The 144,179-nt window shown below is 36.0% G+C and overlaps 8 protein-coding genes, 1 long non-coding RNA gene and 1 pseudogene across 9 annotated transcripts in view; 2 read left to right on the top strand and 8 right to left on the bottom strand.

Moving 5' to 3' along the window:
• Positions 1-62,228: 62,228 nt before the first annotated feature.
• Positions 62,229-62,702, bottom strand: LOC141679310 (uncharacterized). Its single transcript, XM_074485812.1, has one exon. It carries the CDS (start codon positions 62,700-62,702, stop codon positions 62,229-62,231), a length of 474 nt encoding a protein of 157 aa, XP_074341913.1.
• A 4,630-nt stretch (positions 62,703-67,332) lies between these two features.
• On the bottom strand, positions 67,333-67,806 carry LOC141679309 (uncharacterized). Its single transcript, XM_074485811.1, has one exon. It carries the CDS (start codon positions 67,804-67,806, stop codon positions 67,333-67,335), a length of 474 nt encoding a protein of 157 aa, XP_074341912.1.
• A 4,630-nt stretch (positions 67,807-72,436) lies between these two features.
• On the bottom strand, positions 72,437-72,910 carry LOC141679308 (uncharacterized). The gene has a single exon (XM_074485809.1). The coding sequence runs from the start codon at positions 72,908-72,910 to the stop codon at positions 72,437-72,439; it is 474 nt and encodes a 157-aa protein (XP_074341910.1).
• A 27,220-nt stretch (positions 72,911-100,130) lies between these two features.
• Positions 100,131-101,969, bottom strand: LOC141679307 (uncharacterized). The gene has a single exon (XM_074485808.1). It carries the CDS (start codon positions 101,967-101,969, stop codon positions 100,131-100,133), a length of 1,839 nt encoding a protein of 612 aa, XP_074341909.1.
• A 1,046-nt stretch (positions 101,970-103,015) lies between these two features.
• On the bottom strand, positions 103,016-106,883 carry LOC141679305 (FAM10 family protein At4g22670-like; annotated as a pseudogene).
• Positions 106,884-107,551: 668 nt separating this feature from the next.
• Positions 107,552-109,240, bottom strand: LOC141678526 (uncharacterized). Its single transcript, XM_074484875.1, has 2 exons — positions 108,819-109,240; positions 107,552-108,242 (listed from the first exon to the last, which is right to left on the bottom strand). Exons 1-2 carry the CDS (start codon positions 109,121-109,123, stop codon positions 107,747-107,749), a joined length of 801 nt encoding a protein of 266 aa, XP_074340976.1. The 5' UTR covers positions 109,124-109,240; the 3' UTR covers positions 107,552-107,746.
• A 2,588-nt stretch (positions 109,241-111,828) lies between these two features.
• Positions 111,829-124,409, bottom strand: LOC141678715 (protein FIP1-like). The gene is made up of 14 exons (XM_074485081.1): positions 124,116-124,409; positions 122,165-122,256; positions 121,930-122,034; positions 120,764-120,813; positions 119,736-119,802; positions 118,870-118,942; positions 117,747-117,802; positions 116,864-116,960; positions 116,035-116,119; positions 115,202-115,264; positions 114,911-114,970; positions 113,811-113,903; positions 112,244-112,306; positions 111,829-112,156 (listed from the first exon to the last, which is right to left on the bottom strand). The coding sequence occupies exons 1-14, from the start codon at positions 124,169-124,171 to the stop codon at positions 112,052-112,054; spliced, it is 1,065 nt and encodes a 354-aa protein (XP_074341182.1). The 5' UTR covers positions 124,172-124,409; the 3' UTR covers positions 111,829-112,051.
• A 2,507-nt stretch (positions 124,410-126,916) lies between these two features.
• LOC141676880 (thiol protease aleurain) lies at positions 126,917-130,861 on the bottom strand. The gene is made up of 8 exons (XM_074482596.1): positions 130,576-130,861; positions 130,118-130,239; positions 129,544-129,659; positions 129,057-129,130; positions 128,708-128,972; positions 128,242-128,373; positions 127,453-127,588; positions 126,917-127,282 (listed from the first exon to the last, which is right to left on the bottom strand). The coding sequence occupies exons 1-8, from the start codon at positions 130,776-130,778 to the stop codon at positions 127,242-127,244; spliced, it is 1,089 nt and encodes a 362-aa protein (XP_074338697.1). The 5' UTR covers positions 130,779-130,861; the 3' UTR covers positions 126,917-127,241.
• Positions 130,862-134,971: 4,110 nt separating this feature from the next.
• LOC141676512 (uncharacterized) lies at positions 134,972-136,528 on the top strand. The gene is made up of 4 exons (XR_012557050.1): positions 134,972-135,055; positions 135,153-135,266; positions 135,638-135,874; positions 136,300-136,528. It is a non-coding gene; the product is annotated as an uncharacterized LOC141676512 (long non-coding RNA).
• A 5,991-nt stretch (positions 136,529-142,519) lies between these two features.
• Positions 142,520-144,179, top strand: part of LOC141679304 (uncharacterized) — a 3,745-nt gene continuing 2,085 nt past the window's right edge. Inside the window, exons 1-2 of the mRNA XM_074485807.1 lie at positions 142,520-143,507; positions 143,804-144,179. The exon at positions 143,804-144,179 is cut by the window's right edge and continues 105 nt beyond it. Coding sequence (XP_074341908.1) covers positions 142,520-143,507; positions 143,804-144,179 — 1,364 coding nt within the window. The remainder of the gene's footprint in view (positions 143,508-143,803) is intronic.

Genomic DNA, 144,179 nt, shown 5'->3' with positions numbered 1-144,179 from the left:
GATGAATGGGTTTAGTTTGATGTTGATGGATGTTGGATTGTTGTTGAATTGGTGATGATTTGGTGTAGTTTAAACTTTGGAAATCGTTAGGTTATAGCCGTCGTAATGCCCGATTTTCTATAAACTGTTTTGTGATTAACTGTTGGACCCGAACACCCACTTCTATAAACTAACCACTTCTATTCTTAGATAGGTTATGTTTCAAGCTTCGTTTTGATATGTGGTTTGCTTGAATCCAATGTACGGTTTAGGAGAAACGACCGTTTTACGTAACAGTGTTTCGCGAACGAACCTTTACCCCTCGCCTTACTTTGAAACCTTGGTTAAGGCCCTTAAATGACTAATTGGAGCATGAAACATTTATGTAGAGTGTTTTAGGCAGTTGATAAGACACTCGTGAAAGAATCGCCTTAAAACTCGTAATGGGTAAATTATTAAAAATGGTGGAGCCGAGGGTACTCGAGCGACTTAAGTAAATCCTTAAGCGCAAAATGAGTGTTAGAGTCTGAGTTGGTTAGAGTATAGATATACAAGTGACTTTGGTTTAATTCCAACTTACTTGTTGCTTATAGGTTACCAGACTTTTCCCGAGCCATTCGTAACCCCCAGTCGCTCAGGCAAGTTTTCTATCCGTTATACTGTTGTTGTGATGTATACACTTGTATATGCATTATCTTGTGATAAATGCATAATGGTTATTTAGCAAATTCTTGCGATATATTGTAGCATGCTGATAGGGTATATATATGCATGCCTGTTTCGTATTCTTGCCATATATATCTGTTGGTTCAGTTGATGATACCTATGCTAAAGAATAGCAGTAATTTGCATATACCCTTAGTATAGGGACCCAAAGGTGAAAACATTTTCTAAAACCGGGAGTCGAGGATCCCGAGTAGATTTTATATATATATATATATATATATATGGTTATAGTTTTCAAAACTATTAATCGAATAAGGTTTATTCGATAGCTTTATTTTATTTAATGAATATTATTACAAATATTCATTCGAGGGCTTATGACTCAGTTTATATTATTTGAATATTCATTTGAGGATCTATGACTCCGATTATTTGCTGAGATATGTTCTTTATTTTATTAAAGAATAAGGTGTCGATAATCAAACTTATCTTTGATTATTCAAATAAAGATAGTACTTTCGTATAAGTATATCTTTGGTTATTTAATACTCATTTCAAGTATAAGTTTTAAAACTTCTACTTCAATTATTTTTATAAAGATTATTCTTTATGGGAATATTATTTAAATAATAATATTCAGATATTTTCTAATATATCGGGACTGATTTATTTTCATTAAATCAGCTTTACTCCAAACATTCTTAAAAATGTTATCGAGTCTTCAAAATGATTTTAAAAGTTAGAGCGGATCCCAAAACTCGTTTTCCGATTTAAGATCTTCCTTTCGAAGGAGACTTGAATATTCGCTCAAAAATCTTGGGGATCCGGCTCTGTGGTGTATTTTATACTCGCAACATGGTTGCTGTTTTGAGAAAACAATTTGATTACTTGCCCAATGTTCGGGAAGTAAGTCCATCTGATTGAGTCGGCATAAGTGACAGGTCGGGGTACGGTCTATGAAAGTGTAAGTGGCTGGGTGGCAGTCCATCAATGCGTGAGTGGCCGGGTAACGGTCTAGCGCGAGGTCTTAATGCGGCCAGGGTGATGACCGGTGAGGAATTCATCCATCTACAGTAGAAAAGGTTACTTATTGGTATCTTTGCCTGATCAGCAAGATATCTGGTTTATGCCAAAATTCTTTTCCTTCCAAATTCATTGGATATTGTAACTCTGTTCATACTTTACATGACAGAGGTTTTCAGGAAATGTATGGGAGATATATATATATATATATATATATATATATATATATATATATATATATGAATATATATATATATATCGGGACTTAATGAAGTATCTCGTAACTTCATTATTTATAAAGATATTCAAAGATTGAATCTATTCAAAACTTGTCTTGTAGTCTCATCTATGTGATGAACTTTTGAAACTATTATATCTTGAACGGTGGTAGTTCAAGTAGTATTTGGAAAAGATATAAGTATATTGGGGTATCTTGTAACTTCATCTTTTAAACTTATATCTAATTAATAATTGTCTTATGAATGACAAAGATTTTCAGAAAAACGTTGAGACAAGGTTAGATATATGAGATCACCTTGCAACAATATTTTTTATACAATTATACACTGGGACTTTGTGTATATTATGCATGGAAGAGGACTTCCAAGATTTTGAAAAGTATATATGTATATATACTGAATATTTTGTGACTTCATCGCATTAAGATATCAACTTGGTTCATTTCTTTTGACCAAGACTTTCATGAGTACTATGAGAAGGCTCATATATTGTTAATCATTATATATATTATTTTGGTGGGCTTGTTGCTCACCCTTGCTTTCTTCTTTCATCACACAACATCAGATAGACAAGATGAACAGGACCAAGCTCCCAATTCGTGAGCGGATAGGAAACATTCCGCAGTTTCCTATAGGCGTTGATGTCGCTGTAGCTGAGGTAGGAACTACCAATAGGCTAGGCTTTCAACTTTTGATGTACCAGAATTATGTATATTTATGAATTATAATAATGGCAAAGAAATGTAAATTTATTCAGAAACCCTTTTAAGGTGTATTGACATATAATTGTGGAATAAAATGACTTGTGATTATTTTTGGATATTCATCTCTGAGACTATAACTTGTGGTGTGTGTGTTTATTGTGGGGTCACAGTACAGAGTAGTTGATTGTGTATTAAAATTGGGTGTTATTAAGGGAAATGGAACTCGTGACAACCCGGATCCCCGACCCCGGATTTGGGGGTGTTACAAAAATGTTCATATTGCTTAATCAGTAGCTGCATCTTATTTTCTCTAACTTGCTCAGTGCTATCACATATGATCTGTATTGTATCCCAAACATCCTTGGAAGTTTTGCAGTTGATAATGTTGTCAAACATATCACCATCAACTCTATTGAACAGGATATTCATGGCCTTTTTATCCATCAAGACTTGTTACTTATTGTTTCCGATTGTGTTTCAGGTACTCTAGCAAGTGTTTATGCAAACACGTTCTCGCACTCGCAAGAGGACTTTAGATACGGCTGAGGAGACAGACTCAATTCTTGATATTCCGGAGAAGATAGATTTTGAAGATTCGGATAAAGAGAGTGAGCAGAAAGAACCGGTAATCATGGGTAATCGTATAGTTCCAGCGGCAGATCCAGCTCTTATGGACTTTTCTCGGCCTAAAATTGATGACATTCAGTCAAGCATCCTTCATCCGGCTATTCAGGCTAATACTTTTGAAATCAAGCCGGGCACTATTCAGATGGTGCAGAATTTTGTTTCTTTCGGAGGTGCTGCCACTGAAGACCCCAACATGTATAACAGGAATTTTGTCGAGATCTGTTGCACTTTCAAATATAATGGTGTTACTGATGAGGCTATCAAGCTGAGGTTTTTCCCATTCTCTCTGAGGGATAAAGCTAAGGACTGGTTACATTTTGAACCATCTGGGTCCATCACTACTTGGCAAGATCTTACGCAAAAGTTTCTGGTGAAGTTCTATCCAATGGCCAAGACTGCAGCTATGAGGAGTGCTCTTACTCAGTTTGCACAGCAACCAACAGAATCTATGTGCGAAGCTTGGGAGCGCTACAAGGAGATGTTGAGAAAGTGTACACATCATGGTATGCCTGACTGGATGGTGATCACTGGTTTCTATAATGGTTTGGGGGCCCAATCTCGGCCCATGCTCGATGCAGTAGCTGGAGGCGCCTTGTGGGCCAAAAGCTATATTGAGGCTTATAATCTTATTGAAACTATGGCTGCAAATGAGCATCAAAACCCAACTCAAAGGATGATGTCTGGTAAGGTAGCAGGTATTCTGGAAGTTGATGTAGCTACAGTATTGCAGCGCAGCTCCAAGAGCTGTCTTTGAAGGTCGATTCTTTAGCCAACTATGGAGTCAATCAGATAGTTGTGGTCTGTAAGCTTTGTGCAGGTTCTCATGCTACGGATCAGTGTTCTCTTGTTAATGAAACTATGCTGTATGTGAACAATTATCAGCGACCGCATCAGCCTGTGCCAGCTACTTATCATCCTAACAACAGAAATCATCCCAATTTCAGCTGGAGCAATAATCAGAATGCTATTCAGCAACCATATCAGCAAGGCGTAAGTAAACAGTTTAATCCACCTGGATTCCAGCAACCACAGCATTATGCTCAAAGGCAATTATATCCTCAACAAGGAGGTGATATTCCACCTTCTAGTGCTGATTTCGAGGAGCTCAAGCTGTTGTGCAAAAGTCAGGTTGTTTCTATCAAGACCTTGGAAAATAAAATCGGTCAAATAGCTAATGCAGTGCTCAATCGTCAACCTGACACACTTCCCAGCGATACTGAAGTGCCAGGCAGGAAGGAAGCAAAAGAGCAAGTCAAAGCTATTATCTTAAGGTCTAGAAAAGTTGCTGATGCTGAAAAAGTGAAAGACGGAGAAGCTGAAGTTATTGATGAAGAAAAGAAGTAAAAGGAGAAAGCGGTAGAACCAAGGAAGACTATTGTTGAATACACTCTGCTTGAGGGAAAAACATGGGAGAAACAGCTCTATCATCCACCACTTTTCCCTAAGAGATTGCAACAACAAAAGTTTGATAAGCAGTTCGGTAAGTTTCTGAAGGTGTTCAAGAAACTTCACATCAACATACCTTTCGCTGAGGCTCAGGAGCAAATGCCTAGTTTTGCAAAATTCATGAAGAGTATTCTTTCAAGGAAGGTGAAACTGGATGACCTTGAGACCGTTGCTCTAACGGAAGAGTGCAGTGCTGTGCTGCAACAAAAATTATCTCCAAAGCTTAAAGATTTAGGTAGCTTCACCATTCCTTGCATCATCGGCAAGTTGTCTTTCGACAAATGGCTGTGTGATTTGGTAGCAAGCATCAATCTGATGCCATTGTATATCTTCAAAAAGTTGAATTTGCCTGATCCAAAGCCCACCTACATGTCTCTACAATTGGCTGATCGTTCTATTACATACCCACGAGGCATCATGGAGGACGTGTTAGTAAATGTGGATAAGCTCTTCTTTCCTGCAGACTTTGTCATTTTGGATTTCGAGGAAGATAAGAAGATTCCCAAAATCTTGGGAAGACCTTTCTTGGCTACAGGCCATACCTTGATAAATGTGTAGAAAGGTGAACTTACTATGAGGGCGCAGGATCAGGATATGACATTCAATGTATTCAAAGCTATGAAATTCCCTACAGAAGACGAGGACTGCTTAAAGATGGATTTGATTGATTTTGCGGTAACTTCAGAATTTGATCATATGCTAATGTCTGATGCCTTAGAGAAAGCCTTGGTGGGGGACTTTGACAGTGACGATGAGGATGGCAATGAGCAACTACAATATCTAAATGCTTCTCCTTGGAGGCGAAAGCTAGACATGCCATTTGAATCTCTTGGTACTACTGATCTCAAGAATGCTGAAAGAAAGCTCAAACCATATATTGAGGAAGCACCTACTTTGGAGCTTAAACCATTGCCTAAACACTTGAGGTATGTTTTTTTAGGTGATGCATCACCTTTACCTGTTATTATTGCATCTGACCTTTCAGATAGTGAGGAGGACAAGCTCTTGAGGATCTTGAGAGAATTCAAATCGGTTGTCAGATGGACTATAGCAGATAAGGGATCAGCCTTTCGTATTGTATGCATAAAATTCTGCTAGAGAAAGGTAGTAAGGTGACTGTTGAGCAACAGCGATGACTTAATCCTATCATGAAAGAAGTGGTGAAGAAAGAAATTCTGAAGTGGCTGGATGTAGGAATCAAATATCCTATTTCTGACAGTTCTTGGGTGAGCCCTGTGCAATGTGTACCTAAGAAAGGAGGTATAACTATGGTAGCAAATGAGAAGAATGAGCTCATCCTCACTCGAACAGTCACAGGATGGAAGGTATGTATGGATTACTGAAAGTTGAACAAAGCCACAAGAAAGGATCACTTACCTCTTCCATTTATTGATCAGATGCTTAACAGGTTGGCTGGTCATGAGGATAACTTTGCTAGATGCTGACCTAGTAGTCTTTAACATACTAGAAATCTCATGTTTGAATTAGTTGTTTATGTGGAAATTCATTAACACAAGCAAATTCTGATGTTGAGCTTAGTCAAATTTACTTTGTGTATCTTATTAATAAGTCACAAACTAGATTCTTGCTTCTTATCTGTCAAATTCTGATGTTAGTAAATCTTAAGGATGAACCACATGCTTGATAAGCCTCACTTATTTGAAGAAAAGAAAAGAAAAGAAAATCAAAATCAGGTGCTCCTTTGAGATCTAGAGTAAATGTGTGAAAGGGAAGACCCAAGTGCATTGCTGGTATTAAGTTATATGCATTAGAAAAGCAAATAATTTTTTGGTGACTTTTCACATTCTCTTATTACTGGAGAAATACTCTGATAATAGCATAAACTCTGATAAACAGTTGTGACTCATTTACACTGAGGAGCCACTGTGAAAAAAAATTCTAAAAGATGCATAAAATGAGCACAAACAGTTGAGGTGGACTCATGCACAAATTTATCCTATAGTAAACTTCAAAATTAATGACATATTTTAAGCATTTTTCTTATTTATGCCTTATTTCTAAGATATACTGAAGTTTATCAGACTTTAATCTTTATATGATATTTTGCTAAATGCACACACTTTCACTCCATATGAATGATGAAAATTATTGTAGTGATTAAGTTGTTTTTGACAAACAGTTAAGTGTCATTTGCATAAATTCTGAGAACAAGTTCTGATGGAAGTTCTGATGATTAAACTCTGAAGAAACAAGTCAGTATTTGTATGAAGAATCACAGTAACAAACATTCACTTTTTGAGTCCAAAAGCCATGTTCTGATGACCGTTAAATTCTGATAATAGTCAAGTTCTGATATTAAATCCTGATGGAAACTCTGATGCTTATGTGGCATTATTTATTTACTTGACTTATTTATGGTAAATTCTGTAACGGTCATATTTTATCAGAATATAATTAGGTGAGATAAAAATAGTCATAATCATTTGTGTTAGTGGTAAACGTGTTTGTCTTGAAAAACTGCATGTGCACAGTAATTATTACTTATTTCCCGTGCCCATTAACTCCTGCTTTAACTATTGACTATTCACATATTGCCTAAATCATTACACATCGGTCTAGGGAGATGCTCGTTAAGTTAACTCTACACTTAATCATTAATCAGTCCTCTAGTCCCTTGATATTCCATTGGCTATTTAACCGACATTTCATCTCAGACATATCATCTTCTATTCTCATACAAAATCATTCTCTCTCTTTTAATTCTCACTATTTTCCTCCTTCATAAAAATGGTTCTTGTAAACATGTTTATGAACTATGAAAACTTCAACGTTGAGTTCAGTTGTGGTGACTGGGAACAGGAATGGCACGTCACTGCTATTCCTGATGAGATATGGAACTTGGTTCCACAAGAGGTTCGGACAAATCTCTTGTTCTTTGAGATGGACTATCAACTCCATCTTGATCGCTTGGAAGAAGAACGGAGAGAGGCTCTTCTTCAGCAAGAACGGATCATCCGTCTTGCAGTGCTAGTTGTCAGCAGCAGGAGGAACTAGTCGATAGCTCTCCTTCTTAGACCAAGGCTGTTAATGTTCATCATCTTAGACTAGGATTATCTTGTAATCTTTTGCATGTAATCTACAAATTTCATAAAATGTACTCTTTTGATGTTTTAATGAAATTTCTTTTGATTGCAAGATTTAGTCTTTGTTTATCTCGTATTATGTGCATGTGAATGTTCTTCTTGAAGCATGTTAATCTTTACTTCACCTACTTTAACTGTATTTATTGATGAATGTTTTGATTAAAATTATGATTACTAGTAATTTGTGATAATTTGACAAACAAATGTTGAATTTGAATCGACATATCATGAGCTACACTTGAGAAAGTTGAAGCAATTGAGAAGATTCAAGAGAAGCAACAGGCCCAAATTTCTGAGGTCCTACAGAATCAAGCTTCTCAACAGGCTCAATTGAATGAGATTCAATCTTCAGTAGAACTTCTTCTCTCTCTCCTACTACCTGATGATGCCAAAAAGGGGGAGAAGGTAGTTAAGTACAAATGTTCTAATGATCAAGTACTGAAGAAGAAAGATGATGAAGCTGATGACCAGGGAAACTCTAGCAAGGGTAGAGGTCAAATTCAAGGAAAAGAGCATAGCAGCAAAGTTTCTTCTAGGAAATTAATTACTGATGCAAGAAAATCTTCTAGTCAAAAGAAGACAAGTTTTGAAGCTGCTCAAACTCAAAATCTGATAGCAAGTACTGATAATCAAAATTTGATATCAAGTTCTGATGAGCAAAGTCTGATGCCAAAGCCTGATGCTCTGATTCAAGGTGGAAGTCAAGATTCTCAAAAGTTTATATAAACTTTGAAGCTCAAGGGAAAGCAGACTACAGTCTACTACAAAGATCCCAAGATTCAGACACTTGATGAGGAAATTGCTAGAAGATTATTTCTAAAGCATAATCCTGGAATGGATTTGGAAAGTCTCAAGGAGGAAGAAGCTAGATTTAAAGCTGAAAAGATAAATCTCAAGCGAAAAGCTTCTATTGCAAAGAAACCTCCAAGGCCTAAAGAGAAATTCATTGTGATCAAAGAGAAGTCAAATTCTGAGGCTTCAAAGCCCATGACAAGATCACAGGTTGGTCCCAAAGACAAAGGGAAAGGAAAAGTTGATGAACCAACCAAGCCACTGGAGATGAAAATTCCTCAAATTCTGATGAAACTAGTGTGCAAAATGGTTCAAGTTACTGATGATACTCTTGCTGAAGTTGAAGATGTTCAAACTCTGTAAAGAAGGAAGATTTCTGAAGAATCAAAGATAACCTATGACAAAGCTCAAGTTGTTCAGAGCGAAGAACAACAAGCTACAGAAGAAGCAACAAGTTCTGATAAAGTCATCAAGTCAACCTCTGATAGTGCTCAAGTTGATTTAGACAAGATGGAAGTAGCTGATAAAAAGAAACTTCTGTGGAAGAATGTCAAACCATCAGATCCAAAGAAAAGCCGATTGATGTTTACTTTCATGACTATTGGGTTAAATGCTAGAGAACCAAGAGACAGAGTTGGGCTAGGTTCTGATGAAGCTAAGATCAAGACAGAAGTTGAAGTTGCTACTAGAGATCCATTTCTACTGACCGATAGACCTCTTGAAGATGTTACACAGAAACACCTTGATAAGGTTATCTCTGTTCAAGTGGTACTGGATGTTCATGACAAGCACAATGTCAAAGAAAATCTGATTCTTTTTCTTAAAGATGGAATGACATATCAAATGTCAGAATCAGAGTGCTAAATAAATCACTGAAAGAACTTCAATTCTTTCACTTCCTTTTAGAGGTGAAGTCTGATATTACCAAGAGATGGTCAAATTTCATATTGAAGACCATCAGAGATAAAGCAAGAATTTCTAGTTCAAGAGTTACAGAATTCATTCCTAATATTGTTGAAGATGATGGAAGTGAGATTTCAATGAAGAAGGACTCTGCTATACTTGAAGTGATACTGAATGAGAAATGTCTATGCTACAATGAAAATTCTTCTCATCCAAAGGTAATAAGACTGAATGATGGTTTAGAAAGAAACCATATCTCTGCTCTAAGGACTGCAATCTACCAGATTGAAAGTAAGAATGAAGAGATGAAGCAAGTCAAGACTACACTATCTCAAGTCCTGAGGAGTAAAGAAGAAAAGCTGATATCAAGTTTTGTCAAGAATCATTTTGGATTCAAATTGACTCAGTAAGATTGGTAAAAGCTACAAGGACTATATGTTGTAGTTAGTTATCTAGTTAAACTATTATTGCATTTGTACTTAAATGTTTTTGACATCATCAAATCTATTAACTTGTATATTTTGCATAATTTACAAGTAGGGGGAGATTGTTAGATATATTTGAGATGTCATGTCTAATATGATTTGTGTTTAGTTTTCAGAACTTAACAACAGGACATATCAAGACTTACTGGAATCAGGACTTACTGGAAGTCTGAACTTAATATCAGAACTTAAGGTCATATCAGAACTTAAGTACGGGAAGACTTTCATATAAGGAAGGAAGCTGATTTACAGTAGAAGATCTGAACTAAAACAATAGAAGATATGCATGGAAAGAGTTAGAAGACTAGAAGACTTGTAGAAGATATCTGATTGATATATTTTAGGAGACAGAATTATATTCCATATCAATTAGTATATATCTTGTAACTGTGTACTATATAAACACAGACTTAGGGTTTACACTATAAGTTTTATCATTATCGAGAAGATTATACATTGTAACCTAGCAGCTCTTAGTGATATTTGTTCATCACTGAGAGAAAACAGCAATTCATATTGTAACAGAGTTTATTGAATATACTTGATCTTTGTTACATACTTGTGTTAAATCGATTTGATTATATAAACACTGTATTCAACCCCCTTCTACACTGTTGTGTGACCTAACAATCAACATCCGTCGATGTCATCAACATCTGTTGATGTACAAGTGGGACCTACAAGCTTGCAAAATTAAAATTCCAAAAAATTAATTTAAAAAGTGAAAATTACTACATTATGACGGAATATGTGATAAACAACCGTCGTAAGTTTATTTTTTCCAGAAGAGCCAAATACTGAATTTTCAGTTTCCAGCCATTTTTGGCTTCCGGTTTAAATTCTAAACCTTTCAAAGTCTAATGCAATCACAAACTCAACACAAACTCTAAAGCTGCCAAAGTCTAATTTAATTTTCGGCTTCCAATCATAAACTCAACACAATCAAAATATATAACTAATGCTACAAGTCATATAACGACTCGTGTAATCTTTTTAAATTATATAATTATGCAACTATGGAAATTATTAAATAAATAAAATATGTGTGTTGGTTTTTACCACTATGTGTTGTTTGATTATTATCCATATGTGATTTCTAGTGTAGCGGATTGTCCACGCGATTAAGTATGCGATCATATTGAATTGTTTCAATTTTTTTTTAAAAAAAATGGATTTAATGCAAATTTATTTGTATAAATATTTGAAGTGTTTCTAAAATTGTTTTTATGATTTTATAATTACAATAATTATTTTTAGGATTTTATAAAATTGAGAAATCAATATTTCATTAATTATTTATCTTTAAATAATTTTTTGAGTATGTTTAATGATAAAATCCATATTTAATTCTAAAATTCTTCAAAAATAATGAAACTCATATTTATTTAAGTCAGGAATATTCTGGGAATTTTAAAATTATTTTGGAAATTTTCGGGATTAATTTCACCCGCGCGTTATTTTGTTTAATTGTTAAAAAGCGGGTATATAGTGCACTTCGAAAATTGTTCTAAAATTTTGAAAATTATATTTTTATGAACTTCGGGATATTTTTAATATCTTAAAACCATTTTCGTAATTTTCTGAATTTGTTTTAAGTACAACTCGGTTCGTTAATTGTTAAATACGGGTATAAGTTGCGTTTTAAAAATACTTTTAAAATTATGGAAAATTTATATTTTATAACTTTGAATTATTTGTGATATTTTAGAATTAATTTGGAATGTTTCGAAATTATTTTATTTATGCGATGGTTCGTTAAATTTGTAGAAATGGGACAAAATAGGGCTGTGAGAACAGGAAAAGGGGCACGTGGCATAGTTTTAGTTAATCAGCTAATTCGTGGCAGCATTTCAGAAGGTGGGGAATAAAATAAAAATTCTATCGGGTAAAAACAATACCCACAAACACAGCAACACAGTAGTATTAATCTATCATCTCTCTCATACATCACTCTTCTCTCCTCTTCTATCTCTCTTTCTCGGTCGTCACTTCCCCTCCATCGACCTCTGTTGCTTTTCTCGGTGTTGCCGCGACTCCGGTTCCGGTAATCGCCAGTGCTTCGCCGTTTGCTTATCTGAGTGTTATAAATTCTGTATATATATATATACACACGCGTATATGCGTGTGTGTGTGTGTATACTAGTTTGTTTGTGTGTGTTGCGATGGTATTGTGCCGCCTGTTTTTTTTTCTCTTTCCGGCTGTCCGCTCTTTCCGGTTATCGCCGGCGATAAAGTTGGTTCCGTTATGTTCCTGGTTGTTGCAAAGGTGATTCAGGCAGTGGCTTGGTGCAGGAAAATTGATTTGATTTTTAATCAATGAAATTATCTAATTATTGTGTACTGATTATTTTAATCGGTGAAATCTGTGACTGGAAACCCAATTCGGGTACCTCCGGGTTTTACCGCCGTCAACGATGAATTCCGATGAGTTGACGGTGGACGGTGATGATACGATTCTGAGTCCTAATATTTTTATTAAATAAAAGTCGTGTTGTGTTTCTATTCTGGATTGAAATGGCTAATTAATAAATATTGAATCGTGATGGTTAAATTGGTTGTGATTACTAAATTGTATCAGTGATTGGAATTTGCGAGTTGTGATTGGGTTGTTGTTGTTGTTGAATTGACGTCGATTGATGTTTCGACGGGTAGTCCGATAAACAAAGGGGACGCTGCCCGATTTCCGGGAAAATCGAACTACGGAAATACGAGAGCGTATCCGAGGATTATCAGGACGTCGAGCGAGTATAAGTAAATACATATACGTATGTTTATACAGAACCTGATTGTATGTTATGTTGTATGTTTTGACCAAAACACAGTAACCCTAATTTCGTAAAATGACGAGTATACGTATTTTCTGAAAATGAACACTGGATCGATTTTGAGAATATGAACCCTAATTGTTTTATGTGTTATTCTAATATGAATAATTACGAGTCGGGTTTGAATATCGTTGGGTAAGGATTAGTATCGAGGATACGTCAAGCATACCTAGACGTCTAACGTAGGGCATTTCGGCCTGTAGGTTATGATCGAGAACCTGAAAGTGGACGATAGATTAAAGATAACCTAGTGGTCAGTCGACGAGCTCAGTAGAGTTTCAACAGAAAAACCTGAATGTCGAAGTCGAATCCAATGGGATCTAGTGGTTGAACGTTAAAGCCTGAGCGGCAGAGTCGGATCAGAATTGATCAGTAATAGTTGTAAAGCCTGTAAGGCAAGTATTTCTGAACTTTTCTTCAAAATATATTACCAGTGTTTTCGAACTGTTTCATAACATGTTACTATTATTAAATATAACTTATGTTTTATAATGCATATGCTTCAAACTATTTATTCTTAAAACCCTGATTCTTTCTTGGTTTGGAGCCGTAAGCCTTATTCTTTGCAAACCGTCCTTTGTTGATCCTCAGACACCAAACCATACAAATATAATACTACTCTTCAAAGATATAATTACCAAACACCAAACATTTAAAGAGAATGATTTGAAAACACAGAAACTTTTATACTCCAATCATTCTTAATAACATCAAAGAACCATATACTGAAAAATCATTACTGGTCTGATACCTGACCCTTGTACAAACTGAAAACCGTTTCTTATACATACCCTGATATACCCTTGAGATATCCATGAGTTTCCTTACGTTTTTATGCAAATGTTTAACCATCATCGATTATGATCTTGTTTTATTGAATCATATTGTTATCATATTGAACTGCTTTAGGATTGGATAATTTTTTTATATATGTGGACCAGATTCGTGGTCAGACCATACCAATGGTCAAGTTAGGCCAATGTGTGCCTTGGATCCAGTAATTAGAGCAGTGCTGTGTGCTTTGCTCGGGATTAGTGTGTGACTGATCAGCATCCTAACCTTGGTTTTAAAACATAAAATGAATATCCAATTCTAATGATTAGTTAAAAAGAAACTTGATTCCTTTAAATCATCTCATTTGATCATTGTTTGACCTCAGTTATCACTATTATGACTTGCTGAGCTAGTTAGCTCACCCTTGCGATTCTTTTATATATTTTACAGTTAAAAAGGATATGGATGATAAAGAAATGCCTCAGTCCAAAGTGCGGGCTAAGGTTCCAGTTTGAAGTAAATCGAGTTAGCAGGAGCTTCATGCAGTGGAGAGATAGTACGATTGTAACAAAAACTTTATTATCAATTGTAAGTTAATTCAGTAGGGATTCGGTATGATGTAATAAATTAAGGTTCTGGCTTGTTTTCATACTTTAACCTGTTGCGATCCGTGGTTTTGTGAAGCAGGGTCATTATAAATAATATTTCTTATACAGGTTCATATATGGTGTATGTGTTGTGGACCCCAAACTTCTGACCCGGGTTTGGAGGGCGCCACAGGTTGGTATCAGAGCTACAGGTTATAAGTCACTGAAACAAGCCTAGATTGTCGGGATTGGGTAGAGGGTTAGGATTAGGAATAGGAAATAGGAAGATAAGACGTCGTAAGGATGAGTGCGATTACATAGTAGGTCTCCGGCACGGTTCGTGTTGCGATTCGAGATTCTCAGCTTGCGACGTGATTTCCAGACAACGGCAATGGCAGATCTTAATTTCCCGGTGTCATTTGATCATTTAGAGCTTTCCGTTTGAGGATCGTCATCTTCTCTCAGATTGGATTTGCACCTTGTTCCTCCACCAGCATTAATGGTATTATCTTCTGTTATAACGGTTGCACTTCTTCAAGCTATTTTACGCTACTTTTCTACCTCTAGATATGAGACTACCTATTCAAGAACCTCCATCTGTTTATTCTTGTTTCATTGGACATTCGGCTGTGAGTGTATCTCTTTAGTTTACCCTACATCCTATTCTATACCCCCAGTTTAGAACTTGTCCTATGAAGCAATTGGACCTATGAGGGCGGATTCGGGTGTTATAGTAAATGGTGAGTATTTGAGATATAGAGAAAAGTGAGAAGAAGTTTAAAAGAAGATTTAAGTGTTCCAGAGGATAAATGTTACCAGATTAAACGAGGCCACTAGTGAATAGACCACCCGTGATTAGTTTGTGGGTTGGACTAGAGGAGTTTTGAAAGAGTTACAGAGATAAGTATAAGATCTGGAATTTTCGTAGAATTAAATGATGGTGCTATGATAGATGTGATATGTAAAGTAATGATGTGATGTGATAAGAGCAAATTTTAGTTCTATAAAATAGACTTGTTGACTATTGGATAGTCTGTCCCCCTTAACGATTGCAAAGTTGATGATGGAAGTATTACCAGTATGGGAGCTTTGATGTGAAGCTACGAATAAGGTAACATACTACGACAACTGAAGTTTTCGTTGATTAAGGAAGGCAAATGGACTCGATAAAGGAGAAAAAGTAGATCGAAGTGAACAGACCTTTATGTGATCATTTCTTTAACTTGGTACCTTGTTATAGGTCGGAAGGACAACAACCAACTCATATAGTAAGGACAACCAGGTTTGTGATTTTCCAAACTTTTTAAAATAAGTTTTCGAAAAAGATTTTCCTTTACAAATTCCTAAAAGCCTTTTCGAATAAAATGATTTTTAAACATTGGTTGTCAAGTTACTATTTGAGTTTCTTGTTTGTTAGAAAGCCCGGATTACCTGGAAGGATGCTGTGTCAGACTTAGTATTGCTAATTTCGAGAACGAAGTAACCTATGGTTATGAAGGAGTTGATTATTCCTAACAGTAAAGTGCAAGTATTGTTTGATAAAATTTACATTAGAATCAGCGTACGGAGTAACTATACATTCAATTACTAGGACTATCAGAGTTCGAAGAATTCATCGATTTAACAGAAGCCGGAGCATGATCGAAGAAGATTGGGAAGATTTCCATACCTCTCTAAAAGTAGAATATTATTAACAAAAGGAACGTTATGTCGAATGGTACGTGGTTATTCTAAATTAAAAGAGGAAACTCGAAGTTACCTGGTACGGAACGCCATTATGATCGAATTGTTAAAGTATTATCCGTGTGGGTGCGATATTAAAGACGCAAGACGTGACAAGTAGGAATCTACCATAATGCTTAATTTGCAAAAGCATTTCAGTGTACCCTCTAAAGTTGTTATATGATGCAATTGGAATGTGATTGAACAAGCTCGAAAGATGAATACAAGTGAAATGTGGATGGTGACAAATGGTATCGTTCTAGCTTTCAATATTACAGCGTATATTTCTTCTCAATTCCTAAAAATGTATGAACTTCTTTTCTCCAATGAGCTCTTTTCTATGATATCGAAAAAGAGGATATTCCATTCCTTTCAAATTTATTTACTTCCCTCAAGTTTTGCTTTCTGATTAGGATAAACAGTGTTATGGTGAGACACTTTATCGGAATGACAAAGAGTCGGGTGGGACGCCACCTAATCATGTGTTGTATGCCATACGGTATGAAAGACTGGCCATCTTAAGTACCAATGTGGTTGTCTCATTCATATTCAAATCATTACTTCTTCTTTCTTTTCAACTCTAAGTTTATTAAAATTATGAATCCTTCTAGTTGTTTCGTTGTTTCGTTGTACCGTTGTTCTTTGCGAGAGCTTTTCAAACAAAAGTCAATGTATTATACACCCAGCGGGCAAAGTCTCATCTACCTCTCATGCATGGAAAGGAGACAAGGGCATATGGTGAGAATTGCAAATCACTAACCCTAGCCAGGGACGCATTACGAGTCAAGGGAATCTATTTCAATAAGGAATACGTTTTCGAGAACAAGAATATGCGATTTTCCTGTGAAATATGTTATTCCGAATATGGACGTAATTATATGGATGATCAGGGTGAATACCTTATGCGTTAAAGTATTAAAAGATGTGGGAGAAACTTAATTGTTTATCTCTCAAGGTTTTGTTGATAAAATAAATTACCCTGTTGAATTGATAAGATTGTGATTAAAGGACTAGCAAGTCAAGAATGTGTAATTGCTAAATAAGTGGGTACCAATGGGAGAATTGAGATTTCTGGCAATAAGTTGTGAAGAATTGATATCAGGAAAGATGAAAGGGTTTGATATTATTCTAAGAAATGGATTAATTATTAAAGCGTGATGCCCAGACAGACCGTCGTGATGAAAAGATAGTTCCAAGGACGCCAAATGAGTAGGTGGTGAGGTTCAGAAGATGAAAGAAGGTAGAGAATTTGTTAACGATGACTTAAGCTAAGAGGTTACGGTGACCAAGAGGTAAGTATTATGGTGATTACGGGATACATAAAAGTCAGAAGTAAACAAAATTTGAAGATTTAATAGCAATTAAAGAATTACAAGATATGTTTTTGATGAGTTATCAACATTTCTTCCCGATAAAGAAAGGATGCTCGCGATTGACTTAACGCCTGAGACGAAGCCAGTGACTACGGCCTTACCCAAAATGGCACCAGTTAAAATGAGGAAGTTAGCAAAGTAGATGCATGAGATATTTGAAAAGAAGCGATTAGACCCAGTATATCCTATAACGTGCACCAGTACTAATTATTAATAAGAAAATGGAAGTATGAGATTATGCGTCGACTAGCGAAAGCTTAACAAGTTTACTATCAAGAGCAAGTATCTATTACCTCGACCCAATGATTTGTTCGATCAATTGCAAGAAGCAAAGTACTTTTACAATATTAAATTAAGACTTGCTATTTCACCAATTGAAGATTAAACCTATGGATATCTCAAAGATAATTTTCAGAACCAAGTACTGTTCTCGTATTGTCATTTGGATTAACCAATATACTAGTGATATTTGAACTTGATGGACAGAATCTTTAAGGAATATCAGGAGAAGCTGTAGTTGTGATACTTAAAGTCAACGGAGGACTAGGCAAAGCATTTAATGATGATTGGAAAGTTAGAGAAGAAAGAAGTTGTATGAAGTATAATTTTTAGCATAAACAGTCAATGTGGAAAAGATCAAAAGGGATTCAGTAGAAATTAAAGTTACTATGAATGAAAAGAAACCAGAAACACCAACAAAAGTAAGAAGTGTTATTATAAGCCGGTTACTATCAAAAATTTGTGCAAGATTTCTTGGAAGTTGCCATATCTTGGATGAAGCTAACCAGAAAAAAAACAAGAAGTTGATATGAAGTAGAGAAGGGTGAACAAAGTTTTGCGGAGTTAAATGAAAGAATGGTTTTAGCACCTGTTTTATCAATTTAAAAGTATCAAGGAGGTTTGGTAGTTTATAGTGATGCTTCTCATAAGGGAATAGGATGTGTGTTGATGCAGCACAATAACGTTATGCACCTAGACAACCGAAACCTTATGAGCAGAAGTATCCTACTCACCATCAGGACTAGCAGTAATCATATTTGCTTTGAATGATTGAGAGATATGATATGTATGAAGAAAGGTGTAAGATCTACGGACCATAAGAGTTTGAAGTAAGTATTCACGAGAAAAACAAATGTAGTGGCAAGCGATAAACAAAAAGGAGAGAATGAACATAGAGACTACACCAAAAGGATTAACTATAGGATTCTCGAAGTTGGAATTGGAAGTTAAAGTTCATAATCCAAAAGGAAGAAAGATGGATAGTGTGACCTTTCAGTTGAAGTTGTGAAGGGAAAAATAAAATGTCAAGAGAAGATAATGGATCACGATGTTGGCGATTAGTAATAGGAAATTTTAGCGAGCACGATATCCCCAGGTTTTATTTCAGCACTTGGATATTACAAGTAAAAGAATTAAGAAATGAGATCCTACAGGGAATTCACAATATTAAGTATTTAATTATTGAAGAGACGCCAAGATATATGGAAATTTAAAGAAAAAAAATAGTGATAACCAAGTATAAGACAGAAATTTCAAGATAGATCAGGAGGTGTTGGACGGGTCAAAGAGTTAAAACGAAATATTGGAACGCCTAGTGGATAAAGCAGATCCAGGAAGTGACTTTACAAGAGGCGAATCGTGAGGTGGGAGTTTAACAAAACAAGGAATAAGAAGAAGTGAGACCCTATAAAGAATTGATTACTTATGAGACCTAATTCAAGAAGTGTGTTATATATCGAGAATTAACTTAAGATCCGACCTAAGGACATAACAGAGATTACGATTAAAATAAGTTATAAGTATTGCAAGCTCCAGTAATATTATCAGAAATAACAAGTGTATCAGTTGTCTATAAGGGATTAAGGACCATGGTGTATAGGGAGTACTGGGATAAGCAAATTGTATTATTGATAACATCCTCAGTTACTCAAAGAATACGAAAATCTGCGTGGAATGCCCAAGGATTTTTCTCCAAAGACCAGAAGGAAAGCAACTATACGTTGAGTCTTCAAGAATAAAATTTTGACTAAGATTAACAAAAGATTCTGAAGTAATCCATTAGTAACTACCTAAGCAAAGCCGTATGGTAACAGATGCTTTGTACCGACAGAAAGGATTGGATGTAATTAAGACCACCAAGGAGTTAATAAACGAATTAGAAATAGTGAAATCTGAAGTTCAAATATTTAAAAATAACAGTACATGAAAATATGAAATTACTTTTCAGCCTTAACTGATGAAAAAGGGTAAGAGATGTTTAAATATTTGGAAACCAAGTTGAAAACGAGCACCGCCTATCATCCTTCAACAGAGAGTTAAAGTACGGAAGTGATGCAGGAAATGTAAGATATGTGGAGAAGTGAGTTTTAAGGAACATTGGAACGATCATTTATCAGCAATGTCAGCTTTGGAATGCCACTGTATCAAGCTTTGTGTGAACGCAAGTGTAGGTCCCCATTTCTATTAGGATAAAGTGGGGAAAAGAAAGTTGTTAAATCCTAAGTTAAATCGGCACGCCAAGAGCGTAATGCTATTAGTTGAAGCAGCTCAGAGTAGACAAAGAAAGAAAATGAAATTGTATTGAGAGAAAGTATGAATATAGAAATGGACCAGTAGTGTTAGTAAAAGTGTCGTCTTGAAAGAAATTGGATAAGTTTGAGTAGAAGGGACAAGCTAAGTCCTAAAATTAGTGAACCCTTCGAAGTATTGATAAATATAGATAAAGTCGTTCATAAATGATATGACCGTCACACCCGTGTGTACATCTAATGTATTTTACTTGGAAATATTAAAGTGATAAGTATTGGGTTTGAATTAAGTAATTGATCAGAAGCCAACGGGGCTCTTGTCCAAGTTGTTCTGCATATAGTGATCAATCCAAATTCTTGATCGTCAAAGGCATCCTTGGAAATGAGTACATACATGTTGTAAGTACGTTTGAACCCTCGAATAGAAGGGTCTACTTAGAAATTAGAGTCAGATATTCTTGACAAATATCCTCACTTGTGTAACTAGACCAGATTCTGAGGACAGAATCTTTTTAAGGGGGGAAGGATATAACGACTCGTGTAATCTTTTTAAATTATTTAATTATGCAACTATGGAAATTATTAAATAAATAAAATATGTGTGTTGGTTTTTACCACTATGTGTTGTTTGATTATTATCCATATGTGATTTCTAGTGTAGCGGATTGTCCGCGCGATTAAGTATGCGATCATATTGAATTGTTTCAATTTTTTTTAAAACAAAATGGATTTAATGCAAATTTATTTGTATAAATATTTGAAGTGTTTCTAAAATTGTTTTTATGATTTTATAATTACAATAATTATTTTTAGGATTTTATAAAATTGAGAAATCAATATTTCATTAATTATTTATCTTTAAATGATTTTTTGAGTATGTTTAATGATAAAATCCATAATTAATTCTAAAATTCTTCAAAAATAATGAAACTCATATTTATTTAAGTCAGGAATATTCTGGGAATTTTAAAATTATTTTGGAAATTTTCGGAATTAATTTCACCCGCGCGTTATTTTGTTTAATTGTTAAAAAAGCGGGTATATAGTGCACTTCGAAAATTATTCTAAAATTTTAAAAATTATATTTTTATGAAATTCGGGATATTTTTAATATCTTAAAACCATTTTCGTAATTTTCTAAATTAAAAAGTACAACTCGGTTCGTTAATTGTGAAATACGGGTATAAGTTGCGTTTTAAAAATACTTTTAAAATTATGGAAAATTTATTTTTTATAACTTTGAATTATTTGTGATATTTTAGAATTAATTTGGAATGTTTCAAAATTATTTTATTTATGCGATGGTTCGTTAAATTTGTAGAAATGGGACAAAATAGGGCTGTGAGAACAGGAAAAGGGGCACGTGGCATAGTTTTAGTTAATCAGCTGATTCGTGGCAGCATTTCAGAAGGTGGGGAATAAAATTAAAATTCTATCGGGTAAAAATAATACCCACAAACACAGCAACACAGTAGTATTAATCTCTCATCTCTCTCATACATCACTCTTCTCTCCTCTTCTATCTCTCTTTCTCGGTCGTCACTTCCCCTCCATCGACCTCTGTTGCTTTTCTCGGTGTTGTCGCGACTCCGGTTCCGGTAATCGCCAGTGCTTCGCCGTTTGCTTATCTGAGTGTTATAAATTCTGTATATATATATACACACGCGTATATGCGTGTGTGTGTGTATACTAGTTTGTTTGTGTGTGCTGCGATGGTATTGTGCCGCCTGTTTTTTTTTCTCTTTCCGGCTGTTCGCTCTTTCCGGTTACCGCCGGCGATTGAGTTGTTTCCGTTATGTTCCTGGTTGTTGCAAAGGTGATTCAGGCAGTGGCTTGGTGCAGGAAAATTGATTTGATTTTTAATTAATGAAATTATCTGATTATTGTGTACTGATTATTTTAATCGGTGCAATCTGTGACTGGAAACCCAATTCGGGTACCTCCGGGTTTTACCGCCGTCAACGATGAATTTCGATGAGTTGACAGTGGACGGTGATGATACGATTCTGAGTCCTAATATTTTTATTAAATAAAAGTCGTGTTGTGTTTCTATTCTGGATCGAAATGGCTAATTAATAAATATTGAATCGTGATGGTTAAATTGGTTGTGATTACTAAATTGTATCAGTGATTGGAATTTGCGAGTTGTGATTGGGTTGTTGTTATTGTTGAATTGACGTCGATTGATGTTTCGACGGGTAGTCCGATAAACAAAGGGGACGCTGCCCGATTTCCGGGAAAATCGAACTAGGGAAATACGAGAGCGTATCCAAGGATTATCAGGACGTCGAGCGAGTATAAGTAAATACATATACGTATGTTTATACAGAACCTGATTGTATGTTATGTTGTATGTTTTGACCAAAACACAGTAACCCTAATTTCGTAAAATGACGAGTATACGTATTTTCTGAAAATAAACACTGGATCGATTTTGAGAATATGAACCCTAATTGTTTTATGTGTTATTCTAATATGAATAATTACAAGTCGGGTTTGAATATCGTTGGGTAAGGATTAGTATCGAGGATATGTCAAGCATACCTAGACGTCTAACGTAGGGCATTTCGACCTGTAGGTTATGATCGAGAACCTGAAAGTGGACGATAGACTAAAGATAACTTAGTGGTCAGTCGAAGAGCTCAGTAAAGTTTCAACAGAAAAACCTGAATGTCGAAGTCGAATCCAATGGGATCTAGTGGTTGAACGTTAAAGCCTGAGCGGCAGAGTCGGATCAGAATTGATCAGTAATAGTTGTAAAGCCTGTAAGGCAAGTATTTCTGAACTTTTCTTCAAAATATATTACCAGTGTTTTCGAACTGTTTCATAACATGTTACTATTATTAAACATAACTTATGTTTTATAATGCATATGCTTCAAACTATTTATTCTTAAAACCCTGATTCTTTCTTGGTTTTGAGCCATAAGCCTTATTCTTTGCAAACCGTCCTTTGTTAATCCTCAGACACCAAACCATACAAATATAATACTACTCTTCAAAGATATAATTACCAAACACCAAACACTGAAAGAGAATGATTTGAAAACACAGAAACTTTTATACTCCAATCATTCTTAATAACATCAAAGAACCATATACTGAAAAATCATTACTGGTCTGATACCTGACCCTTGTACAAACTGAAAACCGTTTCTTATACATACCCTGATATACCCTTGAGATATCCATGAGTTTCCTTACGTTTTTATGCAAATGTTTAACCATCATCGATTATGATCTTGTTTTATTGAATCATATTGTTATCATATTGAACTGCTTTAGGATTGGATAATTTTTTTATATATGTGGACCAGATTCGTGGTCAGACCATACCAATGGTCAAGTTAGGCCAATGTGTGCCTTGGATCCAGTAATTAGAGCAGTGTTGTGTGCTTTGCTCGGGGTCAGTGCGTGACTGATCAGCAGCCTAACCTTGGTTTTAAAACATAAAATGAATATCCAATTCTAATGATTAGTTAAAAAGAAACTTGATTCCTTTAAATCATCTCATTTGATCATTGTTTGACCTCAGTTATCACTATTATGACTTGCTGAGCTAGTTAGCTCACCCTTGCGATTCTTTTATATATTTTACAGTTAAAAAGGATATGGATGATAAAGAAATGCCTCAGTCCAAAATGCGGGCTAAGGTTCCAGTTTGAAGTAAATCGAGTTAGTAGGAGCTTCATGCAGTGGAGAGATAGTACGATTGTAACAAAAACTTTATTATCAATTGTAAGTTAATTCAGTAGGGATTCGGTATGATGTAATAAATTAAGGTTCTGGCTTGTTTTCATACTTTAACCTGTTGCGATCCGTGGTTTTGTGAAGCAGGGTCATTATAAATAATATTTCTTATACAGGTTCATATATGGTGTATGTGTTGTGGACCCCAAACTTCTGACCCGGGTTTGGAGGGCGCCACAAGTCACAATACCATAATTAACATTAGTTATACCATAAATCCGTACTAATTCACATTCAAAAGTAGAAAGCAAACTAGGTGGATGTACAAACACCCACAATGAACCAAATTTATTTTACAAACACCCACAAAACCAAATTCATTTTACAAACACAACTTGGTTATCTTAAAAACATTCATTATCAAATACATAAAGCTAAAATTCAATTCCCAATAAATGGACCACCACGAGGGACATGATCATAATAAGAACCGCTCATATCATGATCTTCATCAGACTCGGTACTCTCGTCATTGCTCTCTCCATCATCAGAATTATCTTCGGTAGCTAGGTGATAAGTGGCATTTTATACCACTTAGAACGTCTTATAATGGCTTGAATTGACGTTTTGAAATCAAGTATTTTGTGTATTTGATGCGTTTTTCTAGTGTTTTTGCATTTCAGGTTATAACTTGCGTACGTAGGAAGAATTCATCATAATAAGCCTAGGAAAGTGCTTGGAACTGGTTGTGAAAAGTTAGGAGCCGAATGCAGCAAAATCAGGAGCAGAATGCAGGATTTTTCCAGAAAGTGCTGGGGCGCCCGCCCGGGAAGCTGGGGTGACCGCCTGGGATCTGGGGCGCCCGCCCAGGAAGCTGGGGCGCCCGCCCGGAGTTGACAAATTAAATTCTGATTTTTTATAATCCTTATTCTAATGGACTTTTGAGACGGCTGATTCTTGCGGGCTCTATATAAGTAATCTTCAGAGACGTTTCACATTACGAAGTATTCATCAAGCAAGGAGCAAGGAGAGAAGAAAAGAAGATCGTTTTAGCGTACCACAATGAAGAAGAGGAAGCATATGATAATTTGTGATTCTTTTATTCGTTGTAACCGTGGATGCTAGTTTTCTTTACTTTGAACCTATTACTATTGTGACGTACTCTGGTTTTAATAAATAGTTAGTTAGTTTATATTGTCGTGTTATTATCATGTTTTCATATGAACCCATGGTGATGATGAGTTCTATCATGGGTTAATCGTGATCATGGGATCGTAGCGGATTTACTATGGATTTCGTTAGTTAATTGTTTAATACCTTGGTGTGTGATGATTGTATGACATCTAGTATATGTTGTGCTTATTCGTCTTATATGCGTCACGAACATATAAGATAGCCTGTTAATCTCTTGTGAAGCGACAGTGAATCTTGAGATTTAGAACTTGCCATGCTAGCATAGGTTCATGTATTATATGCATGATTAGTGGGTAACTCAAACCATTTTACTTTCCCTGTGTAATCATAATGAATAACTTGCGCTTAAATCATTATGTTGTCAAATTCTGTAGACATATAGGGTCTCAACATAAATGATGCCTATGCAACTTCTATCTTAATTGTGGATGTTTGGTATAATGGTACTAGTACAACGAAAGTTGGCTTTTATCAGTTTCGTGTTGTTCGATTAATATCATCACCGTTACATGCTAAGGGAAATAAAAATAACTGTTGGATGAAGTAGTAATGAAGTTATGATCTCATGTGTGTTTAATATTGTTAATTCAAGTAATAAATTAAGTGCTTTATTCTCGTAGTTAATTATAGTTAACAATTAGTTAATCAACCTTAAGTGTTATGTCTTGACTTTGAGAAGTAATCATACATTGGTGAGTGAGCACTAATTAAATATAATTAGTCTAATTCTCTGTGGGAACGAATTAGAAATCATTCTATATTACTTGCGAACGCGTATAATTGCGTGAATTATTAGCGCGTGTTTTGTGTCTAACAAGTTTTTGGCGCCGCTGCCGGGGACTCAGTGTTAATTTGTTTAGTTTATGTACTTGCCATCAGTGGTCATTAGGACTTATTGATTAAGACTTGTTACTTATTGTTTCCGGTTGTGTTTCAGGTACTCTAGCGAGTGTTTATGCAAACACATTCTCGCACTCGTAAGAGGACTTTAGATACGGCTGAGGACACAGACTCAATTCTTGATATTCCAGAGAAGATAGATTTTGGAGATTCGGATAAAGAGAGTGAGCAGAAAGAACCGGTAATTATGGGTGATCGTATAGTTCTAGCGGCAGATCCAGCTCTTATGGACTTTTCTCGGCCTAAAATTGATGACATTCAGTCAAGCATCCTTCATCCGGCTATTCAGGCTAATACTTTTGAAATCAGTCGGGCACTATTCAGATGGTGCAGAATTCTGTTTCTTTCGGAGGTGCTGCCACTGAAGACCCCAACATGCATATCAGGAATTTTGTCGAGATCTGTAGCACTTTCAAATATAATGGTGTTACTGATGAGGCTATCAAGCTGAGGCTTTTCCCATTCTCTCTGAGGGATAAAGCTAAGGACTGGTTATATTCTGAACCAGCTGGGTCCATCACTACTTGGCAAGATCTTGCACAAAAGTTTCTGATGAAGTTCTATCCAATGGCCAAGACTGCAGCTATGAGGAGTGCTCTTACTCAGTTTGCGCAGCAACCAACAGAATCTATGTGCGAATCTTGGGAGCGCTACAAGGAGATGTTGACAAAGTGTCCACATCATGGTATGCCTGACTAGATGCTGCTCACTGGTTTCCATAATGGTTTGGGGGCCCAATCTCGGCCCATGCTCGATGCAGCAGCTGGAGGCGCCTTGTGGGCCAAAAGTTATACTGAGGCTTATAATCTTATTGAAACTATGGGTGCAAATGAGCATCAAAACCCAACTCAAAGGATGATGCCTGGGAAGGTAGCAGGTATTCTGGAAGTTGATGCAGCTACAGCTATTACAGCGCAGCTCCAAGCGCTTTCTTTGAAGGAAGATTCTTTAGCCAACTATGGAGTCAATCAGATAGCTATGGTCTGTGAGCTTTGTGCAGGTTCTCATGCTACGGATCAGTGTTCTCTGGTTAATGAAACTATGCTGTATGTGAATAATTATCAGCGACCGCATCAGCCTGTGCCAGCTACTTATCATCCTACCAACATAAATCATCCCAATTTCAACTGGAGCAATAATCAGAATGCTATTCAGCAACCATATCAGCAAGGTGTAAGTAAACAGTTTAATCCACCTGGATTCCAGCAACCATAGCATTACGCTCAAAGGCAATCATATCCTCAACAAGGAGGTGCTGCTCCACCTTCTAGTGCTGATTTCGAGGAGCTCAAGCTGTTGCGCAAAAGTCAGGTTGTTTCTATCAAGACCTTAGAAAATTAAATCGGTCAAATAGATAATGCAGTGCTCAATCATCAACCTGGCATACTTCCCAGTGACACTGAAGTGATAGGCAGGAAGGAAGCAAAAGAGCAAGTCAAAGTTATTACCTTAAGGTCTGGAAAAGTTACAGATGCTGAAAAAGCGAAAGACGGAGAAGCGCAAGTTGTTGATGAAGAAGAGAAGTAAAAGGAGAAAGCGGTAGAACCAAGGAAGACTACTGTTGAACACACTCTGCCTGAGGGTAATACATGGGAGAAACAGCTCTATCATCCACCACCTTTACCTAAGAGATTGCAATAACAAAAGCTGGATAAGTAGTTCGGTAAGTTTCTGGAGGTGTTCAAGAAACTTCACATCAACATACCTTTCGCTGAGGCTCTGGAGCAAATGCCTAGTTATGCAAAATTCATGAAGAGTATTCTTTCAAGGAAGGTAAAACTGGATGACCTTGAGAACGTTGCTCTAACGGAAGAGTGCAGTGCTGTGCTGCAACAAAAATTACCTCCAAAGCTTAAAGATCTAGGTAGTTTCACCATTCCTTGCACAATCGGCAAGTTGTCTTTCGACAAATGCCTGTGCGATTTGGGAGCAAGCATCAATCTGATGCCATTGTATATCTTCAAAAATTTGAATTTGCCTGATCCAAATCCCACCTACATGTCTCTACAATTGGATGATCGTTCTATTACATACCCACGAGGCATCGTGGAGGACGTGTTAGTAAATGTGGATAAGCTCTTCTTCCCTGCAGACTTTGTCATTTTGGATTTCGAGGAAGATAAGAAGATTCCCATAATCTTGGGAAGACCTTTCTTGGCTACAGGCCATACCTTGATAGATATACAGATAGGTGAACTTACTATGAGGGTGCAGGATCAGGATGTGACATTCAATGTATTCAAAGCGATGAAATTCCCTACATAAGACGAGGACTGCTTAAAGGTGGATTTGATTGATTTTGCGGTAATTTCAGAATTTGATCATATGTTAATGTCCGATGCCTTAAAGAAAGCCTTGGTGGGGGACTTTGACAGTGACGATGAGGATGGCAATGAGCAACTACAATATCTAAATGCTTCTCCTTGGAGACGAAAGCTAGACATGCCATTTGAATCTCTTGGTACTACTGATCTCAAGAATACTGAAGGAAAGCTCAAACCATCTATTGAGGAAGCACCTACTTTGGAGCTTAAACCATTGCCTAAACACTTGAGGTATGCTTTTTAGGTGATGCATCTACTTTACCTGTTATTATTGCATCTGACCTTTCAGGTAGTGAGGAGGACAAGCTCTTGAGGATCTTGAGAGAATTCAAATCGGCTATCGGATGGACTATAGCAGATATCAAAGGGATCGGCTATCGGATGGACTATGCATAAAATTCTGCTAGAGGAAGGTAGTAAGCCGACTGTTGAGCAATAGCGACGACTTAATCCTATCATGAAAGAAGTGGTGAAGAAAGAAATTCTGAAGTAGCTGGATGTAGGAATCATATATCCTATTTCTGATAATTCTTGGGTGAGCCCTGTGCAATGTGTACCTAAGAAAGGAGGTATAACTGTGGTAGCAAATGAGAAGAACGAGCTCATCCCCACTGGAACAGTCACAGGATGGAGGGTATGCATGGATTACAGAAAGTTGAACAAAGCCACAAGAAAAGATCACTTACCTCTTCCATTTATTGATCAGATGCTTGACAGGTTGGCTGGTCATGAGTATTATTGTCTTCTGGATGGCTATTCGGGGTATAATCAGATTTTTATTGCACCAGAAAATCAAGAAAAGACTACCTTCACCTATCCATTCGGCACGTTTGCTTTTCGCAGAGTATCATTTGGCTTATGTTGTGCACCTGCCACTTTTCAGAGATGTATGATGGCTATATTCTCTGATATGATTGGAAACAATATCGAAGTGTTCATAGATGACTTCTCCATCTTTGGACATTCGTATGATGAATGTTTGAATAATCTTTGTTCGGTGCTCAAAAGGTGTGTGGAAACTAATTTGGTGCTCAATTGGGAAAATTGTCACTTTATGGTGCGTGAAGGCATTATTCTTGGGCATAAAGTCTCTAGCAAGGGTCTTGAGGTGGACAAAGCCAAGGTGGGAGTCATTGAAAATCTTCCACCACCTATTTCTGTGAAAGGAATCCGTAGTTTTCTTGGTCATGCGAGTTTTTATCGGCATTTCATTAAGGACTTCTCGAAGATATCTAAGCCGTTGTGCAACTTGCTCGAGAAAGATGTGCCTTTCAAATTTGATGATGAATGCTTGGCGGCATTCGAGACTCTTAAGAAGAGTTTGATAACTGCACCAGTTATTATGGCACCTGATTGGACAGAACCTTTTGAGATGATGTGTGATGCGAGTGATTATGCAGTGGGAGCAGTTCTTGGGCAGCACAAGAATAATCTTTTTCATGTGGTCTACTATGCTAGTAAAACTCTAAATGGAGCTCAAATGAACTACACAACTACTGAGAAGGAGATTTTGGCTATAGTCTTTGGTTTCAAAAAAATTCGATCTTATCTACTTGGGACAAAGGTGACGGTATTCACTGATCATGCTGTCATTCGCTATCTAGTCTCAAAGAAGGATTCGATGCCTAGACTTATTCGTTGGGTGCTCTTGCTACAGGAATTTGAGTTAGAGATCAAGGATCGAAAAGGTACTGAGAATTAAGTAGCTGACCATCTCTCTAGATTGGAGAATCCGGATTCTACTTTACATGATAAGACATTGATCAACGAATCTTTTCCGGATGAGCAGTTGTTCGCAGTTCAGGAGGAAGAGCCATGGTTCGCAGATATTATGAACTATCTTGTCAGCAATATAATGCCTCCTAATATGAATGCAGCTCAAAAAAAGAAGTTTCTGCATGAGGTGAAGTGGTACATGTGGGATGAACCATATTTGTTTAGACAAGGAGCTGACCAGATCATCAGGAGATGTATCCCATTCTGTGAGACAGAGGGGATATTACGAGACTACCATTCCACAGTTTATGGTGGATATTATGGTGGTGAAAAGACAGCAGCTCGTATTCTGCAAGCAGGTTTTTTCTGGCCTACTTTATTTAAGGATGCACATCAGTTCGTGTTAAGGTATGATCATTGCCAAAGAGTGGGGAATCTTACGAGGAAGGATGAGATGTCGTTAAATGTGATGCTTGAAGTCGAGGTCTTTGATGTTTGGGGAATCGATTTCATGGAACCATTTATCTCGTCCTGCAATAATCAGTACATCTTGCTGGCAGTCGATTATGTCTCAAAATGGGTAGAAGTCAAGGCTCTACCGACGAATGATGCAAAGGTAGTATTGAATTTTCTTCATAAGCAGATTTTCACAAGGTTTGGAACGCAACGAGTAATCATAAGTGATGAAGGGTCGCATTTTTGTAACTGTAAGTTCACTTCTATGATGCAGCGCTACAATGTGAATCATCGTATTGCTACTGCCTGTCATCCACAAACTAATGGTCAAGCTGAAGTGTTTAATAGAGAGATGAAGCGCATTCTAGAGAAAGTTGTTTGTCCGTCAAGGAAGGATTAGGCTTTAAAGCTCGAAGAAGCTGTTTGGGCTTATAGAACAGCATACAAGACTTCACTTGGGATGTCCCCATTTCAACTTGTTTATGGTAAGGGATGACATTTACCTGCGGAGCTTGAGCATAAGGCTTATTGGGCGTTAAAGAAGTTGAACCTTGATCTAGATGTAGCTGGGAAGAAGCGAATGCTTCAGTTAAATGAACTTGATGAATTTCGACTTCAAGCGTACGAGAACAACAAAATGTACAAGGAAAAAGTGAAAAGGTGACACGATAGGAAGCTATCTCCTAAGTCATTCATGTCGGGGCAACAAGTTCTGTTATTCAACTCTCGTCTCCGACTTTTTCCGGGAAAGTTGAAATCAAGGTGTTCTGGACCTTTTATTGTCAAAACTGTGTTTCCACATGGAGCGGTAGAGATTTTTTAGAATGATCCAGGCCAAGCATACAAGGTTAATGGTCAGCGATTGAAGCATAACTATAGGGACACGGCAAACCGGGAAGTGGTTAGTGCAATTTTATTGTCAACTTGATCGAAGTACTCTACGTCAAGCTAATGACGTAAAAGAAGCGCTTCTTGGGAGGTAACCCAAGATTTGTGATTATAGGAACCCTTAGAAGTTAGTAACCTATCCAAAACCACAAAAAATTCAGAAAAAATTGGACAGGAAAAACAGTTTTCCAGAGACCCCTTGGGCGCCCGATCAGGATTGCTGGGCATCCGCTCAGAAGGCTGGGCGCCCGCTCAGCAATGCTGGGCTGCCGCTCAGGACCCGACTGCCAGGAAAAAAAAATTGCCTTACAAAAAAAATCAGAAAAACCCAAAAACAAAATATAAACCCACAACCCACGATTTCTTTTATACAGCCCACGTTTTATCTCCCACAAACCCCACTCCCACTCTAATTTTAACCCTAATTCCTACCCTATATATACATACAACTCCTCCATATACACTCCCATATACTTTCAACCTTAAAACTCTCTCCTATACTCAAAACATAACTCTTAAACACTTTTTATCAATTTCAATGGCACCTAAGAGATCCCAAACTATTGCTAGCAGCAGCACCGATCCTACTGCTAATTCTTCGAGAGGAACTGCTGCGAGACCTCGTTTGATGGATAGGGCTGCTGAGGAGGAGTATACTAGGCTTCTGGCTAAGCCGATTTTGAAAGAGAGGAGATTTTTACCATCGGGGAGGGATGGTGAGTTGTTACTGATGATTGCGGAGAAAGGGTGAATTTCTTTTTGTGAGTCGCCGGAGGCGGTTCCAATGAGTGTGGTTCGCGAGTTTTATGCGAATGCGAAGGCGTACAAGAATGGGTTTACTATTGTTCGTGGGCTTACAGTTGATTATCAGCCTGCGACGATTCGTCGTGTGATTGGACAGTGACAGCGGAAGCCCACGGAGGAGAATTGGAATGAGAAGACCCCCCAGGATTTTGATTTGGATTTGATTTGTGCTACTCTCTGTCAGCCGGACATGGTGTGGAAGTTCAAGACAGGAACTAACGAGTATCGTTCTTTTCTGACGATTGCGATGAATAGGTTGCCCATGCATGGAATGCCTTTATTTGTGCTAATATTTTGCCTACTTCACATGCACATGAGGTTACAGTTGAGCGAGCAAGGTTGTTATGGGGGATCTTGAATGAGAAGTATTATGTGGACCTTGGTGAGTTCATCTACCAAGGGATTTTGAAGTTTTTGAGGGGAGCGAAGCACATGAACATCCCTTATGCATCTATTGTCACAAAGCTGTGCAGAGCAGTGGGAGTTCATTGGCCTTCTCACGAGCAGCTGCAGATGCCGGCTGCTCCTATTGACTCAGCGACTCTGAATGCGATGCAGGAGTGGACGGGTGGAGAGCCCGAGGAGCATGGTTTGGGATATCAGCTTCCAAAAGGACGTCCAGCAGCTGGTGCTACCGTGGCTAGGCCTAGTCAGGGTCGTGATGAGGCAGGCTCTTACTCATTGCACGGTCAAATAAGCATTTGTTGTTGTGTTGAATAAAAGCATGATTCGGTAATAAGCTCCAGTGATCTTGAAGTGTTATAAGTCATTTTTTGCCTAGAATTTACTCTTCTTATAATCATGTGATTGCATTGAGGATAATCGAGTTATGATAATTGATCTAGTTTCGAAGCATATTTGTTAAGCATCCGCACACACCATGTTTCTAGTTGTATGTCTTTATTCGCCTACTTGCATTTGTTGAGATGTTTTGAGTTGGTTGGTTTAGTCATTGTGAGGGGGATCGCTGCATTTCATGTAGATTGCATTCATGCATGTTTTTGTTTTGCTTTTGAGTCTGTGACGCTTGAGGACAAGCATCGATTTAAGTTTGGGGGTGTGATAAGTGGCATTTTATACCACTTAGAATGTCTTATAATGGCTTGAATGATGTCTTGAAATCAGATATTTTGTGTATTTGATGTGTTTTTCTAGTGTTTGTGCGTTTCAGGGTATAACTTGCGTTTGTGGGGAGATTTCATTAGGAATAAGCCTAGGGGAGTGCTTGGAATTGGATGTGGGAAGTTAGAAGCAGAACGCAGCAGAAATCGGGAGCAGAATAAGGAATTTTCCGGTAACCTGCTGGGCGCCCACTCAGGAAAGCTGGGCGGCCGCTCAGGATGCTGGGCACCCGCTCAGGAATGCTGGGCGGCCGCTCAAGGGCGAGAAATTTAATTCCGATTTTTACAAACCTTATTCTGATGGACTTCTGAGACGGCTGGTTCTTGTGGGCTTCCATATAAGTAGTTCTTAGAGACATTTCACGAAGAGAGTTATCGAGAAAGAAGCGAGGAGAGAAGAAGAAGATCGTTTTAGCACATCGCAACGAAAAAGAGGAAGCATACGTTTCTTGTGATTCTTTTATTCATTGTATCAGTGGATGCTAGTTTTCTTTACTTTGAACCTTATTACTCTTCTGACGTACTCTGGTTTTAATAAGTATTTTTATTAGTTTATATTGTGTGTTACATCATGTTTTCATATGAACCCATGGTGACGATGAGTTCTATCATGGGCTAATCGTGATCATGGGGTCGTAACGGATTTACTATGGATTTCTTTAGTTAGTTGTTTAATACCCTAGTGTGTGATGATTGTATGATATCTAGCATAGGTTGCGCTTATTCATCTTATGTGCGTCGCGAACATATAAGATAGTCTGTTAATCTCTTGTGATGCGACGGTGGATCTTGAGGTTTAGAACTTGCCATGCTAGCATAGGTTCATGTGTGTGTATGCATGATTAGTGGGTAACTTTAATCATTTTACTTGCCCTGTGTAATCATAAAGAATAACTTGTGCTTAAATCATTGTGTTGTCAAATTCTGTAGACATATAGGGTCTCAACATAATTGATGCCTATTCAACTTCTGTATTAATTGTGGATATTTAATAGAATGGTATTGGTACAACGAAAGCTGCCTTTTATTAGTTTCGTGTTGTTCGATTAATATCATCATCGTTACATGCCAGGGGTAATAACAATAACTATTGAAGGAAGTAGTAATGAAGTTATGATCTCATGTATGTTTAATATTGTTAATTCAAGTGTCAATTAAGTGTTTAATTCTTGTAGTTAATTATAGTTAATAATTAGTTAATCAAATCTAAGTGTTCTTGTCTTGACATTGAGAAGTAATCATACATTGGTGAGTAAGTGTTAATTGAACATAATTAGTATGAGTCTTTATGGGAACGAACTAGAAATTATTCTATATTACTTGCGAACGCGTATACTTGCGTGAATTATTAGCGCGTGTTTAACACCTTTATTTACTGCTTTGTTCAGCACGCCTGATTGTCAAATTTAACTAATATATTCTATGTTTTATGCAGAAATGGCTCCTCCAAGAATTCCCAAGTCATTCGGGGCGCGCCCTGGTGACAAACCTAAGCCCAAACCAAAGAGGGATGCTTCTACAGCACAGGCATCCATCCCTACTCCTACTCTTATCCCCCAAACTACTCCTGTCCTGAAAAGGCCCATAAATGATCTAACGGAGAAACAGGGGGCGCCTAAAAGGCCCAGAACTGAGGGCACGCCGTCAGGCTCATCTGCTGTTTTAAATTCCCTTGGCCCCATGGGTTCCCTTCATGTTTCAGATGAAGAAGTGGAATAATGGCAAGCCATGGACTTGGAAGAGGCCACCCGTGCTTCCATCAAGGCATCCTGCCAGCTGTTCATCCACTCCACCCGAGGGGTGGACAAGCTTCTTGAAGAGAATGCGCGCCTCGAGAGGCTACAGGGTGACAATAACATCTTGAAGAACACCCTTAAGGATAAAGATTTTCTGCATGCCAAATATATTAAAGCCAAAGACTCTGAGATCTCCTTCCTCAAGGATGAGGTGGCTAATCTTACTTCCCAGGTGGAGATTGCCAATAAAAAGGCTACCTCTCTCCACACTGAGCTTGGAGGGGCCAACTTGAGTATTGTATATCTTGAGGAGCAGCAGAAAATGGGGTGGCCTGATGCGAAGAGGGAATTGACTGATGAAGCTTTTGCCAATGGTTTCCACTTCTACAGGATTGGTTTTCTGGCCAATGACCCTGATTATACTTTTGATAAATTTGGGGAAGAAACTGTTGCTGAGATGGTGGAGTTCAAGAAGGGGCATGCTGCAGAGATCAAGGCAAAGAGGATAGAGCTTGGATTAGAGGAAGACGATGAGGGCGAGCCAAGAGAGGAAGCCTCTAAGGACGCGCCTGAAGCTGATCCTACTGTTCCTCTTCAAACCATTCCCCCAACAGATGAATCTCAGGGTGCGCCCTGATTTATGTTTAATATGTGTTCGTACTTAAGCTTCAAATACTCCTGAGGAGCCAGCCCTCTTTTGATGTTGTGCAAATCTGTACGACTTATATCTTGCTACTCTTTAATTTTGTGCACTATAACATATCGTATGGGTTTACATGATTTCATCTTTTTTAGTGTGCATATAAAAATATGTTATGGTGTATCAACCATATAGGGCGCGTCCTTATTTTATATGGTTTTCCGTTCCGGTTCCCTTTCAAACCATCACACACTTGCATCCTACAGAAACATGAGTGGCTTCCTTCCATAATAGCGCGCCTTTATCATATTCAGAACATAAGATAAACTGTTATGGGCACGCCCTTTAGTATTTGGAGAATGTTTATCATGGATATTTGTTAGTCCCTTAACAATATAACAAGAATTACAGAAGGGGGGTTGAATGGAATTCTTGAAACTTTTTCTTGAATAAAAATTGTTCTAACTCAATTATATATATGTGTGAATTGATTAGCAGAATGCGGAATAGTTACTTGAAATGAATCAAAACACAAGTAATTAAAAAAAGAGTCTTTAAAAACTTTCTGGTGGATTTGAATGATTCCACCAGAGATATATAATATATATCGAGAGAAATATGTGTGCAAAAAGCTCACAGCTGCTTACAAAATGATAACAACTAAGAACGAGAGAAATGTTAAGAGTACAGCTTACAAATGTTTCTCTCTTGGTTGCTTAGTTTCTTAGTTACTAATCTATTTGCTGCTTCTTGGTTTATATATCACCAAGATTGCAAAGTAATAAGATAGGATAATAAAACAAAAACTATCAAGTCTAATACAATACTACTTCATTTCTCTATTCCAGCATCTTTGAATATCTTCATAATAGCATGGAAATGGCAATGCTTCTTTGTTCTCGAAAACCCAGTTAAATAGGCTACCACATTCCATTTGCATACCCTCGACGCATGTGACTGTGTTGTCACTGTCAATAGATATTTGAATTCTTTATCCGTTGAGTACATGATCATCCGTCGAGTTTATGATCATCCGTTGATGACTTTGTTGATCATCCGTCGACAGCTATATTGATCATCCGTCGATGGCTTTGTTAATCATCCATCCATAGCTATTTGGTACTTGACTTTATTTCATTTATGCAAAATTACAAGACATCGTCTATGTACAATTAATCAACATATTCTGCATATCTAGTTAAAGTTAATTATGACTTATGTGCTACTATAGAATCTATACAAAGGTGTATGCAGAAATGTGTTACAGACTTATTATTACATAAGCTACTCATTCGATGGATAATAAATCATCATCCGTCGGGACTATATTGAGTCATTCGTCGGGACTATAATCCTTATCCGTCGAGTGCTACAAAATTCACTAAGTAAAATCTACCAAGGTGTTTTGTTAATGAAATCATCAAGTTCACAACATATACACAACAATCTCCCCCAATTTATGTCTACTGGAATTGTAGCCATAAATTAAGAGACACTTGATGATAATAAAATACCCTAAAAATATAACTGTTGAAGGAAAGTAGATGATACTGAAAAGTGCTTCAATTAACAAAATGTACAAAGTTTAGCTCACAATCATTTTCAAGATGCTCCTCTAGCCTGAGCAGGTTTATCTACTTCCTTGAAGGAATGGATCTCTTTCCAAGCTTTCTGTTATTTTCTTCAATCTGATTTTGGAGCTGCCTGTGGAATTCCAGTTCATCAGATTCTGAGAGATCTAGCTTTTCTTGCATTTCCAAGAGAGTCTCATTGCTAGAGATGCTTAATTGGTCTTCTAATCTGAAAAATCTTCTCACTCCTTTATCATCCATGAACTCCATAAGCCAGTAGGGCCTTAGATGCACTCTTTTCCCTGTATAGGGGATAATTAGAGTCTTTGGGAGTGCATCTTTAGCTCTAACACTCCTTATTTCTTCAATCTTCTTCAGTACCAATCTTCTTGCAGTAATATTGAACCTAAAGTTCTTTTTGAAGGATGAATAAACCTTGATCAGTACAATTTGGCTTTCTTGAAGGATCCTGTGAAGTGGCCACTGAGTCTCCCTTCCTCCCTTGTACTTGAACACTAACCTTTCAGGTAGATTTCTGTATGAATCAATTCCTCTCACTTCATCTAGTTCATCCAGATAGAGGTTTAAGTCAGAAAACTCCTTGATGTCACACAAGTACAGGTAATCTCCCTTATTGGCTTTAGATTGAACTTTGACTAGAGATTTGAATTTGAGAGGTGACAGCTTCACTTTCTTGACTGCTCTTGACTTTGTTCTTTTTGGCTTGCTAAGGATTGGTAAATTGAAGTCAGGAATTGGTAAGTTCTCCCATTCTATTGGCTCATCCTTAGGCACAATAGGTTCACCATGAATGTTCCTGTAGGGATCCACCACTTTGATATCTTCAAATACCACAGAGGGCTTTGATGCTTGAGTTGTAGTTGGAGTGGATTTCATGGGAAACTGATTCTCCAATTCCTTATCAACAATGTCCAGTTTCCTTTTGGTTCTTTTAGCCAATTCCTTGATTCTTGGAGCTTTCTTCTGTTGTTCAACTTGCTTCTTTGGATCTTGTGATTCAGTGATTTCAGATGGTTGGGCAGAGATTTGTTGTGATGAATTTACAGCATGTAACTTGACCAAGATAGCAATCTGCTCTTTCTTTTGTTTAGCCTTTTTGGCATCTAGAACAGCTTGCTTCTTTTCCTGTTTTAATCTAGCCTTTTCTTCTCTCTTTGCTTGAGCAAATTGAGGATGTCCAGCCACCACACAAATTTCTTTCCCATTCCTGAAAACTTTAGCAATTCTCTTCTTCAAAGCTGAATCAGTTGGATCTTTGTAGAAAGCAATTGACCTTGACAGAAGCTTCTTTTCATCAGGCTTAGGTGTCTCATACACAGTATCCAAAGGGTTCTTCAATGATGATTTTGGATAATTCACCTTTGGTTTCAGAATTATTTCAGCCTTTGGAGATTTGATGCAGGATGACTGTCCTCTTTCCAGATAGTTCATGCTCATCTCATTCACAGAAATTTGCTTGACTTGAGAATGATGGATGGCTGACTCAACTGGCTCCTTGACTAGTTCAAACTTCTTTTGTATATTCTCATCAATCTTCTACCAGTTGAGTGGACTCAACTTCTTCTTATTAGTTGCTCTAAAGTTGGTTGTTGCTGCATTTATCAGATCTATACTGTTTGTAACTGGTGGCTTTGAGATAGTAATTGAAGGCATAATTAGTTTACTGATATGAATTTGAAGCTTCTCCCCCTTACTTGGTCCTTTCTCCCCCTTTTTGTTATCATCAAGTTGATTAGAGAAGGGGGTTTGAGCAGCCACCAATTTTTGAAGTAAATCTGTCCGTTGGACTTGATGAAGATGGATGGCTTTTAAAGATGCTTCCATGGCTGACATTCTTGTATCCAGGGCATCTATCTTGGTTGCAAGATCAGAATTTTTCCTTAATTTCCTTTTGATATCAAGCATTGTGACTTCTGGAAGCTTATAATCCATCTTCTCTGAAATGGCCGTCTTCATCTCATCAATATCACCCTTGATGGTGTTTACATCCCTAGCATGTTGGAAGCCTTGAATTTGTTGAAGTTGCAGGGAGGCTAGATGTGCCTGAAGGAGCTTCTTGGTGCTGGCATTTGTAGTGATTTGAAGAGCAGTGTTTGTTTGATTGATTAGTTGGATTAGGGTTGTCTTGAAGTAGTGCTCATCACAGTGCTTTGAAAATACCCATGATGGCATACCTGATCTTGAACTGGAACCTACTTCTCCCCTATGTCCATTGCTTCATCTTCACTATCCCCACTTCCATTACCAAAGAAATCAGCTGAACCACCAGTCTCATAATCCACATCACCAGCTGTAGAGCGCAAAGCTGTGATGGCATCCTTAGCTCTTAGCATAGACTGTATGGTATGCACCAGATTGAGCATCCTTTCTACATTGTCATTGCCCTGTTCAGCTAGAAGTTGATAAGCTGGAACAGGGTGAGTAAATGCCTCAGCATCAAGGGAGATGGAATCTATAACAGCTTGAGGTTGTTGGGATAGTCCCTCCCTGTCTGCATCCTGGAAATTCATTGACTCACTAACAATGACATTCATCCTTATAGCTCCAGTACCTGCATTTCTCTCGTTTTCTCTCTTTTGTTGTATCAGGGTCTCACCCTGGCTCCCCACTCTCACACCCACACCTTTACCATCTAAGGTGGGACTCCTCTCACTTTCTTTTACCAATCCTGAATAAGCGGATTGCATAATTTCACTCATTTCCTCTCCTTTTTCCTGGGAGCAACCCAGACTCTCACTCAAAACACTCTTCTCTCTCAATCCTAATAGTGACTGTACAACCACTAATTCTTCTGCACTAGAGATAAATGAAGTTTGAAGTTGTGCAGAGATACTCGACGGATGAGTGATATCCATCGAGTGAGTGGTTTTGCTATTCGACGGATAACTGTTGTTAAGCTTATCCGTCGGGATACAATCACTACTCGACGGATGAGCAATATCCATCGAGAGAGTATAAATGAATGAACTAGGAATAGAAACTATTGTGGACTCTGTGCTGATTGAAGATATTTTGGGCACAGATGATTCAACAGTTCCTGAAAGAATTGGCAAGTGAGCCAACAAATCATCTAAAAGATGATGCTCACTTGTACTAGATTTTGGCTTCCCCAACAAAGTTAAAGAAGGGGAATCAGGAATTGATGTGTTTATCATATCCACATCCAGTGAGTTTGTGGGTGAGTTTGGTGTTTGAGGTGCTTCTATTACTAGAGATTTTAGTTATGACTCCACATTTATTGGAGTCACATCAAGCTGAATTTGTGAAGGTGTAGTGACTGTGTCTTTAGCACCATTTTTCACAGTGTGTACCCTGTGCATCCCCAAGAGTTTTGGATTTCTTTTTTCTGGCATAAGTTTGGGGTGAGCTTGTGTCCCTAACCCTCTTGGCCTGTGCTCTTGGTTGAGAGCTTTGTTCAATAACTACATCCTTTTGGGAGGATGTAGCTAGAAATGAGCTATTATCCTTTTTAAGCACTGCAGTTTGTTGGGAAACTGCAGTGTGGCTAGGCTGGGAACCACTCACCTCTCCATCCTTATCCTTTGGGTTTCTTTGATGTTCACCCTGTCCCTCACCTGTCTTACCCACCTGCACACTCCCCTCTTTGGTTTTGGTGGATTTTGCAGCTGGCATCTTTTGAGAGATACCAGAGGGGGCTTTCTTTGATTTGGATTTTGAAATATTTGTAGGTTTGGTAGCTTGGGTAGGCAACTGTTGGGTCATTGACATAGTTGTCATAGCCACACTAGAACTCAAAGAAATTTGTGAGGTTGGAATAGTGGTAGGGATAGATGAACTTACCTCACTTACCTGAGGTGCTTCCATTACAGGGAAATAGAACAGTGGCACCTCCTTGTGATGATTGGCTCTGTTCAAATCTGCAATGAGCCTTCTCTCTTGAACCCAACAATCTAATTGTTTGTTAGGGTTCTCAAGCACAATATTCTCAGAGAGATGATTAGCTAACATCATAAAGAATCTAGCATAATACACATTTTTACCTCTCTTATTTAACTCTCCTAGTTTAAAACCCAACTCAAACAAAACAAGGTCACTGAAATTATAGAATTTATCTGTAACTAGCATGTAGAGCATGTTAAGCATGGAGATATTGACTGAATCAAAATTACTGATTTTACCTGAAAATACCTTAGTCACCACATCACACATAAAACTCCATTCCTTCCTAAGACCCAATCTCCTAATATCACTTAACTTATAAGTAAAGAGTGCATAGTTCATGGAATTAAGCATATTGATTATATCAGTGTCAGTGTGTGGTGAGGTCACGGTGTTATCAGGAATTTTGAAACATGTGTTTACAACATCACTATTGATATAGAATTCTTTACCTTTAATGTTTAGAGTAATGGTCTTATCTGTTGAGTTGTATATAGCAGTGGTCCACATTTCTTCAACAACTTCACAACAGATTGTGGGTGATTCCAGCATGGCCTGGCTAAGCTTGCAATTCTTCACAAAGTCCATCATCTTGTGATAGTCACCAGATTGTTGAATACCCTTGTTTACTAATGCAGTGAAATTGTTCTTCTCATAAATAAACCCAGTTTGAGACATAATCTTGACAACTGGCGCCATTGTTAGAGAATAAAAGCTTGAAGAGAGAGAGTAAGTGCTTTGAGAGAGAAATAAATTTGAGTAGTTGATTTGAGAATGATAAAAGAAGAGCAATGAAATAAAATAGGCTTTTATACTGTCTCAAAATTAACTGTTAAAAATAATAAAGTAAAATAAAGTAACCAATTAAAATTGCCTAAAATAGCCTTTTAAAAATAAACTGTAAAAATAATACCCATTATCCGTCGTGTTATGCTTACAAACTGTAAGTATAATCGATGAATAATGTGCAGGGAATTAACGGCTGAGATTAAGACAATTCGACGGATGAGGATAAACTGTTATTCGTCGTGTCATAAAATATTCCAGAAAAGTAACTGATTTTTATTAGCAAATAGTATACCGACGGATGATCAAACTCGATGGATAAGGATCATCCGTCGAGATGCAAATTTTGACTTAGCCAAAATTTCATCCAAGACTGAAAAATCAATAAAAATTATGGCTGCATTTCAACTAACAAATTATCTCATAAAGATTTAAGAATAATTAAGTATACCTAACTCACTTACCAACCTTGTAAAGGTGGATTCATCTAGTGGCTTGGTAAAGATATCTGCAAGCTGCTTCTCACTTGGAACAAAATGTAGTTCTACAGTACCATTCATTACATGTTCCCTTATGAAGTGGTACTTGATATCTATGTGCTTTGTCCTTGAATGTTGTACTGGAATTTCAGTGATGGAAAATGCACTTGTGTTATCACAGAAAATAGGAATCCTCTCAACTTGCAAACCATAGTCTAGCAATTGATTTTTCATCCATAAAATCTGTGCACAGTAACTGCCAGCAGCAATATATTCAGCTTCAGCTGTAGAAGTTGAAACTGAATTTTGCTTTTTACTAAACCAGGACACAAGCTTGTTTCCTAGAAATTGACAGGTTCCTGTTGTACTTTTTCTATCAATTCTACAACCTGCATAATCTGCATCTGAATAACCAGTTAGATTAAAACCAGAATCTCTAGGGTACCAAATGCCAAGTTTTGGTGTTCCCTTGAGATATCTAAAAATTCTCTTAATAGCTACTAAGTGAGATTCTCTAGGATCAGCCTGAAATCTAGCACATAAACATGTAGCAAACATTATATCTGGCCTACTAGCTGTTAAGTACAGAAGTGAGCCAACCATGCCCCTATAACTTGAAATATCCACAGACTTTTCAGTAGTGTTTAATTCAAGTTTAGTTGCAGTGGCCATGGGAGTTTTTGCAGATGTGCAATCCATTATATCAAACTTCTTTAAAAGATCAAAAATATATTTAGTTTGACTAATGAATATTCCATCACTAACTTGCTTAACTTGTAAACCAAGAAAGTAAGTTAGTTCTCCCAACATACTCATTTCATACTTACTTTGCATCAATTTGGAAAACTTTTTGCAAAGTAACTCATCTGTAGAGCCAAAAATAATGTCATCTACATAAATTTGAACAAGTATACTAGAGCCATTAACATTTCTAAAGAATAAAGTTTTATCTACAGTACCTCTTGTGAAATGATTTTTCAAAAGGAACTTTGATAAAGTGTCATACCAGGCTCTAGGTGCTTGCTTTAGTCCATAAAGTGCTTTTAAAAGATAGTAGACATGATCTGGAAAATTTGAATCTTTAAAACCAGGAGGTTGACTAACATAGACTTCCTCCTCCAAATCTCCATTCAGAAAGGCACTTTTGACATCCATTTGATAGACCTTGAAATTGGCATGGGCTGCATAGGCTAAAAAATTATGATGGCTTCAAGTCTTGCAACAGGAGCAAATGTTTCATCAAAATCTATTCCTTCTTGTTGACAATAGCCCTTAGCAACCAATCTAGCTTTGTTCCTGACTACTATGCCATTTTCATCCATCTTGTTTCTGAATACCCAGTTGGTGTCTATTGGATTCTTTCCTTTAGGCTTGGGTACCAGCTTCCATACATTATTCCTTTAAAATTGGTTTAGCTCCTCCTGCATAGCTAAAATCCAATCAGGATCCAACAAAGCTTCTTCTACCTTCTTTGGTTCTTCTTTGGAAAGAAAGCTGCTATATAGACATTCTTCTTGAGTTGCTCTCCTAGTTTGAGCTCTAGAAGAAACATCACCAATTATGAGCTCAAATGGGTGATCTTTTGTCCATTTTCTTTGTTGAGGTAGATTAGCTCTAGATGAAGAGGCCTCATTGTTGTCTTGATGTGTGATTGAGTTTTGATTGTTAGAAACTCCACCTGAGTTTGTGGATCTTTGATTTGAGAAAGGGGAACTTTCTATAGGTGATCTATCTTGACTTCCTGCTTCTCTTGATAACCCGACGGATGGTGAATTTTGAGTACCGACGGATGAAGCAGGTTGCCTTCCGACGGATAAGGCAGATTGTCTCCCGACGGATGATGTGGCGCCCTCCAAACCCGGGTCAGAAGTTTGGGGTCCACACACACACCTTAATTATAACCTACTTATAACAATAATAAAGATAATAATAATTATATGCAGTGACCCTACTTATCCACCACCACGGACCGCGACAGGTTAAAGTATGCACACAAGCCAACACACTAATATATTACAAACCGTTCAAATCCCAACTATTTCAACTCACACTGAGTATCAAACATTATTACAAACTTTTACAAACATAAATTATCCCAAAAGAAGTCTACTAGTTCAGCTTTCTCAACCTGAACCCCTAGCTCTCGCGCTGGACTGGGGATCCTCTTTACCAACTGGTTCCTTTTTAACTGGAAAGAATATAAACAACATCGCACAAATGAGCTAACTAGCTCAGCAAGTCACAATAACAAAACTGAGAATAATGATCATCAGGTGAATATATTTATGATATCAAGTGAACAATGGATTATGATTTAGAATTGGATAATATACTTTTAATTTAAAAACCAAGGTTAGGCTGCTGATCAGTCACGCACTAACCCCGAGCAAGGTACACAGCATTGCTCTAACTACTGGATCCAAGGCACACATTGGCCTAACTTGACCATTATATGGTCTGACCACGAATCTGGTCCACAATTTTATAAAAACAATCCAATTCTAACATAATAACAGAATACGCAATAATAAACAATAACCAGAATCATTAACAACAATGACTGTTTAACAATGAAAGGGTTTCAATCTTTGTAAGGATCAATAAAGTAGTTTACAAGCTTGAATGCTGGGATCTGAAAGAATTGGATAACAAAAGAATCAATATTTCAGGGTTTCAAAGATTTGAGCTCTCAAAGCATAGGATACAATGGTTGAATGTATAAGTAATTCAGTTCAGTGTTTAGGATTTTGTTTGCATGTATTTATGGAATAGTATCGTATACTTGAGATTCGAGTTTGGGTTTACAATAGTCAATGGTTTAAAAAGAATATGGTTCATGGCTCAAGAACAATAACTGAAATCAGGGTTTCGGTTTCCGTGCTTCAAAGCACTTGTAATGTCAACAAGACTATCAAGAATTACAATATCTCGAGAAAGTTCAGAACACTTGCCTGGAATTAGCTTACTACTCTGTACTCACTTCCAATCACAATCGGCTTACTCCTCAACTATCTGTTTCCCTTTTCTACGCCTTGCCTCTTCTGCTCACATATCATAAGCATCTATCAATCATCAACTCACAAGATTCTATTCAACGCACACTTTTATCTACCCTTCGTTTTACCCAAATCCGATTAACGGATTGAAATCTACGCAATAACGAAGTATACACCGCATATATAGACCGATAGTCAAACCACATGTCACATATAACACATAATACATCACGTAATCAATGACATATCATTTATAAAGAAGTCTCGGTCATAAATGGGCTTTCTGGTATTTTAAAATAATTTTTAAAACATTTTTCGGAATTAAAACGGGTCGTTGGATCAATTTCGGGTTAATAAACAGGGTTCGGTTGGCCAATTCTGGCTCCGAAACAATTTTAGAATAATTATCGAGCCTTGAAAATAATTTAGAATAATATTTTAAAGCTCTAAACTATTTTTTAGAATTTTTTAAATCATTTTTAATAATTAAATCTAATTAAATAATTAATTAAAAATCAATTAATAATTAATTAAATCAATTAATCAATTAATTTTCGAATTAATTGACTAATTAATCAATTAAAAATTAACTAAAATTAATTAAATAATTAATTCAGATTTATTTGTGAATTAAAAATAATTTTCAGAATTAAAATAATAATTTTTAGAATTTTCAGAAATTAAAAACGAATTTTTATAATAAAAATAAATGGGAAATATGATTTTTAAACATTTTTAAAACAGGAATCCTATTTTTGCAAAGTCTGAAAACTACAGGGACCAAACTGCATCGTCCCCAAAACTTCAGGGACCAAACTGCAATTTTTACAGTCCAGTCGCCGGAAAACACAGGGGTGGCCGGAGAACACGATTCCGGTTTCCTCACCTTACCACAAGCTCCAGATCACATCTACACAACACCAGGAACACAACCATGCAATCAAAACAACCTAACAATCCCTGAGTTGGCCGGAATTTGGCCGTGAAATTTCCCAGTTTCCGGTGAACATCGGAAAACTTCAAAACACAACTCCCTTCTCTACAGACCTTGTTGGTTCATGAAACTTATACGACTGGATTGCAAATTTCACAGAGAACACAACCCACTATAATACAACATCAATCTATCACAGAATAAGAAACCCCCAAATTTCAATTAAGAACATTCATACGGGTTATAAACCCTAATTTTAAAATTCGAAAATCAAACTCAAATTTGAACATGTTATTGAACTCCAAATCAGACGTATGACATATGAAAATCATCAGGAAAACAAGTTCTACAACATACAATCATCAAATCATACAAACAATCATCCGAACAAAAATTCATATTTTTAATAAAATAAATTCGAAAATAATTAAATTTTTAGAAATTCAACCTTTGATTCTGCAGGTGTATGGGTTACAGATTCTGATAGAGCTTCTCAAGACCTTCAAATCTAGTACTCGAGCTTTTCAAACAAAGATCACTAACACCTTCAAAAGTTGGTTTGATTCTCAGAAAGGTTTATGAATATATGATTTTTCTCTGTAAAATTATATATTTATCTGTCTGCAAATGATTTTGATACAAAATAAAATACGGTAAAAGGCTATTTATAATTACGGAAATTAGTATCCCGTTGGATCATTCCGGATATAAAATGGTACGTTTATTTATAAAAACTGATCCAAACGGTATCGGTTTTTGGGATAGTTATCCCAATCAGTACAATTTGTACTGCGGTCTTGGTCTCAGCACCCAGTTACACGTACTACGAAGTGATAATTGGGATAGTTTAATAAAAGGCTCCCGTTTATCGAAAATACGGGTTTTATTAATTTACCGAAACGAATATTGTATCGAAAATGTTGTGCCGGGACCTGCGCAGGACAAACCGTACGCCGGATCGAAAAAGTCGAAACATGGAAAATGCTCGGAATATTACAATTAGGTTAGGAAGGAGTTCTCGATAGAGTTTCGGGTTCCAAAAACGTAACAACGGTTGACGTCGGTTGGTTCCCGTTTTTATAAAATAGATTTTAATTACCCGGAAAAAGATTTTAAAAATTTTATATGATTCTTATAAATCTATAAATCAACACAAAAATAATTAGGAAGATATAACAATTATCTATATTTTATTTGGGACATATAAAAATAAAATACTCAATTAATATTATTTTTGAATATTCAAGTACATATATCACTTAACAATTAACTCACAGAATAGTTACTGAACACACATATTAATTATTTAATAGTAAAAATAATTACACGTTATATCCCGGATATTACATCCTTCCCCCCTTAAAAGGATTCTGTCCTCAGAATCTCCTAAGAAAACAAATGAGGGTACTTTTCTCTCATATCACTTTCTAACTCCCAGGTTGACTCTTCAACCTTTGGGTTTCTCCACAGTACTCTTACTAACTTTATCACTTTATTTCTCAATATTTTCTCTCTTTCCTCTAAAATCTCTATTGGATTCTCTACATATGATAAGTCTGCCTGAAGCTCTATTGGCTCATATTCTATTACATGCCTGGAGTCTGGATTATATTTCTTGAGCATCGATACATGAAAAACATTGTGAATGTGCTCCATGTGCGGAGGTAACGCCAATTCGTAAGCTACTTTACCAATGCGCTTTAGAATTTCAAAAGGTCCGACATATCTTGGGCTTAGCTTCCCTTTCTTCCCAAACCTCGTTAGTCCTTTCCACGGTGATACTTTCAGTAATACCAAGCTTCCTTCTTCAATTTCCATGTCTTTCCTTGACTTGTCTGCATATTTCCTCTGACGATTTTGTGCGGCTATTAATCTTTTCTGAATAATTTCAACAACTTCCTTTGTCTGCTGTACCAGTTCAGGTCCGAGTATTTTACGTTCTCCTACTTCGTCCCAATATAATGGAGATCTACATTTGCGTCCATAAAGGGCTTCATAAGGTGGCATTCCAATGCTGGCGTGATAACTGTTGTTATAAGCAAATTCTACCAGGGATAAATGCTCGTCCCAACTTCCTTTGAAATCAATAGCACAAACACGTAGCATGTCCTCGATTGTCTGGATTGTTCTTTCACTTTGGCCGTCCGTCTGCGGGTGATAGGCCGTACTCATATTCAATTTTGTTCCCAAACATTCTTGAAAGCTTTTCCAAAATCTTGAATTAAACCTTGGATCTCGATCAGATACGATAGACACTGGAACTCCATGACGAACTACAATTTCTTTTAGGTACATATGGACTAACTTGTCGAGCGAAAATCTTTCATTTATAGGCAGAAAATGAGCTGACTTGGTAAGTCTATCCACTATAACCCAAATGGCATCATGATTAGCCCTTGTCCTTGGTAATCCAACTATGAAATCCATGGTAATATGTTCCCACTTCCATTCTGGAATCTCCAATGGCTGTAGCAATCCGCTTGGTCTCTGATGCTCCACTTTAACTCTCTGACAGGTATAACATTTGCTAACCCATTCCGCAATTTCCCTCTTCATATTTGGCCACCAATAATTCTTCTTCAGATCTCTGTACATTTTGGTACTCCCTGGATGGATGGAATATCTTGAACTATGTGCCTCTTGTAAAATTTCATTCTTTAACTCCGTCACTGGTGGAATCCAAACTCTTGAAGAAAACCTAAGAATACCTTGATCATCTTGTTGCGTGCATAATTCCTCACCTACCAAACTATTTATATCTTGATTCATTACCTCTTTCTGGCATTTCTTTATTTTCTCCAGTAACTCCGGGTGGAAAATCATACTGTATACTTTTGCTTCTTCAGGCTTGCAAATTTTAACCTCCAATTCTAATTTCTGAAATTCTTTATATATTTCTTCAGGTACAGATAACACATTTAACCTTTCCTTCCGACTTAACGCATCTGCTACAACGTTCGCCTTACCGGGATGATAATTAATCGAGCAATCATAATCCTTGATCAACTCTAACCATCTCCTTTGCCTCATATTAAGTTCCTTCTGGGTAAATATATATTTCAAACTTTTGTGATCCGTGAAAATCTCACACTTTTCTCCATATAAATAATGTCTCCAAATTTTCAAAGCAAAAACTATAGCTGCTAGCTCCAAGTCATGAGTAGGGTATTTCTGTTCGTGTGGTTTCAATTGTCTTGACGCATAAGCAATCACCTTGTCGTGCTGCATAAGAACACATCCTAGTCCCTTATGAGAAGCATCGCTATAAATTACGAAATTCCCTTGATCGTCCGGAAGTGATAAAACAGGTGCCGTGATTAATCTCTGCTTCAATTCTTGAAAACTTCCTTCGCACTTATCGTTCCATATAAACTTTTCATTCTTTCGTGTAAGCTTTGTTAATGATGTGGCAATCCTTGAGAAATTCTGAACAAATCGACGATAATATCCCGCCAATCCTAGGAAACTTCTTACCTCAGTGGTTGTTCTCGGTCTCTCCCAATTCGTAATTGCTTCGATCTTTGCCGGGTCCACTTTGATCCCTTCATTACTGACTATGTGTCCTAAGAACTGAACTTCCTGTAACCAAAACTCACACTTCGACAGTTTAGCATATAACTTCTTCTTCCTTAAAATCTCCAAAGCCGTTCTCACATGTTCCGCATGATCTTCTTTCGTCTTGGAATAGATTAAAATATCGTCTATAAACACAATAACAAACTTATCCAAATACTCTTTGAAAATTCTATTCATCAGATCCATAAACGCTGCTGGGGCGTTGGTCAATCCAAAAGACATCACTAGAAATTCATAATGTCCATACCTTGTTCTGAAAGCTGTCTTTGGTATATCTTCTGGCTTGATCTTTAGTTGATGATATCCCGATCTTAAATCAATTTTGGAGAAATACTTGGCTCTCTTCAATTGGTCAAACAAATCATCGATTCTGGGTAACGGATACTTGTTCTTGATTGTCAGCTTATTGAGCTCCCTATAGTCAATGCACAGTCTCATGCTTCCATCTTTCTTCTTGACAAATAATATCGGGGCTCCCCACGGGGATACGCTAGGTCTAATTACTCCTTTCTCTAACAATTCTTGCAATTGCCTTGCTAGCTCCTTCATCTCAACAGGCGCCATTCTGTATGGGGCTTTGGACACCGGTTCTGTTCCAGGTTCTAAGTCAATCGCAAATTCAATTTCTCTATCTGGAGGAAGTCCTGGTAATTCGTCGGGAAATACGTCTGGAAATTCATTCACTACTGGAATATCTTCAAGTTTTGCGAGCTCCTGACTTCTGTCGATTACATATGCTACGAAATGCTCACATCCTTGTCGTAGTAACTTCTTGGCTTGAATCATTGTTAAGAACTTCTTTACTTGTTTCTGACCTTTGAACGTTATTATTCTTTCGTCTGGCGTTTTCACCATTACTTTCTTATTTCGACAATCTATCTGAGCATCATGCTTAGATAACCAATCCATCCCTAATATCACATCAAATTCTCCTAACTTAAATGGTATCAAATTTACACAAAACTTACTACCAGAAATCTCAACCTCACAATTTTCACAAACTTGGTTCACAGTTACACGTTCTTGATTTGCTAATTCCACAGTCATTATTTCATTTAAGCATTCAACTGGACAATTTAATTTACTAACAAAATCTTGTGAAACAAACGATCGAGTTGCTCCCGAATCTATTAACACTTTGGCACATAAAGAATTCATATTAAGCGTACCTGCCACAACATCCGTATCCTGGACCGCATCCTTCACTGACATATCAAAAACTCTAGCCCTTGGAGTCTCATTCCCTGTTGGGGTAGATCCCATAATCCTCAATGCATTACTGACTGGGGCTGGTGTCTTGCAATCCCTGGCCATATGTCCTGGCTTCCCACATTTAAAGCATGTAAATCCAATGACTGGAACCTTCACTGCTGGATTCCGGATAGGCTGATCCTTATTTGCTGGCTGATTTCGGCACTCCCTTGAATAGTGCCCTTTCTGGTTGCATTTAAAACATACCACATTCAACTTGTTACAAACTCCTCCATGCTTCTTTCCACAAACTTGACAATCTGGAAAAGTTAATCTCAACTGATTCGGCTGATTTACATTAGCTGGACGATTGCCTTGTCCTCCGTCTCCTGCATTTTGTCTTCTGAAATTAAAATTTCTCCTTGGCTGAAACTTGCCCTTCTTAAAATTTGGAAACTTCCCTGTTTGTGACTGACCTTCACTTCCCTCAACTTTCCTTTTCTTGCTTTCCTTATCTTTCTGGAACATCTCACTCTCTGTCTCTGCGATCATAGCCTTCTGTACTACTCCTGCATAAGTCTCTAATTCAAAAATAGCTACCTTTCCCCTGATCCATGGTTTCAAGCCTTGCTGGAATCTCTTAGCTTTCTTTCTATCAGTATCAACATACGACGGCACATACCTTGACAATTCCTCAAACTTCCCTTCATAATCTGTTACTGACATATTCCCTTGCTTTAACTCTAAAAACTTCAACTCCATTTGATCCTGAACAAACTGAGGAAAATACTTTTCTAGAAACAATTCCTTGAACCTTTCCCAAGTAATAACATCTGTACCTTCCAATGTCTTCACCATCTCCCACCAATAGGTGGCTTCTTTCTTCAGATAGTAACTTGCAAACTCAACCTTCTGTTCCTCCTTCACTTTCACTAAGGCAAATGCCTTCTCTATTTCCTTTAACCAAACATTTGCTTCAATTGGCTCTAAGGAACCCTTAAATTCTAGTGGGTTTATTGCCTGAAAAGTTTTGAAGGTTACCTGGGGATTGGTCTGTCTTTGTTGTTGTTGTGCTAGGTGAACTGTTTGTTGAGCCAAGATTTGAAGAATCTGGGCTATTGCTGGGTCCATAGGTCCTGGGTTCACATTCGGGTTTGTATCATCTTGATTGTTGTTGTTGGTTTCTTCATTTCGGGTATTGGTGCGGGTATTTCTTTTAGGAGGCATTTTCTGTAAAGAATCAATCAATTTATTTAGCTTTTGAATCAAATATTTGCATAAAAGAAAAGTTTTATAAAACAGGAATATCTCTTTTGAAAACAGTTGTAACTAAGTAAATTGCATGCTTCTTTACAGAATATAAACAGTTATGGAAAACGGGGTACATGGTATCACAGGGTATGACTGGTGCAATAAAATAAATGACAGTGCTGGAAAGGAAAAAGGTACTGATATATATAGATCAAAAGTTTTAGGGTAGTACAAGCGTAAAGACGCTTCGAAGGTAAAAGCAAAAAGGGTACAACAACCTACTCACTAGTCAGCATAGCTAGTCTATAAATACAACTCAAAAGTCTACTGATACACACTACACACTACTGTACATACTACATAACCATAACAACACTTTTCAGTATCTCCATCTCTGAATCTCTGACTCATGGCAAATCTGGACCTCCTATCTCCTCAAGCTCCTCTAGAACCCACTTAGCCCATTCCACTAGGAAGTCAGGGGTGATGTCCTCATGTGTAGCCTCAGCAATCCTCACAGCAGCTGCTCTACAAAATGCCTGGAGCCTCTCTCTAAGTCGCCTCTCACCACTCCCCATCTCTCTGGTACGCATAATATGCAATAGCTCCTGGATCTGACCCTGTAGGAATCGTTGCTCCATAAGGCAAGCCTCAAACTGATGATATGGGACAGGATAGGAAGAGAACTGGAAAGGTACTCCCGTGACTGAATGACTAGTAAAGCCTGAATCCGCAGGTGGGGGTCCTCTAATAGGTGGCGTCACACCTGGAGGTAGAATAGCCTGCAGTGGTACGGGCTGCAACACCGGTGGAGGTAGAATAGCCAATGTTGGTGGAATAACAGGACGTGGATCCGAAGGTGGCACTCCTACTGAAGGCTCTGAGTGATCAGCTGATACGGGAATAAAAGAGTCGACCATCTCTGCTATCTGAAATCATATCGTAATATAAGAATCTCGTTCCATAACGCAAACTATACTAATACCTAATATACCGAAGCACTCAACCTCTCAACGTTCTCTCATCCTATGCCTTACTTCTAATCTTAACCCTCTACCCATTCCCGTTAACCTAGGCTTGTGTCAGTGACTTATAACCTGTAGCTCTGATACCAACCTGTGGCGCCCTCCAAACCCGGGTCAGAAGTTTGGGGTCCACACACACACCTTAATTATAACATGCTTATAACAATAATAAAGATAATAATAATTATATGCAGTGACCCTACTTATCCACCACCACGGACCGCGACAGGTTAAAGTATGCACACAAGCCAACACACTAATATATTACAAACCGTTCAAATCCCAACTATTTCAACTCACACTGAGTATCAAACATTATTACAAACTTTTACAAACATAAATTATCCCAAAAGAAGTCTACTAGTTCAGCTTTCTCAACCTGAACCCCTAGCTCTCGCGCTGGACTGGGGATCCTCTTTACCAACTGGTTCCTTTTTAACTGGAAAGAATATAAACAACATCGCACAAATGAGCTAACTAGCTCAGCAAGTCACAATAACAAAACTGAGAATAATGATCATCAGGTGAATATATTTATGATATCAAGTGAACAATGGATTATGATTTAGAATTGGATAATATACTTTTAATTTAAAAACCAAGGTTAGGCTGCTGATTAGTCACGCACTAACCCCGAGCAAGGTACACAGCATTGCTCTAACTACTGGATCCAAGGCACACATTGGCCTAACTTGACCATTATATGGTCTGACCACGAATCTGGTCCACAATTTTATAAAAACAATCCAATTCTAACATAATAACAGAATACGCAATAATAAACAATAACCAGAATCATTAACAACAATGACTGTTTAACAATGAAAGGGTTTCAATCTTTGTAAGGATCAATAAAGTAGTTTACAAGCTTGAATGCTGGGATCTGAAAGAATTGGATAACAAAAGAATCAATATTTCAGGGTTTCAAAGATTTGAGCTCTCAAAGCATAGGATACAATGGTTGAATGTATAAGTAATTCAGTTCAGTGTTTAGGATTTTGTTTGCATGTATTTATGGAATAGTATCGTATACTTGAGATTCGAGTTTGGGTTTACAATAGTCAATGGTTTAAAAAGAATATGGTTCATGGCTCAAGAACAATAACTGAAATCAGGGTTTCGGTTTCCGTGCTTCAAAGCACTTGTAATGTCAACAAGACTATCAAGAATTACAATATCTCGAGAAAGTTCAGAACACTTGCCTGGAATTAGCTTACTACTCTGTACTCACTTCCAATCACAATCGGCTTACTCCTCAACTATCTGTTTCCCTTTTCTACGCCTTGCCTCTTCTGCTCACATATCATAAGCATCTATCAATCATCAACTCACAAGATTCTATTCAACGCACACTTTTATCTACCCTTCGTTTTACCCAAATCCGATTAACGGATTGAAATCTACGCAATAACGAAGTATACACCGCATATATAGACCGATAGTCAAACCACATGTCACATATAACACATAATACATCACGTAATCAATGACATATCATTTATAAAGAAGTCTCGGTCATAAATGGGTGTTCTGGTATTTTAAAATAATTTTTAAAACATTTTTCGGAATTAAAACGGGTCGTTGGATCAATTTCGGGTTAATAAACAGGGTTCGGTTGGCCAATTCTGGCTCCGAAACAATTTTAGAATAATTATCGAGCCTTGAAAATAATTTAGAATAATATTTTAAAGCTCTAAACTATTTTTCAGAATTTTTTAAATCATTTTTAATAATTAAATCTAATTAAATAATTAATTAAAAATCAATTAATAATTAATTAAATCAATTAATCAATTAATTTTCGAATTAATTGACTAATTAATCAATTAAAAATTAACTGAAATTAATTAAATAATTAATTCAGATTTATTTGTGAATTAAAAATAATTTTCGGAATTAAAATAATAATTTTTAGAATTTTCAGAAATTAAAAACGAATTTTTATAATAAAAATAAATGGGAAATATGATTTTTAAACATTTTTAAAACAGGAATCCTATTTTTGCAAAGTCTGAAAACTACAGGGACCAAACTGCATCGTCCCCAAAACTTCAGGGACCAAACTGTAATTTTTACAGTCCAGTCGCCGGAAAACACAGGGGTGGCCGGAGAACACGATTCCGGTTTCCTCACCTTACCACAAGCTCCAGATCACATCTACACAACACCAGGAACACAACCATGTAATCAAAACAACCTAACAATCCCTGAGTTGGCCGGAATTTGGCCGTGAAATTTCCCAGTTTCCGGTGAACATCGGAAAACTTCAAAACACAACTCCCTTCTCTACAGACCTTGTTGGTTCATGAAACTTATACGACTGGATTGCAAATTTCACAGAGAACACAACCCACTATAATACAACATCAATCTATCACAGAATAAGAAACCCCCAAATTTCAATTAAGAACATTCATACGGGTTATAAACCCTAATTTTAAAATTCGAAAATCAAACTCAAATTTGAACATGTTATTGAACTCCAAATCAGACGTATGACATATGAAAATCATCAGGAAAACAAGTTCTACAACATACAATCATCAAATCATACAAACAATCATCCGAACAAAAATTCATATTTTTAATAAAATAAATTCGAAAATAATTAAATTTTTAGAAATTCAACCTTTGATTCTGCAGGTGTATGGGTTACAGATTCTGATAGAGCTTCTCAAGACCTTCAAATCTAGTACTCGAGCTTTTCAAACAAAGATCACTAACACCTTCAAAAGTTGGTTTGATTCTCAGAAAGGTTTATGAATATATGATTTTTCTCTGTAAAATTATATATTTATCTGTCTGCAAATGATTTTGATACAAAATAAAATACGGTAAAAGGCTATTTATAATTACGGAAAATTAGTATCCCGTTGGATCATTCCGGATATAAAATGGTACGTTTATTTATAAAAACTGATCCAAACGGTATCGGTTTTTGGGATAGTTATCCCAATCAGTACAATTTGTACTGCGGTCTTGGTCTCAGCACCCAGTTACACGTACTACGAAGTGATAATTGGGATAGTTTAATAAAAAGCTCCCGTTTATCGAAAATACGGGTTTTATTAATTTACCGAAATGAATATTGTATCGAAAATGTTGTGCCGGGACCCGCGCAGGACAAACCGTACGCCGGATCGAAAAAGTCGAAACATGGAAAATGCTCGGAATATTACAATTAGGTTAGGAAGGAGTTCTCGATAGAGTTTCGGGTTCCAAAAACGTAACAACGGTTGACGTCGGTTGGTTCCCGTTTTTATAAAATAGATTTTAATTACCCGGAAAAAGATTTTAAAAATTTTATATGATTCTTATAAATCTATAAATCAACACAAAAATAATTAGGAAGATATAACAATTATCTATATTTTATTTGGGACATATAAAAATAAAATACTCAATTAATATTATTTTTGAATATTCAAGTACATATATCACTTAACAATTAACTCACAGAATAGTTACTGAACACACATATTAATTATTTAATAGTAAAAATAATTACACGTTATATCCCGGATATTACAGATGAAGCATTTTATAATTCGACAGATGTTGAATTTTATGCTTCATTGGTAGTAGATTTTTCTGCATTATCCTTTGATATTGTTTCTTGATCACTTTCATCATCATTATCATCACTAACCATCTCCATATTGTCAAATTTGTGGCTCTCATGGTAATCTCCATCTTGAAGTCCTTCAATCTTTTTATCATCAAACACAACATGTATTGATTCCACAACAATGTTGGTTCTTAGATTGTAGACTCTATATTCTTTACCAACAGCATATCCAACAAAAATTCTTTCATCTGCTTTAGCATCAAACTTCCCATTTTGATCAATTTAATTTCTCAGAATATAGCATTTGCAGCCAAAGACATGAAGAAAATTTAGAGTTGGCTTCTTGTTCTTGAACAATTGATAGGGAGTCATGCATCTTTCTTGGTTAACCAGGGAAATATTCTGAGTGTAGCATGCAATATTTACAGCTTCAGCCCATAAATATGTTGGTAGTTTAGATTCTTCAAGCATTGTCCTGGCAGCTTCAATAAGTGATATGTTCTTCCTTTCCACTACTCCATTTTGTTGTGGAGTTCTTGCTATTGAAAACTCATGCAGAATCCCATTTTCCTCACAAAATGCTCTCATGACAGAATTCTTGAACTCAGTTCCATTGTCACTCCTGATTCTTCTAACTTTGAAATCAGGATGATTATTGACTTGCCTTATGTGATTGATGATGATTTCACTAGCCACATCTTTAGACTTTAGGAAATATGTCCAAGAGAACTTTGAGAAATCATCTACAATTACTAGGAAAAATCGTTTCCTTGAAATGGACAACACATTGACTGGTCCAACACATTAAAGTACCTTGCGATTCTCTGTTGATATGCAGCAAGCTTCAATTGAGAGTTTGTTCGGGTTTCATCTAACAAATCCAAGTGAAGTCTCTGGTTAATTTCTGCATTTTCCTCAACAAACAAGTCTCTCCAGAGGGATCCGGCTCCTACCTCCAAGGGAACCATGGCCTCATACCTATAAGTCAGCAGAAATGGGGTTTCTCTTGTAGTCGATCTGGGAGTTGTGTTGTAAGACCAGAGGACCATGGGCATCTCATATGGCCAGTCTCCTTCCTTTTCTTCCAACTTTGCCTTCAAAGTATGTTTTATGATTTTGTTTATAGCTTCTGTCTGACCATTACTTTGCGGGTGATAAACTGCGGCAAAATACTTTTTGATGTTCAAGTATTCATAAAGCTTCCTTAGCTCTTTACTATCAAACTGCTTCCCTTTGTCTGAGATGAGTTTGAAATTACTGAGTTGCCTTTATCACAAAGCTGGCTGATACTCAACAAGTTGTGTTTGAGACCATCCACTAAGGCAACCTCCTCAATGATGACATTGTCCTTTGAAATCAAGTCATATCCTATAGTATAACCTTTGTTGTCATCTCCAAAAGTAATACTTGGGCCAGCTCTCTCCTTAAACTCTGTGAGCAGGGTAGAATCACCAGTCATGTGTCTTGAACAACCACTGTCCAAGTATCAAAGATTCTTTCTATTTCCCTGCACACATCAAAATCAAATCAAGTTGATTTTGGTGCCCAAGTTTCCTTGGGTCCTGCCTTGTTAGCTTTCTTTTTCTGTTTCTTAGGCTTTATCTCATTTGACTTGGGATATCAGAATCATCCTTAGTCATTTGAGTTGGGCCTTTGAAACCATTCATTGTAACAGAATTATTATGCATATTATAATCAACAGGGAATGGCCTGTTATTAGTGAACATGTTATTCCAATAAGGCATGCTAAATTGCATTTGTGGCATACCAAATGCAGCATAATAAGGATTAGGTACAAATGGCATATTAGCAAACTGTGCATTCATATTCTGTGTAGATATAGCATTCATAGGCAAGGGAGGCATGGCATTCATATTGGGAAAGTGAGGTGGCACAGACATGGAAGTAGGCATGGCAGATTTGCAATTAACAGACAAATGATTTACACTACCACACTTGACACAGATTTTTCTAGGAGCATATTTATCAGGTGTGTAGTTATTGTGTTTGTTAATCCCTATTTTACCATTTCTATTGTTTTTCTTTTTAGCCTCTGTTTTTACCTCAACCTTTTCAAGTCTGTCACTTAACTGTTTGACAGTCATGTGACCAACATTAGCATTTTTCCCTTTCTTAACTTGACTCGATTCTCCTGAAACAAAGTTCTTGGAAACAGATCCATACTTTTCATTCAGCTTAACAAGTTTGGCTTTACTGATAGGCTTGCTTACAGTCGACGGATGAGGATTTGCATCAGTCGACGGATAACCCTTTTTGTTATTCGACGGATAACCCTTTTTGTTATCCGATGGATGACCCTCATCATCCGTCGAGTTTACATCTGTTAGCAGTCGATCCACCAAATTTGGTTCTAGTTTCTCCTTGTTCTTTTTCCAGGCTTCATCACAGAAGGACTCGATTCCTTGAACTCTAGTGATTTGAGCATGGACATCTCTAGATGTTTTTATGCCTTAATCACCTCCTGTTCACGCTCGAGCTGCTTCTTCAAAATTTCTTCTTTCTTCAAGGACTCAGTTAATTCCTCCTTGGCAATCTTACACTCAATTCTTAATTTTTCAAAATCAATGAACTGAGACTCTAGCACATTATTTCTCTCACTCAAAAACAAATTGTTTTCTTTGATTTTAGCATTTTCTTTAGTAAGAGACTTAAGTGTAACACGCAAATGATATAACTCTGTAGACATGTCATTTATAGCATCATTACACTCAGCTTTAGATAAATGTGCAAGGTTTGTAGTAATTACCTGATTACTTGAAGAGCTTGTTTCTGTTTCATCAGACTTGGCCATTAGGGCTAGATTGACATAGCTGACATCTTCATCTTCATCCAGACCATCAGCTGCTCAGTCATTCTCTTGTGTAATGAAAGCCCTTTCCTTCTGTTTGAGCAGTTCAAAGTATTTTTGCTTATAATCCACTGGCTCAAACTTTTTCTTGCTTGAATCTGGCTTTCTACACTCACTGGCAAAGTGCCCTGCCAAGCCACATTTGAAACATTTGAATTTTGATTTATCCACCATGTTTCTATTTGGCTTGGCTGCTCCAAAGTTCTTTTTGAACTTGAGCTTGGCAAACCTTCTGTAAATAAATGCTAAGTATTCATCAATGTCTTTCATGTCATCTTGGCTCATAGATTCTTCACTTTCTACTGCAAGCCCTTTTCCCTTGTTCTCACAGACCCTTGAAGTTGATTCAACAGCTTCCATCTTCATCTCCTTCTCCTTCTCTAACTCAGCAACTAGTGCAATGGACCCTCCTTTCTTCTTTCATCTCTCCATCCTCTCATCTTGCTCTTATTCAATCTCATATGTTTTCAGGATGCCATACAGTCTCTCCAAAGAAAACTCTTTATAATCTTGTGAGTTTCTTAATGAGACTGTCATTGGTTTCCATTCCTTTGGAAGAGATCTAAGGAATTTCATATTGGAGTCTTTTGTCTGATAGACCCTTCCATGCAACTTTAGAGCATTTAGCAGTTTTTAAAACCTATTAAATATGTCAGTGAGTGACTTACTTTCTTTATTATGAAAATGTTCATATTGCTGAATCAGTAGCTGCATCTTGTTTTCTCTAACTTGCTCAGTGCCATCACAGATGATCTGTATTGTATCCCAAACATCCTTGGAAGTTTTGCAGTTGATAATGTTGTCAAACATATCACCATCAACTCTATTGAACAGGATATTCATGGCCTTTTTATCCTTCCTGACTTGTTCAATGTCAGGATCAGACCATTCATGCCTTGGCTTGGGGACAGATGGCTCATTTCCAGTTGCAGCTCTCGTTGGTACATGAGGGCCTTTTTCTATGCAGTCCACATAGGCCTCATCTTGAGAAAGCAAATGAAGATGCATCTTTACCTTCCAATGATGGTAATTATCTTTATTCAGAAAAGGAATCTTGACTCCAACATCCTTCTTGTTCATCTTGATATGTTGTTTTGATCTTTAAACTCTTTGTTCTTCAAGAGCTTGCTCTGATACCAATTGTTAGTCCCTTAACAATATAACAAGAATTACAAAAGGGGGGTTGAATGGAATTCTTGAAACTTTTTCTAGAATAAAAATTGTTCTAACTCAATTATATATATGTGTGTGAATTGATTAGCAGAATGCGGAATAGTTACTTGAAATGAATCAAAACACAAGTAATTAAAAACAAGAGTCTTTAAAAACTTTCTGGTGGATTTGAATGATTCCGCCAGAGATATTTAATATATATCGAGAGAACTCTGTGTGCAAAAAGCTCACAGCTTCTTACAAAATGATAACAACTAAGAACGAGAGAAATGCTAAGAGTACAGCTTACAAATGTTTCTCTCTTGGTTGCTTAGTTTCTTAGTTACTATTCTATTTGCTGCTTCTTGGTTTATATATCACCAAGATTATAAAGTAATAAGACAGGATAATAAAATAAAAACTATCAAGTCTAATACAATGCTACTTTATTACTCTATTCCAGCATCTTTGAATATCTTCATAATAGCATGAAAATAGGCTACCATATTCGATTTGCATACACTCGACGCATGTGACTGTGTTGTCACTGTCAACAGATATTTGAATTCTTTATCCATTGAGTACATAATCATCCGTCGAGTTTATGATCATCCGTTGATGACTTTGTTGATCATCCGTCGACAGCTATATTGATCATCCGTCGATGGCTTTGTTAATCATCCGTCGGTAGCTATTTGGCACTTGACTTCATTTCAATTCTGCAGAATTACAAGACATCATCTATGTACAATTAATCAACCTATTCTGCATATCTAGTTAAAGTCAATCATGACTTATGTGCTACTATAGAATCTATACAAAGGTGTATGCAGAAATGTGTTACAGACTTATTGTTACATAAGCTAATCATTCGATGGATAATAAATCATCATCCTTCGGGACTATATTGAGTCATCCGTCGGGACTATAATCCTTATCCGTCGAGTGCTACAAAATTCACTAAGTAAAATCTACCAAGGTGTTTTGTTAATGAAATCATCAAGTTCACAACATATACACAACAGTACTTACCTTTTTTCAAGATTTAAAATTGTCCTTATATCATTAGGATTTATAGAATTCTTTTAACAGAGCATTTTGAAACGAGGGCGCGCCCTGTTTCTTTTTAACATGCAAGTGTCAAGTACTCATTTCTTATTAGTGATTCTTTTTGCAGTAATTTATTCAAGTACCAAACCAATGGCGCGCCTTAATCTGAAGGACTTTTCCTTAATTTATTCGACCAGTCGTACACTTTTATTTCTGCGTTATTAATCTGTTGTTTCATATATATTTTATATAGGCGCGCCCTTTTATAGACGCGTACCATGGTATCCTGATCATGGATTAGTAATTCCTCAATTGGGCGCGCCTTATCATAGAGAACGCCTCAAATTCTTTCCAAATGAAATTTTTACATGCCAAGCAGATAAAGCAATTTGAAGTAACTTCTTTCTTTTATTGATAATGTGCTCTAGTGTACAAATTACACTAGTCCCATGGCTATTATGTTCTGTGGGGAAATTATTTGAAAATTTTCTTCCTTCTGCTAGTTCCAAGGTTCGTAGTCATATGTACTACCCCCCTAGGCTAGGAGGAATTTATTTGCTACTAGTCTATTATATAGGATTTAATCATGGAAATGAGGGGGACAAAGCCACACCCTACTGATAATACTTTTGTAAATGCTCCGTATTCCATGCTCGAGGAATAGGTTTGCCATCCAGATCTTTCAAGCGATAGGTTCCCTTCCAGAGTATAGCTTTGACCTTGTACGGTCCCTCCCAATTAGCTCCAAGCACCCCGTGCTGAGCTATCTTGGTGTTAGACATAACCTTTCGTAACACAAGATCTCCAACCTTGAACGGCACGGATTTTACCTTTTTATTAAAGTACCTTGCGATTCTCTGTTGATATGCAGCAAGCTTCAATTGAGAGTTTGTTCGGGTTTCATCTAACAAATCCAAGTGAAGTCTCTGGTTAATTTCTGCATTTTCCTCAACAAACAAGTCTCTCCAGAGGGATCCGGCTCCTACCTCCAAGGGAACCATGGCCTCATACCTATAAGTCAGCAGAAATGGGGTTTCTCTTGTAGTCGATCTGGGAGTTGTGTTGTAAGACCAGAGGACCATGGGCATCTCATATGGCCAGTCTCCTTCCTTTTCTTCCAACTTTGCCTTCAAAGTATGTTTTATGATTTTGTTTATAGCTTCTGTCTGACCATTACTTTGCGGGTGATAAACTGCGGCAAAATACTTTTTGATGTTCAAGTATTCATAAAGCTTCCTTAGCTCTTTACTATCAAACTGCTTCCCTTTGTCTGAGATGAGTTTGAAATTACTGAGTTGCCTTTATCACAAAGCTGGCTGATACTCAACAAGTTGTGTTTGAGACCATCCACTAAGGCAACCTCCTCAATGATGACATTGTCCTTTGAAATCAAGTCATATCCTATAGTATAACCTTTGTTGTCATCTCCAAAAGTAATACTTGGGCCAGCTCTCTCCTTAAACTCTGTGAGCAGGGTAGAATCACCAGTCATGTGTCTTGAACAACCACTGTCCAAGTATCAAAGATTCTTTCTATTTCCCTGCACACATCAAAATCAAATCAAGTTGATTTTGGTGCCCAAGTTTCCTTGGGTCCTGCCTTGTTAGCTTTCTTTTTCTGTTTCTTAGGCTTTATCTCATTTGACTTGGGATATCAGAATCATCCTTAGTCATTTGAGTTGGGCCTTTGAAACCATTCATTGTAACAGAATTATTATGCATATTATAATCAACAGGGAATGGCCTGTTATTAGTGAACATGTTATTCCAATAAGGCATGCTAAATTGCATTTGTGGCATACCAAATGCAGCATAATAAGGATTAGGTGCAAATGGCATATTAGCAAACTGTGCATTCATATTCTGTGTAGATATAGCATTCATAGGCAAGGGAGGCATGGCATTCATATTGGGAAAGTGAGGTGGCACAGACATGGAAGTAGGCATGGCAGATTTGCAATTAACAGACAAATGATTTACACTACCACACTTGACACAGATTTTTCTAGGAGCATATTTATCAGGTGTGTAGTTATTGTGTTTGTTAATCCCTATTTTACCATTTCTATTGTTTTTCTTTTTAGCCTCTGTTTTTACCTCAACCTTTTCAAGTCTGTCACTTAACTGTTTGACAGTCATGTGACCAACATTGGCATTTTTCCCTTTCTTAACTTGACTCGATTCTCCTGAAACAAAGTTCTTGGAAACAGATCCATACTTTTCATTCAGCTTAACAAGTTTGGCTTTACTGATAGGCTTGCTTACAGTCGACGGATGAGGATTTGCATCAGTCGACGGATAACCCTTTTTGTTATTCGACGGATAACCCTTTTTGTTATCCGATGGATGACCCTCATCATCCGTCGAGTTTACATCTGTTAGCAGTCGATCCACCAAATTTGGTTCTAGTTTCTCCTTGTTCTTTTTCCAGGCTTCATCACAGAAGGACTCGATTCCTTGAACTCTAGTGATTTGAGCATGGACATCTCTAGATGTTTTTATGCCTTAATCACCTCCTGTTCACGCTCGAGCTGCTTCTTCAAAATTTCTTCTTTCTTCAAGGACTCAGTTAATTCCTCCTTGGCAATCTTACACTCAATTCTTAATTTTTCAAAATCAATGAACTGAGACTCTAGCACATTATTTCTCTCACTCAAAAACAAATTGTTTTCTTTGATTTTAGCATTTTCTTTAGTAAGAGACTTAAGTGTAACACGCAAATGATATAACTCTGTAGACATGTCATTTATAGCATCATTACACTCAGCTTTAGATAAATGTGCAAGGTTTGTAGTAATTACCTGATTACTTGAAGAGCTTGTTTCTGTTTCATCAGACTTGGCCATTAGGGCTAGATTGACATAGCTGACATCTTCATCTTCATCCAGACCATCAGCTGCTCAGTCATTCTCTTGTGTAATGAAAGCCCTTTCCTTCTGTTTGAGCAGTTCAAAGTATTTTTGCTTATAATCCACTGGCTCAAACTTTTTCTTGCTTGAATCTGGCTTTCTACACTCACTGGCAAAGTGCCCTGCCAAGCCACATTTGAAACATTTGAATTTTGATTTATCCACCATGTTTCTATTTGGCTTGGCTGCTCCAAAGTTCTTTTTGAACTTGAGCTTGGCAAACCTTCTGTAAATAAATGCTAAGTATTCATCAATGTCTTTCATGTCATCTTGGCTCATAGATTCTTCACTTTCTACTGCAAGCCCTTTTCCCTTGTTCTCACAGACCCTTGAAGTTGATTCAACAGCTTCCATCTTCATCTCCTTCTCCTTCTCTAACTCAGCAACTAGTGCAATGGACCCTCCTTTCTTCTTTCATCTCTCCATCCTCTCATCTTGCTCTATTTCAATCTCATATGTTTTCAGGATGCCATACAGTCTCTCCAAAGAAAACTCTTTATAATCTTGTGAGTTTCTTAATGAGACTGTCATTGGTTTCCATTCCTTTGGAAGAGATCTAAGGAATTTCATATTGGAGTCTTTTGTCTGATAGACCCTTCCATGCAACTTTAGAGCATTTAGCAGTTTTTAAAACCTATTAAATATGTCAGTGAGTGACTTACTTTCTTTATTATGAAAATGTTCATATTGCTGAATCAGTAGCTGCATCTTGTTTTCTCTAACTTGCTCAGTGCCATCACAGATGATCTGTATTGTATCCCAAACATCCTTGGAAGTTTTGCAGTTGATAATGTTGTCAAACATATCACCATCAACTCTATTGAACAGGATATTCATGGCCTTTTTATCCTTCCTGACTTGTTCAATGTCAGGATCAGACCATTCATGCCTTGGCTTGGGGACAGATGGCTCATTTCCAGTTGCAGCTCTCGTTGGTACATGAGGGCCTTTTTCTATGCAGTCCACATAGGCCTCATCTTGAGAAAGCAAATGAAGATGCATCTTTACCTTCCAATGATGGTAATTATCTTTATTCAGAAAAGGAATCTTGACTCCAACATCCTTCTTGTTCATCTTGATATGTTGTTTTGATCTTTAAACTCTTTGTTCTTCAAGAGCTTGCTCTGATACCAATTGTTAGTCCCTTAACAATATAACAAGAATTACAAAAGGGGGGTTGAATGGAATTCTTGAAACTTTTTCTAGAATAAAAATTGTTCTAACTCAATTATATATATGTGTGTGAATTGATTAGCAGAATGCGGAATAGTTACTTGAAATGAATCAAAACACAAGTAATTAAAAACAAGAGTCTTTAAAAACTTTCTGGTGGATTTGAATGATTCCGCCAGAGATATTTAATATATATTGAGAGAACTCTGTGTGCAAAAAGCTCACAGCTTCTTACAAAATGATAACAACTAAGAACGAGAGAAATGCTAAGAGTACAGCTTACAAATGTTTCTCTCTTGGTTGCTTAGTTTCTTAGTTACTATTCTATTTGCTGCTTCTTGGTTTATATATCACCAAGATTATAAAGTAATAAGACAGGATAATAAAATAAAAACTATCAAGTCTAATACAATGCTACTTTATTACTCTATTCCAGCATCTTTGAATATCTTCATAATAGCATGAAAATAGGCTACCATATTCGATTTGCATACACTCGACGCATGTGACTGTGTTGTCACTGTCAACAGATATTTGAATTCTTTATCCATTGAGTACATAATCATCCGTCGAGTTTATGATCATCCGTTGATGACTTTGTTGATCATCCGTCGACAGCTATATTGATCATCCGTCGATGGCTTTGTTAATCATCCGTCGGTAGCTATTTGGCACTTGACTTCATTTCAATTATGCAGAATTACAAGACATCATCTATGTACAATTAATCAACCTATTCTGCATATCTAGTTAAAGTCAATCATGACTTATGTGCTACTATAGAATCTATACAAAGGTGTATGCAGAAATGTGTTACAGACTTATTGTTACATAAGCTAATCATTCGATGGATAATAAATCATCATCCTTCGGGACTATATTGAGTCATCCGTCGGGACTATAATCCTTATCCGTCGAGTGCTACAAAATTCACTAAGTAAAATCTACCAAGGTGTTTTGTTAATGAAATCATCAAGTTCACAACATATACACAACAGTACTTACCTTTTTTCAAGATTTAAAATTGTCCTTATATCATTAGGATTTATAGAATTCTTTTAACAGAGCATTTTGAAATGAGGGCGCGCCCTGTTTCTTTTTAACATGCAAGTGTCAAGTACTCATTTCTTATTAGTGATTCTTTTTGCAGTAATTTATTCAAGTACCAAACCAATGGCGCGCCTTAATCTGAAGGACTTTTCCTTAATTTATTCGACCAGTCGTACACTTTTATTTCTGCGTTATTAATCTGTTGTTTCATATATATTTTATATAGGCGCGCCCTTTTATAGACGCGTACCATGGTATCCTGATCATGGATTAGTAATTCCTCAATTGGGCGCGCCTTATCATAGAGAACGCCTCAAATTCTTTCCAAATGAAATTTTTACATGCCAAGCAGATAAAGCAATTTGAAGTAACTTCTTTCTTTTATTGATAATGTGCTCTAGTGTACAAATTACACTAGTCCCATGGCTATTATGTTCTGTGGGGAAATTATTTGAAAATTTTCTTCCTTCTGCTAGTTCCAAGGTTCGTAGTCATATGTACTACCCCCCTAGGCTAGGAGGAATTTATTTGCTACTAGTCTATTATATAGGATTTAATCATGGAAATGAGGGGGACAAAGCCACACCCTACTGATAATACTTTTGTAAATGCTCCATATTCCATGCTCGAGGAATAGGTTTGCCATCCAGATCTTTCAAGCGATAGGTTCCCTTCCAGAGTATAGCTTTGACCTTGTACGGTCCCTCCCAATTAGCTCCAAGCACCCCGTGCTGAGCTATCTTGGTGTTAGACATAACCTTTCGTAACACAAGATCTCCAACCTTGAACGGCACGGATTTTACCTTTTTATTAAAGTACCTTGCGATTCTCTGTTGATATGCAGCAAGCTTCAATTGAGAGTTTGTTCGGGTTTCATCTAACAAATCCAAGTGAAGTCTCTGGTTAATTTCTGCATTTTCCTCAACAAACAAGTCTCTCCAGAGGGATCCGGCTCCTACCTCCAAGGGAACCATGGCCTCATACCTATAAGTCAGCAGAAATGGGGTTTCTCTTGTAGTCGATCTGGGAGTTGTGTTGTAAGACCAGAGGACCATGGGCATCTCATATGGCCAGTCTCCTTCCTTTTCTTCCAACTTTGCCTTCAAAGTATGTTTTATGATTTTGTTTATAGCTTCTGTCTGACCATTACTTTGCGGGTGATAAACTGCGGCAAAATACTTTTTGATGTTCAAGTATTCATAAAGCTTCCTTAGCTCTTTACTATCAAACTGCTTCCCTTTGTCTGAGATGAGTTTGAAATTACTGAGTTGCCTTTATCACAAAGCTGGCTGATACTCAACAAGTTGTGTTTGAGACCATCCACTAAGGCAACCTCCTCAATGATGACATTGTCCTTTGAAATCAAGTCATATCCTATAGTATAACCTTTGTTGTCATCTCCAAAAGTAATACTTGGGCCAGCTCTCTCCTTAAACTCTGTGAGCAGGGTAGAATCACCAGTCATGTGTCTTGAACAACCACTGTCCAAGTATCAAAGATTCTTTCTATTTCCCTGCACACATCAAAATCAAATCAAGTTGATTTTGGTGCCCAAGTTTCCTTGGGTCCTGCCTTGTTAGCTTTCTTTTTCTGTTTCTTAGGCTTTATCTCATTTGACTTGGGATATCAGAATCATCCTTAGTCATTTGAGTTGGGCCTTTGAAACCATTCATTGTAACAGAATTATTATGCATATTATAATCAACAGGGAATGGCCTGTTATTAGTGAACATGTTATTCCAATAAGGCATGCTAAATTGCATTTGTGGCATACCAAATGCAGCATAATAAGGATTAGGTGCAAATGGCATATTAGCAAACTGTGCATTCATATTCTGTGTAGATATAGCATTCATAGGCAAGGGAGGCATGGCATTCATATTGGGAAAGTGAGGTGGCACAGACATGGAAGTAGGCATGGCAGATTTGCAATTAACAGACAAATGATTTACACTACCACACTTGACACAGATTTTTCTAGGAGCATATTTATCAGGTGTGTAGTTATTGTGTTTGTTAATCCCTATTTTACCATTTCTATTGTTTTTCTTTTTAGCCTCTGTTTTTACCTCAACCTTTTCAAGTCTGTCACTTAACTGTTTGACAGTCATGTGACCAACATTAGCATTTTTCCCTTTCTTAACTTGACTCGATTCTCCTGAAACAAAGTTCTTGGAAACAGATCCATACTTTTCATTCAGCTTAACAAGTTTGGCTTTACTGATAGGCTTGCTTACAGTCGACGGATGAGGATTTGCATCAGTCGACGGATAACCCTTTTTGTTATTCGACGGATAACCCTTTTTGTTATCCGATGGATGACCCTCATCATCCGTCGAGTTTACATCTGTTAGCAGTCGATCCACCAAATTTGGTTCTAGTTTCTCCTTGTTCTTTTTCCAGGCTTCATCACAGAAGGACTCGATTCCTTGAACTCTAGTGATTTGAGCATGGACATCTCTAGATGTTTTTATGCCTTAATCACCTCCTGTTCACGCTCGAGCTGCTTCTTCAAAATTTCTTCTTTCTTCAAGGACTCAGTTAATTCCTCCTTGGCAATCTTACACTCAATTCTTAATTTTTCAAAATCAATGAACTGAGACTCTAGCACATTATTTCTCTCACTCAAAAACAAATTGTTTTCTTTGATTTTAGCATTTTCTTTAGTAAGAGACTTAAGTGTAACACGCAAATGATATAACTCTGTAGACATGTCATTTATAGCATCATTACACTCAGCTTTAGATAAATGTGCAAGGTTTGTAGTAATTACCTGATTACTTGAAGAGCTTGTTTCTGTTTCATCAGACTTGGCCATTAGGGCTAGATTGACATAGCTGACATCTTCATCTTCATCCAGACCATCAGCTGCTCAGTCATTCTCTTGTGTAATGAAAGCCCTTTCCTTCTGTTTGAGCAGTTCAAAGTATTTTTGCTTATAATCCACTGGCTCAAACTTTTTCTTGCTTGAATCTGGCTTTCTACACTCACTGGCAAAGTGCCCTGCCAAGCCACATTTGAAACATTTGAATTTTGATTTATCCACCATGTTTCTATTTGGCTTGGCTGCTCCAAAGTTCTTTTTGAACTTGAGCTTGGCAAACCTTCTGTAAATAAATGCTAAGTATTCATCAATGTCTTTCATGTCATCTTGGCTCATAGATTCTTCACTTTCTACTGCAAGCCCTTTTCCCTTGTTCTCACAGACCCTTGAAGTTGATTCAACAGCTTCCATCTTCATCTCCTTCTCCTTCTCTAACTCAGCAACTAGTGCAATGGACCCTCCTTTCTTCTTTCATCTCTCCATCCTCTCATCTTGCTCTATTTCAATCTCATATGTTTTCAGGATGCCATACAGTCTCTCCAAAGAAAACTCTTTATAATCTTGTGAGTTTCTTAATGAGACTGTCATTGGTTTCCATTCCTTTGGAAGAGATCTAAGGAATTTCATATTGGAGTCTTTTGTCTGATAGACCCTTCCATGCAACTTTAAAGCATTTAGCAGTTTTTAAAACCTATTAAATATGTCAGTGAGTGACTTACTTTCTTTATTATGAAAATGTTCATATTGCTGAATCAGTAGTTGCATCTTGTTTTCTCTAACTTGCTCAGTGCCATCACAGATGATCTGTATTGTATCCCAAACATCCTTGGAAGTTTTGCAGTTGATAATGTTGTCAAACATATCACCATCAACTCTATTGAACAGGATATTCATGGCCTTTTTATCCTTCCTGACTTGTTCAATGTCAGGATCAGACCATTCATGCCTTGGCTTGGGGACAGATGGCTCATTTCCAGTTGCAGCTCTCGTTGGTACATGAGGGCCTTTTTCTATGCAGTCCACATAGGCCTCATCTTGAGAAAGCAAATGAAGATGCATCTTTACCTTCCAATGATGGTAATTATCTTTATTCAGAAAAGGAATCTTGACTCCAACATCCTTCTTGTTCATCTTGATATGTTGTTTTGATCTTTAAACTCTTTGTTCTTCAAGAGCTTGCTCTGATACCAATTGTTAGTCCCTTAACAATATAACAAGAATTACAAAAGGGGGGTTGAATGGAATTCTTGAAACTTTTTCTAGAATAAAAATTGTTCTAACTCAATTATATATATGTGTGTGAATTGATTAGCAGAATGCGGAATAGTTACTTGAAATGAATCAAAACACAAGTAATTAAAAACAAGAGTCTTTAAAAACTTTCTGGTGGATTTGAATGATTCCGCCAGAGATATTTAATATATATCGAGAGAACTCTGTGTGCAAAAAGCTCACAGCTTCTTACAAAATGATAACAACTAAGAACGAGAGAAATGCTAAGAGTACAGCTTACAAATGTTTCTCTCTTGGTTGCTTAGTTTCTTAGTTACTATTCTATTTGCTGCTTCTTGGTTTATATATCACCAAGATTATAAAGTAATAAGACAGGATAATAAAATAAAAACTATCAAGTCTAATACAATGCTACTTTATTACTCTATTCCAGCATCTTTGAATATCTTCATAATAGCATGAAAATAGGCTACCATATTCGATTTGCATACACTCGACGCATGTGACTGTGTTGTCACTGTCAACAGATATTTGAATTCTTTATCCATTGAGTACATAATCATCCGTCGAGTTTATGATCATCCGTTGATGACTTTGTTGATCATCCGTCGACAGCTATATTGATCATCCGTCGATGGCTTTGTTAATCATCCGTCGGTAGCTATTTGGCACTTGACTTCATTTCAATTATGCAGAATTACAAGACATCATCTATGTACAATTAATCAACCTATTCTGCATATCTAGTTAAAGTCAATCATGACTTATGTGCTACTATAGAATCTATACAAAGGTGTATGCAGAAATGTGTTACAGACTTATTGTTACATAAGCTAATCATTCGATGGATAATAAATCATCATCCTTCGGGACTATATTGAGTCATCCGTCGGGACTATAATCCTTATCCGTCGAGTGCTACAAAATTCACTAAGTAAAATCTACCAAGGTGTTTTGTTAATGAAATCATCAAGTTCACAACATATACACAACAGTACTTACCTTTTTTCAAGATTTAAAATTGTCCTTATATCATTAGGATTTATAGAATTCTTTTAACAGAGCATTTTGAAACGAGGGCGCGCCCTGTTTCTTTTTAACATGCAAGTGTCAAGTACTCATTTCTTATTAGTGATTCTTTTTGCAGTAATTTATTCAAGTACCAAACCAATGGCGCGCCTTAATCTGAAGGACTTTTCCTTAATTTATTCGACCAGTCGTACACTTTTATTTCTGCGTTATTAATCTGTTGTTTCATATATATTTTATATAGGCGCGCCCTTTTATAGACGCGTACCATGGTATCCTGATCATGGATTAGTAATTCCTCAATTGGGCGCGCCTTATCATAGAGAACGCCTCATATTCTTTCCAAATGAAATTTTTACATGCCAAGCATATAAAGCAATTTGAAGTAACTTCTTTCTTTTATTGATAATGTGCTCTAGTGTACAAATTACACTAGTCCCATGGCTATTATGTTCTGTGGGGAAATTATTTGAAAATTTTCTTCCTTCTGCTAGTTCCAAGGTTCGTAGTCATATGTACTACCCCCCTAGGCTAGGAGGAATTTATTTGCTACTAGTCTATTATATAGGATTTAATCATGGAAATGAGGGGGACAAAGCCACACCCTACTGATAATACTTTTGTAAATGCTCCGTATTCCATGCTCGAGGAATAGGTTTGCCATCCAGATCTTTCAAGCGATAGGTTCCCTTCCAGAGTATAGCTTTGACCTTGTACGGTCCCTCCCAATTAGCTCCAAGCACCCCGTGCTGAGCTATCTTGGTGTTAGACATAACCTTTCGTAACACAAGATCTCCAACCTTGAACGGCACGGATTTTACCTTTTTATTAAAGTACCTTGCGATTCTCTGTTGATATGCAGCAAGCTTCAATTGAGAGTTTGTTCGGGTTTCATCTAACAAATCCAAGTGAAGTCTCTGGTTAATTTCTGCATTTTCCTCAACAAACAAGTCTCTCCAGAGGGATCCGGCTCCTACCTCCAAGGGAACCATGGCCTCATACCTATAAGTCAGCAGAAATGGGGTTTCTCTTGTAGTCGATCTGGGAGTTGTGTTGTAAGACCAGAGGACCATGGGCATCTCATATGGCCAGTCTCCTTCCTTTTCTTCCAACTTTGCCTTCAAAGTATGTTTTATGATTTTGTTTATAGCTTCTGTCTGACCATTACTTTGCGGGTGATAAACTGCGGCAAAATCCTTTTTGATGTTCAAGTATTCATAAAGCTTCCTTAGCTCTTTACTATCAAACTGCTTCCCTTTGTTTGAAATGTTAAGAGTACAGCTTACAAATGTTTCTCTCTTGGTTGCTTAGTTTCTTAGTTACTAATCTATTTGCTGCTTCTTGGTTTATATATCACCAAGATTGCAAAGTAATAAGATAGGATAATAAAACAAAAACTATCAAGTCTAATACAATACTACTTCATTTCTCTATTCCAGCATCTTTGAATATCTTCATAATAGCATGGAAATGGCAATGCTTCTTTGTTCTCGAAAACCCAGTTAAATAGGCTACCACATTCCATTTGCATACCCTCGACGCATGTGACTGTGTTGTCACTGTCAATAGATATTTGAATTCTTTATCCGTTGAGTACATGATCATCCGTCGAGTTTATGATCATCCGTTGATGACTTTGTTGATCATCCGTCGACAGCTATATTGATCATCCGTCGATGGCTTTGTTAATCATCCATCCATAGCTATTTGGTACTTGACTTTATTTCATTTATGCAAAATTACAAGACATCGTCTATGTACAATTAATCAACATATTCTGCATATCTAGTTAAAGTTAATTATGACTTATGTGCTACTATAGAATCTATACAAAGGTGTATGCAGAAATGTGTTACAGACTTATTATTATATAAGCTACTCATTCGATGGATAATAAATCATCATCCGTCGGGACTATATTGAGTCATTCGTCGGGACTATAATCCTTATCCGTCGAGTGCTACAAAATTCACTAAGTAAAATCTACCAAGGTGTTTTGTTAATGAAATCATCAAGTTCACAACATATACACAACAATCTCCCCCAATTTATGTCTACTGGAATTGTAGCCATAAATTAAGAGACACTTGATGATAACAAAATACCCTAAAAATATAACTGTTGAAGGAAAGTAGATGATACTGAAAAGTGCTTCAATTAACAAAATGTACAAAGTTTAGCTCACAATCATTTTCAAGATGCTCCTCTAGCCTGAGCAGGTTTATCTACTTCCTTGAAGGAATGGATCTCTTTCCAAGCTTTCTGTTATTTTCTTCAATCTGATTTTGGAGCTGCCTGTGGAATTCCAGTTCATCAGATTCTGAGAGATCTAGCTTTTCTTGCATTTCCAAGAGAGTCTCATTGCTAGAGATGCTTAATTGGTCTTCTAATCTGAAAAATCTTCTCACTCCTTTATCATCCATGAACTCCATAAGCCAGTAGGGCCTTAGATGCACTCTTTTCCCTGTATAGGGGATAATTAGAGTCTTTGGGAGTGCATCTTTAGCTCTAACACTCCTTATTTCTTCAATCTTCTTCAGTACCAATCTTCTTGCAGTAATATTGAACCTAAAGTTCTTTTTGAAGGATGAATAAACCTTGATCAGTACAATTTGGCTTTCTTGAAGGATCCTGTGAAGTGGCCACTGAGTCTCCCTTCCTCCCTTGTACTTGAACACTAACCTTTCAGGTAGATTTCTGTATGAATCAATTCCTCTCACTTCATCTAGTTCATCCAGATAGAGGTTTAAGTCAGAAAACTCCTTGATGTCACACAAGTACAGGTAATCTCCCTTATTGGCTTTAGATTGAACTTTGACTAGAGATTTGAATTTGAGAGGTGACAGCTTCACTTTCTTGACTGCTCTTGACTTTGTTCTTTTTGGCTTGCTAAGGATTGGTAAATTGAAGTCAGGAATTGGTAAGTTCTCCCATTCTATTGGCTCATCCTTAGGCACAATAGGTTCACCATGAATGTTCCTGTAGGGATCCACCACTTTGATATCTTCAAATACCACAGAGGGCTTTGATGCTTGAGTTGTAGTTGGAGTGGATTTCATGGGAAACTGATTCTCCAATTCCTTATCAACAATGTCCAGTTTCCTTTTGGTTCTTTTAGCCAATTCCTTGATTCTTGGAGCTTTCTTCTGTTGTTCAACTTGCTTCTTTGGATCTTGTGATTCAGTGATTTCAGATGGCTGGGCAGAGATTTGTTGTGATGAATTTACAGCATGTAACTTGACCAAGATAGCAATCTGCTCTTTCTTTTGTTTAGCCTTTTTGGCATCTAGAACAGCTTGCTTCTTTTCCTGTTTTAATCTAGCCTTTTCTTCTCTCTTTGCTTGAGCAAATTGAGGATGTCCAGCCACCACACAAATTTCTTTCCCATTCCTGAAAACTTTAGCAATTCTCTTCTTCAAAGCTGAATCAGTTGGATCTTTGTAGAAAGCAATTGACCTTGACAGAAGCTTCTTTTCATCAGGCTTAGGTGTCTCATACACAGTATCCAAAGGGTTCTTCAATGATGATTTTGGATAATTCACCTTTGGTTTCAGAATTATTTCAGCCTTTGGAGATTTGATGCAGGATGACTGTCCTCTTTCCAGATAGTTCATGCTCATCTCATTCACAGAAATTTGCTTGACTTGAGAATGATGGATGGCTGACTCAACTGGCTCCTTGACTAGTTCAAACTTCTTTTGTATATTCTCATCAATCTTCTACCAGTTGAGTGGACTCAACTTCTTCTTATTAGTTGCTCTAAAGTTGGTTGTTGCTGCATTTATCAGATCTATACTGTTTGTAACTGGTGGCTTTGAGATAGTAATTGAAGGCATAATTAGTTTACTGATATGAATTTGAAGCTTCTCCCCCTTACTTGGTCCTTTCTCCCCCTTTTTGTTATCATCAAGTTGATTAGAGAAGGGGGTTTGAGCAGCCACCAATTTTTGAAGTAAATCTGTCCGTTGGACTTGATGAAGATGGATGGATTTTAAAGATGCTTCCATGGCTGACATTCTTGTATCCAGGGCATCTATCTTGGTTGCAAGATCAGAATTTTTCCTTAATTTCCTTTTGATATCAAGCATTGTGGCTTCTGGAAGCTTATAATCCATCTTCTCTGAAATGGCCGTCTTCATCTCATCAATATCACCCTTGATGGTGTTTACATCCCTAGCATGTTGGAAGCCTTGAATTTGTTGAAGTTGCAGGGAGGCTAGATGTGCCTGAAGGAGCTTCTTGGTGCTGGCATTTGTAGTGATTTGAAGAGCAGTGTTTGTTTGATTGATTAGTTGGATTAGGGTTGTCTTGAAGTAGTGCTCATCACAGTGCTTTGAAAATACCCATGATGGCATACCTGATCTTGAACTGGAACCTACTTCTCCCCTATGTCCATTGCTTCATCTTCACTATCCCCACTTCCATTACCAAAGAAATCAGCTGAACCACCAGTCTCATAATCCACATCACCAGCTGTAGAGGGCAAAGCTGTGATGGCATCCTTAGCTCTTAGCATAGACTGTATGGTATGCACCAGATTGAGCATCCTTTCTACATTGTCATTGCCCTGTTCAGCTAGAAGTTGATAAGCTGGAACAGGGTGAGTAAATGCCTCAGCATCAAGGGAGATGGAATCTATAACAGCTTGAGGTTGTTGGGATAGTCCCTCCCTGTCTGCATCCTGGAAATTCATTGACTCACTAACAATGACATTCATCCTTATAGCTCCAGTACCTGCATTTCTCTCGTTTTCTCTCTTTTGTTGTATCAGGGTCTCACCCTGGCTCCCCACTCTCACACCCACACCTTTACCATCTAAGGTGGGACTCCTCTCACTTTCTTTTGCCAATCCTGAATAAGCGGATTGCATAATTTCACTCATTTCCTCTCCTTTTTCCTGGGAGCAACCCAGACTCTCACTCAAAACACTCTTCTCTCTCAATCCTAATAGTGACTGTACAACCACTAATTCTTCTGCACTAGAGATAAATGAAGTTTGAAGCTGTGCAGAGATACTCGACGGATGAGTGATATCCATCGAGTGAGTGGTTTTGCTATTCGACGGATAACTGTTGTTAAGCTTATCCGTCGGGATACAATCACTACTCGACGGATGAGCAATATCCATCGAGAGAGTATAAATGAATGAACTAGGAATAGAAACTATTGTGGACTCTGTGCTGATTGAAGATATTTTGGGCACAGATGATTCAACAGTTCCTGAAAGAATTGGCAAGTGAGCCAACAAATCATCTAAAAGATGATACTCACTTGTACTAGATTTTGGCTTCCCCAACAAAGTTAAAGAAGGGGAATCAGGAATTGATGTGTTTATCATATCCACATCCAGTGAGTTTGTGGGTGAGTTTGGTGTTTGAGGTGCTTCTATTACTAGAGATTTTAGTTATGACTCCACATTTATTGGAGTCACATCAAGCTGAATTTGTGAAGGTGTAGTGACTGTGTCTTTAGCACCATTTTTCACAGTGTGTACCCTGTGCATCCCCAAGAGTTTTGGATTTCTTTTTTCTGGCATAAGTTTGGGGTGAGCTTGTGTCCCTAACCCTCTTGGCCTGTGCTCTTGGTTGAGAGCTTTGTTCAATAACTACATCCTTTTGGGAGGATGTAGCTAGAAATGAGCTATTATCCTTTTTAAGCACTGCAGTTTGTTGGGAAACTGCAGTGTGGCTAGGCTGGGAACCACTCACCTCTCCATCCTTATCCTTTGGGTTTCTTTGATGTTCACCCTGTCCCTCACCTGTCTTACCCACCTGCACACTCCCCTCTTTGGTTTTGGTGGATTTTGCAGCTGGCATCTTTTGAGAGATACCAGAGGGGGCTTTCTTTGATTTGGATTTTGAAATATTTGTAGGTTTGGTAGCTTGGGTAGGCAACTGTTGGGTCATTGACATAGTTGTCATAGCCACACTAGAACTCAAAGAAATTTGTGAGGTTGGAATAGTGGTAGGGATAGATGAACTTACCTCACTTACCTGAGGTGCTTCCATTACAGGGAAATAGAACAGTGGCACCTCCTTGTGATGATTGGCTCTGTTCAAATCTGCAATGAGCCTTCTCTCTTGAACCCAACAATCTAATTGTTTGTTAGGGTTCTCAAGCACAATATTCTCAGAGAGATGATTAGCTAACATCATAAAGAATCTAGCATAATACACATTTTTACCTCTCTTATTTAACTCTCCTAGTTTAAAACCCAACTCAAACAAAACAAGGTCACTGAAATTATAGAATTTATCTGTAACTAGCATGTAGAGCATGTTAAGCATGGAGATATTGACTGAATCAAAATTACTGATTTTACCTGAAAATACCTTAGTCACCACATCACACATAAAACTCCATTCCTTCCTAAGACCCAATCTCCTAATATCACTTAACTTATAAGTAAAGAGTGCATAGTTCATGGAATTAAGCATATTGATTATATCAGTGTCAGTGTGTGGTGAGGTCACGGTGTTATCAGGAATTTTGAAACATGTGTTTACAACATCACTATTGATATAGAATTCTTTACCTTTAATGTTTAGAGTAATGGTCTTATCTGTTGAGTTGTATATAGCAGTGGTCCACATTTCTTCAACAACTTCACAACAGATTGTGGGTGATTCCAGCATGGCCTGGCTAAGCTTGCAATTCTTCACAAAGTCCATCATCTTGTGATAGTCACCAGATTGTTGAATACCCTTGTTTACTAATGCAGTGAAATTGTTCTTCTCATAAATAAACCCAGTTTGAGACATAATCTTGACAACTGGCGCCATTGTTAGAGAATAAAAGCTTGAAGAGAGAGAGTAAGTGCTTTGAGAGAGAAATAAATTTGAGTAGTTGATTTGAGAATGATAAAAGAAGAGCAATGAAATAAAATAGGCTTTTATACTGTCTCAAAATTAACTGTTAAAAATAATAAAGTAAAATAAAGTAACCAATTAAAATTGCCTAAAATAGCCTTTTAAAAATAAACTGTAAAAATAATACCCATTATCCGTCGTGTTATGCTTACAAACTGTAAGTATAATCGATGAATAATGTGCAGGGAATTAACGGCTGAGATTAAGACAATTCGACGGATGAGGATAAACTGTTATTCGTCGTGTCATAAAATATTCCAGAAAAGTAACTGATTTTTATTAGCAAATAGTATACCGACGGATGATCAAACTCGATGGATAAGGATCATCCGTCGAGATGCAAATTTTGACTTAGCCAAAATTTCATCCAAGACTGAAAAATCAATAAAAATTATGGCTGCATTTCAACTAACAAATTATCTCATAAAGATTTAAGAATAATTAAGTATACCTAACTCACTTACCAACCTTGTAAAGGTGGATTCATCTAGTGGCTTGGTAAAGATATTTGCAAGCTGCTTCTCACTTGGAACAAAATGTAGTTCTACAGTACCATTCATTACATGTTCCCTTATGAAGTGGTACTTGATATCTATGTGATTTGTCCTTGAATGTTGTACTGGAATTTCAGTGATGGAAAATGCACTTGTGTTATCACAGAAAATAGGAATCCTCTCAACTTGCAAACCATAGTCTAGCAATTGATTTTTCATCCATAAAATCTGTGCACAGTAACTGCCAGCAGCAATATATTCAGCTTCAGCTGTAGAAGTTGAAACTGAGTTTTGCTTTTTACTAAACCAGGACACAAGCTTGTTTCCTAGAAATTGACAGGTTCCTGTTGTACTTTTTCTATCAATTCTACAACCTGCATAATCTGCATCTGAATAACCAGTTAGATTAAAACCAGAATCTCTAGGGTACCAAATGCCAAGTTTTGGTGTTCCCTTGAGATATCTAAAAATTCTCTTAATAGCTACTAAGTGAGATTCTCTAGGATCAGCCTGAAATCTAGCACATAAACATGTAGCAAACATTATATCTGGCCTACTAGCTGTTAAGTACAGAAGTGAGCCAACCATGCCCCTATAACTTGAAATATCCACAGACTTTTCAGTAGTGTTTAATTCAAGTTTAGTTGCAGTGGCCATGGGAGTTTTTGCAGATGTGCAATCCATTATATCAAACTTCTTTAAAAGATCAAAAATATATTTAGTTTGACTAATGAATATTCCATCACTAACTTGCTTAACTTGTAAACCAAGAAAGTAAGTTAGTTCTCCCAACATACTCATTTCATACTTACTTTGCATCAATTTGGAAAACTTTTTGCAAAGTAACTCATCTGTAGAGCCAAAAATAATGTCATCTACATAAATTTGAACAAGTATACTAGAGCCATTAACATTTCTAAAGAATAAAGTTTTATCTACAATACCTCTTGTGAAATGATTTTTCAAAAGGAACTTTGATAAAGTGTCATACCAGGCTCTAGGTGCTTGCTTTAGTCCATAAAGTGCTTTTAAAAGATAGTAGACATGATCTGGAAAATTTGAATCTTTAAAACCAGGAGGTTGACTAACATAGACTTCCTCCTCCAAATCTCCATTCAGAAAGGCACTTTTGACATCCATTTGATAGACCTTGAAATTGGCATGGGCTGCATAGGCTAAAAAATTATGATGGCTTCAAGTCTTGCAACAGGAGCAAATGTTTCATCAAAATCTATTCCTTCTTGTTGACAATAGCCCTTAGCAACCAATCTAGCTTTATTCCTGACTACTATGCCATTTTCATCTATCTTGTTTCTGAATACCCAGTTGGTGTCTATTGGATTCTTTCCTTTAGGCTTGGGTACCAGCTTCCATACATTATTCCTTTAAAATTGGTTTAGCTCCTCCTGCATAGCTAAAATCCAATCAGGATCCAACAAAGCTTCTTCTACCTTCTTTGGTTCTTCTTTGGAAAGAAAGCTGCTATATAGACATTCTTCTTGAGTTGCTCTCCTGGTTTGAGCTCTAGAAGAAACATCACCAATTATGAGCTCAAATGGGTGATCTTTTGTCCATTTTCTTTGTTGAGGTAGATTAGCTCTAGATGAAGAGGCCTCATTGTTGTCTTGATGTGTGATTGAGTTTTGATTGTTAGAAACTCCACCTGAGTTTGTGGATCTTTGATTTGAGAAAGGGGAACTTTCTATAGGTGATCTATCTTGACTTCCTGCTTCTCTTGATAACCCGACGGATGGTGAATTTTGAGTACCGACGGATGAAGCAGGTTGCCTTCCGACGAATAAGGCAGATTGTCTCCCGACGGATGATGTGGCGCCCTCCAAACCCGGGTCAGAAGTTTGGGGTCCACACACACACCTTAATTATAACCTACTTATAACAATAATAAAGATAATAATAATTATATGCAGTGACCCTACTTATCCACCACCACGGACCGCGACAGGTTAAAGTATGCACACAAGCCAACACACTAATATATTACAAACCGTTCAAATCCCAACTATTTCAACTCACACTGAGTATCAAACATTATTACAAACTTTTACAAACATAAATTATCCCAAAAGAAGTCTACTAGTTCAGCTTTCTCAACCTGAACCCCTAGCTCTCACGCTGGACTGGGGATCCTCTTTACCAACTGGTTCCTTTTTAACTGGAAAGAATATAAACAACATCGCACAAATGAGCTAACTAGCTCAGCAAGTCACAATAACAAAACTGAGAATAATGATCATCAGGTGAATATATTTATGATATCAAGTGAACAATGGATTATGATTTAGAATTGGATAATATACTTTTAATTTAAAAACCAAGGTTAGGCTGCTGATCAGTCACGCACTAACCCCGAGCAAGGTACACAGCATTGCTCTAACTACTGGATCCAAGGCACACATTGGCCTAACTTGACCATTATATGGTCTGACCACGAATCTGGTCCACAATTTTATAAAAACAATCCAATTCTAACATAATAACAGAATACGCAATAATAAACAATAACCAGAATCATTAACAACAATGACTGTTTAACAATGAAAGGGTTTCAATCTTTGTAAGGATCAATAAAGTAGTTTACAAGCTTGAATGCTGGGATCTGAAAGAATTGGATAACAAAAGAATCAATATTTCAGGGTTTCAAAGATTTGAGCTCTCAAAGCATAGGATACAATGGTTGAATGTATAAGTAATTCAGTTCAGTGTTTAGGATTTTGTTTGCATGTATTTATGGAATAGTATCGTATACTTGAGATTCGAGTTTGGGTTTACAATAGTCAATGGTTTAAAAAGAATATGGTTCATGGCTCAAGAACAATAACTGAAATCAGGGTTTCGGTTTCCGTGCTTCAAAGCACTTGTAATGTCAACAAGACTATCAAGAATTACAATATCTCGAGAAAGTTCAGAACACTTGCCTGGAATTAGCTTACTACTCTGTACTCACTTCCAATCACAATCGGCTTACTCCTCAACTATCTGTTTCCCTTTTCTACGCCTTGCCTCTTCTGCTCACATATCATAAGCATCTATCAATCATCAACTCACAAGATTCTATTCAACGCACACTTTTATCTACCCTTCGTTTTACCCAAATCCGATTAACGGATTGAAATCTACGCAATAACGAAGTATACACCGCATATATAGACCGATAGTCAAACCACATGTCACATATAACACATAATACATCACGTAATCAATGACATATCATTTATAAAGAAGTCTCGGTCATAAATGGGCTTTCTGGTATTTTAAAATAATTTTTAAAACATTTTTCGGAATTAAAACGGGTCGTTGGATCAATTTCGGGTTAATAAACAGGGTTCGGTTGGCCAATTCTGGCTCCGAAACAATTTTAGAATAATTATCGAGCCTTGAAAATAATTTAGAATAATATTTTAAAGCTCTAAACTATTTTTTAGAATTTTTTAAATCATTTTTAATAATTAAATCTAATTAAATAATTAATTAAAAATCAATTAATAATTAATTAAATCAATTAATCAATTAATTTTCGAATTAATTGACTAATTAATCAATTAAAAATTAACTGAAATTAATTAAATAATTAATTCAGATTTATTTGTGAATTAAAAATAATTTTCGGAATTAAAATAATAATTTTTAGAATTTTCAGAAATTAAAAACGAATTTTTATAATAAAAATAAATGGGAAATATGATTTTTAAACATTTTTAAAACAGGAATCCTATTTTTGCAAAGTCTGAAAACTACAGGGACCAAACTGCATCGTCCCCAAAACTTCAGGGACCAAACTGCAATTTTTACAGTCCAGTCGCCGGAAAACACAGGGGTGGCCGGAGAACACGATTCCGGTTTCCTCACCTTACCACAAGCTCCAGATCACATCTACACAACACCAGGAACACAACCATGCAATCAAAACAACCTAACAATCCCTGAGTTGGCCGGAATTTGGCCGTGAAATTTCCCAGTTTCCGGTGAACATCGGAAAACTTCAAAACACAACTCCCTTCTCTACAGACCTTGTTGGTTCATGAAACTTATACGACTGGATTGCAAATTTCACAGAGAACACAACCCACTATAATACAACATCAATCTATCACAGAATAAGAAACCCCCAAATTTCAATTAAGAACATTCATACGGGTTATAAACCCTAATTTTAAAATTCGAAAATCAAACTCAAATTTGAACATGTTATTGAACTCCAAATCAGACGTATGACATATGAAAATCATCAGGAAAACAAGTTCTACAACATACAATCATCAAATCATACAAACAATCATCCGAACAAAAATTCATATTTTTAATAAAATAAATTCGAAAATAATTAAATTTTTAGAAATTCAACCTTTGATTCTGCAGGTGTATGGGTTACAGATTCTGATAGAGCTTCTCAAGACCTTCAAATCTAGTACTCGAGCTTTTCAAACAAAGATCACTAACACCTTCAAAAGTTGGTTTGATTCTCAGAAAGGTTTATGAATATATGATTTTTCTCTGTAAAATTATATATTTATCTGTCTGCAAATGATTTTGATACAAAATAAAATACGGTAAAAGGCTATTTATAATTACGGAAAATTAGTATCCCGTTGGATCATTCCGGATATAAAATGGTACGTTTATTTATAAAAACTGATCCAAACGGTATCGGTTTTTGGGATAGTTATCCCAATCAGTACAATTTGTACTGCGGTCTTGGTCTCAGCACCCAGTTACACGTACTACGAAGTGATAATTGGGATAGTTTAATAAAAGGCTCCCGTTTATCGAAAATACGGGTTTTATTAATTTACCGAAACGAATATTGTATCGAAAATGTTGTGCCGGGACCTGCGCAGGACAAACCGTACGCCGGATCGAAAAAGTCGAAACATGGAAAATGCTCGGAATATTATAATTAGGTTAGAAAGGAGTTCTCGATAGAGTTTCGGGTTCCAAAAACGTAACAACGGTTGACGTCGGTTGGTTCCCGTTTTTATAAAATAGATTTTAATTACCCGGAAAAAGATTTTAAAAATTTTATATGATTCTTATAAATCTATAAATCAACACAAAAATAATTAGGAAGATATAACAATTATCTATATTTTATTTGGGACATATAAAAATAAAATACTCAATTAATATTATTTTTGAATATTCAAGTACATATATCACTTAACAATTAACTCACAGAATAGTTACTGAACACACATATTAATTATTTAATAGTAAAAATAATTACACGTTATATCCCGGATATTACATCCTTCCCCCCTTAAAAGGATTCTATCCTCAGAATCTCCTAAGAAAACAAATGAGGGTACTTTTCTCTCATATCACTTTCTAACTCCCAGGTTGACTCTTCAACCTTTGGGTTTCTCCACAATACTCTTACTAACTTTATCACTTTATTTCTCAATATTTTCTCTCTTTCCTCTAAAATCTCTATTGGATTCTCTACATATGATAAGTCTGCCTGAAGCTCTATTGGCTCATATTCTGTTACATGCCTGGAGTCTGGATTATATTTCTTGAGCATCGATACATGAAAAACATTGTGAATGTGCTCCATGTGCGGAGGTAACGCCAATTCGTAAGCTACTTTACCAATGCGCTTTAGAATTTCAAAAGGTCCGACATATCTTGGGCTTAGCTTCCCTTTCTTCCCAAACCTCGTTAGTCCTTTCCACGGTGATACTTTCAGTAATACCAAGCTTCCTTCTTCAATTTCCATGTCTTTCCTTGACTTGTCTGCATATTTCCTCTGACGATTTTGTGCGGCTATTAATCTTTTCTGAATAATTTCAACAACTTCCTTTTTCTGCTGTACCAGTTCAGGTCCGAGTATTTTACGTTCTCCTACTTCGTCCCAATATAATGGAGATCTACATTTGCGTCCATAAAGGGCTTCATAAGGTGGCATTCCAATGCTGGCGTGATAACTGTTGTTATAAGCAAATTCTACCAGGGATAAATGCTCGTCCCAACTTCCTTTGAAATCAATAGCACAAACACGTAGCATGTCCTCGATTGTCTGGATTGTTCTTTCACTTTGGCCGTCCGTCTGCGGGTGATAGGCCGTACTCATATTCAATTTTGTTCCCAAACATTCTTGAAAGCTTTTCCAAAATCTTGAATTAAACCTTGGATCTCGATCAGATACGATAGACACTGGAACTCCATGACGAACTACAATTTCTTTTAGGTACATATGGACTAACTTGTCGAGCGAAAATCTTTCATTTATAGGCAGAAAATGAGCTGACTTGGTAAGTCTATCCACTATAACCCAAATGGCATCATGATTAGCCCTTGTCCTTGGTAATCCAACTATGAAATCCATGGTAATATGTTCCCACTTCCATTCTGGAATCTCCAATGGCTGTAGCAATCCGCTTGGTCTCTGATGCTCCGCTTTAACTCTCTGACAGGTATAACATTTGCTAACCCATTCCGCAATTTCCCTCTTCATATTTGGCCACCAATAATTCTTCTTCAGATCTCTGTACATTTTGGTACTCCCTGGATGGATGGAATATCTTGAACTATGTGCCTCTTGTAAAATTTCATTCTTTAACTCCGTCACTGGTGGAATCCAAACTCTTGAAGAAAACCTAAGAATACCTTGATCATCTTGTTGCGTGCATAATTCCTCACCTACCAAACTATTTATATCTTGATTCATTACCTCTTTCTGGCATTTCTTTATTTTCTCCAGTAACTCCGGGTGGAAAATCATACTGTATACTTTTGCTTCTTCAGGCTTGCAAATTTTAACCTCCAATTCTAATTTCTGAAATTCTTTATATATTTCTTCAGGTACAGATAACACATTTAACCTTTCCTTCCGACTTAACGCATCTGCTACAACGTTCGCCTTACCGGGATGATAATTAATCGAGCAATCATAATCCTTGATCAACTCTAACCATCTCCTTTGCCTCATATTAAGTTCCTTCTGGGTAAATATATATTTCAAACTTTTGTGATCCGTGAAAATCTCACACTTTTCTCCATATAAATAATGTCTCCAAATTTTCAAAGCAAAAACTATAGCTGCTAGCTCCAAGTCATGAGTAGGGTATTTCTGTTCGTGTGGTTTCAATTGTCTTGACGCATAAGCAATCACCTTGTCGTGCTGCATAAGAACACATCCTAGTCCCTTATGAGAAGCATCGCTATAAATTACGAAATTCCCTTGATCGTCCGGAAGTGATAAAACAGGTGCCGTGATTAATCTCTGCTTCAATTCTTGAAAACTTCCTTCGCACTTATCGTTCCATATAAACTTTTCATTCTTTCGTGTAAGCTTTGTTAATGATGTGGCAATCCTTGAGAAATTCTGAACAAATCGACGATAATATCCCGCCAATCCTAGGAAACTTCTTACCTCAGTGGTTGTTCTCGGTCTCTCCCAATTCGTAATTGCTTCGATCTTTGCCGGGTCCACTTTGATCCCTTCATTACTGACTATGTGTCCTAAGAACTGAACTTCCTGTAACCAAAACTCACACTTCGACAGTTTAGCATATAACTTCTTCTTCCTTAAAATCTCCAAAGCCGTTCTCACATGTTCCGCATGATCTTCTTTCGTCTTGGAATAGATTAAAATATCGTCTATAAACACAATAACAAACTTATCCAAATACTCTTTGAAAATTCTATTCATCAGATCCATAAACGCTGCTGGGGCGTTGGTCAATCCAAAAGACATCACTAGAAATTCATAATGTCCATACCTTGTTCTGAAAGCTGTCTTTGGTATATCTTCTGGCTTGATCTTTAGTTGATGATATCCCGATCTTAAATCAATTTTGGAGAAATACTTGGCTCTCTTCAATTGGTCAAACAAATCATCGATTCTGGGTAATGGATACTTGTTCTTGATTGTCAGCTTATTGAGCTCCCTATAGTCAATGCACAGTCTCATGCTTCCATCTTTCTTCTTGACAAATAATACCGGGGCTCCCCACGGGGATACGCTAGGTCTAATTACTCCTTTCTCTAACAATTCTTGCAATTGCCTTGCTAGCTCCTTCATCTCAACAGGCGCCATTCTGTACGGGGCTTTGGACACCGGTTCTGTTCCAGGTTCTAAGTCAATCGCAAATTCAATTTCTCTATCTGGAGGAAGTCCTGGTAATTCGTCGGGAAATACGTCTGGAAATTCATTCACTACTGGAATATCTTCAAGTTTTGCGAGCTCCTGACTTCTGTCGATTACATATGCTACGAAATGCTCACATCCTTGTCGTAGTAACTTCTTGGCTTGAATCATTGTTAAGAACTTCTTTACTTGTTTCTGACCTTTGAACGTTATTATTCTTTCGTCTGGCGTTTTCACCATTACTTTCTTATTTCGACAATCTATCTGAGCATCATGCTTAGATAACCAATCCATCCCTAATATCACATCAAATTCTCCTAACTTAAATGGTATCAAATTTACACAAAACTTACTACCAGAAATCTCAACCTCACAATTTTCACAAACTTGGTTCACAGTTACACGTTCTTGATTTGCTAATTTCACAGTCATTATTTCATTTAAGCATTCAACTGGACAATTTAATTTACTAACAAAATCTTGTGAAACAAACGATCGAGTTGCTCCCGAATCTATTAACACTTTGGCACATAAAGAATTCACATTAAGCGTACCTGCCACAACATCCGTATCCTGGACCGCATCCTTCACTGACATATCAAAAACTCTAGCCCTTGGAGTCTCATTCCCTGTTGGGGTAGATCCCATAATCCTCAATGCATTACTGACTGGGGCTGGTGTCTTGCAATCCCTGGCCATATGTCCTGGCTTCCCACATTTAAAGCATGTAAATCCAATGACTGGAACCTTCACTGCTGGATTCCGGATAGGCTGATCCTTATTTGCTGGCTGATTTCGGCACTCCCTTGAATAGTGCCCTTTCTGGTTGCATTTAAAACATACCACATTCAACTTGTTACAAACTCCTCCATGCTTCTTTCCACAAACTTGACAATCTGGAAAAGTTAATCTCAACTGATTCGGCTGATTTACATTAGCTGGACGATTGCCTTGTCCTCCGTCTCCTGCATTTTGTCTTCTGAAATTAAAATTTCTCCTTGGCTGAAACTTGCCCTTCTTAAAATTTGGAAACTTCCCTGTTTGTGACTGACCTTCACTTCCCTCAACTTTCCTTTTCTTGCTTTCCTTATCTTTCTGGAACATCTCACTCTCTGTCTCTGCGATCATAGCCTTCTGTACTACTCCTGCATAAGTCTCTAATTCAAAAATAGCTACCTTTCCCCTGATCCATGGTTTCAAGCCTTGCTGGAATCTCTTAGCTTTCTTTCTATCAGTATCAACATACGACGGCACATACCTTGACAATTCCTCAAACTTCCCTTCATAATCTGTTACTGACATATTCCCTTGCTTTAACTCTAAAAACTTCAACTCCATTTGATCCTGAACAAACTGAGGAAAATACTTTTCTAGAAACAATTCCTTGAACCTTTCCCAAGTAATAACATCTGTACCTTCCAATGTCTTCACCATCTCCCACCAATAGGTGGCTTCTTTCTTCAGATAGTAACTTGCAAACTCAACCTTCTGTTCCTCCTTCACTTTCACTAAGGCAAATGCCTTCTCTATTTCCTTTAACCAAACATTTGCTTCAATTGGCTCTAAGGAACCCTTAAATTCTAGTGGGTTTATTGCCTGAAAAGTTTTGAAGGTTACCTGGGGATTGGTCTGTCTTTGTTGTTGTTGTGCTAGGTGAACTGTTTGTTGAGCCAAGATTTGAAGAATCTGGGCTATTGCTGGGTCCATAGGTCCTGGGTTCACATTCGGGTTTGTATCATCTTGATTGTTGTTGTTGGTTTCTTCATTTCGGGTGTTGGTGCGGGTATTTCTTTTAGGAGGCATTTTCTGTAAAGAATCAATCAATTTATTTAGCTTTTGAATCAAATATTTGCATAAAAGAAAAGTTTTATAAAACAGGAATATCTCTTTTGAAAACAGTTGTAACTAAGTAAATTGCATGCTTCTTTACAGAATATAAACAGTTATGGAAAATGGGGTACATGGTATCACAGGGTATGACTGGTGCAATAAAATAAATGACAGTGCTGGAAAGGAAAAAGGTACTGATATATATAGATCAAAAGTTTTAGGGTAGTACAAGCGTAAAGACGCTTCGAAGGTAAAAGCAAAAAGGGTACAACAACCTACTCACTAGTCAGCATAGCTAGTCTATAAATACAACTCAAAAGTCTACTGATACACACTACACACTACTGTACATACTACATAACCATAACAACACTTTTCAGTATCTCCATCTCTGAATCTCTGACTCATGGCAAATCTGGACCTCCTATCTCCTCAAGCTCCTCTAGAACCCACTTAGCCCATTCCACTAGGAAGTCAGGGGTGATGTCCTCATGTGTAGCCTCAGCAATCCTCACAGCAGCTGCTCTACGAAATGCCTGGAGCCTCTCTCTAAGTCGCCTCTCACCACTCCCCATCTCTCTGGTACGCATAATATGCAATAGCTCCTGGATCTGACCCTGTAGGAATCGTTGCTCCATAAGGCAAGCCTCAAACTGATGATATGGGACAGGATAGGAAGAGAACTGGAAAGGTACTCCCGTGACTGAATGACTAGTAAAGCCTGAATCCGCAGGTGGGGGTCCTCTAATAGGTGGCCTCACACCTGGAGGTGGAATAGCCTGCAGTGGTACGGGCTGCAACACCGGTGGAGGTAGAATAGCCAATGTTGGTGGAATAACAGGACGTGGATCCGAAGGTGGCACTCCTACTGAAGGCTCTGAGTGATCAGCTGATACGGGAATAAAAGAGTCGACCATCTCTGCTATCTGAAATCATATCGTAATATAAGAATCTCGTTCCATAACGCAAACTATACTAATACCTAATATACCGAAGCACTCAACCTCTCAACGTTCTCTCATCCTATGCCTTACTTCTAATCTTAACCCTCTACCCATTCCCGTTAACCTAGGCTTGTGTCAGTGACTTATAACCTGTAGCTCTGATACCAACCTGTGGCGCCCTCCAAACCCGGGTCAGAAGTTTGGGGTCCACACACACACCTTAATTATAACCTGCTTATAACAATAATAAAGATAATAATAATTATATGCAGTGACCCTACTTATCCACCACCACGGACCGCGACAGGTTAAAGTATGCACACAAGCCAACACACTAATATATTACAAACCGTTCAAATCCCAACTATTTCAACTCACACTGAGTATCAAACATTATTACAAACTTTTACAAACATAAATTATCCCAAAAGAAGTCTACTAGTTCAGCTTTCTCAACCTGAACCCCTAGCTCTCGCGCTGGACTGGGGATCCTCTTTACCAACTGGTTCCTTTTTAACTGGAAAGAATATAAACAACATCGCACAAATGAGCTAACTAGCTCAGCAAGTCACAATAACAAAACTGAGAATAATGATCATCAGGTGAATATATTTATGATATCAAGTGAACAATGGATTATGATTTAGAATTGGATAATATACTTTTAATTTAAAAACCAAGGTTAGGCTGCTGATCAGTCACGCACTAACCCCGAGCAAGGTACACAGCATTGCTCTAACTACTGGATCCAAGGCACACATTGGCCTAACTTGACCATTATATGGTCTGACCACGAATCTGGTCCACAATTTTATAAAAACAATCCAATTCTAACATAATAACAGAATACGCAATAATAAACAATAACCAGAATCATTAACAACAATGACTGTTTAACAATGAAAGGGTTTCAATCTTTGTAAGGATCAATAAAGTAGTTTACAAGCTTGAATGCTGGGATCTGAAAGAATTGGATAACAAAAGAATCAATATTTCAGGGTTTCAAAGATTTGAGCTCTCAAAGCATAGGATACAATGGTTGAATGTATAAGTAATTCAGTTCAGTGTTTAGGATTTTGTTTGCATGTATTTATGGAATAGTATCGTATACTTGAGATTCGAGTTTGGGTTTACAATAGTCAATGGTTTAAAAAGAATATGGTTCATGGCTCAAGAACAATAACTGAAATCAGGGTTTCGGTTTCCGTGCTTCAAAGCACTTGTAATGTCAACAAGACTATCAAGAATTACAATATCTCGAGAAAGTTCAGAACACTTGCCTGGAATTAGCTTACTACTCTGTACTCACTTCCAATCACAATCGGCTTACTCCTCAACTATCTGTTTCCCTTTTCTACGCCTTGCCTCTTCTGCTCACATATCATAAGCATCTATCAATCATCAACTCACAAGATTCTATTCAACGCACACTTTTATCTACCCTTCGTTTTACCCAAATCCGATTAACGGATTGAAATCTACGCAATAACGAAGTATACACCGCATATATAGACCGATAGTCAAACCACATGTCACATATAACACATAATACATCACGTAATCAATGACATATCATTTATAAAGAAGTCTCGGTCATAAATGGGCGTTCTGGTATTTTAAAATAATTTTTAAAACATTTTTCGGAATTAAAACGGGTCGTTGGATCAATTTCGGGTTAATAAACAGGGTTCGGTTGGCCAATTCTGGCTCCGAAACAATTTTAGAATAATTATCGAGCCTTGAAAATAATTTAGAATAATATTTTAAAGCTCTAAACTATTTTTCAGAATTTTTTAAATCATTTTTAATAATTAAATCTAATTAAATAATTAATTAAAAATCAATTAATAATTAATTAAATCAATTAATCAATTAATTTTCGAATTAATTGACTAATTAATCAATTAAAAATTAACTGAAATTAATTAAATAATTAATTCAGATTTATTTGTGAATTAAAAATAATTTTCGGAATTAAAATAATAATTTTTAGAATTTTCAGAAATTAAAAACGAATTTTTATAATAAAAATAAATGGGAAATATGATTTTTAAACATTTTTAAAACAGGAATCCTATTTTTGCAAAGTCTGAAAACTACAGGGACCAAACTGCATCGTCCCCAAAACTTCAGGGACCAAACTGCAATTTTTACAGTCCAGTCGCCGGAAAACACAGGGGTGGCCGGAGAACACGATTCCGGTTTCCTCACCTTACCACAAGCTCCAGATCACATCTACACAACACCAGGAACACAACCATGTAATCAAAACAACCTAACAATCCCTGAGTTGGCCGGAATTTGGCCGTGAAATTTCCCAGTTTCCGGTGAACATCGGAAAACTTCAAAACACAACTCCCTTCTCTACAGACCTTGTTGGTTCATGAAACTTATACGACTGGATTGCAAATTTCACAGAGAACACAACCCACTATAATACAACATCAATCTATCACAGAATAAGAAACCCCCAAATTTCAATTAAGAACATTCATACGGGTTATAAACCCTAATTTTAAAATTCGAAAATCAAACTCAAATTTGAACATGTTATTGAACTCCAAATCAGACGTATGACATATGAAAATCATCAGGAAAACAAGTTCTACAACATACAATCATCAAATCATACAAACAATCATCCGAACAAAAATTCATATTTTTAATAAAATAAATTCGAAAATAATTAAATTTTTAGAAATTCAACCTTTGATTCTGCAGGTGTATGGGTTACAGATTCTGATAGAGCTTCTCAAGACCTTCAAATCTAGTACTCGAGCTTTTCAAACAAAGATCACTAACACCTTCAAAAGTTGGTTTGATTCTCAGAAAGGTTTATGAATATATGATTTTTCTCTGTAAAATTATATATTTATCTGTCTGCAAATGATTTTGATACAAAATAAAATACGGTAAAAGGCTATTTATAATTACGGAAAATTAGTATCTCGTTGGATCATTCCGGATATAAAATGGTACGTTTATTTATAAAAACTGATCCAAACGGTATCGGTTTTTGGGATAGTTATCCCAATCAGTACAATTTGTACTGCGGTCTTGGTCTCAGCACCCAGTTACACGTACTACGAAGTGATAATTGGGATAGTTTAATAAAAAGCTCCCGTTTATCGAAAATACGGGTTTTATTAATTTACCGAAACGAATATTGTATCGAAAATGTTGTGCCGGGACCCGCGCAGGACAAACCGTACGCCGGATCGAAAAAGTCGAAACATGGAAAATGCTCGGAATATTATAATTAGGTTAGGAAGGAGTTCTCGATAGAGTTTCGGGTTCCAAAAACGTAACAACGGTTGACGTCGGTTGGTTCCCGTTTTTATAAAATAGATTTTAATTACCCGGAAAAAGATTTTAAAAATTTTATATGATTCTTATAAATCTATAAATCAACACAAAAATAATTAGGAAGATATAACAATTATCTATATTTTATTTGGGACATATAAAAATAAAATACTCAATTAATATTATTTTTGAATATTCAAGTACATATATCACTTAACAATTAACTCACAGAATAGTTACTGAACACACATATTAATTATTTAATAGTAAAAATAATTACACGTTATATCCCGGATATTACAGATGAAGCATTTTATAATTCGACAGATGTTGAATTTTATGCTTCATTGGTAGTAGATTTTTCTGCATTATCCTTTGATATTGTTTCTTGATCACTTTCATCATCATTGTCATCACTAACCATCTCCATATTGTCAAATTTGTGGCTCTCATGGTAATCTCCATCTTGAAGTCCTTCAATCTTTTTATCATCAAACACAACATGTATTGATTCCACAACAATGTTGGTTCTTAGATTGTAGACTCTATATTCTTTACCAACAGCATATCCAACAAAAATTCTTTCATCTGCTTTAGCATCAAACTTCCCATTTTGATCAATTTAATTTCTCAGAATATAGCATTTGCAGCCAAAGACATGAAGAAAATTTAGAGTTGGCTTCTTGTTCTTGAACAATTGATAGGGAGTCATGCATCTTGCTTGGTTAACCAGGGAAATATTCTGAGTGTAGCATGCAATATTTACAGCTTCAGCCCAGAAATATGTTGGTAGTTTAGATTCTTCAAGCATTGTCCTGGCAGCTTCAATAAGTGATATGTTCTTCCTTTCCACTACTCCATTTTGTTGTGGAGTTCTTGTTATTGAAAACTCATGCAGAATCCCATTTTCCTCACAAAATGCTCTCATGACAGAATTCTTGAACTCAGTTCCATTGTCACTCCTGATTCTTCTAACTTTGAAATCAGGATGATTATTGACTTGCCTTATGTGATTGATGATGATTTCACTAGCCACATCTTTAGACTTTAGGAAATATGTCCAAGAGAACTTTGAGAAATCATCTACAATTACTAGGAAAAATCTTTTCCTTGAAATGGACAACACATTGACTGGTCCAAACAAATCCATGTGTAGCAGTTGCAAAGGTTCTTCAATTGTTGAATCATGTTTCTTCCTGAATGATGCTTTAATCTGCTTCCCTTTTTGGCAGGCATCACACAGTTCATCCTTAGAAAACTCCACTAGAGGAATGCCTCTAACCAGTTCTTTCTTTACTAGCTCATTCATGGTCTTGAAGTTTAGATGGGATAGCTTCATGTGCCATAGCCAACTTTCATCCTGACTTGCTTTACTGAGAAGACAAGTAACAGATTATGCATTAGATGAGTTGAAATCAGCTAGGTACACATTTCCCTTTCTCACACCAGTGAGAACTACTTTGTTGCTTGTTTTGTTAGTTACAACACAGGCTTCTGAATTGAAATTACTGAGTTGCCTTTATCACAAAGCTGGCTGATACTCAACAAGTTGTGTTTGAGACCATCCACTAAGGCAACCTCCTCAATGATGACATTGTCCTTTGAAATCAAGTCATATCCTATAGTATAACCTTTGTTGTCATCTCCAAAAGTAATACTTGGGCCAGCTCTCTCCTTAAACTCTGTGAGCAGGGTAGAATCACCAGTCATGTGTCTTGAACAACCACTGTCCAAGTATCAAAGATTCTTTCTATTTCCCTGCACACATCAAAATCAAATCAAGTTGATTTTGGTGCCCAAGTTTCCTTGGGTCCTGCCTTGTTAGCTTTCTTTTTCTGTTTCTTAGGCTTTATCTCATTTGACTTGGGATATCAGAATCATCCTTAGTCATTTGAGTTGGGCCTTTGAAACCATTCATTGTAACAGAATTATTATGCATATTATAATCAACAGGGAATGGCCTGTTATTAGTGAACATGTTATTCCAATAAGGCATGCTAAATTGCATTTGTGGCATACCAAATGCAGCATAATAAGGATTAGGTGCAAATGGCATATTAGCAAACTGTGCATTCATATTCTGTGTAGATATAGCATTCATAGGCAAGGGAGGCATGGCATTCATATTGGGAAAGTGAGGTGGCACAGACATGGAAGTAGGCATGGCAGATTTGCAATTAACAGACAAATGATTTACACTACCACACTTGACACAGATTTTTCTAGGAGCATATTTATCAGGTGTGTAGTTATTGTGTTTGTTAATCCCTATTTTACCATTTCTATTGTTTTTCTTTTTAGCCTCTGTTTTTACCTCAACCTTTTCAAGTCTGTCACTTAACTGTTTGACAGTCATGTGACCAGCATTAGCATTTTTCCCTTTCTTAACTTGACTCGATTCTCCTGAAACAAAGTTCTTGGAAACAGATCCATACTTTTCATTCAGCTTAACAAGTTTGGCTTTACTGATAGGCTTGCTTACAGTCGACGGATGAGGATTTGCATCAGTCGACGGATAACCCTTTTTGTTATTCGACGGATAACCCTTTTTGTTATCCGATGGATGACCCTCATCATCCGTCGAGTTTACATCTGTTAGCAGTCGATCCACCAAATTTGGTTCTAGTTTCTCCTTGTTCTTTTTCCAGGCTTCATCACAGAAGGACTCGATTCCTTGAACTCTAGTGATTTGAGCATGGACATCTCTAGATGTTTTTATGCCTTAATCACCTCCTGTTCACGCTCGAGCTGCTTCTTCAAAATTTCTTCTTTCTTCAAGGACTCAGTTAATTCCTCCTTGGCAATCTTACACTCAATTCTTAATTTTTCAAAATCAATGAACTGAGACTCTAGCACATTATTTCTCTCACTCAAAAACAAATTGTTTTCTTTGATTTTAGCATTTTCTTTAGTAAGAGACTTAAGTGTAACACGCAAATGATATAACTCTGTAGACATGTCATTTATAGCATCATTACACTCAGCTTTAGATAAATGTGCAAGGTTTGTAGTAATTACCTGATTACTTGAAGAGCTTGTTTCTGTTTCATCAGACTTGGCCATTAGGGCTAGATTGACATAGCTGACATCTTCATCTTCATCCAGACCATCAGCTGCTCAGTCATTCTCTTGTGTAATGAAAGCCCTTTCCTTCTGTTTGAGCAGTTCAAAGTATTTTTGCTTATAATCCACTGGCTCAAACTTTTTCTTGCTTGAATCTGGCTTTCTACACTCACTGGCAAAGTGCCCTGCCAAGCCACATTTGAAACATTTGAATTTTGATTTATCCACCATGTTTCTATTTGGCTTGGCTGCTCCAAAGTTCTTTTTGAACTTGAGCTTGGCAAACCTTCTGTAAATAAATGCTAAGTATTCATCAATGTCTTTCATGTCATCTTGGCTCATAGATTCTTCACTTTCTACTGCAAGCCCTTTTCCCTTGTTCTCACAGACCCTTGAAGTTGATTCAACAGCTTCCATCTTCATCTCCTTCTCCTTCTCTAACTCAGCAACTAGTGCAATGGACCCTCCTTTCTTCTTTCATCTCTCCATCCTCTCATCTTGCTCTATTTCAATCTCATATGTTTTCAGGATGCCATACAGTCTCTCCAAAGAAAACTCTTTATAATCTTGTGAGTTTCTTAATGAGACTGTCATTGGTTTCCATTCCTTTGGAAGAGATCTAAGGAATTTCATATTGGAGTCTTTTGTCTGATAGACCCTTCCATGCAACTTTAAAGCATTTAGCAGTTTTTAAAACCTATTAAATATGTCAGTGAGTGACTTACTTTCTTTATTATGAAAATGTTCATATTGCTGAATCAGTAGCTGCATCTTGTTTTCTCTAACTTGCTCAGTGCCATCACAGATGATCTGTATTGTATCCCAAACATCCTTGGAAGTTTTGCAGTTGATAATGTTGTCAAACATATCACCATCAACTCTATTGAACAGGATATTCATGGCCTTTTTATCCTTCCTGACTTGTTCAATGTCAGGATCAGACCATTCATGCCTTGGCTTGGGGACAGATGGCTCATTTCCAGTTGCAGCTCTCGTTGGTACATGAGGGCCTTTTTCTATGCAGTCCACATAGGCCTCATCTTGAGAAAGCAAATGAAGATGCATCTTTACCTTCCAATGATGGTAATTATCTTTATTCAGAAAAGGAATCTTGACTCCAACATCCTTCTTGTTCATCTTGATATGTTGTTTTGATCTTTAAACTCTTTGTTCTTCAAGAGCTTGCTCTGATACCAATTGTTAGTCCCTTAACAATATAACAAGAATTACAAAAGGGGGGTTGAATGGAATTCTTGAAACTTTTTCTAGAATAAAAATTGTTCTAACTCAATTATATATATGTGTGTGAATTGATTAGCAGAATGCGGAATAGTTACTTGAAATGAATCAAAACACAAGTAATTAAAAACAAGAGTCTTTAAAAACTTTCTGGTGGATTTGAATGATTCCGCCAGAGATATTTAATATATATCGAGAGAACTCTGTGTGCAAAAAGCTCACAGCTTCTTACAAAATGATAACAACTAAGAACGAGAGAAATGCTAAGAGTACAGCTTACAAATGTTTCTCTCTTGGTTGCTTAGTTTCTTAGTTACTATTCTATTTGCTGCTTCTTGGTTTATATATCACCAAGATTATAAAGTAATAAGACAGGATAATAAAATAAAAACTATCAAGTCTAATACAATGCTACTTTATTACTCTATTCCAGCATCTTTGAATATCTTCATAATAGCATGAAAATAGGCTACCATATTCGATTTGCATACACTCGACGCATGTGACTGTGTTGTCACTGTCAACAGATATTTGAATTCTTTATCCATTGAGTACATAATCATCCGTCGAGTTTATGATCATCCGTTGATGACTTTGTTGATCATCCGTCGACAGCTATATTGATCATCCGTCGATGGCTTTGTTAATCATCCGTCGGTAGCTATTTGGCACTTGACTTCATTTCAATTATGCAGAATTACAAGACATCATCTATGTACAATTAATCAACCTATTCTGCATATCTAGTTAAAGTCAATCATGACTTATGTGCTACTATAGAATCTATACAAAGGTGTATGCAGAAATGTGTTACAGACTTATTGTTACATAAGCTAATCATTCGATGGATAATAAATCATCATCCTTCGGGACTATATTGAGTCATCCGTCGGGACTATAATCCTTATCCGTCGAGTGCTACAAAATTCACTAAGTAAAATCTACCAAGGTGTTTTGTTAATGAAATCATCAAGTTCACAACATATACACAACAGTACTTACCTTTTTTCAAGATTTAAAATTGTCCTTATATCATTAGGATTTATAGAATTCTTTTAACAGAGCATTTTGAAACGAGGGCGCGCCCTGTTTCTTTTTAACATGCAAGTGTCAAGTACTCATTTCTTATTAGTGATTCTTTTTGCAGTAATTTATTCAAGTACCAAACCAATGGCGCGCCTTAATCTGAAGGACTTTTCCTTAATTTATTCGACCAGTCGTACACTTTTATTTCTGCGTTATTAATCTGTTGTTTCATATATATTTTATATAGGCGCGCCCTTTTATAGACGCGTACCATGGTATCCTGATCATGGATTAGTAATTCCTCAATTGGGCGCGCCTTATCATAGAGAACGCCTCAAATTCTTTCCAAATGAAATTTTTACATGCCAAGCAGATAAAGCAATTTGAAGTAACTTCTTTCTTTTATTGATAATGTGCTCTAGTGTACAAATTACACTAGTCCCATGGCTATTATGTTCTGTGGGGAAATTATTTGAAAATTTTCTTCCTTCTGCTAGTTCCAAGGTTCGTAGTCATATGTACTACCCCCCTAGGCTAGGAGGAATTTATTTGCTACTAGTCTATTATATAGGATTTAATCATGGAAATGAGGGGGACAAAGCCACACCCTACTGATAATACTTTTGTAAATGCTCCGTATTCCATGCTCGAGGAATAGGTTTGCCATCCAGATCTTTCAAGCGATAGGTTCCCTTCCAGAGTATAGCTTTGACCTTGTACGGTCCCTCCCAATTAGCTCCAAGCACCCCGTGCTGAGCTATCTTGGTGTTAGACATAACCTTTCGTAACACAAGATCTCCAACCTTGAACGGCACGGATTTTACCTTTTTATTAAAGTACCTTGCGATTCTCTGTTGATATGCAGCAAGCTTCAATTGAGAGTTTGTTCGGGTTTCATCTAACAAATCCAAGTGAAGTCTCTGGTTAATTTCTGCATTTTCCTCAACAAACAAGTCTCTCCAGAGGGATCCGGCTCCTACCTCCAAGGGAACCATGGCCTCATACCTATAAGTCAGCAGAAATGGGGTTTCTCTTGTAGTCGATCTGGGAGTTGTGTTGTAAGACCAGAGGACCATGGGCATCTCATATGGCCAGTCTCCTTCCTTTTCTTCCAACTTTGCCTTCAAAGTATGTTTTATGATTTTGTTTATAGCTTCTGTCTGACCATTACTTTGCGGGTGATAAACTGCGGCAAAATCCTTTTTGATGTTCAAGTATTCATAAAGCTTCCTTAGCTCTTTACTATCAAACTGCTTCCCTTTGTCTGAGATGAGTTTGTATGGGATACCGAACCGGCATACTATAGAATTGAAAACAAAGTCCCTTAACTTCTTTGTTGTGATCGTGGCCAGTGGCATAGCTTCCGCCCATTTGGTAAAGTAATCTACGGCCACCACGGCATATTTCACACCCCCTTTACTTTAGGTAACTCTCCAATAAGGTCGATTTTCCCACATGGCGAAAGGCCAGGGACTTGCTAATGAGGTAATGGACGTTGCCGGGACGTTGGAATAGTTGGTGAATCGCTGACAATGGTCGCAAGCCCGGACAAACTTGAAGGCATCTTCTTTCATAGTTGGCCAGTAATATCCTTGTCTGAGGACTTTCAATGCCAACGAACCACCCCCCGAGTGATTGCCACAAATCCCTTCGTGTATTTCTCTAAGGATGTAGTTTCCTTCTTCTAGGTCCACGCAGCACAATAGCGGTTGGTTAAATCCTCTCTTGTATAATACCCCATCATATTCAACATACTTGGAAGCCTGGTATCGAAGGCGCCGAGCCTGCAGCTTGTCTTCTGGCATAGCTCCTGTTTGAATATAGTTATGAATGGGGGTCATCCAGCTTTCTCGCGGAATTTCTTGTGTTTGGAACACCTCTACCTCCGGAATACTCGGGATTTCCTGGATTCCCAAAGGGATTTGTCCAAGTTGGATGCTGTCCATCTGTGATCCCATCTTGGCCAAAGCATCTGCATTACTATTTTCTTCTCGCGAAACACTTTCTAGCCTGGCATTTCCAAATCTTTCCAATAGGCGTTGCGCACATCTCATGTACAACCCCGTTCGTGGTCCCCGGGCCTGGAAACCTCCATTGACTTGGTTCACAACTAAATCAGAGTCACTCCGAACTATCAAATTCATAACCCCCACCTCCAGAGCTAATTTCAGACCGTTGATCAAAGCTTCATACTCAGCGTCATTGTTGGTGACATAAAATTTGAAATGGATAGCACTCATCAAACGGTGCCCCTCCGGAGTGACCAAGACAATCCCTGCACCTGATCCACTATTGTTTACGGCCCCATCGACATGTAAGATCCACCAAGGGTGTGGGAGTTTCTCCCTTTTACCACCAGGAGAATTTCCTTGCGAGGAAGGTTCTGCCAACACTATGGCCTTGTCATCTACTTCAGAATCAAACTCAAGTATAAAATCGGTCAACGCCTGTCCCTTGATTGTCGTGCGAGGACAATATTTCAAATCGAATTTCCCTAGCTCTACCGCCCATTTTAACATTCTTCCCGACGATTCAGGTATGTGTAGAATATGTCGGAGCGGATAAGCGGTGCGAACTTCTATTCGGTGAGCCTGAAAATATGGTCTTAACTTTTGTGCCGCAAGAATAAGAGCGTACACCAGTTTTTCCATGCTGGTATATCTGGTTTCCGCATCTAGCAACCTTTTGCTCACATAGTACACGGGCAACTGGTGGTTTGCTTCCTCCTTCACCAACACCGTGCTGACAGAGTATTCAGACACTGCCAAGTAAATAATCAATATCTCCCCGTCTTCCGGCTTGGCCAACATTGGAGGATTTCCCAACTGCTCTTTATTTTCAGAAAAGCCTCCACACTCTAGGGTCCACACAAAATCCTTCCCCATTCCTTTGATTGCCTTGAAGAATTCTTTACACCGATCCGATGATTTTGAGACAAATCGATTTAGGGTTGCAATCCTTCCTGTCAGGCTCTGCACTTGCTTGACGCTGGTGGGAGATTTTATGTTCAACAGAGCCCTGATATTTGTCAGGTTGGCCTCAATTCCTCGGTGGTTAACCATGAATCCCAAAAAAATTCCCGACTCTACACCGAATACATACTTCTTAGGGTTCAACTTCATTCTATATTTTCTCATAATATGGAACATCTCTGCTAAGTCTGTGATGTGATCCGCCGCCTTCTTAGACTTTATAAGAATGTCATATACGTATACTTCCATCATCTTTCCAATCTGCCTCTTGAACATTTTGTTTACCATCTTTGATAGGTAGCTCCCGCGTTGATCAGGCCAAATGGCATTCCAATATAGCAGTAGAGTCCTCTATCGGTGATAAAAGAGGTGTGCTCTTGGTCAGGCCCATACATGGGAATTTGATTATACCCGGAGTATGCATCCATGAAGCTGAGTAAGGCGTGTCCTGCCGTGGCGTCGACCAACTGGTCAATTCTTGGCAAAGGAAAGATATCCTTTGGGCACGCTTTGTTCAGATCGGTGAAATCCACACATGTTCACCATTTGTCGTTGGGTTTTTTTACTAACACCGGAATGGCCAACCATTCCGGGTAAAAGGACTCCTGAATTAGTACCAACTGAGATCCAATCCTTAAAACCTTACTCGGATCTTTTCTGTCGACAGGGATTTCAAGTGTATCTTCTATTGGCCCCATCTTCTCCGTTGGCATTGATATCCGTGGATCCAGGTCGGGCGAATCATAATTTTCATTATTCTGCAGAGAAGGCGCATCCCCTTTAGGAGGAGCATCGACTTCTTTAGAAGGCGCGCCCTGCATCGCAGGGGCATCAACTTTCTTGATATTTTTCGGGGGCAAAGGCGCTCCCTCTGGGAGAGGGGCATCTACCTTATGCTCATCCTGTCCGAGGCTTTGCAAGACGTCAAATCTTCCTTCTAGTCGTTCCCCATTGAAATCAGCTTGGACTATGGTGTTTGAGGATTCCTCTTCTTCCAACATTTCAATTCTGATTGTATCTTCCAAGAACAGCATTGCCGGAGGAAGTTCAGAGGGGCGCTCGTCTTCTTGTTCGACATAATAATGGAACCGGATTTCCTCGATCGGTTGCTCAATGCTCTTTTCTCGATCATCATCTGATGCATCTTCGGTGTGGGAGTCTTTTCTAAAGCCTCTCATAGCTTGCCTGTAGCACTCCTGAGAGTCATACTGAGAGCCCTTTATACTCCCCACACCATTTGGCGTTGGAAACTTGATGGTAAGGTGGTGGATTAAAGTAATAACCCTCATTTCCCGAAGAAAAGGCCGTCCCAACAGCACGTTGTGGGACGACTCCTATTCAGGACCTTGAACTCGAGCATCTTTGTTACGGACAACGGGCTTTCCCCAAAGTACATGGCAACCGAATTGATCCCATAACTCTAACTCCCGCGCCAGAGCTTCAGCTTCAGCTTTACAACGCTGTCTTTCGCGTTCAGCCTTATGTCCTCTCTCTCCTTTCGCATCCTATCATATTTCCTTCGGTGCTCCTCAATTTTGTGAGCATTAGGTTTCACCTTCTTGAGTACAACACTTATCTCATCGTCATAGTTTATGCTTGAAGCTACATAAAGATATTTGGTAGCCTCTTCCTGTTAGGAATTCCTATTTCCCGTCTTTGCGTAAATAGAACCTGAGAATTATCACAGACAATAATATGAACAGATCAATAATAATCAAGACAGATGAACACCAAGATTTATACGTGAAAAACCCCCTTAAGATAAAGAGGTAAAAACCACGGGACCAACTCCGAATGTTTCCACTGTAATGATAATAATGGTTACAATATCTCTCTCAAGTTTACGGAGTAACACTTGAGGTACAACCGAATAGTAATACAAAGATTCTCTATTCCTTCGGTCTTGGACCGGATAACCTGGACAGAATAGTCCCTTCGGTACTAAACCGGATAACTTGGAGAACTCCCCTTGTTGCAGCCGCAACACCTGGACGAACTCCTACCGCTGTAGACCTTGAAGGCTACAGCCCGACCAATACTCACACTAACTCACCCGAAACGAAAGAAGAGAGAAGCACGAGGGCCCCCTATTCTGACATGCCTGAAACTACCGCAAGATAAGTTTCCTACTAGACGGACTATCTAGCAGCTATACACTTAAGAAGTGAGGTTGAGAATAGAGTAAGGTGCATTTTGTGAAGTGGGGGGAGGGTATTCATAGGAAGAGCCAATGGCATGCTTGGGTACTTAATGGGTAAAGTAGGGGTAGATAAATACGAGGAAGGTGGGAGGAAAGTGGGATAGATGAAGTGATATGTTTGGAAAGTTTTATGTGGGGGGACCCACAACTAACACTTCCCACTGGCCAAGTATTGCTCGTGCGATTCCTCGGGATTTGTGGCCTTTTTCAGAATCAGGATTAATCTCTAGAGCAGCATTGGCATCTCGAATAGCAGCATTCGTCTTCTTCATCTCGATGTACACAGTGGCTTTAGTGGCATACATTATAGCTGACGTAGGGTGGAGCGAGATAGTTTGCTTGAGGTGCTCAATTGCCTCCTCAAAGTTACCTTCAGATATCACTCACATAGCCTTCCTCTTAGCCTCTTGAGCCGCATTCCTGTTCTCCTCACTAACCTCACAAACGAATCTCCCATTTTCTGCGTAGGATCATTATCAGGCTCAACAGTTTCTCCTCCAAGCTCAACATCCAATAGAACAATATCCCCCCTTCTTCGTAATCCGCATGAGGCTCCCCAATCTCCTTCACTTCATCCATTTCATCTTCATCACTATCATCCACCTCATACGCCAATTTGTGATCTCCAGATTTGTAAGCAGACTGAGGAAGCTTACAACCAACACTTTCGAGATAATCTCGGAAGAAGGAGATAGAAGGATCGCTGAGAAAAGAGGTATTAGATTTTCACTGTTCGATAAATTGCTTCAATTCTGGCTACCAGGATTTTAGGAGATAGATACAGAAGATGTAAAGTGAGAAACAAGAGTATGTAATATTCTTTATTAGCACATAATGATCGGATATTAATTCATCTCAAATGAAAAACATATTTGTATTTACATCATTTATTTTGTGAAAATCATTATAATAATATTTTTAAAGCATCTTTTTTTAGAAATAAAATAACAATCAAAAAATCGAAAAGCCCAAAATCATATTAGAATTCATATTACAAAAGACGAGTATTGTCTATAAAAATAGTCGTAGCCGGAAATTATACCTAATTTAGCCTGTTGGGACATGACAACATAAATATCATGATAATTTGTGAGTGTTACTACGACGATATAACGAACTGATGACGTACATTATACACAATACTATTGTTTTCACACGGACGATGTGGGTCTTAAATAAAAAATAATCATAAATCACAACCCATTTTTTCCATTTCCAAATATTTATGTACATGATATACTCTTATTTCCAATATTTTTAGAAGAGGTCTTATTAAAGTCATATTTCTAAAAAAAATCTTAAATTTAGATCATATTTTTTTAAAGGACAGAATGACCGGATATAGTTCATGCTAGGAAAATATATTTGTTTTAACAATATTCGTTTTGTGTCACAATTAACATTTGCATCTCTTCCACATGAAATAATTACATATCCACGAGTATGTGAAAATCAATATATTAATATTTTTAAAGCATCTTTTTTAGAATTTAAATTCAAACAAAAAAATTAAATTCATAAAATATGTATTATAGAGTTAATATTACAAAAGAGGAGTACGTGTGTAAAAATAATGATACAATAGCTGGGATTTACGCCCATTTTAGCCCATCCGCGCATGACAATCTAAATATCATTGTAATTTGTGAGTGCTATTACGATAATATATTGAAATAATGTCATATATTATACACAATACTATTGTTTATGCATCAAACGATGTGGGTCTTAATGAATAAATAATGAAAAAATCAAAAACCTATCATTTCCTCTCGTAAATATTTGTGTACATGATATAATCAGGTTTACAACAATTTTACAACAAACCTTGTTAGAATAAAATTTCTAAGAAAAGTTTAAATTTCTTAAATCCATATAATATTCTTTAATAGCACATAATGATATTTGTATTTGCATCATTTATTTTGTGTAACGATTAATGTTCGTGTCTCCGCTAAATGAAATATTAATAATATCCATGAGTACGTGAAAATCGATATAACAATATTTTTAAAGCATCTCTTTTTATAAATAAAAAATAATCAAAAAATCAAAAAACACAAGATATGTATCATGGAGCTAATATTACAAAAGATGAGTATTGTCTATAAGATGATTCTCTTGAATGCTCGTGTATGGAGTTGGTAGAAGTTAATTAGATAATGATTTAGTAGAGAAATCTAGCACTTGTAATATTAGTATTTTAAGTGCCCGTTTGGGAAATCTTAAAATAAGTAACTTATGATTTAAAATAATTAAGTGCGAAATAAGTGATAAGTTGATAAATACTTATAAGTTCTATAAGTGTTTGGATAAATTTACTTATAAGTCAGAAGTTTTTTTACTTAAATAAATTAAAACAAATAATTATTAACTACAATTATCTTAATTCATGAATATTAAATTAGAAAATATTTAAAAATTTATATTTTAAAATCAAAACTTTAGAAAAAAGTGAAAAAATGAAAATAAGTTGGAAAAAAGTACGTCACTGCCAACTTTCAACTTATCAGCTTATAAGTTGTAAATTCAGCTTATAAGTTGTGTCGACAAACACTCGTCGATAAGTTGTTAGGGGCTTATAAGCCATAAATGGCTTATAAGTATGTTGCCAAACAGGCCCTAAGTATCCTTGATGGAAATAAAGTTGATGATAGATAGTGTGCTCTAGTGTGTCTGAATCTTTTTTTTTTGAAAGGGAGTGTCTCTGAATCTTGATGGGCATTAATATTACGGCCTTTCAAAAAAAATTGTGTTCAATTATGGTAATATAATGAACTGATGTCATACATAAACAATTTTATTATTTTCACACCGGACGATGTAGAGAACTTACCCTTTTTAAGAAATTTAATAAATAAAGTATTAATACAGATTTTGGCATAGCTAATAATTTCCTATTTTATTTTTTATTAATTTTAATGTGCTACTGCTAATGTAATCTAAATTACAATTTCCCCAATCAATTGCTCAATTATCATATCGTCGAGGCCCTTGCCCATGGCTTAGATTAATTATCTTACTTTTATAACTTCAAGCTGCATTAAATATAAAAATAAAAACTATATTGTAAATAATGTGTTGTAAATCTCGAATTCCTGAATAATGTATAACTTAATAAATGCATATATAGGGAGAGGAGAGTAGAAATTGAAGAGAGAGTATTGTTGTTCAATATATTTTCAGTGTGTTTGATTTCAGTAACTGAATATCTTTTTTATAATTATAAAAATATAGGATAAAATTACACGTATTACGAAAAGATAAGATAAAATAAAATTACACGTATTACGAAAAGATAAGATAAGATTGCACATGTTTTGATAAGATTGCACATGCTGCGAAAAGATAAGATTGGATTTGCTTACTAAATTTCTTCACTAAAAAGTTTTCTTCACTAAAAAGTTGTGTGAATCTTCTTGAGTAAGTATCGTAAGTAAGTCTTTCTAATATGTGACAATCATTATTATGTCAAACTACGATAAAAGAGTAAATTTAAACATTGTTGGTGACTTACTAAAGCTACTGATATTTTTTTATGTTTCATAGACCTATTGGCGATCCTAAGGACAGATCTTATACATGCAAAATCAGCCAACTCAACATATATGCACACTCATAAAAGAAATAAGAAGAGAAGAGAAAACAAGTGGGAAGGGCAATAAGAAGAGAAAAGAAAACAAGTGGGAAGGGCGTTGTTCATTTATACTTCCATGACATTCTAACATTCAACTGTTACAAACTTACAATAGCATAAAGCACTACGTTAACAATTTGATTACAAGAACATTAGATCATAAATACCTATAGAATATTGACCTTCATTCATGAGTGCATGAGGGAACTTGTCTTTGATGTCACTGTGTCAGTCCACACTTTGATTATCAATTACCAATGCAGTTGAGGCAGTAGTAGAAGTTGCAGAATGTTGCAAATCGGAAAGAGAGAAAGACCTCCAGGGAGAAAATTTCCGTACAGGTGTTGGAGGTGATGCTGGTGATTCATTATTAGGCGATTTTGATCTTCTAACATGCGGGGGCAGAGGTGGCAAACAGGGAATATGTGATACTAAATTTGAACCAACAAATTGACTGTTATTATTGCTCTCCGAGCTACTTGTCATAGCAGACAAAGCTAAAGAACTTCTACTGGAGTTAGCAAGCCTCTTTGACATGCCACTGCTACTGTTTTCTAAAATGCGACTCTTATTCCAATGATTACTATGAGCAAGCATGTTCTTCCGCTTCCTAGTGTAGGCATCTTCCTTTTTTGCAATGTCTTTAACCGATGAACAAGACGATATATCAGCTAGACTTGTGTAAGACTTCGATTTGCCACTATAAAAACTTGATATGCCTCTCCTACAAAAGTATTAAAAAGAAAAACGAAAGTAAGCCATCAATAACAAAATTTCCTTGAAAACAAACACTAATCACCAAAACTACATTACTTTAACTTTCTAGTGAGTAATAAGTACAATTATTCGTGTTCTTAATATGCAATAACACTACTTGTTCTTGTTCATCTGAATACTAACTAAAATTAAAATCGAGTGACACCCTAGTCCACAATTTAATGCACTAAACTGCTTCTAAAAACAAGTTTTTTACAGCAAGGGCAATAAACCATTAACAAGCACACAGATCCAATGTACCGTAAAAATGTATTAGAATCTCATTCTCGTTCCCGTTAAATGTGTTACGTATCCATGATCCAAACAACATCTTAATTCGTAATATCGAAAAAATAGGCAAATGGGGATCAATTCAATAAAGTTGACATTTTTATCAAACAAACCTACCAAAACATCAATTCAAAATCAATTAACTTCAAAAACACAATTAAAACCCTAAAAATATAAACTTATTGATATAAACATAATCACAAAACAATAAAAATGTGAACTTTAAAATATACATACACATATAGATACATACTTTATAGGCAAAACTTCTTCGAGTGAATCCAAGCAATCAAGAGGACCTTTAAAACGACTCTGAACTTCATTATCACCTCTTGATTCATCCTCACCGTCCGATAATGATGATGATCCATTGCTGACGTCACTGTTGTTCCCAATTGAAGACGAGCTAGACGAGTCCGCATCCTCAGATCGGTCAATCGCCGTCCGATCGCCGGTGAAACGGCCGGAATCGGAGGGATTGTAGATCGGTTTGAACGGCATCCGATCAACGAAGCCTGGCCGGTCGATCATGTTGTTGGTTTCGAATGCGATCGACATAGTTGTTGAGTTAGTAAACACTCATATTTTTATAGAGATTAGAGAGAAATGAGAGAGAGAGAGGGAGAGATTGGAATAGAACGAAGAAGACGATGAAATGAATGGCCTTATCCTCATCCATGATAAACTTTATATACTTCATAAACTATATTATCCGTTACATTTTTGTTTTATAAAACTTTTCGTAAAATAAATGAGTCGAATTCGGCTTTGGATTCGGATTCGGATTCCGGAAGATTAACATCATAATTTTTAAAATGAGTTGTTTATGATTTTTTTAATTTTGAATTTAAGTTTATTATATTTTCTTTTTCAATTAAATAAAATTGGAATAAATTTGAGGATGCTATTTTTTGTTCATTTATTGTTTTAATTTGAGTAGTTGGATAAGATCTCAAAACAGGATATACTAGGGGCATAATATAAAATGACGTGACGTAAGATGAATTATATAGGTGTACGAAGAGGATAAAACGCGTCAAGATGCAAAGCTGACGTGGCAAGTCTTAAGCTGTGTTTCCTGTTTTGCTTGTCTACATTGAATCAGTCGTTGATTTCGGGCCCCTGTAAAAACGACAGCGTTTTGAGGAAATGTTGGGAAAGTGGAAGAAACGACGTCGGTTGTTATCAAGTATGGTTTTATTATTTGCAGACATGTTGAGTCAAATAAAAGATGAGGTTGGGGTCAATTGACAAAAAGAGGAAAAATAGAAGTTTTGGTGAAGAAAAATGCTAAAATGAGGAGCACATGGAGGAATTGATGAACCTACTTTTTGGTGATGGTGCACCCAATTTTTGTATTTTTATACCACCATTATACTAGTGGTCCATTGCTGTTGGCCCATTGCTTGAGAGGTAGGAGCCATGGGGTTTAATCTTTAATGGATTTATATTGAATTATTAATGAATTTCTGTCTTTTCCCAAAATTCTTAAATAAGTTTGTAGGGTTTTATAGGGATTTCTATATGAAATTTGTATGTACTACTATATCAAAACAAAAATATATTTTGTTTTTATAGAAACTTTGTTATTTGGTATCTGAATGCATTTTAATTTCATAAATGATATATATATATATATATATATATATATATATATATATGTATTATATTTTTAGTATTATTAATTAGGAGGAAGCATTTCCCGGCTCAGTATCGAGAAACAAACCGATCAAAATTACGATTCCGGTTCACTTCTTAACTAATTCGGGTCCTGTTCAGTTCTTGTTTTTCTAGAAATTTCGGTTCTCAGTTTGGTTCTTAACATACTACAACCGTAAGAACCGAACCGTATATAAATGAATAAATACAAAAAAAATATAAATATATGTATATATATTAGGTATTATGTTTTCTTATTTATAATATTATATTAAATTTTAACAAAAATATGGTTTTTATTGTATTGCTTGTTTTTTTAAATATATATGGAGTTTTGAATATTTTTATAAATATTTTACTTCTTAAATATTAGAAAGTAATCGAATTAAAAACGATTCATCACTAATAAAAATCTTCTTTTACAAAGTTACCCTTAATAAATAATCAAAACTAGTCATAAATAATTATGAAATAATATATCAATTCGATTCGAAACCGAACTGAACCGAAATTTGCAGCTCAGTTCCAGTTCCGGTCAGTTCTTACAAATAAATGGATCCCGTTTGATTCTTGAAATATTCCTATTTTACTTCTCGGTTTTTTCGGTTCCGGTTCGGTCCGGTCCAATTCTGACCGTTGCTCACCCCTACTGTTAATAATATATGGCCAGTACATAAATGGGAATATGGGATCTTTCTCCGGCTCGTAAACTTTACGAGATTATGTTTGAATGTTTGACAAGTTTTTGTCAAAGACCAGCGCAAAGCCTAAAATGGCATAACCAAATAATTGTTTTGCCAATGATGGATTGCGTGCTAAAGGTTGGTGTACAAATTTCATTTAATTAAAAAATGACAATAAAAAGAAGAAACATTTGATCACTACATCTTACTAACAGTATACTTGGAAAAAAAAGCATCGTTCTTGTAATAAGCTGCTATCAGAAAATTCAAACAAGAACAATTCTAGTTGTCTTATCAATTGTTTATAGGCCTAGTGATGAATTGACTGTGGGTTCTAAAATTCTTACTCGCTTAGTGAACCTTGTTCTATGAAAGTACAGAACAATGTCAATGTAAAAAGTGTAAAGTCCGGGTCACTGTCATGGTTTGTCTGACTTAAAATTATTTTAATTAATCTGCTTTAATAAAATAAACAAAATAAGTATCTGCATCATTTTAATCCGACTTTATATATAGTAGATATTTTTTTATGAATTACATAATTATTGACAAACTAAGAAAGAAATAAAGAAAAGGTTTTTACCTGCCCCCATCAAGACTGTTTCTTTTTGACATCAACCTACATCAGACTGTTAGCTCTCCAAATAAGGCAGATGAGAGAAGCAATTAACACCAAAGAAAAAATGATACAGATTATTACCTAACTAATCTTCTGCAAGGGCTAAAAGGGGTTGTATGTAATGTTTCTTATTTATTTATTCATGGCTATTCTAAAATGCTAAAACAATCTGCCCTTCTGTAGGGAACATTACGGAAACAGCTCAACCATGTTCTAATTTCGGCAGCATCAGGATTTTCTGATTTTTTATATATCATCCTGGACATGTTTGCCACGCAATATCATAGCTGTAAGGTTGTAGGGAACATGAATCTGGTGATTGAATATTAAATGAAATTTTCTACACATGAGTCCACTTAAGCTGTACAATGTACTATTTACCATACTATTGTCCCCTCTCTTTAGTATTGATGTTTTTTTTCAATTTCGAATAACTCTAACAATGACAAGAAAATGGGTGAACTTGAAAAGAAACAGAAAACTTTACATGGAACAAACATTTCATAATAATCAACTACATACAAGCTATGTCGGCTCTACAAATTCATCCTTGGTTTTCTTTTTTGTTCTCAATATCTTCTTTTGGAGCTCCATATTGGACATTCGTTCAACCTCCAGTGCTCGCTCAAGCTTTTTCAAGTGTAATAAACGAGTAAAGGATGAGACGATTGGCAGACAGTATCGTATTGAGTAAGAAATAAGGAGAAACATACATACCTTTGCTGCCCTTGCACTCCATTCTGCTAATATGCTTCTCAGCCTCTCATTCTCCTCAACATACTGTTTAAAGAAAACACCAAGAACACATACAGAAACATCAGAGACTACGAGCAGAAATGCAAGAACTCAAAATTTTCCAGCATATTGTCAAATTAATAATTGAAAGTTCAAACATGACTATGATAATTACAACCATACACATACAGATACAATACACATCATGTATACTGCCCATAGATATATTCTATAAAGTGTAAGATTTCGAGTCAGATCGGGTCTGCACTAGCACAACTTAAAACTACTGAAATACTAATCCTTTCCACCAAAAACAATACAACAAACTTTTTCTGGATGACTTAATCTTCAATACAAGATCAACACATCATTAAAACAAAAGAAAACTCTATCTATGAAAACAAAAGAATTACATAATACAACAAATTCATGCTAATCTGAGGTTGTATTTTGTATTGCTTATGAGTTATGATGCAACTTGGCTTTTCTAGACTAGGATAGGGACCAGGTTCACTAGGAAAATTAACACATCGGAACATTATACACCAATAAAAAATATGCCAATCGCGTCCGGATGTAGAAAACCTAACAACAAGAACTAGGAAACAAGAATATGTCAAATTTATGCAGAGGAAATATTAAAATGCAATTGCGGAGATTGATGGGGTCATGAGCTGGGAGTTGCTGCACTTGTCAATGATGAAAATAAAAGCTGCTGCACTAACAAATGATGCATGTGGAGTTGCTAATTTGCATGCAGGGGAAGAACATAGCACTGATATGAGGGGACATGGTCAGTTAAAATGCTTGCTTCATTGCAATCAGTATATAATTAGTCTCCATGTATTTCGATGCACAAACAGCTGTTATGCTTATTCGTAAGGTATATTGTTCAAAGAGTCTTGCAGATATACCAAATAAGGACAGAGTTATAGTGACGTGTATATGAATACTGTTATATTGCATTAGGGTTTTTAAGTCTAAGCCTATTGTATTAACTTAAGTTACGCTAATTTGATACAAGTTCTGCTTATGATTAGGCTAATGGTGGTGTATTCAATATATTTAATGAATTAATAATAATCCATGTATTATAGGTTGACGCCTGACGGGGGTGCATTCAGCTATAGTTTATATTTTTTTCAGGTTGGCCCTTGTGGCAACATTTAAGGCATGCTGAGTGATTGTCACACTACTTGACTGGTTATCTAATTATTGAGGCAGTGATATTTTGGTTCTTTGTGATTGGTGGTGCTACATTGTTTAGCTGGTGCACAATTTGTTAATTGATGTGGTAAACCAGGCCACTTTTCTCTGTTATTTTATGTAATTGACCTCCCTCAACCCCTCACCCCACCCTGAATTTTTTTTTGAATTTTTGACTTTACTTCATTAAAAGAATAACCCCAGCGATGCCCGTTCACCATAAAAAAGGGTCAATCTGAAGGATCCAGTTGTAAATTATTAAGATAATGAGTAAAACTATACAACAGCATAACGCCACAGACCAGCCTCCATATAATAGATCTCAGATCTTTGAGAAACATACCTGGTTGTTGGTCGTGTAAAACCGTTGTATCTCTGAGTCTCTCTCAGCAATTAAAGATCGAGCAAGGGTCAACTCAGATTGTGACTGATTCATCTGAAACATGAGAATACACAAATCAATAACAAATAAAACCTCAGAGGCTCAGACCTACTAATGATAGAATACCCACAGTTATCCACTGCAGGCCTCGCAGAAGTCTTTGCATGTATTCGAGTACAACTTGAGATTTCCAGTCATATGTTTTACATTAATTATTATGTCTACAGTTGCAAAGGTAGAGAGATATCTTTTATCGGTTTCATACAGGTCCGTGCCCAATGCTAAAAAAAATTAGGGTCACTCTAAATACTGGTCTGTAAATTTGCTGGTGCTGTATTGGGACATCAATATGAGAGGACAAGCAGAAATGTCCAGCAACTCAAAATAAAAGATGTTTTAATTGGGTGCGGCATTTATCACGTGTGTCTGAGTGAGGTCCGTAATTTATACTTCATTTACTAAGGTTTATACAGAATCGCCAATGGTTCACTTCTTAAATTGTAAGAATTTTGACTTGGGAGATCCCTTAATCACATGTCTTCTTTAGTTTATTGCCATTCACCACCCACTATTAATCTAATTTGAGCTTTCCTTTTTTCAGGTATACAATCTCTTCATATTTTAATTTGATAACAAAAAAGGTCTCATTGTATTGAAAGTTGACTGGGTGGCTGATGAGCCGAATTTTTTCATTCTTCATGTTTTTTTGAACTTTTATGAAACCTAAATCGCTTGTACCGCATTATACTTTTACTGACTTCTAAATTTCAATTACATTTCAGTGTCGTACAAGAACTGCTGAATTTATTCCACTCTCTAAAATTTCAGCCGTAGCAGACAGAAATAGGTTCCAATTAGTAAACTAATACAAGTATGTGACATCTAAACGGATCATAAATTCTTTACCAAAGCAGCCTTAAAAGCAATACTATGTAAAAAAGATTACAGAAATGTAGAATAGCATTGAATTTGAAAAAGCAAAAACAATTGTCCAGTGTCTTAAAATTGTTTTAAAGAACATCAGGAACAATTTAACAAGTACCAGAAATCAGTAGTATTACCTCAGCTGAAAGTGTTCTGAGTTCTTGATCACGAACTGCTAACAGATGGGCGAGATCAACCTGCATATGGCATAAAGTGGACACACATTTGTAATATATGACACCACTATGGTTCACTTATTAAAATTCTTAAAGGCATTTGATAATAACGAATATTCCACTTTTGAGAGATAAGCAATAGAAAAAGCAGTTTTAATGCAAATTTAACTTAAACAAACAAATGTTTGATCAATCAATAATTCTATCTTAAAATTGAAGCTGCCAGCAAGGCAGCCAAGAATTGTCAGTTACCTGAGGTGTAATCCCGTCACTAGACTTTTCATATTTACTTAAGCATTCTTGCAGTCGTAGAATCTGCAAAAAAAACATAGTAAAATCAGCCAAAAAGATATGCATAAGGTAATTTTAAGATGCACTCAATAATTTTGTGATGGAGCTTCACCAAGTTCAAAAAGATACTACACTAGTATATATATATATGGTTAGAATTAAATTAGAACTTTATTCTAAGTAAGAACTTACAAGAATATCAACCTTAGATCCGCTAATATCTATTCGTTCTGCTATAGTGTGTAATGTGGTTAGTTCTGCTGTTGAGATCATATTTATTTGTTCTGCTACAGTGTACAATGTAGTTATTTCTGCTGTTGGGCATTTATTCGTTCTGCTACAGTGAATAATGTGGTTAGTTCCGCTGCTGGACATGATGCTTTTTTCTGTGTTGTTAAAAATGGTACTTCTGCAACAAAATGTGTTTTTTTAAATACTTAATATTTTGAAAAAATAAACTGAGTTCTTTAACACAATTTGTTTTTCACTCTTATAAAACATAAAAAAACAATAATATATAAGAAAAATATAATAATAAATTATAATATAATGTTTTATTGTTTTTTAAAGAAACAAGTTATCATGTTCTGCAGAAGACTTTATAAATCAGTTCTAAGGTTCTAACACCAATGTGGATTTGAGCGGAACCTAAACCTGTATAGAGTATCTAATAAATTATATAAAATAACAACACAATGTATCAATTTAATCTAATCTACGTCCTAATAATGTAATATTTATAGGAATGCTAATTGACCAGATAAATGAGCACCACTAAAATCACACTATTATACCTCCTCACTAAGAAAGTGAATGTTTTCTCGCTGATACTGCAACAGAGCCATCTGCTGATCAGACAGTCGGCTGCCATCCTGATACCTGTAACAAAGATCAGTCCTTAGTCGCTATTTACATACATTTTGAAGCAGTGGCATGTATCAAATTATTTACTTAGTTATCCTTTACTAATAGTGATATACGTACTTTTTTGGTTCAAATACTACCAACATCAAAAAATGAGCAAAGCATCTAATTTAAATCAAAGAGTAACAAAAAATAACATATAAATTGTTCGGCAAGGTATATTAAGTTAATATCTCTGAAGTAAACTAAAATTTGCTTATATTGGTTACAACAAGTCAACAGCTACTAACATGGACAAAAACATTTTAACCTGATAAAAGAAGAACATCCATTAGCAAAAAGTTACATTCTCAAGGAACAGATAACAATCGTAACATTTTCAGAGTTGTGAGGAAGAAAAAAAACGTGTTAATGGAAAGAATTTTGGAAATTTGAGAAGGAATATATAAGAGCTATAAATTTTTCTACTATCTTTTTCCACAGATTCGAAAATTACAGTTATGATCAGATCTCTTATAATTGATAATTCTTATCCGTGATTCTATTAATTTTGTGTATCTTTGATATGAGTAAAACAATGTTGTGACCGCTTAAATTGAGACAAAACAACCATGAATGAGATCTGATTTATGAAAATGCTGATCTCAACCAGCTCATAGGATCAAAAAAAAGAGGAAAAGATAAATAGGACAACTGACAAACTTTCATTACAAACATAAAAGAAACTTAAAAACATAATTGCACAGATATATCACAAACCTTAATCCTTCCAAAGAGCTAGATGGTTGGAGTGGAGAATACAATGACTTCAACACATCTGGCTGAGAGTCCAATGAATTGTACTGGTGGACATAACCTACAAAGAAACCCCCACTAAATTTAGATAGCAAGAAATTATATTGAGTACTGTAACAAGTAAAAAGTCAAAAAAAATCGGGAAATGGTCAACGAATCCAAGTGTCACATGCTTCAGGGGCCATTGACCATGACTCCGTAAGAGGGTAACAACTTAATACTACACAACTAAAACTTGTTCCAACTCGCAGTATCATGGATAACCAACATAAGATGCCTCGTCAGATGTCAATACAATCAGTATGTGATATAATATGATATCAGAAGCAATTCGGGATGGATATTAGCTGACCTTTTAAAGATGAAAGAAAAGATTGAGAGACTATCAATTCACAAGAAGATTAGACATATTATTTTGTTTTAATATTAAAAATTCCATTCCCAGAAATGACTAAGGACGCTATCGTAACAAAAAGGATCAGCCATTAAGTATTTACCACAACTCCAAAATTCTCTTCAATCATAATTCCTAAAAGATTTACAAAGCACCTATAACTTTACCAGGATCAAACCTGCAACATAGTTACATAAGAATTCAAGTGTCACAGTCACAGGATTAATTCTGCTTCACTTTCTTTCTGTTCAGTCATGTTAACTTCACTCCCTAATCTGTCAAGAGGTTTTTACTTTAATTGAAAAACTTATCAACCACGTCTCTATATACCTATTAGAGCACTTGACAAATATACTAAATACATTTTTAAAATAACACATAACTAGATAAGAATATCACAGGACAAAATGCAGATGTGGTACATTTCTCCAAGGTAGGTAAGCACACACTCACCAATGTATAAACTCATGAAAAAGCCAGCAAAAATTACTTCAACAAGCATAATGATCCTGCAAAGTTGAGGTTATAGCAAGTTCAAATAATGTAGAAGTAAATGATTAATCAGTGTAGACAAATGAAGAATACAAAGCAGCTGCTTAATGACATTAATAACAGATAAAAAACACATACAATAGAAAGATGAGCTGAAATTGGTCAATGCAGCAATGCCAGGACAAACAAGGTAAGTAGGTAACAAAGATATTGTGGAACTCTTTATGCTCTGGAAAAAAATTTATATCTATTTTTCATAACCCAAATTTCTAGAGCAATTTTAAACACAATAGTTAAGTCTCGGCTCTTAATAGTCTTAAAGACAGGTCTTTGCATTAAATTTTCAGATAATCAGCCATGACCTTAGTGAAATTGTAATCCGCAGGCGCCATGATTACAATTTCTTTAATATCTACTCATGCAAGCTGGGTGACTGGGTCCCTGGGTGGAGTCGTCAAAGCATTTCATATAGTAGTTAGGTTCCTAGATGAACCTTTGTCTAAATAGTCTAGTATTGGGGAACACTGATTATTCTACTGATCATAGCCAGTGTGCCATTTATATACTAAGTATCGCAAGAATCCAATGCAACTGCAGCTAAAAGAGCAATCTGCATGAATCAAGAGTCTATTATGCAGGCAGACAGCAGCAGCAGCAACCATTTACAAACTGTGTTTATCCTGCTTCTAGTACATTTCATGTGAAACAATAACAGAATTTTAAAACATATATTTTTAAAGAATAGAAAGTAATCAACAGTTTTCAAATTTTGTAACAGCATAATAATTGGGCAAAGCTCTGCAAAATTTAACACTAAAAAAATACATTTGCTGCATTTATATATAAATATCTACTATATGCTTCACTATTCACCAATACATGAGCTATTGGAATTACTCACTATTACATAGCCAAAGAAATTATTTACTGCATTAATTCACGTAAGATTGGGTGGTGAAGAATACAAGACTGAAAATCACCCAGACCAAAAAAAACATCCAAGTGGATCAAATCCGATCATTTAGACTCTGCACAGCCATTTAATTAAAAATAATAAAAATAAAAATTATATGCACGGCATTACCTCAGCAATGTGGACATGGACAAAATGCCAATGTATGGTTTCCAAACCAAAACAAGTAGCATTGCAGCAGTTCCTGGGAAAAAAGCCAAATTAATGAAATTATTATTATTATTTTGAAAAAATGATAGTGTTATTATGACGAACAAAACAGTACATAGCTGTAATATAAGGATTATAAACAACAGAAAAAGATGCATATAAAAAAGGACAACAAAATAAACTAAGATTTTGTCAAGTAATAACAGCTGGTGAAAATTTGAGGTGACAAGCAGAGAAATTTCAAATGCTGCTAAGCAAATATCCGGGAAATTGATGTTGGTGATGAGTGATTTAACATATATGTGTGTGTGTGTGTTGCATGTGGTATTTTTAGACGAGGGGTTTTAAACTTTAATTAAAAAAGGTGGAAAAGATAATGTGTTTTTGCTAAAAAAAAGGTACTTAATTGATTAATATCCATGTTTCAAAAAGGTACTTAATTGATATAGTATCTACAGGAAATTGATGTTGGTGATGAGTGATTTAGCATTTATATATGTGTGTTTGTGTGTGTGTGTGTTTGTTGCATGTGGTATTTTTAGATGAGGGGTTTTAGACTTTAATTAAAAAAAAGTGGAAAAAATAATGTGTTTTTGCTAAAAAAAAGGTACTTAATTGATTAGCTATGAATTATTATTATTACTGATATCATTATTTTATTTAGTATTTATTTAATTAAATAGATTGACAGATTAAAACCAAACCAACAAACTTTTAATGTTTCGCCTTTAATCCTGACAAAAAAAAAATGTTTTGCCTTTAGTAGTATAGACATGTCTTAATTAACAACTCATAAGGGTGCAATGAAAGAACAAAATTTCCAATACCATATGCTGTAGATGCAAATGGTAGGCGAACTATATGCTTCAACTTCTGGCTGAATATATAGTAACCCTACAAACCATAGCAGGTGTCAGGAGTCTAAAAATCAATAAAAAAAATGAGGGGAAAAATTTTGAGATACTGTAACAGAAGTTGCAAGAAATTATGACCATTTATTGGTTTAGGCAATTAATAACTTTGTATAAATTTACTTTTCTTTCCTTCAAATTTATCTGTGTGACTGACTTGTTGGTTGACCATACCCCATTATGGGGTACAGACTACAGAATCAGGGTCCACTGCGATCTCTCATGCGGAGATTAAAACACTCAAGCTGGTTATTTACAGCCCCTGCTGCATTGTTGTACAATATTAGCAAGGAAGTATTGTGCCATTCACTACAGGGATGGTTTGTCAAAAGAGAGAAGTAGATATTTTAGTTTTTTATCTCTCCCGTCACAAAGTTGCATAATATTGAGTTTGCACAGTGTATACAATTCATTTTTTAATAATAATGGGTGGATTTCAGATTGGTTTGAATGTCATGTTGCTTCAGTCAGTAATTAAAATATTATATTGCTTCAGTATAGCCTTGAAACACAACTACATTATTTTTACTTTTCTGGCGTGCCTCATGCACCTATTTTTAGATGCACATGCACAAACTTGTAAGAATGATAATTTTATACACAATGCTTGTGACATCCTGTTGTGTACTTGGTGAGTCATGAAAGTCAAACCAAACATGTTACGGTTCAAAGGCAAGCAACAAAATAAGCCAAGAAATCTCAGATTCTAACATCTTGAATCTCGGTTTATCTTAATTTTTTTCAACTTCATAGAGGAGTAAGCCAGACTATCTACCATCCTCTACTGACACCAGAAAAATGCTTATTAGTATTACAAAGAAATTCATTGTCTACTAAACGTACTGCAACTCTTATACATAATAGGATCAGAATACAGCTATGTGAATACTTAGTTAAAAATAAGAAGAAATTAAGTAACAACTAATAAAAGTTTAAATGATAACCTGTAATCTTATCTTTTGGACTTGATAAACCATATATTGCTGAAAGATCCCTGAAAAGGGGGTTAAACCAGTAATTAGTAAATCAGAATGACCAAATAGCAACATATCAGTTCAAACTTGAGGGAAAGTGATGAGTATAAGATGTAAATGGTTGAGCTTTCATGCACATCAACAATCGGTCAAATAGAAAGTGTAGGGGAATGTTGCAGAAATTAAGCATAAGATGACTTTTACTTCTACATATATAACATCAAAAATTAACAGTTGTCTTCGCAAACTCTATTCACAGTAGTCTTAGTGGAACATTTTCGTGACATTGACACGGGCATTATAAGGTTAATCTAAATTCATTGTTCATCTTTCTTTAACAGAATTAACGAAAAAATGTTTGGGATTTTTGCCCTACATGCTGCAACTTTGGTGCAGAGATTTCAACTAATTTCCAAGAAAAGTGGCAACAGAACATTACAAACTAGGATTTTTCACACACACACACACATATATATAATCAAAGTTCTGCAGACCAAAAGTCATTTTCCTTCTAAGTTGTACATTCTGCAAGATATTGTACTCTTTCTACACAACCATGCAAACAAACATTAACCAAGAACTGTTAAAAACCAAGTTTATAGTCTTGGTAGAATTTAAACACTATTTCAAAAAAACGTATTAGCCCTGGTTAGAATTTTTGTACATGTTCAGTCCAGGACTGTTTAAAATCCTGAATCCACCCTGATTCATAATGATTTTCTAAAGGTTCTAAAGGTTTTTACTATGTTTTTACTTTGATCACCTTAGCATAGTAGTCCAGGACACTACTATGTTTTAAAGGTGATCAAAGTTTATTGTGTCTCAGAAAAGGTTCTAAAGATGATCAAAGTAAAAACACAATAAATCTGGTCCACAGGGACAATACCATGTAATCTAATTATTTAAATATTTAAGGGCACACTATATAATGATAAAATTAACACATAGTCTATATGTGGTGATTAAATTAATGCCTGGATACACAACACATGCTACAATAATATACGCCTCGGTCATTAACTTAAAAACAGATACGGGAATCAGAATTTTTATTACGGAATAGAATTGACATATGCAGAAATAACAAAGTCAAAATAAATTAAAACATGTAGAAGATGGATGAGTTGGAAGAAAACCTGTGATGAATAAAAGTGCAACACTGCTACTGCATAGCAACGGTGATTCAAATTCTTTTATATGGTGAAATATCCATGGTCCCCCCACAGCCAAAGCAGCATAACCTACCTAGAATTGAAAGAAACAATTTTGTGCACAAGCAAAAAGAAGTTCAATATTTACACAGATTTAAATATATCTTGAGCAATGCGTCATGGAGGTGAATTTAAATACAAATATGGAAAATCATTGTACTTGCCAGTACAAGACAGTAGAAAACACTTCCGACAATGTTTGTAGGCTTGCGATGACCAAATAAAGGAGCTTCATGCAGTATATCAAGAAACCTGAAGATGCATTTCACACCAGCATTAGAGGTCTAGACCATGATTGAGGAGACAAAAACATAGATGTGATTAGTCAGTAATGCTAAGGTGAAGAGAGCATAATGAGTAGATGAATATCTTTTAGTAAGGAAAGTTCTGCCAAGGCTAGAATCTCAAAGAGAAGATTCACTTTCCAGAAATCGGAATTGCTTGTTGCGGCACCCACATCTCACTTCAGATTTAAGTAAGCTGCTACATACATATATTTTGTTACATGTATGTATATCAATATTCAACTCTATTACCATGTATATGAAATAACTTTACCCCTAAACAAATGTTGAAGTTCATGTCATAAAAAAATTGCATCATATCTTACTTCCAAAAGCTAACATTTGGTGGAAACTGGTAGGCACAAAAGGTATGGACATTATTACATTTTAACTATAACTGTCAGAGGTGACTTGTGAGTACACGAGAAGTGCTGGTAAAGTATTTTCCCCCAATGCTCTTGCCTACAAGTAACTTATTAAATGTAGCCCAACTATTGTGATAAACTTTAAGTGTGGCGAATGTGATACTTCTTTTGCATCCAAACATTTCAGTTGGATTTTTAATGTAAAAAAATGGTTCACGTTTACTATAATGTGTGTCTACTAAAGACAAATTATTAATTGGGTATGCGTAAGCTAGGATAACACAAGCTGCTTGAAGAACAGGTCTTTGAACAATGCAATCAGCCTTACTAACATGATTTTCAGACTGATTACAGAAGTTTCTTGAAAACCCAACTAAAAAAATAAGTTATAAGATGCAGAAAGTGCCACTTCTCGCAGAACAATAGACATATTTCATGTATATTGTTTAGAAATATACAGCAACATATAACAACTACGATTGACCCTAACTAGCTAATAATATTAATTATGTCATCATGATCTAATTATGTCGACGCCTTTAAGCTTGGAGTTCCAAACGAAATTGGGAATAGTTACAGTGCTAGAGTATACATTTACAAGTTTGACACTCAAGCAAAGTATTCAAATGGCAATCCATCTCCCCTGGCAGCCTAACTGGCCTAAAATACATCAGAAACTATCCTCTACAACATACAAAATACATAATATACTTCTTAAGAAATGTCATTTGAAAAATCATAAGTGTATCATAATGCTTTGAATACTTCACGAAATAATATATTCAATATGATCATGCTTCGCATAGGCATCAGCAGGCAGCAGCGTCGACCACTAATAATATCCGTAACCAGTAACACTTGTAGATGCTATATACTACATTTTTCATCCTACACCGCCAAAACTTACATAAATACATAAAAAGCAAACAACATAGTGTTTGCCTTCCAAATGTACTGATTCAATCCAAATATCGCAAGTTCCGTGATGAGCAGTATTATAACAAACTATCTATTATTCAATTTTAATACTTCAGTTCAATAATCTCTTGCAATTCAAATCAAATCGCCGAAGCTACTACTCTCTCATACACAACTACTCTCTGGACTTAATTGCACCAAATTCGGTAAATCAATTGAGATATTTAAAGCCAAAAACAGCAAGCTAACTGAGCTAATCCTCGAAAAACGCAAAGAAATGATATCTAAAAAACACTTCCACCTTATGCACTATACATAACCATTGATACAATTACATATACATTCTAAAACTGAAAGGGGGAGAGAGAGAGAGAGAGAGAGAGAGAGAGAGAGAGAGGAGAGAGAGAGAGAGAGATAGAGAGAGAGAGGGAGAGGGAGAGGGAGCGGGAGCGGAGAGAGAGAGAGAGAGAGAGGAGATAGGGAGAGGGAGGGAGGGAGAGAGGAGATAGGGAGAGGGAGGGAGGGAGGGAGAGAGAGGTATTACAGATCGTTTTCTTCAGGCGAAATAGAGGAGGAAGAAGCGTGTCTATCAGACGACATCGTATTGAATATGTACACACACGGTGTGTGTTAATATATAGGGGTTTAGGTTCTCCAAGTTGAAATGTTTTCAGTTTGAGATCATCTCTTTAGCACAATACAGATTAATTTCAGCAGATTGCTAAGTTGAAACACTCTAATAGTCACTCGTACTCTAGACTGTGTGTATGTATATATGGGATTCTGTATGTATAAGTAAGGATTATACAAGCCAGCTTAAGATCAACTAATGAAACTCAGGACATGTCCTCACCTTTTGTTTGTTTGGTTTGGACTCTCGAGAACATGGAGTAAAAATTAGAAAATTACAACATATATTTAATTTAAATTGAAGTAAATTACAACATCTCGCATGAAAATATTTTCATTTTGCAAATTAGCGGTGGGGAAAATAATTAGTCGGGAAAGTAATTAGTGCCCGTTTGATAAATTTTAGTAAAAATATAAAAATTTGAAATAATAATTCAAATAATGTTATTTGAAATGAACTATTATTTAGTAGTAATTGATAATTAGCCGTTTTAAATAATTTTTCAGATAAGTTCATTAGTATTGAAAAACCTACTTTGAGGAGTTTTTTTATTAAAATATTGTTATTGAACTGACTTCGACAATTAGCAGAGGGTTAGTGAATTGAATTAGATTTTAAGTTCTTTGGTCGGTATTAGAAAGTTATTTACCAAGTAATTTGCATTTTTTATGATATTGTAATTTGACCAAATGAACTATCGTTTAGTGGTGATTGATAATTAGCCGATTTAAATAATTTTTCAAATAAGTTCATTAGTATTGAAAAACCTACTTTGAGGAGTGTTCCAATTAAAAGATTGTTATTGAACGACTTGACAATTAACAAAAGGTTGGTGAATTGAATTAGATTTTAAGTTTTTTAATCGGTATTAAGAAGTTATTTACCAAGTAACTTGCATTTTTTATGATATTATAATATGTAGGAAGCTGAAAATATTATTTGATTGTTATGTGGGTAAATATTGAACATAGGAATTATAAGTTACCAATGGAGATTGTGGGTGAGCAAACTTCTAATATTTAATAGGAATTCAAACTTTTAAGAAATTTTATTTCCCTAATTTTGTTAACCAAATAATTTTATCAGATGATACTTTCTCGGTAATTCAAGTTCCTCATATTTAAATATCAACCAAAGGACCTCTAATACATGTGAAGTTATGCAAACCTTGTATATCTCGAAAGCTATCAGGTAACCTTGTATATCACAAACCTCTTTCTATTTGCATTAAATTTATCAGGTAACTATGAGTTTCATCGTCATCTTGAAAGCTGATCATCAACATTATCAATGTTGACGGAGGAATTTGGGAACAACAAAACTTGAGGTTAGTAGCCGAAAACAAGATCTGTGATGGCAGTTCTTCGTCGGAAACGTAAACAGTAACCGATGAATCCGATGAACAGTATTCGTCGAAAAAGATGAACAGTGTTTGGTGGTGATGATTATTGGGGGTTGAGATTGCTTAGAGTTAGTGGTGGCTCATTTGCGCTTTCGCTTCTGACCCCTTACAATTTGCCTACATATCCCTATTTATAGGGAATCAAGCCCACGTAGTTCTTGGGGAACAAGAAACCTAATGGGCTTAGATTTCTTATCCCGAGGCCCAGTAGGAAACCCGCTGGAAACCGTCTTCTACTAGCTTTAGGAATGTCCGCCGATGAGGCCCAACCACAAAGGCCCAAGGCCCGTCCGCGGCTTCGAGACTTCACAGATAAGGCATCTCCCTGACCAAGGATAACCCTCCGCTACCAGCTGTTTCTCTAGTCCGCGGACGCAGGTATAGCCGTGGTTCACCCCAAATGTTGGACGCATCCTTGTTCCCCGATAAGGAGCCCCTACCAGATTGCAGGACAAGTGATCCCAAGTTTTTGGGTGCAAAGTGCAGGATACTCCAAAGTCTCCCAACGAGGACACCGTTGACTATAGAGACATAGCTCCCAAAGCACACACCAGATTTCACCCCACATCCCCAATGAGGACACCCATTGACTACAGGAGGAGACCTTCAGTCCAGGCATACCCCTGGAGGTCTCTGACCACGGACACCGCATTTCCTGTAGATATGCTACAGGAAGGAGTTCTTCAATAGAGTAACTGCATCAAATAGGTTAGTAATAACATTCTCCATCTTCCTTGAATCTTCCAGAGAGTCCATCCAAGTAGCATATCAAAGTTGCATTTATATGTCAAGTAGAAGTTAAGGGCGCACCCTTATATTCCTGTATGTTGGCGCCGCCCTGTGTCATCAGCCTTTGATCTCTTCCTATATCATTCTACATCATAGGGCGCGCCCTAAATTATTCATCGTTAAGGCTTGCTCTAACTCTGTCCAAGCCAAGGTGTGAGTCTGTCAAAGCAATCCGTCCAAGGAGCCTTTCTTACTTAGGGCGCGCCCTAAAGCTCTCCGTAAGACATATTCCAATCAAGGAATTCCTCTCCCCTTTTTCAGTCATTGGACGCGCCTCCTTATTACGTTTGAGAGCGCGCCTTTGGGGATAATAACCACAACCGTTAATCAGCTACTCAATCAATGGGGCGCATCCCTAGGGCGCGCCTTTTTTTATGGAAAGTTAATCTTACCTTTTCCTATATTTTAGGCGTTTCTCCTTCAATTTTGCCTATTTTATCAATCTCATTCTGAATATTATTTATACCAATTTTTGGGCATAACAATCAATTACACAGTTTTTTTGCAAAATGCACAAACACAATCAATACAAATACCATCACGTTCGGAGATTCATAAAGGATAGTGTACATTTGTATGCAGTTTATTTGCAAAATGCACAACCAATACAAATACCATCACTTTCCGAGATTCATAAAGTGCAGTGTACATTTGTATGCATTAAAATCCTAATTTACAATAATTTATGTGTCTATAATTTTTATTTTGTACATCGAAGCCTGAAATCAGCTTAAATGGTAAATACAATACACCCCCATTTATCTTGTATGCTAGATGACCAACAGCTGCATCCGAGACTGAAACACGATAAGTTTAGACCACAAACTTCACCGTATTTTCAAGAACCTTTAGGCACCAATAATAGGGTAAGATGCGCATGTTGCTACACCTGCAAAGCCAAATCAATTGCAAATTGCATTCATTATAATCCTATCTATATAATTTGAAGAATCAGATGTAGCCAAATTAAATAAACTGGAGAATGCCTTTCGATGTAAATGTTCAAATTTCTTTATTTATACCGGAAAGCTATTGCAAGTCCTAGAACCAGGCACTTACCACACATGTTCTTCCCTAGCTCCATCTTGAAGTAACCATCAAGTCCCCAGTCTGCTCCCCACGAATTCTTAATGAGCCAATACGGCATACCATTTTCAACTCCGTAGCCGACTGCAAGAACAGCATGATTCACGTCCTGCATGAGATGACCAAAGTGTTAACACAGACTTTAATTACAAGGAGTTTCAGAGCGGTGTCAAAGGTGCTCCTAGAGAGTTTGGGTTAGGCCCTCTTGTTCATTCTTTTCTTTTTCTGATATATATGAAGGTTAGCAACAACAAAAAACAAACAAACTACCAAATGAAAAATTTAGAGATGAAAAATTGCCTAATTAGTTGCCGCCTTTTATTCAAACATATATTATACACATCTAAAGACAGGCTGATAGGTACAGTTTAGGTGACATTATGCATCAAGTAATCTGTACCCTGGGTACATGATCCAATGTATCCGGCCAAAACACAAAGAAAGATAAAACTGAGGATAATCAATTGGTAAAAGGTGCAGTTTCTTTATTTGGAAATATGTATAATCCGATCATTTGATTGCTTTTAGTACTCTTTTTCTGCCAATGTATGAAATTAAAAACGCAACAATATTAGATTACATTGATTCAGCGGATTCTATGTCCTGTCCTCTTTGCACAGTGTCTAGGCACTAAAGAAAGGAGCTCAAGCTTTCAGAACTTTCATGCGTTTGTAATATGTCCTAAAACGGATTTAGCAACTACAAGCTTCTACTTCAGAAGATTAAAAACAATATTACTCAACGACGTGCAATATTACTTACCATGGGAGTGCTGCCACACGAGTCACTGGTAAAAACTCCTCCTTCGTATAATCGGAATTTCTGGATCACCTGAAATGCCACACTAACTGGACGGACAATTCCTACGGCATGCTTTAATTCATCTTCAGCACCCTGTATAAGTTGGAGTAGAAAACTACAAGTTAATAGTTAATTCTTTTTTTGGCTAACAAATTACAAGTTAACTTTTCAAATATGAATGGTATTAGTTCATCATCTGTCAGAACATTGTGATTTCAACATCTAATGTTCAACTTGATGTGATCCATAGAAAAAAAGGTTGCAGAATAATGCACTATAGTCATAATATATATAATCCGATTACTTCAGGAACGAGAAATTACTTTAAGTAAAGAGGTCGCTGGGTAAATTCCCTAATTTTCTTTTGCACACAATATAAAATTAAACCAATTTATCACTGGTAAAAAAGAAAATGCTAAATTCGTACCAGTGTAATGTTGACAGAGTTGAGAACTTGGACTCCGACATTTTCTGATGAGAATTTACACTTTCCATCTTTACCGGTGTATGGATATGCTTCCTCAGTTTCAAGTCCACCAGTATATTTTATGTACTCGAAGGCTTGGGATGGAAGCCCTCCATTGCAGCCATAATTATTAAATGCCTGGGCACAGTCTACAAGCTGCTGCTCAGACAGAGAAATTCCTTTCCCAAAAGCCTGGGCATAGGCAGCCTCCAGTGCTCCAGTTGTGCTGCAAAAAAAGATGCAAGATTTTCTGTGCTCAGCCAACATATTTACCACAAACTAATCTTGAAAATATTGAACTAAAAAATGCCTGAATGTCCAGCAAGATCCACAGCCTCCTTGATTCTTCACGGGGCTGACAATGCCTTCTTCCCGCCAATCTTTCTATAAAGTTATGTAAACACCAACATAAGATGTTTGTAGCATTAGCAATAATCATTTAAATTTATAAATAGTTTTCCAATTTTTAAAGTATCTGAGGATGAATACAGGTCTCAAAAATATTTCACATAATAGATTTACAGACAAACAACATAGGCCAAACATGAAGGATTATCTACATCTACAGTAACTGGTTTAAATTTTCACAACATATCGTGAAGGTAGATGCTGGTAATCAGTGTCATTGCTTCAAAACTCAGTTAAAATTTTATCTGAGATTTGTAGTACAGGACTGCAGTGTATAATACTAATATGAAGAGGTGGATGTGCTCATTAAAATTTTACATCATTTTATACTATATAAAATATACTGTCACCGATATATTCCTATGTAAAATGTAATCTGGTAGAACTACCTTTTTAGGGAGAACAACTTCAGTGAGCTTGTGACTGCCCTTCAAGGTTGCAGAGCAGTTTTGAGCAGCTCCTAACTTCTCTCTACTAAATTCTTCCCATGTCATATCAGCAAAACCTGATACGAGAACAGATACAGCAGCCAAAATAAGAATTATAGACTTCATATAGTCTCCAATCTAATACTCATGTTCAGTAAATAAACAAAGTTCCCTTTTCATTTCTAAGTAGAATATCAATTTCCAAAAGTATAGCATCCACTTCAAGTAAATTAGTTCTAGCTCTATTAAAAAATATGTCAAGTTAGCTATTGCCCTTCATGAGTCCTCATTTTTAAGTAACCGTTCCATCTACTACCTTAACGTATAAGCCGAAAAACCCAACATGATTTTATATTTTTCAACGCTCATCGTTATATATGAATCGGATCAAATAGAACATTATATTTGATTTTCTATGATACAATTTTGAAAAATTTAATGCAGTAAAAATAAGGCCGATCAAAAAGTCAAAATAAGCACAACACATGTAACACAACGCATGTACTGAACTGAGCTACTAAGACAGTTGACTTACGGTTAACACCGAGAGTATAAGGCAACTTCTCCTTATTATGAGATCTGATCATCTTCAAACTCTCCGAGAATATCGAAAACCTCCTCTTCATCTCGTCCGTTGTCTCGTACCTCTTTCCATACCTGCAAAATCACTAAATTAACTCGAAATAGAAGAATTTAATTAAATTATCGAGATAATTATTCATCAAAACTAAAATAAATAAGTCTGTCTCTATTATGTTGGAACCAAAATAATATCCGATGAACAGAATTTATTAACTTACTAATTTTACTAGTATTATGTTGGAACCGAATAAATATCCTATCAACAGAATTTATTGACTTACTAATTTTTCTAGTATTATGTTGGAACCCAATACATATCCGATCAACAGAGTTTATTGGCTTATTAATTTTCGTTTATTATGTTGGAACCGGAAAAATATATACGATCGCGATGATCGGAGAAGAACTGACCGATGAGCGAAGCGAGCAAAGCGAAGAGCATGACAAGTGTTACCAACGACTTTCAGAACTGAAGTTTCGAAGTCACGTAAACCTTCGGAGACGACTTGTCGGATCGGATTATCATCGGAGAAAGTAGAGTGAGCTGCAGCTCCGGCGACAATGGCGATGATGAGTGTGAGCAGGAGTGATGATGTGTGTTGTTTAAGAGCCATTAGAGTGTCTCAGTTTCTCTCTCTAAGTTGCTCAGGGTCAGCTAGAGTTTCTCTCTCTAGAAATATTGAAAAAATTTGGTGGGCTTTGAAGATGAGATTGGATTGGGTTATATTGAAGATTCTGTATGGCAGTAGCGTATTAATGTGGGCCACGTGTGTTTTGATATTTTTAGAAATCGAATTCTACGATGTATAGGTCTCGTAATCGCTACGTAATCTCGTTACATTTAGGGTCTCGCTCGTTTTGATGTAACGAATAATTTAAGGGTTGATATAATAAAAAAAAATTACAAATAGTTTATGTCAATTATTTTCAAAATTCTAGCTTTATGGGTGATTTGTGATGATATTGCATAAACTATATGAGTCAGCTTGTATAAGAAAGTATGTACAGAAGGTAAGTTGGATGCATCATCAAACCACTTGACGCAAAAGAGTTGTTAGAAGGATGTGGGGAACTTGAGATGAATTATAATAAACAAAACATTAAAATCTATTTATCTACATTATCTATCTATATTATTATATTATAATAAACAAAACATTAAAATTATGGTAGTGGGTCGTTCGTTCGGTACTTGTTGAAATTATTTAATTACCCTTAACTAATTATTTTAATTCTAATTAGTCAGTTGGTGGATCGGTCAATTTCAATTCTAATTGATATTATGCTCAACATCCTCTAACAATATAAATTCTATTTTATATCGAACTCTATATCATTATTAATTAATATTAAAGTTAACTTCTTACGCAAGTTTTAAATTATAATCCATATTTAATTCTATATTATTTTAATTAATATTTCAGGCAAAAATTAATTTAAGCAAACTAAATATAATTATCGGGTTAAGTAATTGCGATATGGCTTTTTGGGACTTTTCGCGATGCCGGTATGACAATTGGTTATGGAACACGAAGACATACCGCAGGCACTTAGTTGTTGACTTCAATATCTATTACAAATTAGAATTGATCGACCCAATAATTATAATTGAAATAATTAAATAAGAGTAATTAAATAATTTTATCAAGTACCCATCGACCGATTACCACACTTTCAATATTTCGTCTATTATAATATAATATAGATTTTTACACACATAAAAATGATAAATAAAACTCTATCGTTCAATTAGTACTATTGTCTTTTTGCAAATAGTTTTTATAGTTTATTAATTAAGTAATAATCTCTCCAAAATAATATTTTTATTAAGGTTTTAACATAATGGAGATATTATATTTTTACTCTCAAAAAATTATAAAATCACTATAATAATATTATTTTCCCCCGGTATCAAGACTATTATCCTAAATAGGTTTAACTATTCTAAAAAATTATGAACATGTACGTGTACTAAATAATTATCATGAAGTCATATCATTTAAAAAAAGTAAACATAAAAAATTTTAATGAACAAATTTAAGAATTCAATTTTAATTTTTTTTTTTAAAAAATATAATATTAAAAAAGATTTGTTCATCCGTGCATCGCACGGGTTTTAAGCTAGTTATATTAAATATGAAACAATAAAAATTTGGCTGGTAGTCGGTTTAGTTATCGTAATTATAATAATATTTAAATAAAACATTCTTCAAAATAGATTAATATTCACATTAGAATTATATAAATACAAATAGAATTATAATATGTCAAATGATCTTGGTTTAAACAAAATAATATATAATATTCATCTGAATCAGGCTAAACAAAATTATACTATTAATCCAATCTTAAATAAAAAAAACTACATACACTTAGTTGAATTTGAAGCCTCGTACTAAAATAAAATAATAAAGACTAATAAAAATTTGAAAGAAAATTCATTTGATCGATATAATATGTAATCAGGCTAAAACAAAATAATAAACGGGCTAAAACAAAATAAAAAAAAATTGAAAGAAAATTCGTTTAGTTGATAAAATCTCATCAGGATAAAACAAAATTATATATATTTTTTATCCGGTATAAAACAAAATTATATATACCCCGGACTAAAATAAAATTAAACAAAAAACTAATGTAATATAACGGACATGATACTAGAACCAAGATTTGCTAACTAATGCTAAAACAAAGTAATAAATATTACCAATCTGGCTAAAAAAAGATTTTATGAACCAGACTAAAACAAAAATAAAATTCAAAACGTAAAACATTGATCGATATAATCATCACGCTAAAACAAAATATATTATCTATTCAATTTAAAACAAAATAAATTAACTCGGAGCTAAAATAAAATTTAAAACAAACTAAATGTAATTAGTTGGTTCATATAACGGGGTTGTGCCTAAAACAAAATAATATGTATTAATGATCTACGCTAAAACTAAAATTTAATTCAAACTAACACTACTAGAAATAGTAGATACGACATCGGTGTTTAGACATCGGCATGTAATGCACCCGATGTTAAAATCTTGTTTAACATCGGTTTAGAAAAAAACGATGTTGAATACGAATACTGATATCGGTTTCACATAGTAGGCGTTGTCTATGGCCTTTTTAAAAAAATAAAAATTTACTTATCTTTTTTCCCCCGGTTTCAGTACACTTTTCCCCCTTTAATTTTAACAAAAAAATTGTCCCCCTTTCATTTCCCTATTTCTAAAACTATCTCCCCTCTTTCCCTCTTTACTCGCACACCCGACTCTCTCTCCCCCCCCGCTCTCTCTCTCTCCCCTCCCCCTCGCTCTCTCTCTATCTTTCTGTCCCCCCCTTCTCCCTTCCTCTCTCTCCCTCTCTGCTATACACACACTGTATGTGAACACACACTTACTTCTTTATTACACACACATCTCTGCACTCTCCTCTCTCCTCTTTCTTACACTTATGTGCACCCTTATTTTAGGTTTCAATTGATTCAATATTTCTCTCTTTCTCAGGGCTGATTTCGAAATTAGGACATGTTTCAAGTTTGGGGCTTTATTCGAGTTCAATTTGGGCCTTTAGGGTTTGAATCGAGTTTAAGATAATTGTATCACTTATGTTACATATGTTAATTTCTATATGTTATTGAATGTGCAATTTGATATGTTGGCTGATTTTGTGTAGAATTGTCTTTTTTGTTCATATGTATGGATGTTTCTGTTATCTATATTATTGATCTGAAGTTCTTCGTATTATTCCGATTGATTGATGTTTCGTCTAAACGTTGATTTAATATGCTGTAGTATATTGTCATATCAACATTTAATATTAGGCTTTTCAATGTTTGTTTTTTCTTTCAGCGACGTCTTTATTGTACCACCCCATTGTATTCCATTTGTAACAATTCCTTTTTTAAAGCATGATTTGCAATATTTCCTCTTTTAGAAAGTATATGCCTTGAAAATAAGTGATTCTTTATGTTAAATTCTATATTAAATTCTAGTTAATATATTATTCCTTAATCTCAATCAATGATGCATTACTTCATATACTTATTTATAAAACATTCTGGTTCCTTAAAGATAATTCACAAATTTAGTGACCAACTTTATTACTGCAGCAAGAAAACATGCTGTAGTATATTGTCACATCAACATTTAATATTAGGCTTTTCAATGTTTGTTTTTGCTTTCAGCGACGTCTTTATTGTACCACCCCATTGTATTCCATTTGTAACAATTCCTTTTTTAAAACATGATTTGCAATATTTCCTCTTTTAGAAAGTATATGCCTTGAAAATAAGTGATTCTTTATGTTAAATTATATATTAAATTCTAGTTAATATGTTGTTCCTTAATCTCAATCAATGATGCATTACTTCATATACTTATTTATAAAACATTCTGGTTCCTTAAAGATAATTCACAAATTTAGTGACCAACTTTATTACTGCAGCAAGAAAACTTACCAGTTTCTTGAAATAATAGAAGAGGAGATGTAGTTTTGTCTCCTGTAAGTTAGCCTCATAGTATATTGTCACATCAACATTTAATATTAGGCTTTTCAATGTTTGTTTTTGCTTTCAGCGACGTCTTTATTGTACCACCCCATTGTATTCCATTTGTAACAATTCCTTTTTTAAAGCATGATTTGCAATATTTCCTCTTTTAGAAAGTATATGCCTTGAAAATAAGTGATTCTTTATGTTAAATTCTATATTAAATTCTAGTTAATATGTTGTTCCTTAATCTCAATCAATGATGCATTACTTCATATACTTATTTATAAAACATTCTGGTTCCTTAAAGATAATTCACAAATTTAGTGACCAACTTTATTACTGCAGCAAGAAAATTTACCAGTTTCTTGAAATAATAGAAGAGGAGATGTAGTTTTGTCTCCTGTAAGTTAGCCTCATCACTCAAAACTCAATTTTTATAGTAGAAAATTACCATATAAATGTGTTGACTCAATTTTTAAAAGTCTACTTATATGTACAGGGTTTTGGTTCATCTTCACTGGGAAGGGGAATTTCTAGTGGGGAGATTCTCTTTGCCATCACCATTTCCATTGTTAGATTAGTGCTAATTTCCTTGCTCAAAGGCAACATGCAGGTATGTACTGCAATATCATCTGATGTGGTTTTGGTAAATATTATCTGATTAGATACTTCATATAAATTTCTTTTATCTTGTGTGGAATATGAATCGTGCTGCATAATGATCATTATGTCATATAATCTGCGTGCACAGAGAATGTGATTGCATTGGTCCGTTAGTGGATAGTGGTGGTCTTGATTTCTCCATGTTTTCATGCTCTTGTACTATCATATATTTTTATCACTACATAAACAATTAAAAAAACTATTGCTCATTATTCTCTGGACTTGTTACTCCAGAGTAAACCTCCTCTATCATCACTAAGCTCTGTAATTTCTCCAGGCTTATGGATCTGTTAATACTTTTTCTAATTATGGCTTTTACAGAAATATTTGCAGTCTATCACCATCAGAGATGAGGAGATGAGGGTAAAAAGGAGAGATGCAGAGTTATGGATGTCACATCGTATACTCCCAGAGAGTCTAAGGGAGAGGATTAAGCATTACAAACAGTACAAATGGCAAGAAACCAGATGAGTTGATGAGGAATTTCTCATCCGTGACCTTCCTAAGGATGTGAGAAGGGACATAAACCACCATCTTTGTTTGACTTTACTGACTAGAGTAAGTGGCTAAGTGCAATGCAACAAGTCAGCACATTGCTGTACATTTTAGCTCTCATTTATGTTTTCATTTGATATATTTGTTTTGCATATCTTATGTCTCCTGCTAGTACTACAATTATGTTTCCTGTTGGAACGGTCTCTTTGGATGCAAAACATTTTCTAGCCTATTCAGTACTTACCACGTAGCCTGATTTTTAGATGTATATAATAAAAACAACCAAGCTTGACCAGGTATTGTATACTTTAAGGGTGATAGATAACAATATTTTATGTGAATACTATACTACGCTGCAGAATTGGATTACATAATGTTGAAATATAAAAAAATATAGATCTGAACTAGAAAATGAAATTATATAAAGTTGCCAAATATTTTACAGTGCTTGTATTTTGGCTCCCCTGACCCTCAATCTTGGCTAGTAGGTGCCAATGTTTGCAAGCATGGATGAACAATTGTTGGATGCTATGTGTGATCGACTTAAGCCAGTTCTTTACACAGAGAAGAGCTATATAGTCCGTGAAGGTGATCCAGTTGATGAAATGCTTTTTGTGATGCGTGAAAAGATTTTGACAATGACCATCTATGTATAAACTCTTGACAAGTCCTTAGTTAAAAGAGTCTGCATAACTAAGTTATTTTATTATTATTGGTTGGGATGTTTATTTTAGACTTGGAATGTATGTCCGAATTGATTGTTGGAATATTGTATGTTAAGATATTTGGTATCAATTTAGCTTTATGTTTCTGTTGGATGGTTTTGGTTGGATGTTGTATTGTTTGGTATTTTTTTGGTTGTGTAAATGCAATTGGTTCATGTGGTTGTAAAACAGGACCAGGATGGCTTGTAATTTACACCACATTACCTTCACAATGGTAAATTTAAACTGATATAAAAAATATACAAAAGATGTGGCGCCCACCAAACCCGGGTCAGAAGTTTAGAGTCCACAACACATACTCAGTATATAAACCTGTATATAAAATATTATTTGCAATGACCCTGCTTTACATAACCACGTATCGCAACAGGTTAAAGTATGAAAACAAGCCACAACCTTAACTTTTATTACAACGTACCAAATCCCAACTAATTTAATTTACAACTGATATGAAATTATTCTTCCAGCCTTACAATCTCACTACTGCATTAAGCTCCTGCTAGCTCGATCAATCATAATCTGGAATCCTAGCTCGAACATTGAACTGGGAAACCTCGCTATCAACCGTATCCTTCTTAACTGTAGAATACATAAAAAGATTCGCAAGAGTGAGCTAACTAGCTCAGCAAGTCATATTATCAATAACTAAGGTTAAACAATAATAAACGAGGTGATTCAAAGGAATCAAGTTTCTTGTTAAACAACCAATAGAATTGGATATTCATTTTAAGTTTTTAAAACCAAGATTAGGCTGCTGATCAGTCACGCACTAACCCCGAGCAAAGCACACAACACTACTCTGATTACTGGATCCAAGACACACATTGGCCTAACTTGACCATTGATATGGCCTGGCCACGAATCTGGTCCACACAAAGAAAACTATCCAATTCTAAAGCATTTCAATATGATAAACAATAAAGTTCAATAAAACCAGATCATAATCAATAACAATAAAACATTTGTAAAAGAGCATGGTAAAAATTCATAGTTACCGAAAGGGAATGTCAAAGTACATAAAAGAAGTGGCCTCCAGCCGGTAGGATAATCGGGTATTAGATGAATAGTGTTTGTACAAGGTTTTAGTACTTTGATATCACAAGGTATGGTTGAGTATAAAAGTTTCTGTATGTTTAAATAATTTTTTTGTTCTAGTGTTTAGTATATGATGGTTATATATTTGTGGAGTAATATCGTATTTGTGTGGTTTAATGTCTGGTAATTCAACAAGAAATGGTTCACAAGGAATAAGGCTTGCGGCTCAAAGATCAAATGATATGGCTCAGGTTCAAGGCTGAAGGTTTCAAAGTATTTTCAATATAAAACAGAGCTACTCTGAATATTAACAATATGTCACAAGAGAGTTTAGAAATATTTGCATTATATCTCGAGAAAGGTTTAAAAGTACTTGCCTTATCATAATCGATTTCAACTTCATGTGTACTCGTCTAACGACTCTATTCAACAACCACTCATCTGCTTCTCCTATGCCTCGCTTCTATCCTCTGATCACTTGCTGTATTTTCTACATGTCAATTCTATTTTCTGATCACCTGTTTCCCTTTCTTACACCTTGCTTACTCTGCTAGGCATTATAAATATCTATCAATATTTAACTCATATGATTCTATTCAACATACACTTCTATCAACCCTTCGTTTCACCCAAATCCGATTAACGGATTGAAAGTTATGCTATAAACAAGTAATCACCGAATATATAGATCGACAGTCAACCAACAAGTCACATATAACACATAACACGTCAAATAATCAATGGTATATCATTTATAAAGAAGTTTCGGGTCATAAACAGGCTTTCAGGTAATTAAAATGATTTTTAAAATATTTTTCGGAATTAAAATGGGTCGTTGGATCAATTTCAGAGTAATAAGCAGGGTTCGGTTGGCCAATTCTGGCTTCAAAACAATTTTATAATAATTATCGAGCCTTGGAAATAATTTAGATTAATATTTTAAAGCTCGAAACTATTTTTTGGAATTTTTAAATTATTTAAAAATAATTAAATCTATTTATTAAATTAATTAAAATCAACTAATAATTAATTAAGTTAATTAATCAATTAATATTAAATTAATTGACTAATCAAAATAATTAAAAACTAATTAAAATCAATTAATAAAATAAATCAGATTTATTTTTGAATTAAAAATGAATTTTGGAATTAGAATAATGATTTTAGGAATTAAAAATGAATTTTAGGAATTAAATAATGAATTTTTGAATTATTTATAAAAAGGAAAATCCAGAAACATGTTTCAGGTTTTGATTTAGGGGAAAACTGGATCAAATCCGGGTCAATCGACCGGGTCGTCAAGAACATCCGGGTTGCCAAGAACAACCCGCCGGATTTCTGGAAATTCCAGAAACCGACGAACTTTTCCGGCAACCTCGAAAAGTCTGGTGAATCCATAACAGCCCGATTAAGCACGGTTTCAATTCGTTTCTGCCACCAACACAGTCAAAAACAACCCAGAAGCTTGGAAAACAACACATCAATAACAGTCATGACCGGATTCGACGATTCCGGCTTAAAACACCATTGAAACCGGTGACCTTGAATAAATACCGGCCAAACTCGAATCTACTCGATTCTCAATGAAATCAAACACTTAATATCGCAAAATAAAGCTTGCATCATTTATAATTCAATCATCTAATCATATTCAACAAACGATTGGGGAATAACTCAGAAAATTTAAAATTAAAAACGTAAAAATTTAAGACTCGGCTTATATAAATCCGAACTACATCACCCATAAAATTCACATAAATCAGTTGCGCAGAGCACAAGGAAGGCATATACAACATCAATAACATCCAACAATCATCCAAAAATCAAATTCCCAATTCGAGTTATAACCCTAAAAATTGGAATTAAGATTTACCAATCCTCTGATTGTTTCGATTGCATAATCTGGCAGGGCATGAAAATCCGAGTGTTTTGGTTACTCATACTTCACGAACCGAGATTCGCATCACCTCCAACTTTGCGTTTGATTCTTAAGAACACGAAGAACGCGAATAACACAGTTCATTTCTCTGTATTATCGTATATTTAACTATTTGCAAATGATTTTATGAACAAAATAAGATACGGTAAAGGCTATTTATATTTACGGAATATTGGTATCCCGTTGGATCATTGCGGATATAAAACGGTACATTTATTTATAAATACTGATCCAAACGGTATCGGTTTTCGGGATAATTATCCAAACCAGTACAATTTGTACTGCGGTCTTGGTCTCAGCGCCTGGTTACACGTATTATGAGGTGATAAATGTGATAGTTTGATAAAAAGCTCCCGTTTATCGAAAATATGAGTTTTATTGATTTACCGAAACAAATATTGTATCGAAAATGTTGCGCTGGGACCCGCGCAGGACAAACCGTACGCCAGATTGAAAAAATTGAAACACGGAAAATGCTCGAAATATTGCAATTAGGTTAGGAAGGAGTTCTCGGAAGAGTTTCGGGTTATAAAAACGTAGAAACGGATGACCGTGGTTGGTTCCCGTTTTTATAAAATAGATTTTAAATACCCGTAAAAAGATTTTATAAAATCCATATGATTTCTATAAATTCATAAATCAACATAAAAATAATTAGGAAGATATGACAATTATCCATATTTTATTTGGAACATATAAAAATTGAAATACTTAATTAATAACATTTTTAAACATTCAAACACATTTAACACTTAACAAATAATTCGCAGAATAAATACTGAATACATATAATAATTATCTATTAGCAAAAATAATTGCACGATATATCCCGGATATTACAAAAGACATCATGTAAAATAATGTTAAACGAAAAAGAACTAAAAAACCGACGTGTTATCCATCATTGGTTTCATGAAGATTTAACATTGGCTGATGTTAAACAAAAAGATTTAACATCGGTTTCGTGAAGAACACCCATGTCTTATCCATCAGTTCACATCGGGGGGCTAATTTAACTGATGTTTAATCAAATATTTCACATCGGGAAACTAATCTAACCGATGTCTGATCCAGCCTTTCACATCGGTTTGTTCGAAAGAATTTTAATAAATGGCTTTTAGAGCTTGTTGGTTTTATGTTTTAATGGATAAATATCTCATAATATACTCATATTCACCTAAAAATAATGTAATATAAGCTGAAATTTGTTGCAAATATATCACATTTAATTTTAAAATCATTGTATAGCACTGTAATAGACATCGGCTGTTAACCGATGTCAAAGGCTGATGACATTTAACATCACACGCAAAGACATCGGTTCAGATTTTTTTTAAAATCGGTTCTGAACCGATGTCTGATCCCATATTTCTAGTAGTGTAAAGATAATTCTTACATTATTGATTCATGTTAAAATAAAATTAAAGTTACATAATTCACTGATAGATATAATGTATACTTAGAGGAGTGGGATATTAGGATCCGACCCCATAACCAAAATATTAAAAAGTTGAGAGTAAATCTGTGTATACGATGTTTGGGTTATATAATTAAGGACATCCATACTATTTTAATAAAACGAAAATAGAAACGGTTCCTTAGTTAGCAAAATTGCGTCGGACTAAAATAAATCAATATATGTTATTCATTAGGATCAAAAAAATTATACAATTGATTCATTATAAATCAAAATTAAGATAAGAAAATAATTAGAATAGCTAATATCATTTGCACATAATTTTTTTTACCATTAATACATAATTTTTTTTACAGTTGATCCTGACTTGAACAAATTAAACTAAGATTAATCTGAATACAATTAGTTGAATTTTTTTCGGTATACCAAATTAAAGATAATTTGTATAGATGTGAGTTACCTTTTAATTAAAACATAATTATATTTCATTAACACACCTATAAATATCAATAAAATAATATTTTTCAATTAGTTATATTATTTTTAAAACTAAAATAACATTAAGTTTTACATGTGTATATTTAAAATTATTATCAAATCATGCCATTAAAAATATCTAATAAATAAATTTCAAAACTTAAAATTTTAACTTCAAATTTAATTTAAAAATTATATAATATTAAAAAAAATCCGTGCATAACAAGGATTTTAGGCTAGTTATTATATATAAGCAGAACACATGTAGTTATTGGTCGGTACCGTCGTTTGTTACGACAAATAACAACCGTCAAATTTAAAGTCGGATAGATGGAAACCATTGGATGCAATAATAAAATAATATTATATTAATATTTAAACTGCTCTCGTAGATTCAGGGTTCGAACCCCGTCAACGACTTATTATATTTAAAGTTTTATATTCTTTATTTTATCAATTTCTACAGGTCCAAACTCGAGTCCCGTAAACAATATCTTATATTATATTATTTATTTTCAGTTAAATCTCTAATTATCACAAAACATTTACTATTATAACTTATTATATTCTTCAATTTATTTTTCAACTATTGAAAATATATATGAAAATATAAATAATTTCAATATAAAATATATTTTTAAAAATCATTCATGTGTTAAAAGAAACCCGTGTATCGCACGGGTCGTATGCTAGTATATACTTATAATCAAGATTCCCTGCTACGCGTCTCGTCTCAACTGATATTTGAATCTCAACTGATATTTAATTTTTTGACATAAATATTAATAAATAATAACTGAGAAGTGAAAGTATAATTATATATGTGATATTACATTTCAAATTTTATAATAAATTAAAATTTAAAATTCTCAACTTTCAGTTGATAAATATTTTGACAATGATAATTATGTCCAAATATAAATGTTTTTCAATTACGTTTAAGAAGTTGAAAACTACTCTTCCCCGTGTTTTTAATCATCTTTGATTTAAAAAAAGTCTCTCCCGATGGTGAGAGTTTTTTTGTCTTGTTCAGGTAACAAGTTTTTTTCTTATGAAATCAATTACCCTGGTATCAGTCAAGCATATTTGTCATTAGCACACAGTCATATTTGGTCATGGAGTATTCGAAACAAACATTGGAGGAGTTATATGCAAAAATGTCAATAGAGGATGAGGAGGAAGGAGGGGTTATTATCGCATCCGAGAAAATCGTGAAAAAGGAGGCATGTGTATTGGTGGGGCGTTTTTTGACGGAGAAAAATATTAACTTTATGGCAATGCAAAACGTGTTAGCATCACTATGGCGTCCGAAAGAGGGGTTTGAAATTCATGATATTGGAGAAATGAGATATACGTTTGTATTTTATCATCCGACGGACTTACAGAAAGTCCTTGATGGAGGTCCATGGTCATTTGAACAAAGCTTATTAATTCATAGTGAAGTCAAGGAAAATGATGATCCAAAGGGGGTGAAATTGGAGGATACAGAAATTTGGATGCAGGTATATGATCTACCAAATGGATTCATTTCAGAAAATATATTCCAGAGTATTGGTAACTACATTGGTGCTTATATCAAATTTGACCCTGCAAACTATGATGGATTCTGGAAAGCTTATGTCCGAATTCGAGTTAGGATGAATGTTACTAAGCCACTAAAACGTAGGATGAAAATCAAGAGGTCTGGAGGAGAGTGGAGTTGGATCAATTTCAAATATGAGAGATTATCTACATTCTGTTTTGTTTGTGGGATATTGGGACATGGGGAACGAGATTGCAACGTTGTTTACGCTAATGCAGGCAAGGTGGTAGACAAGGCATATGGAACGTGGCTGAGAGCACCGGGTAGAGCTGTTAAAAATAATACCGGAGCAAAGTGGTTGAGAAACGGTGGCGGTGGAGGATCACATTGGGCGGGAAATACCATCCAAACAGATTTTTCGGATGACAAGAGACGTAAGGAAGATACTCTGGCGAGATTTCAGGAAACATATGGGAATGTGAGCGAGTATCAAGCTGAGATGGGAAGTATAACAGTGTTAGCAAATAATCAAGGATTGGAAAATGTTACTAATAGAAATTCAAATCAGAAGGAGTTAGAAAGTTAGAAAAATCAGGAGAATAATATTGTGATTGATACAAAAAGGTGCAGGGTTGAGAATAGTGAGGAAATTCAAAATGACGGGCCAGTGAATATGGTAACAGATGGGCCAACAAAATCCAACAAAATCGATCCAAAAAACTTGCAGGTGGCGGGTCCTGGCACTCAGGCCCGCCAAGGATTATGAGTATCATAGGGTGGAACTGTCGTGGGCTGGCCAACCCACGAGCAGTTAATTTTTTTAAGGAGCTAGTCCCACAAGTACGACCCATTTTAATTTTTCTTTCTGAAATTTTAGGTAATAAGAGAAAGGTGGAGAACGTCTGTAGAATGATTCACTTTGCAGATTGTTTTGTCGTAGACTCACAGGGACAAGGAGGTGGGTTAGCATTATTGTGGAAAAATGCTGGTTCAGTAGAAATAAAGGGAAGTTGTAATCATTATATAGACTTCGAAGTGGTTTGTGAACAGTTAGGTCGTTGGAGGTATAGAAGTTTTTATGGATGCCCAGAGCGTTACAGACGTCATGAATCCTGGGATTTATTACGAGGGTTAGCTGGGGATTCAAACCTACCATGGTGTGTCGTGGGTGACTTTAATGACATGATGTTTGCTCATGAAAAGGAAGGGGGTAGACCTCACCCTAGGGCGCTATTAGATGGTTTTACAGAGAC

Source organism: Apium graveolens, chromosome 8 (genome assembly GCF_009905375.1).
Source record: "Apium graveolens cultivar Ventura chromosome 8, ASM990537v1, whole genome shotgun sequence".
NCBI classification, from domain to species: domain Eukaryota; kingdom Viridiplantae; phylum Streptophyta; class Magnoliopsida; order Apiales; family Apiaceae; genus Apium; species Apium graveolens.
Note: the sequence above shows the minus strand (reverse complement) of the source record. Positions and strands in the feature narration are given on the sequence as shown.

Bases quoted from the DNA above. Each gene is read 5' to 3' on its own strand.
- LOC141679310 (XM_074485812.1), bottom strand. From the start codon at position 62,702: ATGCCCATGGTCCTCTGGTCTTACAACACAACTCCCAGATCGACTACA.
- LOC141679309 (XM_074485811.1), bottom strand. From the start codon at position 67,806: ATGCCCATGGTCCTCTGGTCTTACAACACAACTCCCAGATCGACTACA.
- LOC141679308 (XM_074485809.1), bottom strand. From the start codon at position 72,910: ATGCCCATGGTCCTCTGGTCTTACAACACAACTCCCAGATCGACTACA.
- LOC141679307 (XM_074485808.1), bottom strand. From the start codon at position 101,969: ATGGTAAACAAAATGTTCAAGAGGCAGATTGGAAAGATGATGGAAGTA.
- LOC141678526 (XM_074484875.1), bottom strand. From the start codon at position 109,123: ATGTCGATCGCATTCGAAACCAACAACATGATCGACCGGCCAGGCTTC. The intron at 108,243-108,818 runs GTATGTATCTAT...ATACTTTTGTAG, and splicing joins GAAGAAGTTTTGCCTATAAA to GAGAGGCATATCAAGTTTTT.
- LOC141678715 (XM_074485081.1), bottom strand. From the start codon at position 124,171: ATGTCGTCTGATAGACACGCTTCTTCCTCCTCTATTTCGCCTGAAGAA. The intron at 117,803-118,869 runs GTAATGCCGTGC...TCAACTTTGCAG, and splicing joins TCCATGTCCACATTGCTGAG to GATCATTATGCTTGTTGAAG. The intron at 113,904-114,910 runs GTAATACTACTG...CTCATGTTTCAG, and splicing joins TCAGAACACTTTCAGCTGAG to ATGAATCAGTCACAATCTGA.
- LOC141676880 (XM_074482596.1), bottom strand. From the start codon at position 130,778: ATGGCTCTTAAACAACACACATCATCACTCCTGCTCACACTCATCATC. The intron at 128,973-129,056 runs GCATTTTTTAGT...CTTTTTTTGCAG, and splicing joins GGATCTTGCTGGACATTCAG to CACAACTGGAGCACTGGAGG. The intron at 127,283-127,452 runs GTAAGTGCCTGG...TTGGCTTTGCAG, and splicing joins GCTAGGGAAGAACATGTGTG to GTGTAGCAACATGCGCATCT.